The following is a 144,179-nucleotide window of genomic DNA, read 5'->3' as shown; positions in this document are numbered from 1 at the left end:
ACATCATCTGCAACACAGCCTGCTGACGCTTTCCACTAGCTGCTCGATAGGGGGACACATCGTGTGCAACAGTGGCAGCTGCAGATGGAGTGCTCGTACGACTGCGCTCTGTGGACGAGCTTTCGCTTCTGGAGGAGGAGGAGGAGGAGGAGGAGGGTCGAACGCCTACAGCCAACTGTTTCCTATACCGTGGGCTAGGCAGCACTGTCCCACCACCGCTGTCCCCTGTGGACCCTGCATCCACCACATTAACCCAGTGTGCAGTGATGGACACGTAACGGCCCTGGCCATGCCGACTGGACCATGCATCAGTTGTGAGGTGCACCTTTCCGCTCACTGACTGCTTGAGTGCATGGACAATGCGGTCTTTCACATGATGGTGGAGGGCTGGGATGGCTTTGCGAGAGAAGAAGTGGCGACTGGGTAGGTCATAGCGTGGTACTGCATAGGCAATGAGTTCGCGGAAAGCTGTGCTTTCCACCAACCGAAAGGGCATCATCTCAAACGAGATTAGTTTGGCAATGTGGGTGTTCAAACCCAGTGTACGCGGATGAGAGACTGAGTACTTTCTTGACCTACTCATAGTGTCTGGGAGGGTGAGCTGGACTTGAGAGCTGCATATGGTGGAAGTAGCGGTGGACAGGGCGGACTGAGAGAGGGTTGATGATGGTGATGGAGTTGGTGTTCTTTCTGATGGCCTAGAATCAGTCTTTCGTTGATATAACAGTGGGATTCCCTGACTGCTGTGGCCTTGCAACGACACCTCAACATTTGCTGCTGTGCTAACCGGTGGGCTTACAGTGGGGGAAACAATGTAGCGTTGCTGACTACCTTCGTTGTGATCAGTTGCACATGTGGCACTTGAGGTTTGGTGTTGTGTCCATGCTTGCAAGTGCATGCTGGTTAAATGTCTAAGCATGCAACTGGTATTCAAATTTTTCAGATTTTTCCCTCGGCTAAAGGTCTTTGCGCACTTCTTACAGATAACCTTGGCCTGATCATGAGGATTTTGTTCAAAAAAGTGCCACACTGCACTCTTCCTACTTTGGCAGACATTTTGCGGCCTAGCACGCTGTGATCTTTTGACCCTCTGGACAAGCTGTCCAGCAACTCTTTTGATGTTTGGAACCTGTCTTTGGAGTGCTCCGGGCCTGCCAGATAACAGCTGTTGCGATGTCGATGTCTGCTGTTGATGCTCCTCATCTGAGCTATTGGAAGCAGCACCCTCTTGCCCCAATGGATGCCAATCTGGGTCAACAACTGGGTCATCCATCACCTCCTCTTCTATGTCATGTGCACCTTTCTCTGTGTCACCGTGTATGGTGGTATAGTGTGCGGGAAGGGGCACCTGAGTCTCATCAGGGTCAAAATCTGGCTCTGTACACTGCGAGGACAATGTAGTGCTCTGAGTGAATGTACCAGCAGAATCATCCATCAGCGGCTGTGCATCAGTGCACTCCATGTCAGATTCATCTTGGCCTGGGTAATTCACCATTTGACTTGATAATCCAGGCATGGTATGTGAAAACAGCTCCATGGAGTAATCAGTAGTATGGCCTGCGTCATCCTTCAATCTTGGTTGGGGTGAAGGACACAAGGAAAGGTGTGGTTCATGAACATGAGCCTCCAATGACGACTCAGTGCTTTTACTTTTTACAACTGAAGAAGAGGAGGCGATAGAGCTGGAGGCTGAGTCAGCAATGTAAGACAAAACTTTTTCCTGATGCTCTGCCTTTAAAAGCGGTTTGCCAACTCCTAGAAAACTAAGCGTTCGAGGCCTTATGTAGCCAGACGATGACGCAGGGTCAGCACCTCCTGCATTCGGTCCTATTTTGCTCTTGCCACTACCATCAGATCCACCACCAACACCATCATTACCAGCTGCCAACCCCCACCCAATTCCACGGCCTCTTCCACCAGCCTTCCTCATTTTTGGTAGAAATGTAGACAAAATCCAACAAACTATATAGTAATGTAAAACAAGGTAAAAGGTATCTATAGAACAGGGGAGATTTAGAATTTCTGCACACACTTGTGGACAGTGAACACTTTTGGATTGTGTGAGGCCCACTGATATCTGAGCGCTATGTGACACGCTCGATGGCACAGCTGCCTGTGACCAAAGTGACGAGAGGATAATGGAGATTTTGAATCTCTGCGTACACTTTTGGACACTGGACACTTGTAGATTGTGTGAGGCCCACTGATATCTGAGCGCTATGTGACACGCTCGATGGCACAGCTGCCTGTGACCAAAGTGACGAGAGGATAATGGAGATTTTGAATCTCTGCGTACACTTTTGGACACTGGACACTTGTAGATTGTGTGAGGCCCACTGATATCTGAGCGCTATGTGACACGCTCGATGGCACAGCTGCCTGTGACCAAAGTGACGAGAGGATAATGGAGATTTTGAATCTCTGCGTACACTTTTGGACACTGGACACTTGTGGATTGTGTGAGGCCCACTGATATCTGAGCGCTATGTGACACGCTCGATGGCACAGCTGCCTGTGACCAAAGTGACGAGAGGATAATGGAGATTTTGAATCTCTGCGTACACTTTTGGACACTGGACACTTGTGGATTGTGTGAGGCCCACTGATATCTGAGCGCTATGTGACACGCTCGATGGCACAGCTGCCTGTGACCAAAGTGACGAGAGGATAATGGAGATTTTGAATCTCTGCGTACACTTTTGGACACTGGACACTTGTGGATTGTGTGAGGCCCACTGATATCTGAGCGCTATGTGACACGCTCGATGGCACAGCTGCCTGTGACCAAAGTGACGAGAGGATAATGGAGATTTTGAATCTCTGCGTACACTTTTGGACACTGGACACTTGTAGATTGTGTGAGGCCCACTGATATCTGAGCGCTATGTGACACGCTCGATGGCACAGCTACCTGTGACCAAAGTGACGAGAGGATAATGGAGATTTTGAATCTCTGCGTACACTTTTGGACACTGGACACTTGTGGATTGTGTGAGGCCCACTGATATCTGAGCGCTATGTGACACGCTCGATGGCACATCTGCCTGTGACCAAAGTGACGAGAGGATAATGGAGATTTTGAATCTCTGCGTACACTTTTGGACACTGGACACTTGTGGATTGTGTGAGGCCCACTGATATCTGAGCGCTATGTGACACGCTCGATGGCACAGCTGTGACCAAAGTGACTAGAGGATAAGGGAGATTGGATTGCTTTTAAAAAAGCAGTTTGCGGAGCAGTGGGTAAACAGCAATGCCAGCGTGTCAGGAAGCCTTAGAAGGCAGCCCAACAACCAACACCACTGATACACCACAATATAGCCTCCCCTTGCACTGCACACACAGTGACTTGTGTGTTGTGCAGGCCAAATCGCTAGCAGCAGAAGCAGTTCTTTTGTCTTCTTCCCTGCCTAACGCTCTCCCTACAGAATCAGCAGCAACCTCTCCCTATACTAAGATCAGCAGAAGTAAGATGGCGGTCGGCGTGCACGCCCTTTTATACCCCCTGTGACGCCCACCAAAGCAAGCCAATCACTTGCATGCCCTTCTGAAAGATGGTGGTGACCCGTGCCTAGGTCATCACGTTGCCCACAGTGTCCGTGGATCCTGATTGGCTGAAAAAGAGCGCAAAACAAACTTTTGAAACGCGACTTTGGCGCGTAAGTCGCCGACCTCGTGGCCGACCTCATCCTAGGGTCGGGTTTCGTTTCATGAAACCCGACTTTGCCAAAAGTCGGCGACTTTTGAATTTTTTCGACCCGTTTCGCTCAACTCTAATTGTCATAAATCTCAGTTATGGAATCCCCATAAAATGGTGTATATCCCATGAGAATTTCATATAATATGATGCCCATTGCCCACCAGTCAACAGGTCTTCCATAGCCTTCTTTCAGGATGACTTCAGGGGCTATGTAACGTGGGGTGCCATACTCCTGGAAACCAACAGAAGATACAGATGAGAATCGATGAAACAATTATTTTGACAAGTTTTTCACATAAAAACAGAATGACAGAAGATAACCTATCAGTGAAAAAGCTCTAAAAATGAAGAGTGTAGGGAAGAGAAAATAGAGTTATGAAAGACTGTGAAAGAGAAGATGATTTTAGCTTCATAGACCGTGAGATAATAAAGGATAACTTTCCTCTCTTTGTTATACTACAGGTATTCACTTACTTATCCGGCTTCAGGTCTCTGTACACCACACCGTAACTATGCAGGTAATCCACAGCAAGGACAGCTTCTGCAATGTACAAGCGGGCCAACAGGACAGGGAAAGGTCCACATGTGTTTAGAAGGGTCCTACAGTCTCCACCTATAAAAGAAAGGAAATATGACCAGTGAGGGGTTTATACAGCAGATCACATGATGTATGATGAGAAATGAGCGGAAACATTAGGGCAGGAGACAATATATAGAAATATAATGTACTGTATACTGCACAAATGAATTAGTCTGAAGTCATGGTGAAATGTCATCTATGTAACTGACATAAAGTGATGTCACGTATCGTCTACAGCCGGAGATACTGACGTTCTCAGTGAGGACATACAGGGAGATCACACAGATAAATGACTTTCTGAGCATCTAGGTAATAGATAACCTATAGTAAATGCTGTGTGGGATGTAACCGTCCACGGGGACAAGTCCTAATGATATGAGAGGTGATAAAATGTCATCAGACATGGGCAGAATATAATTCAATGTACGTGTCCTACCTCCTACATACTCCATGACCATACACAGGTGAGATTTAGTTGGGAAGGAGCAGAGCATGGAGACCACAAAGGGACAGTCTGCAAATGCTAAGATGTCCCTCTCCAGAAAGGCCGCTTTCACATGTTCTGGAGTATTCAGGTTCCTCTTGGCCATTTTCTTCATAGCGAAGATCTGTTGTGATTCTTTATGGCGCACTAAGTAGACGGCCCTGGAGAGAAGGAGAATCCATGGTTTATAATGAACCCTTATTAACAGTCTGTATATACAAGTCATTATATGATCTTTTGTAGTAATGTTTGATACCAGCAATCTGGCCATCACTAGAAATTCACATCTAGAAATACATAAAAGAGCTCTACATAGATCACCTATGGGAGGTCTGCATAATGCCATGTCTGCCGGCAGGTCACATTATAGATGAGAGAATCTACGGAAATTCATCTTGGGCAGATTCGCTACAACCGACCAGTACATATGATTCAGTCCAAATATAAATTGGTCTAAATTGAAAATGCTCCAAATGCCGTAGCAGGATGGTTTTTAGGCTTTCTCCACAGCTGATGGCAGAATAAATGGAAGGGAGGGAAGAAGTTAAAATATAATTAAACATATTACACCCACTTGTCCTCAGCCTTCCCCGATCCATCACTGCAAACCTCCGTGGTCTGTGCCAGTCTTTGGTTGTTCTCCCTTCTGCTGCTGAGGCCAGTGATCAGACTCTCATGGTCATGGTGGAGGGTAGAGGTGCAGATGTCATTGGCGTCAGTATCGTGTCACCCCTCACGTGATCGTGTGCAGCCAATCACTATTATCAGCTCCATAATTGGGTCCTGAAAAATCCGAAGATCGGTGCAGAGGACGGGGAAGTGGTGGTGGAGGCGGCAGCATAAGAGCAGATGAGGTCTAGGACCGGGGAGTATAATGTATTATATTATATCATCCCTTTCCTTATAGACTGATTTGTTACAGATCTGGTCGCTCAGCTGTATATAACTGAGCTGAATAGTGACATTGAGATGTGGACAGTGATGTGGACTCTGATCGTGTCCCTATGATAACACAGAATGGCAGGGCACAGAGGCAGAAGCATTGTCATGGGGAACCCTGAGAAATGGGGATTATGGGAACAGAAATCTCACCCAAAAACTCCGCTGCTGATCAGTTTGGTAGTTTCATAGTCGCTCATACGTGGCTCTCCTGCCGGGATCAATGATCTGATCAAGTCCTAAAAAAGAATAAGAAATAATACTAAGATATAAAAGCTACAAGAAAACATCTCAGGATGTAAAAACTTCTCTATTATTTCCCAGCTGATTTACACTGATCCGATGTAAGGAACGATACAAGCTGGACGCTCCGCAGACACAGAAGATATATATATACCAGTATTATTATAATGTGCTGGATAGGGATGAGCGATATTGCCCAATATCATATCGGAATTCCGATTTCCGATATTGGAAAATATCGAATATCGGAATTTCCAATTTCCGATATCAATGCAAGTCAATGGGAGAAAAAAATCGGATTTACAAAATGACCACTACAGTGCTATATAATGGATAAAATGGAGGGGAAACACCTCAGGATAATGAGGAAGGAGTTTGCAGAGGCAGAGGAGCAAAAAAATCGCAAGAAAAATGCACAGAGCGAAAGCTGTAGCAGGAAAACTGGTCGCCATCTTCTTTACAGCTGTGTTTTTTCTTTGGGCTAGGATTAGTTGGGGTAGGGTTAGGGTTTATGCTTAGTAGGGTAAGCGTTAGGGTAAGGGTTAGGGGTTAGGGTAGTAGGGTTAGGGTAAGGGATAGGGGTTAGGGTTGGTTAGGGTTATGCTTATGGTTAGTAGGGTTAGGGTTAGAGGTTAGGGTCATTAGGGTTAGGGGTTATGGTTAGTAGGGTTAGGGGTTAGGGTTAGTACGGTTAGAGTTAGGGGTTAGGATTAGTAATGTTATGGTTAGGGTTTAGGGTTAGCAGGGTTAGGGTAAGGGTTAGGGGTTAGGGTTAGGGGTTAGGTTTAGTGAGGGTTATGGTTAGGGTTAGTAGGGTTAGGGTAAGGGTTAGGGGTTAGGGTTAGTTAGGGTTAGGGTTATGCTTATGGTTAGTAGGGTTAGGGTTAGGGGTTAGGGTTATTAGGGTTAGGGTTAGGGGTTAGGATTAGTAGGGTAATGGTTAGGGGTTAGGGTTTAGGTTTAGGGTTAGTAGGGTAAGGGTAAGGGTTAGGGTTAGTAGGGTTAGGGGTTAGGGTTAGTTAGGGTTATTGTTAGGGTTAGTAGGGTTAGGGTAAGGTTTAGGGGTTAGGGTTAGTTAGGGTTAGGGTTATGCTTATGGTTAGTAGGGTTAGGGGTTAGGGTTATTAGGGTTAGGGTTAGGGTTAGTTAGGGTTATTGTTAGGGTTAGTAGGGTTAGGGTAAGGTTTAGGGTTTAGGGTTAGTTAGGGTTATTGTTAGGGTTAGTAGGGTTAGGGTAAGGTTTAGGGGTTAGGGTTAGTTAGGGTTAGGGTTATGGTTATTAGGGTTAGGGGTTAGGGTTAGTAGGGTTAGGGTTAGGGGTTAGGATTAGTAGGATAATGGTTAGGGGTTAGGGTTTAGGTTTAGGGTTAGTAGGGTAAGGGTAAGGGTTAGGGTTAGTAGGGTTAGGGGTTAGGGTTAGTTAGGGTTATTGTTAGGGTTAGTAGGGTTAGGGTAAGGTTTAGGGGTTAGGGTTAGTTAGGGTTAGGGTTATGCTTATGGTTAGTAGGGTTAGGGTTAGGGGTTAGGGTTATTAGGGTTAGGGTTAGGGGTTATGGTTATGGTTAGTAGGGTTAGGGGTTAGGGTTAATAGGCTTAGGGTTAGGGGTTAGGATTAGTAGGGTTATGGTTAGGGTTTAGGTTTAGGGTTAGTAGGTTTAGAGTAAGGGTTAGGGGTTAGGGTTAGTGGTTAGGGATAGTTAGGGTTAGGGTTAGTGGTAACGGTTAAGGGTTAAGGTTTTGGGGTTAGGGATAGTTAGGGTTAGTGATTTTACATTATTAAATTAAAACAGCCAGTGTTGGTGTCAATATGCCCTTTGACTGACATGGCTCCACGGAGCACTCAGAGCCTGAAGGATTATGGGATTTCCGATTTCCGATGTGAAAAAAATATCGGAATCGGGAATCAGAATTCCGATATCACAAAAATCGGGCCGATTTCTGATATTTCAATATCGGAAAGCTCATCCCTACTGCTGGATAATAAGGGAGATTACACAGGGGAGTACTATATAGTTTGAGAGCAGTATGATTTAGGAGCAGAGACCCTGATTCCAGCGATGTTACTTAATAGGCTATGTGCTGTTGTTTTAATAAAATCAGTGTTTTATCAGCAGGAGATTATCACTGGAGGACTATGTGTCTCATGCCATCTAGTCCTATAGCTCTTTAAACCCTCCACTGCCACTGAATAGCTGCTTTCTGCCTATGCACCATGTACACAGAATGCTTCCAATCAGTCATGAGTGTGGGGTTATACAAGGCTCTGGATTCAGAGCTCTGCTAGATCTGCAGCATAGAAAGCAGCACAGACAGGCGGCCATAAAACCTCCTGTGCCTGCCGAGGACTGACAGGGAGGCCTGTAAGATCTAACACCAGATCTTCTCATCTCTGACTGGTGATCTGGAGAAGATCAGAAAACAAGGACATGTGATAGAGAAGATGATGGCTCCTTACCTGGCGTTGCGATGAGAGGGCCGGACGTTCTAGTGCACACAGGATTTTTTTGGCCAGGTCTTTAATAAAAGCCAAATCTTCAATTTGAGATCTTTTTTCAGCCTATAAGGAAGAAAAGAAGCAAAAAGGAAAAATGTGAGACGAGAAAAGACACAATGGAGGCGGCTATTATATGTGACATCTGCTCCTCTCTGCAGATACAATGACTCCATATCTGGGGACTCATCGTGTTTTATTTTGGAGGAAAGAAGAAGCTTCTCTCCCACCATTATTATCTATGATTATGGAGAAGTTTTGTGCGGAGCGTCCGCCATTTACCTGGTGTAGTAATGTCCTGATGTTGTGATGTAAATCTGTCAGATACTCTGATGTTAGTTGATCTATTTGGTGTTTGGTCAGGCAATCCATTACTAGCTGCACCACCAGCCGGTGAGTGAAGCTGAGGATGCCATCAGATGGTGGAAGCACAATGTCAGGGCGATTATTGATAACAATCTCCCGCAGTGCTTGCACCTGAAAATTCTGCAAAAGTAATTGAGCCATAGTGAAAAATTGCAAATGCTCTCAGTCACTATAGAACCAAAAATGGCACCGGTGACCCTGTGTACATTCTAGAAGTAGTGACAGAGTTGTGATCTCATAATGGCTGAGAATCACCACTGATCTCATAATGGCCGAGCATCATCAGTAATGTCATCACGGAATCTTGTGATAGAATCTTCAAGGATCGGCTCTGCACAAATACAGTGGGGAATATAAGTGTTTGATACACTGACAACTTTGCAAGTTTTTTCACCCACAAAGAATGGAGAGATCTGTAATTTTTATCATAGGTACAGTTCAGCCGTGAAAGACAGAATCTAGAAATAAAATCACATTATATGATTTTTAAATAATTAAATGGCATTTTATTGCATGACATAAGTATATGATCACCTACCAACCAGCAGGAATTCTGGCTCTCCCAGACCTGTTAGTTTTTCTTTAACCCTTTAGTGACAGAGCCAATTTGGTACTTAATGACCAAGCCAATTTTTTCTGACCACTGTCACTTTATGAGGCTATACCTTTGGAACGATTTAACATATCCCACAGATTCTGAGAATATTTTTTCATAACATATAGTACTTCATGTCAGTGGTAAAATTTGTTCGATATAACTTGCGTTTTTTATGAAAAAAAAGGAAATTTGGCAAACATATTGACAATTTTGCAATTTTCAATCTTTTAGTTTTTGTACATTTAAATCAGAGAGATATATCACACAAAATAGTTCATATATAACATTTCCCACATGTCTACTTTACATCAGCATAATTTTGGAAACATAATTTTTTTGTTAGGACATTATAAGGGTTAAAAGTTGACCAGCGATTTCTTATTTTTCCAACAAAACTTCCAAAACCATTTTTTTAGGGACCATCTTACATTTGAAATGAGTTTGGGGGGTCACTATAACTGAAAATACCCAAAAGTGACACCATTCTAAAAACTGCACCCCTCAAGGTGCGCAAAACCACATTCAAGAAGATTATTAACCCTTCAGGTGCTTCATGAGAACTAAAGCAATGTGGAAGGAAAACATTAACATTTCACTTTTATCACAAAAAAATTACTTTGGAACTAATTTTCTTTATTTTCACAAGGGTATCAGAAGAAAATGGACCACAAAATTTGCTGTGCAATTTCTCCTGAGCTTGCCAATACCCCATATGTGGGGAAAAAGCCACTGTTTGGGTGATTGGCAGGGCTCAGAAGGGAGGGAGCACCTTTTGACTTTTTGAATGCAAAATTGGCTTTAATCAATGGTGGCGCCATGTCAAGTTTGGGGACCCCTTGATGTACCTAAACAGTGGAAATCCACCAATACTAACTCTAATCCTAAAATCAAACACAACCCTAATCCTAATCCCAACCATAACCATCCCCCCAACCCTAGCCCCAACCCTAACCCTAGCCCCAAACCTAACTTTAGCCCCTTCCCTAACCCTAACTTTAGCCCCAACTCTAACCCTAAATTTACCCCAACTCACTTTATCCCATCTCACTTTAGCCCAACTCTAACCCTAATGGGAAAATGGGGGGATGCAGGAGGGTCCAGGGACACCGTGAGGTTCCAGGGGAATCAAGGACCCTATTTCGCTCTCATCTAATGTGCAATGACATCTGAGGAGAGAGAAATTAAATGGAAAACCTGACTTTATTTTGCGGTCGCCATTATACCATTAACAACGGCGATCGCAATACCATGGTTGGTGAAAACCGACCCGAATCATGTTTTCTGGGGTCTCCGCTTCCCCCGGTAGCCAAGACCATGGAGAAATTCTGACTTTGGGGCGCTATACCCTTATTCCTCAGCAACGGCACTATGGTTTAAATATCCTTAGCTGCCGCCATTAAAAGGCATATCAGTGGTCTTTAAGGGGTTAAGAAGCCCTCCTACTCTGCACTCATTACCTGAATTAATTGCTCCTGTTTGAATTTAACTGTATTAAAGACACCTGTCTACACAATCACATTCCAACCTCTCCACCATGGCAAAGACCAAAGAGCTGTCTAAGGACACCAGGGGCAAAATTATAAACCTGCACAAGGCTGGCATGGGCTCCAGAACAATAGGAAACCATAATGATCATGCCACATGTATGCAACATACAAATCAAGAAGCACTTATATTCAACGCTAAATAAAATGTGGCACTTTATTTTTGAATATTTAAAGCAATACATAAAAGAGAAAACATTAATTACATAAAAAGGTGCCTCAAACCAACAAACACATGGAGGGCAGTTTTAGTAAATTACTAGTAGTTGTAAAACAAATGACTATATAAATCCTAATTGTTCCCATGTTCAGCCGTCGTACATAAAGATAGATCTTAAATATATAATCGAGTAAACATGCCGTACTATAATATCCTGATGTCTGCATGGAAGTCAATTATTGCCAGTTGCCAATGGAATCAGGTGAGGGTGAACAATCGTTCCCTTCACATGAATAAATAATTTGGCCAGAGTGCCTGGACAACAGTGTGTCTCCAAACCTTGAGGCTTGGGAATGATAAACTCTGCAGACACAGTGTTTGCTGGATTGATATAAGCTATAACAAATATATGTTATGCCGCCTATGCAGAGAGACACTGCTGTAGGAAAGTTCCCATCAGAAGATAACTACTCATAGAGGTGACATCACAAAATGACATGTGTAGCAAGGCAATGTAGAAATAATCGGGAGTACACGGTCATATATAAAGACTGTTTGGCAAAACTAGGAGATGTACATATTACCTGCATGGATCAAAGCTAACACATGGGTAATGGCTGCACTCTGCCTCCCGTTAGCCTGAAGCGGGTTTCGCTAGTGTTTCTTCCTGGGGCATGCCTGAGTGGGAAGCATCATTGCTATAAAAGCAACCTCTAGCCAATGAAGACGGTTGGGGTGGTCTATCGGGGACCCGCCCACTGACATACAACACATGTCCATTTCATTGTGTGCACATTTTAAACTATCAGTGTCGCTGTTTAGACAAACCGCCCACATGATTGCACCAGTGGAATATAGGAGCTAACACTGGGCAACCACACATTCTACTTATAAGGGTTACCCGCTGTCAATGTGATCCCACGAGAAGGGACGTTATCCGATTAAGTATAATTCAAATGTTTTGCGCTAGTTTGGGCTTTTACTGGTCCATGTTACTATGTGAAAACACCTCATTCCCTTTAAACCAGAGTGAGGGAAGTGAAAGACTAGGTGAATACAATAACACTGATCAAACATCACATGTGTCCGCAAAGAAAAACATGTCACAAAAAACAGACAGATCTAACATGTCATGTAAGCCTAAAGGACCCTGTGCTTCAGGGTCTAAAATTCATTTTGCTTCTCTTGGCAGAAGCAATTTATTGCTATTGCTTCCTCTTAGTGGCTTTTCTACATGCAAATTTTAACCTATTAGGATCTGCATTGTATTATTATTATTATTTATTTATATAGCGCCATTAATTCCATGGAGCATCTGTTTTCTCTCAGAAAGGAAATGTAACATCAACTGTTCTTCACTGTCCTATTAAGGGAATAGAAGAATCCAGGATATCTATAAGCAGAAAGATAGTGAGGAAACACTTAGCTAACCTAAATGAATTCAAATCTCCAGGTCTAGATGAATTACACCCCAGAGTACTGAAGGAGATAGCAGAAGAAATTTTTGAACCCCTCTCCATAATCTTTGAAAATTCTTGGAGAACAGGAGAAGTCCCAGAAGACTGGAGAAGAGCAAATGTTGTTCCTATCTTCAAAAAGGGGAAGAAGGTGGACCCAGGCAACTATAGGCTGGTGAGTCTGACTTCTATACCAGGAAAGATCTTTGAACAAATTATTAAACAACATGTATGTCAATACCTTGATAAGAATGAAGTGATTAAACAGAGTCAGCATGGTTTTGTAACTAATAAGTCATGTCAGACTAACTTAATTTCCTTCTATGATGGAATCACTGATTGGGTGGATCAAGGAAATGCTGTAGATATAGTATATCTTGACTTCAGCAAAACATTTGACAAAGTATCTCATGCAATCCTTATTGAAAATGACTAAGTATGGAATGGACAAGGCAAATGTAAGGTGGATTCATAACTGGCTCAGTGATCGGACGCAAAGAGTGGTCGTAAATGGCTGCACATCCAGTTGGAAGAATGTCTCAAGTGGGGTACCACAGGGCTCTGTCCTGGGCCCTGTATTGTTCAACATCTTTATCAACGATTTAGATGAAGGAATTGAGGGTAAACTGATTAAATTTGCTGATGACACAAAGCTAGGAGGGATAGCTAATACTAGAGAAGAGAGAGAGAGGATTCAAAAAGATATAAATAAACTGGAGCAGTGGGCAGCAACTAACAGAATGGTTTTTAACAGGGAAAAATGCAAAGTACTACATCTGGGCAATAAAAATGAAAAAAGCATATACAGAATGGGAGGAATAGGGCTAAGCAACAGCACATGTGAAAAAGACTTTGGTATACTAATAGATCACAGACTGAATATGAGTCAAAAGTGTGATGCAGCAGCAAAAAAGGCAAATGCAATTCTAGGATGTATTAACAGAAGCATACAGTCTAGATCACGTGAAGTCATTATTTCCCTCTACTCCTCTTTGGTCAGACCTCATCTGGAATATTGTGTCCAGTTTTGGGCACCACATTTTAAAAAAGACATCAACAAACTGGAGCAAGTTCAGAAAAAAGCAACCAGAATGGTGACTGGTCTGCAAACCCTGTCTTATGAGGAAAGGTTGCAGGATTTGGGAATGTTTAGTTTGCAAAAGAGAAGACTGAGAGGAGACTTAATAGCTGTCTACAAATATCTAAAGGGCTGTCACATTGTAGAAGGATCATCTTTATTCTCATTTGCACAAGGAAAGACTAGGAGCAATGGGATGAAACTGAATGGGAGGAGACACAGATTAGATTAGATATTAGAAAAAACTTTTTGACAGTTAGAGTGATCAATGAGTGGAACAGGCTGCCACGAGAAGTGGTGAGTTCTCCTTCAATGGAAGTCTTCAAACAGAGGCTGGACAGACATCTGACTGGGATGATTTAGCGAATCCTGCTTTGAGCAGGGGGTTGGACCAGATGGCCCAGGAGGTCCCTTCCAACTCTACGATTCTAAGATTCTATGATGAGAAGGGGATACATACAAAGTTATAGATATCGTTAACCGTAAACAAAATTACAATGACAGACTGGTACAGAGGGGAGGGGCTTTATGTGTTAAAGTGTTAGCTTTGTGGCAATCATGTATGTGTTTGATGAATCTCACTGACCCTTTCATTAGAGTGATAGAATGGAAATGTTCCCTGAAGCGTGTATAGAGTGGCCTAATTGTTTTCCCTATATAGTAGAACTGAGAAGGGTATAAAATTGCATACACCACGTAATTCGTATGACACGTGATGAAATCTTTTATTATATGCATCATTTTACCTAATTTTAAAACCTTCCCTGTAATCCGCAGGCGACAGAATGATCAATGTACACAATGAAAATTACCTAATGGTTTACTATCTGTTAACCATGTAGATTTTTTAAATCACCTGTTACTCTTTTTCTCACTAGTAGGTCGCCAATAAATTTGTTTCTTCTTTAAGTAACTAACGGTTTATTCTGAGCTACAGTACAAATGTCTCTCTCACTTTCTAATAAATGCCAGTTTTTTCTGATCGCATTCTTTATCAAACTCATATTTGGGTTAATTCAAAAAATAAAAAATATTTTTCTTTTAATCATATCAGTTCTTCTTGGCTTTTTTATTATTTCTGCGTGCGTTTTTTCTTTAGCTCTATTTTGTGCCTCTTTTAGTAATGTTGAAGGGTAACCCCTAGCTCTAAAGGTTTTTGTGAGTTTTATTGCTTGAGTTTCAAAACCTTTGAGTGTGATGCAATAAACTTGTGCGATTCTCTCGCATCAGTACACGGCACTGCCGCCATCACTCAGTGTGCGGCTGCATAGAATTACATGCAGCTGCACGCTCAGGTCCGAGTACCGGCGGCAGTGCCAGGTATTGATGCGTGAGTTTCTCGCATCACACTCGCAAGTCTGACCCCGGCCTTAGTCTAAGATACTGACTAAAATGTCCTCCTTTTTTAGTATGACTGGGTGTGCAACATTATAATGTATGTGAAAAAGAGAGAAACAGAGTCCAAAGCTACAATATAGTATTATAATTTATTGAAAAAGCAACATGGAGACAAAACAAAAGAGGCCTAAAATAAGTAGGAATGAGATAACATAGTCATCATCACCGGATACAAAAAGCACCCTGTACAGAGGTGGGTGTTATGCTGAACAAGGGTATGTGTAGAAATTGGCACATAACGAGCAGGCAAAAAGACACAAAGGAAAAATGAAAACCCTCCACAATCCATATTCATAATGTGACATTCCATGTAGATACAATCAACTTAAGTAGTAAAGTGGAGTGAAGGGGACAAGATCCATTGGTTTAAGCACTAGGCCCAAGATATTCACACTATGTAAAACATACCCATCATTGCAGTTTCCAACCCGCCACTGTCCAGGAGAGCCCTGACGCACGTTTCGCGGTATAACCGCTTCCTCGGGGGTGTGGCTTAAGTAATGACAAGTGCCCAATTATATACTCAAAGGGATCAGTCACAAGGAGCCAAATAACCAATCATGGAGGCAGACATTGGCGCCTGGCTCTGAAGAGGAGTAAGGACTTGTGCCTTCACTGCCCCAACCGGAAGTGACGTCAACGGAGGGACGGCTGGCGCCTAGCCGTTACCCAACGATGGCGCACGCCAGAAGGAGCAGCAGGACAGGAAGAGAAAACTCCGCCCACAAGCGCCTCACAATCACATGCGCCTGGTATGTCCAATCACAAGGAGGCTAATGACGTCTGCAAATCAAAGAATATGCATTTAACCCCACCGCCCCAGCCGCCCTACAGGAAGCCATGCAGCAGGCAGGACGGCGAAGGAAAAAGGCCGTTACCCAGCAACTGCAGCCGCCCGGTGGCAGCAAGGGAGGGAGGAAAAGGATAAATCTACCAAAGCACATATTGAAAAAGTATATATATAACCATGTATTGGTTATGAGAGCAGAAAAATACCATACATAGAAAAGAGGCACCTATAGTACAAAAAGGACAGTTTTTTATCGAGTTATATGCATTAATCCTCCTCATAAGCAGGACAAAAAGGGGGGAGAAGAAAAGTGTCCTATTCACATGGCTGCTCATATATAAAAGGGGGACACTACAAACAATAAATATTTATATCTATAACGGCACCTAGATACCAATATGTCCAATTACAAATAAATACCAAAGGCATAAGTTATTTAAATTAGTGAGCAGTCAAAAGAATTCTTCTCTCTCCTTCTCTCCAATATACTGTCTCTTGATATTTTCTTGGTAAGAAGATGAAGAGTTGAAGAGACACCAGAAACCTGGCAATCTTTTTAAAGTCCAAAGTCATTGAATAGGATGGCTGATCTCCAATCACAATGTGTATGGTATAGGACGACCAAATGAGTAGCTAAGGGCACAAGAAAAAATAATTAAAAACATATAAAAACAAAAAGTATAAAACAATATACACAAAATATGTACACACACAATGGGGTCAGAAGGCACAGGAGGTCAAATCATAGAAGTAATACTAACATCAGCATCATAGGAATGACGCAAAGCCCAGGGACTCATTGAGTCCATGGGGGGTCATGGTGCCAAGGATGGTGATCCACCTGCACTCAGCTTGTGCTAGCAGGCGTTTAATATCACCACCCCTGATGCCACTCCTTAAATGTTGTATACCCCTCACCAAGAATGATTTGGGGTCACAACCATGATGGACTTTATAATGTCTGGGTATAGTTTTCAATTGAGAAACGTCAGAGACATCTGCCGCCGCCATGATGTCCCTGACGTGCTCTCTAGTACGCACCTTCAGCTGACGGGACGTTAGACCAATATATATTTTCGAGCATCCACAAGTGGCATAGTAAACCACTTGGGTTGTACTACAAGTGATGTGTTGGCGGATAGAAAAAGTCCGTACTCCATCAGCTGACTGAAAGGTGGACGTCCGTAATATATTTTTACAAGCGACACAATGGCCGCAAGGAAAACACCCCTGTGGAGGGCCGCGGGAATCAAAAGCATTTTTCTGATGGGGAATATAGTGGGAATGCACCAAGAGGTCTCCCAAATTGGGACTCCTGCGGTATGTCATGAGGGGACGTCCCGACAAAAAACGGTTCAGACTTGGTTCTGTCCGCAAGATACCCCAATGTCTATCGAGACATTCCCTCATGGTATCCCACTCCCCATTGAAGGTGGAAATGAATCTCACCGTATCCTGTGAATCCTTCCTCCAAGGCCGAGGATGCAGCAGAGCCGAACGTTTAGACTTCCTAGCACGATTAAAGCCCCTCTTGATGCTACGGTGGCTGTAGCCCCTCACAAGAAAACGTTCCCTTAAATCTTCAGCCTGTAATTTAAATCTCTGATCCGTGGAGCATATGCGACGCATCCGCAAAAATTGACCAACTGGGATGGCCCGTATCGTTGCATATGGATGGCAAGAGTCGGCATGGAGGAGGGAATTAACGGAGGTGGGTTTCCTGTATATATCTGTCTGCAGACATAGCTGTTGATCCACAAGGATTTTAATGTCCAAAAAATCCACCTCCGTCTGACTATAATTATATGTCAACTTGATGTTAAATCTATTAAAATTCAACTCCTCCATGAAAGTTTGAAGTTGATGCTGCGACCCCTGCCAAATGATGAAAACATCATCTGTATAGCGTAACCAGCACTGCACATGGTCCACGGCTGGCACACCCTCCCCCCCAAAAACCTCCCTTTCCCAAAACCCCAAGAAGAGGCCAGCGAAAGAGGGCGCACAGGCCGCGCCCATGGAAGAGCCGCATTGCTGTAAATAAAAAAAGTTTTTGAAAATGAAAAAATTGTGGGTTAAAATATAATCCAACAATTTCAAAACCAATTCACAGATAGGGCCATCCCAGTTGCTGCCCCTCAGAAAATACCTGCAGGCTTCAATGCCATCCTCATGGCGAATGCAGGTATATAAAGATTCAATGTCGGCTGTGACTAATATCATGTCAGGTTCAAGGGAAACTCCATCGATCCTCCCCAGGACGTCCAACGTGTCACGTGCAAAGGAAGGCAGTGCCTCAACCAACGGTTGGAGATAGTGATCAATAAATTTACATACTGGTTCACACAAGCCTCCAATGCCCGACACAATTGGACGCCCCGGAGGGTCTAATTGGTTCTTGTGAATTTTTAGCAGAAAATATATAGTGGGTATCTTGGGGAACTTGGTTAACAAACCATCATGGATCTTTTTGGGAATAATCCCCCTATCCAAAGCTGTAGCGAGGATTTCCTCCAAATCATTGGAAAAAGTCCTCACAGGGTTGTGATCCAATCTAAGATATGTTCCCTCATCTCTTAATTGTCGCAAAGCCTCCTTTTCATACATATCTTGAGGCCATATTACCACATTTCCCCCCTTATCCGCTGGTTTGATCACTATATCAGAATATGAACGTAACTCATTTAAAGCAAAACGTTGCTTAGCAGTCAGGTTATCTGACCTCTGCTTTGTGGTAATTTTCCGAAAGTCATCCACCACCAAACTGGTGAATATTTCCACAGCAGGACATAAAGATAAGGGGGGGAATTTGGTTGACCGAGGTAATATAGACGAGGGAAACATACCTGCACGGCCAACATCTTGCTCCCTCAGTAATTCCTCCAATGCTGACAGTGCCTCATCTTCAATTTGACTTTCAGTAGGGACATCCAATTTTCCACCCCCATATAACTTCTTGCACACCAGTTTGCGGGAGAACAAATATAGATCCTTTATTGCTACAAAAGGATCAAAATGGTTAGTGGGGGAAAAAGTTAACCCTTTTGACAGCACATCAATCTGAATAGGAGTTAAATTGTGGGTAGAAAGGTTAATCACCTGTGGAATCTGATTTTTAGCTTTATCTGCCTTTTTAGAGACAATCCCTTTGGCTTTATCATTGTGGAAGTCACGAGTGGCACCAGAACGTGACCCAACAAATTTGGAATTGGATCGAATAGATCCCTCACTAGAGGCAAGAGAAGTACCCGACATAGACCTTGTACGGGAGGGATTCCGGGATCTTTTAGATCTACGGTTCCACCGATATACAGAGTTAGTTTGATGGTCCCCTATATCTCTCTGGAATTTTTTAGTTTTCACTTCACAGATATCCTTTTCCCATTTCAAGAATTCGGCATCCAATTCACGATTGAGGGCTGTCAATTCTTCCCCCGACATATCCTTCTTTAGTATGTTTTGCAATTCCTCAATTTCAACGTCCAAAACAGCAATAGTACTCCTATTCAACTGGATAAGCAACTCCATAAAACCTCTGGAGCAGCCGCTAGCCAAATTTTCCCATTTCTGCCGTATATCTGCATCCTCAACCAAAAAGGAAGGAAACACCTGCACCCTAAGGCCACGCGGGATCAAACCTCTCTCAATATATTTATTGAGGAAGGCGCAACTCCACCAGACCCTAGTGCGTCTATTCAATAGAAACTTGAGCTTTCTGGCAGCCTCCTTGACCTCTCGACCACCACTAGCCACATTTGTTCCGGAGGTATCATTAAACACTTCATCAATATGAGACAGCCATGCTTGCTCCCGTGCTTTATAGTCCATATGGGGCTTTGATCGGGTAGCTGTGAAAAACACAGAAATAATTAAGACGAACAAAAAGAAAAAACCCTCAAAGTACATTTTAAATGCATGCTGTGCAAGTGCACAAAAAAGCCCCAAATGTAGATGGATACGTAGGAACGACTAAAAAAGACCATGAAAAAGAGAGAAACAGAGTCCAAATCTACAATATAGTAATATAATTTATTGAAAAAGCAACATGGAGACAAAACAAAAGAGGCCTAAAATAAGTAGGAATGAGATAACATAGTCATCATCACCGGATACAAAAAGCACCCTGTACAGAGGTGGGTGTTATGCTGAACGAGGGTATGTGTAGAAATTGGCACATAACGAGCAGGCAAAAAGACACAAAGGAAAAATAAAAACCCTCCACAATCCATATTCATAATGTGACATTCCATGTAGATACAATCAACATAAGTAGTAAAGTGGAGTGAAGGGGACAAGATCCATTGGTTTAAGCACTAGGCCCAAGATATTCACACTATGTAAAACATACCCATCATTGCAGTTTCCAACCCGCCACTGTCCAGGAGAGCCCCGACGCACGTTTCGCGGTATAACCGCTTCCTCGGGGGTGTGACTTAAGTAATGACAAGTGCCCAATTATATACTCAAAGGGATCAGTCACAAGGAGCCAAATAACCAATCATGGAGGCAGACATTGGCACCTGGCTCTGAAGAGGAGTAAGGACTTGTGCCTTCACTGCCCCAACCGGAAGTGACGTCAATGGAGGGACGGCTGGCGCCTAGCCGTTACCCAGCGATGGCGCACGCCAGAAGGAGCAGCAGGACAGGAATAGAAAACTCTGCCCACAAGCGCCTCACAATCTCATGCGCCTGGTATGTCCAATCACAAGGAGGCTAATGACGTCTGCAAATCAAAGAATATGCATTTATCCCCACCGCCCCAGCCGCCCTACAGGAAGCCATGCAGCAGGCGGGACGGCGAAGGAAAAAGGCCGTTACCCAGCAACTGCAGCAGCCCGGTGGCAGCAAGGGAGGGAGGAAAAGGATAAATCCACCAAAGCACATATTGAAAAAGTATATTATAATGTAGGAGCTTGTTAGAAGCTGTTGATTATTTTAAAACTTTAGTAATAATATTATCATTTATTATACTTATTTGCACATCTAAAAACTCTAGATTATTAGACACAAATTTTGCTATACATTTCATGTTCATTTTGTTGTAATTATTTAATTAACAAAGTCATTAAACTCTGTTTCTGTTCCTGCCCATACAACAAATATATCATCTAAGTATCTATGATACGCTGCATATACGTATTTAATGTAAAGGTTGCCAACACTGTAGATATAATCATTTTCAAAACTAGCCAAAAACAAATTTGCAAAAGTGCACTCTACGGGCGTACCGATTACTGTACCTGCTGCTTGCAATTATTGACCAATTATTGTCAAAGGTGAAGGCGTTATGAGATGATACAACATCTAGTCCTTCTGTCATGAATTTTATATTTAGTTTTATTTCCTGTGGTTATTCCAAAATATCTAATATATAAAGCTCAAAGTGTGTATGTATGTATGTGTGTATGTATGTTGTGAGGCGAAATTTTAACCCCGCGCGTTCCAATTCACCAAACAATTTTCCCCCTATATACATACTGGGGAAAAATTGTGTGCGCATCAAGTCCCGCCCCTCATTATGATGTCATAATGCCCCTATTTGCATACTGGGGAAACAGTTTGTGCATAACAAGCCCCGCCCCACATTATGATGACAAAATGGTTGCCATGGTGATGCTGATGTCATCATAGGTTGCAAGCCCTGCAGCCGCTCATTATGATGTCACAATGGTTGACTATGGGATGGAGGATGTGTGATGGGTATATGGGCACTGGACTATTGGATGGAGGATATGTATGATGGGTATATGGGCACGGGACTATGGGATGGAGGATGTGTGATGGGTATATTGGCACTGGACTATGGGATGGAGGATATGTATGATGGGTATATGGGCACGGGACTATGGGATGGAGAATATGTATGATGGGTATATGGGCATGGGACTATGAGATGAAGGATGTATGATGGGTATATGGGCACTCGACTATGGGATGGAGGATATTTATGATGGGTATATGGGCATGGGCCTATGGGATCGTGGATATGTATGATGGGTATATGGGCACGGGACTATGGGATGGAGGATAATTATAATTTGCTATAACTAACCACAGTTAGTTACTATGCCCGGGCAGCGCCGGGCTCTTCAGCTAGTACTAGTATATAACGCTTCCACATCTGCTACTACTAAATACGTATCAGGGTCAAGGGACAGGCCATCAATACATCTCAAGACGTCCGTAGTGTCTCTGACATAGGAGGGCAGCGTCTCCACCTGTGGTTGCAAATAATATTCAATAAATTTACAAATAGGGTCACATAGTCCTCCAATGCCAGAGACAATGGGACGCCCCGGAGCTGTGATGGAATCCTTATGGACCTTAGGTAGGAGATAAAACATCGGGACAATAGGAGCACTGACAACCAGTCCATCCAGGACCTTTTTCGTAATAATCACTCTTTCAAAAGCAATCCCCAGAATGGAAAGGAGCTCATCACTAAATCTCTGTAATGGATTAGTATCCAACTGCGTATACGTCTCCATATCCCGCAGTTGTCTAAACGCCCTTTCATAATCAGCCACCGGCCAGATCACCACGTTCCCCCCCTTGTCAGCTGGTTTGATAACTATGTCGCCCATTTTTTTAAGATCATCCAGTGCTTTACGTTGTGCACTGGGCAAGTTATCATTAGCGCTGCGGTTTCTGATTTTTTTTAAAATCCTCTGTCACTAACTTCGTGAAAATCTCCACCTGTGGGCAAATAGACAAGGGGGGAAAAGTGGTTGACCTCGAATGAATGGGTGGCAAGCTGTTACCTCTCGATCCCGGATGTGATTCCTGCTCCAGTTCTTCTAGTGCCCTGATTACCTCTGTTTCAAGGTCAATCTCTGCATCATTTATAGGGCTTGATTTAGAATGTAACTTCCGCAGGATCAGTTTCTGGGAAGACAGGTGCAAATCTTTCATTGCTAGAAAGAAATCAAAATTATTAGTAGGGGAGAAACTGAGACCTAATGTTAATACTTCCTTTTGAATATCAGATAGGGTATACGAGGACAAATTAATCACCTCCAGTGTATTTGTTCTTGCTGTTCCATCTAGGTTTATTCATTCTATGATGATCTCTTCTCTCCCACAATGTATTATAACTAGCTGTACTTGAATTTTTATCCTCTACTGACGATATAGATGACACCGATGTGGAGCGGGATCTAGGTTTACTTTTATGACCCCATTTTTTGCTTTTCCACTTATACACCTGCTGCGTCTGAAAATCAGTCTGATCACATTGGTATTTCCGTGATTTTATTTCCACAATCTCTTTTTCCCAATTAAGTTGGGTTCCATCTATCTTCTTCTTCAATTTCTCCACCTTATCAGGTGAGAAGGATTTATTAATATCATCCTCGACACTCTTCAATTCCTTATCGATGACAAGAAGTGACACCTCATTAGATCTCACTAGTAGCTCTAGAAATGTCTTAGAGCATGATGAAGCTGCTCCCTCCCATGCTTTAATAAAATCATCGTTTTCAATGGGGAACGAGGGGAAGACCAGGATCCTCAACCCACGCGGAGGGAGTCCATCTGCAATATATCTCTCAAGGAATGCTTTGTTCCACCAAATGCAGGCACGTCTGTTTAGTAAATCCTTATACTGTCTGATAAGCACAGTGTCATCCCTTGACCTCAGGTCACTCGAGGTTCTGAACCCCCATCAAACAGTCTGTCAAGCTTGGTTTTCCAGGCTTTTTCTCGCTCACAGAAATTCATCTGGCTTGAGATAGAAGCTGTGAAGACACAGAAAGCAATAAATAACTTGATCCCAAGTTCAGAATACATATTTTTGTGGCACAACCCCTGGTATAATTCCAGGAAGGGAATAGTTCTCAATAGAGCTCCCGAATAACTGAAATAACTTAGAAAGATTGGAGCAAAAAATTCATACAGAGAAACAACATATGCTCTTAATTTTACTTTTATTAGTACAAAAGGATATATGTTAAAAAGACATTATAACAGTATATTACAAACTCAGACAGAAATGTAAGACATAGATCAGAATGCACCCAATTGGAAAAAGTGCGCTGTCAAACACAGATGTTCAGCACAGGAATTAGGCAAAAGTCCTCCACAAAGGCCCCATATGTGACTCCATACATCATTAAAGGTAACCCCATTATATAATAATCTTGGTGGAATTGTGAGCTATCCATAGGGGCCAAAAATCCCCATCTCCAAAACATAGTCCCCAAATGTACTGATCCAGACAGTCATCAAAAATATACTGTAAAGCTACAGCCAAGAAAAGAGATCAGTGACACAAGTAAATGGGTATGGAAAGAGGGGAGGGGGTATCTTTAGCCATTACCCGTACTGGTGTCCATTGGTAGACGCGCACTCCTACCCGCGTTTCGCAAACAGCTTCCTCAGGGGGGTCCCTGTGTGTACATTGTCCCTCCAGACCTCCTTATATACCGCTTCAGTACACCGTCCTCGGCACGTGTCAACGGCGCATGAAGGCAGTGCCACACAGCCGCCCCGGCGTAAAGATGGCGGCTCAAGTCCTGCGAGACGCAAGACTTACGTCACATCCCACGACGCCGGCAGTGGTGCAGGCAGCGCGAACAAACCGCAGACATGCGCACTAGTGTCCTGGGGCAGACCGCGCCATTTTGGATCAGGCGTTCACTGCCAGTCTCCTCAAAATGAGGCTCCCTCCAGTCTCTCCCATACACGGGGTCAAAATCTCTGATCAGATTACACGGTACTCATCTCTAATGCACTAATGGTATCCCCCATAATGTAACCATGGGGGGAAACAGAGTTTATACAAATCCCCCCATTCAAATCCATAAAGAAGTGCCAAAAGGGGGAATAACACAATACACAAATACCAAGTGTCAACCCAAATCCCCACTTCTAGCAGTCCGAATAAAGGGCTGCAAATACATAAGAGGCACGCAAAATACAGTACATCAATAAATACTTTATCACATATAATAATATAGGTCATATAAAACGTATAGGGCTCCAAGAGAACATAGATGAGTGATTTCATTCCCCATCATAGACCGAGGTTTCATCATCGTTCATCAGCACTTGATGGTTATCCAGGACGGTAAGACTGCTCCTCAAAGGTACACCCAAGCACATATAAGGAAAGGTGTGCATATTATGTCAAAAACTAAACAAAATATAAAAAACAGAAAAACACAAAATTAAAAACACATCCAATTAAAAAAGTGACCATCAGGGACAAGGGATTTCACTGGCCTATAGGTATGAGGAAAAACTAAGGTGCTCATTAAGGCCCGTGGGGGACATGGTCCCTAGTGTAACGATCCATCGGCATTCCCTTTGGTTCAGGGCACGAATCTTATCACCCCCACGTATTCCCATATTTATACGGTCAATACCTCTCACTTGTGAAGCATCAGGATTGCATTTATGTTTTAGCTTATGATAAAGTGACTTTCCTTATCTCCTGCCTGATTACTCCATGCCTTCTACTTCCATCACAATCTCTGGGGGTGAGCCCTGGTTGGAGAGGGTTAAACATCTGCACTGCCATCACATCTACTCCCCCAGGGATCATCTGCAGTGCCGGCTATACTACAGTCGAACACTCCCAACTGGCATCACGAATCACTACATAAACGTTATCCCTATTCAATACTCCCCTTTTACATGACCACCTGGGGCCACGGACTGGGTCACTGCCACTGTGACACATCCTTTAAGATGACTGGCCAGGTACCGAGTATCCCATGGCCCCTGGGGCATGTCATTAACCCTTGCTCTGCCTCCGACCCATTACTGCATCTTGCAACCTGCTCACAATGACGCCATCAGAGCTTTTAGATTTAAAATGAAGCAGAGCTGAGAAAGCTAACCCCACCCACACCAGGCTCCATATACAATGTCTATAGACAGTGAGGTGCTTAGTTGCTGGAATAGTACAGAAATGTTAATCTCTTAGTGATAAATGCTTCACAGTTAGTAAACACCAGCACACACTGTGACAAGTGACACATCCCTGAATTCTGTGTTTGAGCCTCTATCTCCTGCTGTTTTCAGATTACGTAGCAAAAATCTGCTGACAAATTCTCGTTAAATGAAGAAGTCTCCATTGTAAAATAAAAATAACATATACACACATCCCTCAGTGCAACAATGACATGTGATTACCAATATAATATTAGAACAGTGTGGGAAGTGAGTATATGTTATGTTTATTTTAAAAGGGTGCTGCTTCAATTAAAAAGAGACTGTCCCAGGTACAGGACAACCCGATTAACTCAGTACATTTTCAGACTACAGTAACAATGCATCTCCATTGACATGCATAACACATTCAGCTCTGCTACATGTCAAGTACAAGCTGAAGTAGTATATATATGATAATGTCTGCAGGGTGCAGCTTCTTATTTTTTATTCTTACTACCCTGGCACAGATCTCGCTTCCATTTCGCAGCACTTCATGGCCACCTAAGTAACAAGTTACCCAGTGTGTAGTCTCTCTTTAGCTAGAGATGTAGTTGGCTAGCTGTACACAGGATTTCCTCAGAATCAGACACTGTGTGATAGCAATACAGACAGTACACATAATGGACGTGTCTCAGCATAGCCAAGGGGGTGTGATGAATTACCTCAACTTCACCTGGGCTCCTGAATGAATGGCAGCCTACTGCTCAGCTGCCATTGGACGCCTGCAGGTACATGAAGAGGAGCTGTCCTTCAGCACCACGGACAGTGCTGGGCTCAGCGCTGAAGAGCAGCAGCTCTGCACATAGGAGGGGGACAGAATATGTTCCTGGGGTCTGTCTAGTGGTTCCAGCAGATGTAAAAGTTCTATGGAGATGCTGCCTCTGTAGTCTCAGTCCTATATAACATCTACAGTTCTTGCTCTATGACTTTTCACCTGATCTTTTTGGACCTGGACCTGATAAAGGCTGCTTTATGGCTGGTGGACTACAAGCTCTGGACTCTTCAGAATGGAAAATGGATCTGAGAAGATGGATATTCTCTATTAGAGTGTGATCTACTGAAGGTGGAGAGAAGCTGCTTCTCCTGACCTGCCTGGATGCAGCCCCTCAATATCACCCCTGAGCTGATTGCCAGGCTGCTGCAGGAGAATAACGTCACCCGGGAGCAGTTCATCGAACTTTACCAGCTGCAGCCACTGGTCTACATCCCGGAGCTCCCAGTGCGCACCAAGGCAGCGTTTGTCAGCATGTGTGTGCTCATATTTGTGCTGGCACTGTTCGGAAACTCTTTGGTTCTCTATGTGGTGACCAGAAGCAAAGCCATGAGGACAGTCACCAACATTTTCATCTGCTCCTTGGCTGTGAGCGACTTGCTGATTGCATTTTTCTGCATCCCGTTTACCATGCTGCAGAACATCTCATCCAACTGGCTGGGAGGTGGGTACCTGGCATTTAGACACATCTACCAAGACTACATGATGTTACTAAGCTGCCCTAGATAGAAAGTAGCTTGGCAGAGAAAATCCACTGCAATCTAAGTGTGCTAAGTGTGCAGAGACCTGTCCTAATATTAGTGCTGCTGCCATCAGGCACAAAAGGTTGAGTCATTGCACAAGCTCAGCCATCCAATCTGGAAATTATTGCTAGAGGTTTGTGTTCTAGTTAAATCAATTCAGAATTATTAGATAAAAAAAAAAATCGTGACGGTAAAAGCAAAGCGTATACTTGCTGGCTTAACGTTTCCTGTTCTCCGACATTCTGCAATGAAAAGGTTGTCGCCTTTTTAACAATTAATTTTCTTTACCTGAAGGCATGTATTTGGGGCTAAAAATCATTTTTGCTATTGGGTTTCTTTAAGCCCTTAAGCCCCAAGGGTGGTTTGCACGTTCATGACCGGGCCATTTTTTTACAATTCTGACCACTGTCTCTTTATGAGGTAATAACTCTGAAACGCTTCCATGGATCCCAGTGATTCTGACAATGTTTTCTCGTGACATATTGTACTTCATGTTAGTGGTAAAATTTCATTCAAATAACTTGCGTTTATTTGTGGAAAAAAATGGAAATTTGGCAAAAATTTTGAAAATTTTGCAATTCTCCAACTTTGAATTTTTATGCCCTTAAATCACAGAGATACGGCACACAAAAAGCTTGATAAGTAACATTTCCCACATGCTTACTTTACATCAGCACAATTTTGGAACCAAAATTTATTTTGTTAGGAAGTTATAAGGGTTAAAAATTGACCAGCGATTTCTCATTTTTGCAACACCATTTTATTTTTACAGACCACATCACATTTGAAGCCACTTTGAGGGGTCTATATGATAGAAAATACCCAAAAGTGACACCATTCTAAAAACTGCACCCCTTAAGGTGCTCAAAACCACATTCAAAAAGTTTATTAACTCTTTAGGTGCATCACAGGAATGTTTTGAATATTTAAAAAAAATGAACATTTAACTTTTCTTTACAAAAAAAATACTTCAGGTTCAATTTTTTTTATTTTACAAAGGGTAAAAGGAGAAATTGGATGGCAAAATTTATTGTACAATTTGCCCTGAGTACGCTGATACCTGATATGTGGGGGGAACCACTGTTTCGGCGCATGGCAGAGCTCAGAAGGGAAGGAGCGCCGTTTGACTTTTTCAATGCAAAATTGGCTGGAATTCAGATCGGACTCCATGTCACATTTGGAGAGCCCCTGATGTACCTAAACAGTGGAAAGCCCCCACAAGTGACCCCATTTTGGAAACTAGACCCCCCAAGGAACTTATCTAGATATGTGGTGAGAACTTTGAACCTACAAGGGCTTCACAGAAGTTTATAACGTACAGCGGTACAATTAAAAAAATCATATTTTTTCCACAAAAATGATTTTTTTCACCCCCAATTTTTATTTTCCCAAGGGTAACAGGACCCTAAAAGTTATTGAGCAATTTGTCCTGAGTACGCTGATACCCCACATGTGGGGGTAAACCACTATTTGGGCGCATGGCAGAGCTCAGAAGAGAAGCAGCGCCATTTGACGTTTTTGGCTGGAATTGAGATCGGACACCATGTCGCGATTGGAAAACCCCTGATATGCCAAAACAATGGAAACCCCCCACAAATTTCACCATTTTGGAAACTAGACCCCACCAAGGAACTTATCTAGATGTGTGGTGGAAACTTTGAACCCCCAAGGGCTTCACAGAAGTTTATAACATACAGCCGTACAATTAAAAAATCATATTTTTTCCACAAAAATGATCTTTTCACCCTCAATCCTTATTTTTCCTTGGGTAACAGGACCTAAAAGTTATTGAGCAATTTGTCCTGAGTACGCTGATACCTGATATGTGGGGGTAGACCACTATTTGGGCGCATGGCTGAGCTCAGAAGGGAAGCAGCACCATTTGACGTTTTTGGCTGGAATTGAGATCAGACACCATGTCGCGTTTGGAGAGCCCCCTGATGAACCAAAACAGTGGAAACCCCCCAAAAATGACACCATTTTGGAAACTAGACCCCCAAGGAACTTATCTAGATGTGTAGTGAGCACTTTGACCCCTCCAGTGCTTCACAGAAGTTTATAACGCCCGGGCGTGAAAATAAAAAAAACGTATTTTTTCCACAAACATGATCTTTTAGTCACCAATTTTTTTATTTTCCCAAGGGTACCAGGAGAAATTGGACCCCAAAAGTTGTTGTCCAATTTGTCCTGAGTACGCTGATACCCCACATGTGGGTGAAAACTACTGTATGGGCATACGTCGGGTCTCGGAAGGGAAGTAGTGACATTTTGGAATGCAGACTTTGATGGAATGGTCTGCGGGTGTCATGTTGCTTTTGGAGAGCCCCTAATGTACCTAAACAGTGGAAACCCCCCACAAATGACCCCATTTTGGAAAATAGACCCCCTAATGAACGTATCTAGATGTGTGGTGAGCACTTTGAACCCCCAAGGGCTTCACAGAAGTTTATAATGCCCGGGCATGAAAATAAAAAAATCATTTTTTTTCCACAAGCATGATCAATTAGTCCCCAATTTTTTTATTTTCCCCAGGGTAACAGGAGAAATTGGACCCCAAAAGTTGTTGTCCAATTTGTCCTGAGTACGCTGATACACTATATGTGGGAGAAAACTACTGTATGGGCACACGTCGGGGCTCGAAAGGGAAGTAGTGACGTTTTGGAATGCAGACTTTGATGGAATGGTCTGCAGGTGTCATGTTCGTTTGGAGAGCCCCTGATGTACCAAAACAGTGGAAACCCCCCACAAGTGACCCCATTTTGGAAACTAGACCCCCCACGGAACTTATCTAGATGTGTGGTGAGCACTTTGAACCCCCAAGTGCTTCACAGAAGATTATAACGCCCGGGCGTGAAAATAAAAAGATCATTTTTTTCCACAAAAATGATAATTTTGCCCCCAATTTTTTATTTTCCTAAGGGTAACAGGAGAAATTGGGCCCCAAAAGTTGTTTTGCAATTTATTCCTGAGTAGGCTGATACCCCATATGTGGGGGTAAAACACTGTTTGGGCGCATGGCAGAGCTTGGAAGGGAAGGACCACCATTTGACTTTTTCAACTCAGAATTGGCTGGAATTGAGATCAGACGCCATGTTGCATTTGGAGAGCACCTGATGTGCCCAAACAGTGGAAACCCCCAATTCTAACTCCAACCCTAACCCCAACACACCCCTAACCCTGATCTCAGCCCTAGCCCTAGCCCTAACCCTAGCCCTAACCCTAGCCCTAGCCCTAACCCTAGCCCTGGCCCTAACCCTAACCCTAATGGGAAAATGGAAATAAATACATTTTCTTTTAATTTTATTATTTTTCCCTAACTAAGGGGGTGATAACGGGGGGTTTGATTTACTATTTATGGCGGTTTTTATGTTTGGCAGCTGTCATACGCTAAAAGACGCTTTTTATTGTAAAAATAGTTTTTGCATCACCACATATTGAAAGCTATAATTTTTCCGTATTTTGACCCACCGAGTCATGTGAGGTCTTATTTTTTGCGGGACGAGTTGACATTTTTATTGGTACCATTTTCGGGCATGTGACATTTTTTGATCGCTTTTTATTCCGATTTTTGGGATGCAGAATGAACAAAAACTAGCGTTTCATGAATATCTTTTGGGGGATGCGTTTACACCGTTCTGCGTGCGATAAACTTGATAATGCGGCTTTATTCTTTGGGTCAGTACGGTTACAGCGATACCTCATTTAGGTCGTTTTTTTATGTTTTGTCGGTTTTATGCAATGAAAACTATTTTATAAAAAAAATAATTATTTTTGCATCGCTTTATTCTGCGAGCTATAACTTTTTTATTTTTTCGCTGATGATGCTGTGTGGCAGCTCATTTTTTGCGGGACAAGATGACATTTTCAGTGGTACCATGGATATTTATATGCGTCTTTTTGATCGCGCGTTATTGCACTTTTTGTTTGGCGGTATGATAATAAATCATTATTTTTTGCTTCGTTTTTTATTTTTATTTTTTAAGGGGTTCGCTAAAGGGGTTAGTTAACTAATGGGACAGTTTTATAGGGCAGGTAGTTACGGACGCGGTGATACCTAATATGTGTACTTTTATTGTTTTTTTATTTCCAAAAAATGGATTTATCGGGGGAATTTTTTTTTTCTAATTCATTTGGCGATTTTTTAAAAAAAATATTTTATTACATAGTCCCAGGTGGGACATGACTGTCCTGTGACAGATCGCTGATCTGTCACATCACAGATCAGATCAGCGATCTGTCACAGGCACTGCTGCAGACTTCCTCATGCCTGCGCTTTGCAGGCACTGAGGAAGCCGGCTCCCTGCAGGCCCCCGAAGGCCCCTGTCGCCATCTTGGATTCGGGGGCCTGCAGTGAAGGAGTCCCTCGCAGCAGCGCTGCACATTGCGCTGCTGTGGGGGGCTCAGGGAAGCACGGAGGGAGCCCCCTGCCTGCCGATGCTTCCCTTTAACCCCCGGTACACCGCGATCGTGTTTGATCGCGGTGTGCAAGGTTGTAACGTGTCGGGGGCGGTCCGTGACCACCCCTGACACATTGTGCCGGGTGTCAGCTGTGATAATCGCCCATGACACCTGGCCGCGATCACCATGTGGGCGCCGCTAATCGCTATGATGTACTATCCCGTCCCTGGGAATTAAGTCCCAGGGCACATGGATGGGATAGTACGTCTCATGACAGAAAGGGATTAAAAATGTTGCACCGTTTGGCTTTTGCAAAATTTTTATACCTCTTCACATTCAACTCCGAAGTAGTCTGTGGCCAAAAAACAGCTGATACAAATGAAACCATTGCAAAATCCCTGTCAAGCCAACATAATGGCCAACTGACAGATTCTTAGTTAAAGGGAATCTGCCCGGTCATTTTTGCATACCTTACAAATAGTCTTCTGATATAGAGTTTGGGCAGCCCTTTCAGGATAAGTAACATTTTTGTTTCTGTACGTTGCCCTGTTATGTTAATGCAATCTCCTGAAAATTTATAGTAGTACGCTGGGTAGGCAGACATATGCTAATGCCAAATAAATATTCGCCCCTTACCCCACCCGTAATCCTCTGCGCCAGTGTCAGTGATTCAGTCAGGCTGCCTGATGCCCTAGGAATCCATCACAATCCTAGGAGAGGCCACTTGCTCTCTGGACCTGAGCTTGGCAGCTGCATAGAAATACATGTCGTCATGCTCAGGTCAGGAATTATGATGCGATTCTCGGGCAAGGAATATAGCAGTCTTACTGAATCAGTGATGCCAGCATAGAGGTGTGGGTGGGATTATGAACTGGCGAAGGGGTGAATATTGATCTCACACTTACGTGCATGCCGGCTAGCCAAGAGTATTTAAACATCAAATGAATATTCAGCCTTTCCTCCACCCATAATCCCTACCACCACTCTGCATCAGCATCATTGATTGGGTGCAGTCAAACTGCCATATTACTCTCCCAAGGATCGCATCGCAATCCTCGGACTGGTCATCTGTTCTCATTACCTGAGAGTGACAGCATATATTTCTGTGCAGCTGTCGCACTCAGGTCAGGAGAGCCGAAGGCCAGTCCAAGGACTGCAATGCGATCCTCAGGCATATGGCAATCTGACTGAATCACTGACATCAGTGCAGAGGGGTGGGCATGATTGTGGGCGGGGGAAGAAGAAAAAATTCAGTTGGCATTAACATACATTTGAATAGCCAGCGCAACTATAAACGGGCTAACACACATCAATAAAAGTTACATATCCTGAAAGGGCTGCCTAAGCCCTATTTCAGAATACTCTTAGTAGGGTTACTAGGGTATGCAAAAATGACTGGAAATAGTCCCTTGAACTCATTCTGCTACCAGCACTAGAGAGTGCCACACAGAGTCTGTAGAAGGCAAATGATGCAACATTTTTAATGAAACCCAATTGCAAAAATGATTTTCAGCCCATATTACAAGCATTTTAGTAAGAAAAAAATGTTCCCAATGGTGCATCTATTATAGTGTTTAGCCTATAGAGGATTATGTATTGTATTCTGCTGCTGGACCTTATTGATCTACAAGTAAAGCATTTTTTAATGCCATTTGTATCAAAAGTAACCATACTTATATTGCAATATCAGTGAGCACATGAAATACTTACTATTCTTCATTTAGCAAAGCCAGATCTGATAAAATGCATATGCATCATTTCATTCAGATAAAATAAATACATACCGTAGTTAATTGGATGTCACACCAGATGTAGCCGGATGTATTTTTTAACTGAACATATAATTTTGTCAACTATGTCATGATGCAGAAAAAAATCTTGATGCAGAAATCTGTAATTTTCCACTTAACACAGCACAATCCATTGGTATTTTCAAATTAGGTGTCTACAGTTTTCTGCATCAAGATATCTAACTATTTTGTGTTATATATGTCAATTTAAACATATTAAACCCGTAACTCCTGTCTGTCTTTTGATATTGGAGACATGCAGATTTTTTTAATGACTATAATTTGGCTCTGGTTATGATCAAAATATATAGTGCCAAGAAAAGGATTGAAACCCATTATCAGGAAAGCGTTTCTAAAAGAAAAGGTTACAGGAAAGCTGTCTAAATCTTCAGGATGCAAGCTGATCTAGGGCGACTCTGTGGCTCAGTGGTTAGCGCTGCAATCTTACAGCGCTGGGGTTCTGGGTTCAAGTCTCACCGACGACAACATCTGCAAGGAGTTTGTGTGAGTTTCCTCCCAAAGTCATACTGATAGGGAATTTAGATTGTGAGCCCCATTGGGGACAGTGCCAATAATGTCTGTAAAGCGCTGTGGAATTAATGGTGCTATGTAAATGAGCAAAATAAATAAATCTTGTCAGCTTAGCTAGGTGTCAATCACCGAGGACTCACAATTATTATTTTGACATACTGAGAATTGTAGTATAACGCAAAGTTCAGGTTCTTTCTTTTTTAGATGAATATTAGCTGAAGAGCCCAGCGCTGCCCGGGCATAGTAACTAACTGTGGATAGTTTTAACAAATTATAATTATCCTCCATCCCATAGTCCAGTGCCCATATACCCAACATACCTATCCTCCATCCCATAGTCGAGTGCCCATATAGCCATCACACATCCTCCATTCCATAGGCCCGTGCCCATATACCCATCATACATATCCTCCATCCCATAGTCCCATGCCCATATACCCATCACACATCCTCCATCTCATAGTCCCATTCCCATATACCCATCATACATATTCTCCATCCTATAGTCCCATGCCCATACACCCATCATATATATTCGCCATCCCATAGTCGAGTGCCCATATACCCATCACACATCCTTCATCTCATAGTCCCATGCCCATATACCCATCATACATATCCTCCATCCCATAGTCCCGTGCCCATATACCCATCACACATTCTCCATCCCATAGTCCCGTGCCCATATACCCGTCATACATATCCTCCATCCCATAGTCCCATGCCCATATACCCGTCATACATATCCACGATCCCATAGGCCCGTGCCCATATACCCATCATACATATCCACGATCCCATAGGCCCGTGCCCATATACCCATCATACATATCCACGATCCCATAGTCCCGTGCCCATATACCTGTCATACATATCCACGATCCCATAGGCCCGTGCCCATATACCCATCATACATATCCACGATCCCATAGGCCCGTGCCCATATACCCATCATACATATCCTCCATCCCATAGTCGAGTGCTGAATATAATTATATTACAGAGCTTAATCACTGCTAGATTAGATTACCAGTAGAGAAATTGCTGCAAAAAAAATCTGCCGTAATTCAGTTAGAATCTGAAGGGAGCTACAATACAACAAAATGGTTTTATTAAACTTAATTTCGGTGCTGATATTTTTTCCATATGTTGATGAGATTTGTTAAATTATCCATCCACATATTTTGGATTTTCCACCCACAAATCCAGAAGAAAAATCTACATTTCAGAAATGTGTGAATGTGATACTTTTGTATATATCTTCCACATGTGTATGGATTTTAAAATGTGTGGGTTTCAAATTGAATAACCAGAGGTCATAAAAGGGACATTTTCAAGTTATTAAATTGATTAAATTGCTATGAAAATAAGAAAGCTTGCAATTGGCTTGCTTTCTCTATTCTCCTGCAATAGGAGCTTTTATCCTTTTTATCTTTGATAGTGTCCAGTTCATTTCCATGGTGCTTGATGTCCGCTCAGACCATGACCAAGAAAGCACAATAGTTATACAGTATTTCAGGAGAGGGGTTAATTCCTAATATACCAGTTACCTCTTTCCAGCCCATTGATTTCTATACAGCAGTTAGCTGCTCACGTCCCTCCTCCTCCTACTCAGCTTTAGACCAAGGTGCTCTTACCTTCCTAGAGAATCACAATCCCCAGCACATAGCATCATGGTTCTCAATGTCCCAAGCTGTGTGCTTTTTCAAATGTCCGCTATTTCTGTATGAAAATAGTGTGATAGTAGTATAGATGCAGGAAAAAGCACTGATAGCTGAATGTGTTACAACAGAACTTCTGCTGAGCCTCATAGTTCTTCTAATACTGTAGAGGTTCTACTAACCAGAACTATCACTGAAGGAGGAGAGCCCGACCCACTAGAAAGTAACGAAACTGTAATGAGATTACAGGTTTTTGATCTACTCAAAAGTTAACTTATCAATGCCATTTCAGGGTATGACATTTTCTAAAATCTCATATGTATCAGGAATTTAACCCCTTCATGACATACGCCATACATGTACTGCACATGTTTTTTCTTCCCCCTTTTATGTGGGCTCTGGTGTGAGCTCATATATATTTACTAGCACATATCAGCTGTATTGAACATGTGACATGTGCCTCTATCTAACAGCCGCTGATGGAATCGCGATCCACCTGTGGCAGTTAACCTGTTAAATGCTGCTGTCAAACTCTGACAATTAGGCTCTCCATGCATGTGCTGTGACTGTGACAGAGCCACGACACATGCAGCTGCTGTGCTAATCAGTTGATTGGTCGGCGCGATCCAGGAAGCCTGGTTCCCTCTGCAGCTTATTCGGTAAGCGCTATAGCTTGCCGAATAAGAGGAAACCCGAACAAATACGCTCAACTCTACTGAGTTGTTATGGAAGCTGTGCCGACTCCTGGAGTGGACCCTCTGGGTCGTGATACCAACCCACTCAGGGCGAGCTGACCTAGTGAGGACCACCCCGTATACAGGGAGCATCAAGGGGAGACTCAGGGGGGTAAAGTACCATTACTGCTGGAACCAGGTGGCTGGCTCAGAGAGAAGACGCGAGGGAATGTGTCTAACAAGGTGCAGGCGGGGACATGCAGGATACAGGAGTGTGCAAAGCGTGAACATGGGGGCAAGCTGGGTACAAGAGTGTGTAAGCGTATACACGGGGATACACAGGGTACAGGGTAGTGCAGTGCGTGTACACAGGGGCATGCTGGGTACAAGAGAGCGTAGAGCGTGCACTGACAAGCACGGCCGGATAAGAGGCAAAGCACGTGCAGAGAAGCACGCCTGGGTACAAGGCAAAGCAGAGCGCATGCTGGGACGCAAGCCTGGGTACAAGGCAAAACAGAGCGCGTGCTGGGAAGAACGCCTGGGTACAAGGCAAAGCAGAGTGCGTCCTGGGAAGCACGCCGGGGTGCAATGCAAAGCAGAGTGCATGCTGGGAAGTACACCTTGGTGCAAGGCAGAGCAGAGGGTGTGCAGGAAAGCATGCCTGAACACAGAGCAAGGGACCTGAGTACAGAGAGCAGCGGGGACCAAGCAAGTCTAGCAAGGAAGCCAGAATGATAATCAGGTGCCGCCTACAGGAAGAGGCAGACTGATATAGGGTATGTGTGTGGGGACTTCTCCAGGACCATAGAGACGTCAGAGTTGGCATGGCCGAAGTCAGGCTATGGGGGAAGTGCATGCGCGCTTGACAAATACCTGGAGTCGAGTGAACCGCCAAAGAGTCAAGTGCGGGAAGTGCGCGTGCACACTCGACGAGACCCCCGGACCGACCACAATACCAGAAGTGATCACGTTGGGCGCTGGGCGCCGGCTCCAGAGGAATGCGGTGAGAGTGGCATGATAGTACCCCCTTCTTTATGCCCCCCCTTTCTAAGGCTGGAAAGGAATGTAGACAAAATCTGGGGTGCTTGGATATTTTCCCGGGGTTACCAAGACCTTTTTTCAGGACCAAAGCCCTTCCAGTCAATTAAGGAAAGGATTTCCCTCTTACCTTCTTCATGGCCAGGATATCATTTACCTCAAACTCATCCCCATGCCAGCAGGCTGTGTGGCTTGGAGAAGGATGAAAGTACCACAGGTTTGAGGAGAGACACATGGAAGAAATTGGGAATGCGGAGCGAGGCGGGTAACTTCGATTTGTACGCCACGTCATTAATACGCTTGAGGACCTCAAAAAGACCAAAGTATCAGGGGCCCAGTTTGTAAGATGGTACCTTAAGGCGAACGTATTTAGAGGAAAGCCACACCTTGACACCAGGGAGAAAAGGAGGAGAGTCCAGACGCCTTTTATCTGCATGTAGTTTCATCTTGTCCCGTGCTTTTTCGAGGGTGCATTTGGTCTCCTGCCAGACCCCGGAGAGCTCCATGGACAGAGTGTTGGCCACAGGCACTCCCAAGACAGAAGGTATTGGTAGAGGCACACTGGGGTGTTGTCCGAAGACAATGAAGAAGGGAGACTTGGAGGAAGATTCGCTGGTGTGGTTATTGTATTCAAACTCTGCCCAAGGAAGTAAACTGACCCAGTCGTTCTGATGAGCATTTGAAAAGTGACGGAGATAAGATGTAAGGATCTGATTCATTTGTTCCACCTGCCTGTTGGTTTGGGGATGGTAGGCAGATGAAAAGTCCAGTGACACTTTCATTACTCCACAAAGAGCTCTCCAGAACCGGGAGGAGAATTGAACCCCTCTGTCTGACTCAATATGCAGAGGGAAGCCGTGAATTCGGAAGATGTGAGTGATGAAAATCTTTGCCAATTCGGGAGCAGAGGGTAGAACAGGGAAAGGAATAATCTTTGCGAATCGATCCACAACCATCAGGATCACAGTACAACTGGAGGAACGAGGCAGGTCGGTGATAAAATCCATGGCTATGTGCTGCCATGGAGCCGAAGGTACTGGAAGAGGAAGCAGAAGCCCAGAAGGTGGTTGTCTGGGTACCTTGTTCTTGGCGCAGGATGGACAAGAGGCCACAAAGTCTTTGACATCCTGGGAAAGAGATGGCCATCAGTAGTAGCGGGACAACAGGGAGAGACTCTTCTTGACTCCAACATGGCTGGCAATTTTGAATGAATGTGCCCAGCATCACACTCATTTTCGATTGCTCTCAACCACAAAGGTTCTTCCCGGGGGTAAGGAAGTCAAGTTGACAGGAGCCACGGTAATTATCTAGGACAGGTCGATATGTAAAGGTTCCTCTTCAGTATCAGTCGACTGGAAAGATCTTGATAAAGCATCAGTTTAATGTTCTTATCGTCTGGCCGGAAATGGAGTTCAAAGTCAAAATGGGCGAAGAACAATTACCACCTGGCCTGCCGGGGATTGAGCCTTTGTGCTGACTGAATGTACGCCAGGTTTTTATGGTCCGTGAAGATCTTGAACGGATGTATGGCACCTTCTAGTAAGTATCTCCATTCCTCCAAGGCCAACTTAATGGCCAATAACTCTTTGTCACAAATGGAGTAATTTCACTCCAAAGTGGAAAACACTTTGGAAAAGAAGCTGCAGGTGACAAGACGTCCTGAAGAAGATCTCTGCAAAAGAGCAGCACTGACCCTGGTAGACAGGATGAAAGGTTTACTAACCTCTGGACAGTGAAGCCCTGGAGCAGTGGTGAAAGCTTGTTTCAAGGATAGATAGGATAGAAAGGCATCCTCTGCCTCTGAACACCAAGCATTAGGGTTAGCTCCTTTGTGGATAAGAGACAAGATAGGCCGAACCAATGAGGAGAAATGGTGGATGAACTGCCGATAGTAATTCGCAAAGCCAAGGAGGCGTTGGATTGCCTTCACCCCATGGAGCCATGGCCAATTGAGAACGGAGGACACTTTCGCCGGATCCATGCATAGACCAGAGTCCGAGATAATGTACCCCAAGAATAGCAAGGACGTTTCTTCGGAGAAACATTTCTCGATCGAGTACTTGCCACACGTTCTTTCTGTAGGCAGACTGGTCTGGAGAAAACATGAGGATATCATCCAGGTAGACCACCAATCTTGTCGGCAGAGGGAAGTACTCTAAAATTTCCTGGTAGACAGCTGCATTGACTTTGGTCTTGATAAAACACAGTGGACCAGCAGATGATATGGCTCCCCAAAACCATCACTGATTGTGGAAACTTCACACTAGACCTCAAGCAGCTTGGATTGTGTGCCTCTCCACTCTTCCTCCAGACTCTGGGACCTTGATTTCCAAATGAAATGCAAAATTTACTTTCATCTGAAAACACTTTGGACCACTGAGCAACAGTCCAGTTCTTTTTCTCCTTGGCCCAGGTAAGACACTTCTGGCAATCTCTATTGGTCATGAGTAGAGTTGAGCGAAACAGGTCGGCCAGATTCATAAGTCGCAGACTTATACCAAAGTCGGGTTTCGCCGACCGAAACCCGACGATAGCATGAAGTCGGCCATGCGGTCGGCAAAATGAGCGCCAAAATCGGATTTCCCAGAATGCTTGCAGGTGCCTTTTTTTCAGCCAATGAGCAAGGATGTACACTGTGGGCAAAGAGATGACATGTGCAGCGTCAACCACCATCGTAGAGAAGGGCATAGTAGTGATTGGCTTGCTTTGGGGGGCATCATAGTGTCTATAAAAGCCCTGACTGCCGACCTCCATTTTACTTCTGCTGATCTTAACAGTAGGGAGAGTTTGCTGTTTATCAGTAGGGAGAGAGTTGGGGCTGTAAAGATATAAGAAGTTCTTATGTGCTTGTGCAGATAGCAATTGTGCAGTACAGTTAGTGCACAGTGACAGGGGAGGATTTTCTTGTGTGCAGCAGCGCTGGTTATTAGGCTGCCTGATAGCTGTATTGCTGTGTGTACACTGCTGTGCAGACTGCTTTTTACACAGCACAAATACTTTTATTCTTTTTTTCTGCACAGTTACCGACCGTTCATGTTTTCCCACATCGTATAGAGCTGTACGCTCCTCACACACTACCGTGTACCGGCCGGTATCACGGACAAATACATGCTGACTATCTGTGTGTGACTCCGGAAATAAATACGGAGATTTAAATTTTCCCCTACACCGTTTACAGCTGTGCACTCCTCATACAGTACCGTATATCTGCTGTTTGTATTACGGTCAAATACATACTGAGTGAGCGTCTGTGTGTGACTCCGGAAATATATACGGAGATTTAATTTTTTTTTCCTACAACATATACAGCTGTACGCTTCTGATACAGTACCATATATCTGCTGTTTGTATTACGGTGAAATCCATACTGAGAGAGCGTCTGTGTGTGACTCCATAAATAAATATGGAGATTTAAATTTTCCCCTACATTGTATACAGCTGTGCGCTCCTCATACAGTACCATATATCTGCTGTTTGTATAATGGTCAAATCCGTACTGAGTGAGCGTCTGTGTGTGGCTTCAGAAATATATACGGAGATTTAAATTTTTCCCTACACCGTATACAGCTGTATGCTCCTCATACAGTACCATATATCTGACTCGCCCCCAGAGGCCGTGGGGTACTCGGTGCCGGGCCCGTTGATTACAATGGTAGATGTCACAGTTGCGGTGACCCGGTCCGTGGCCTCAGGCGGTCAATGTAAAAGGGGGTAGAGAGATGGGGATAAAGTTGTTGAGATGATTCGTGATGCCACCTGTGGTTTCTGGTCAGTTTGACCAGCGCTGCAGGGTTGCTTCTCTGGAACAGATGGTGTGGTGCAGCAATGATGTTGAAGCTCCCCACAGGTGAAGCTGTAGTCCCAGGGCAGAGTAGAGGAGGTTGGTAAGTGGGGATATGGTGTAAAGAAGTAGATGTAGCAGAGCCGGGTGTAAGGCGCAAGAATAAGTGGAGGACACAAGGGCATGTAGTTCCAAGGCTTTACTCACAGTCTGGTGCACACAGATGCCTGCTTCGGTGCCATGTCCTCCAGGTCAGGGGCTCAGCCTACTCCCAGGCAAGGTAAAGTACACCTTTCCAGCACTCCTCCAACATGTGCCTTCTCTGAACGTTTCCACACTAGCGCCTAATCTGAAGTACTTGTAGTTGCATATTAATCTCAGGTTCCTCCTTCTTGATGTTACTTAGAACTCTACTTGTACGCCAGACAGCTGTAGTCTGCTTCGGGGACTTCTTGCTATCATGTCCCGGCTCACCCACGTTGCTGTTGTGCCCCCAAGTCTTAGATGGGAATAAAGTAGTGACGACTTCTATTCCTCCGGTTTCTGCTGTAGGATCATCAGTATCCATAAAACCTCGGGGACCGGACCCCGGCCATGCGCTTCAAACTTGAGGAAGGTCTCTGCTCTGACCCTAGTCCTTAGTTCTCTTCTTCTCCTTACGTTCCGTACTAAACTATCTTCCTTCTGAAGAATCAGGCTTTCTATGGCTCTTTCCTGTGCCAGCAGCTCCAGGTCACAGGAGTCTGCTGCAGCACTTCCTTCACTCCATCCCTCTCAGGGGATCTTCTCTCACCAACTGACCTTTACTAATATTCTCCCGCTCTTTTGTGCAGTCTAAGCTCCACCCACCTCCCAGCACACTTTGTGTTCCAAGCAGGGAGCCACCAAGGGTGCTCTGCTACACTACTGGTGTGCGTGTGGGATGTGAGTGTTGGAGTGTGGTCAGGTGTATCCATCTTACCTGGATAGTGGGGTACCACACCTCAGGAGGATGTGCAGTACCTCTGTGGTGACTGAACCCTCAGTGGCGCCACATATCTGCTGGTATTTTTGGTTCATTTTCCTAAACATGAGGAAGTATGGTGGAAGAGGCTGCGGACGTGGGCGGGGGGGCAAGCTGGTACTGGTGGTGGTGGTGCATTTGCTGGTAGTGCCAAAAGCACAATAGCACCTAAGGCAGGAGGTGTTGAGCCTGCGTCATCGTCTGGCTCCAGAAGGCCTAGAAGGCTCCCTTTTCTGCGAGTAGGTAAACTGTTTTTAAAGCCGGAGCATCAGGAACAGGTTTTGGCTTACATTGCCGAAACAGCCTCCAGCTCTATCGCCTCCTCTTCTGAAGTTTCAAAAACTGCAAGCACAAAGTCGTCAGTGGAGGCTCCTGATCAGGAACAACACCTTTCCTTGTGTCCTTCACCCCCACCAAAAGTGAAGGATGCGGCAGGTCACACTTCAGATTACTCCCTGGAGCTCTTTTCACATACCATGCCTAAGTTATCAAGTGAAATCCTGAATTTCACAGTCCAAGATGAATATGACATGGAGTGCACTGATGCACAGCCAGTGCTATATGATTCTACTGGTACATTCACCCAGAGCACTGCATTGCTCTCGCAGTCTACTGAGCCAGATTCTTACCCTGATAAAACTCAGGTGCCCCTTCCTACATACTATACCACCTTACACGGTGACACAGAGGAAGGTGCAGATGAAATTGAAGAGGTGATGGATGACTCAGTTGTTAACCCAGTGTCATGATCCATGCTGGATTATGACAGATAAAAGCACTAGTAACCTTTTTTTTCCCTTAAGCTGTGTGCTTAAGGTTAGTTTTGCCCCCGGTGGCCATTAGGGTCATTGCACTGTGGTTGTTTTAGTTCTAGTTTTGCCTCCAGTGGCTGTTAGGGTCATTGTACTCTGGTTACTTTAATTTAGTGCACGTGATTAAGAAGCAGGTGTGATTGCTCTGGCTCTTACCTATAAAAGAGTGTCAGGTGGTTGCAATCACTGTTGGTGATATTGGTAATTTCAACCAAGTCTGGTGAAGGAAGGAGCTATTGAGAGGAGTTCCTTGCTGCTCAGTCAGAGCTCTGGTGTAGTAGCTTCAGGTGGAAGCTGAATTCGGGTGTCATACTCTGTTGCTGGGAGCAAGAGCAACAGAGCAAAGCTAAGTGGTGTTATCCCTGTTTGTACCTTTCCTTTTGTGTGTTTCAGTGCAGTGGTGGGATTAGTTTCTGCACCGTCCATTTCACTAGAAAGGGTTAGGTGCAGGGCGAGCTAGGATTTTTAGGTATCCTGCTCGTCGCAAGGTGCGGAACCTGCATAGGGACTGTTAGGAGTGTAGAGACACTGACTCAGGGGAGTGTAGAGACACTGACTCAGGGGAGTGCAGAAGGTCTCCACACCCCCGTTCCCTATCGCAGGGCCCTCCATTGTATCGGTTTCCCTGGTGTTTCCCCTTATTATTTAAATTCACCCTCCTGGAGGCGGTGTATCCAGATACACGTGTAATTCTGAAATACGCCTGCTGGAGAATCATAGAATCATAGAATCATAGAATCGTAGAGTTGGAAGGGACCTCCTGGGCCATCTGGTCCAACCCCCTGCTCAAAGCAGGATTCGCTAAATCATCCCAGTCAGATGTCTGTCAAGCCTCTGTTTGAAGACTTCCATTGAAGGAGAACTCACCACTTCTCGTGGCAGCTTGTTCCACTCATTGATCACTCTAACTGTCAAAAAGTTTTTTCTAATATCTAATCTGTGTCTCCTCCCATTCAGTTTCATCCTATTGCTTCTAGTCTTTCCTTGTGCAAATGAGAATAAAGTCGATCCTTCTACAATGTGACAGCCCTTTAAATATTTGTAGACAGCTATTAAGTCTCCTCTCAGTCTTCTCTTTTGCAAACTAAACATTCCCAAATCCTGCAAACTTTCCTCATAACACAGGGTTTGCAGACCGGTCACCATTCTGGTCGCTCTTTTCTGAACTTGCTCCAGTTTGTTGATGTCTTTTTTAAAATGTGGTGCCCAAAACTGGACACAATATTCCAGATGAGGTCTGACCAAAGAGGAGTAGAGGGAAATAATGACTTCACGTGATCTAGACTGTATGCTTCTGTTAATACATCCTAGAATTGCATTTGCCTTTTTTGCTGCTGCATCACACTGTTGACTCATATTCAGTCTGTGATCTATTAGTATACCCAAGTCTTTTTCACATGTGCTGTTGCCATTCTGTATATGCTTTTTTCATTTTTATTGCCCAGATGTAGTACTTTGCATTTTTCCCTGTTAAAAACCATTCTGTTAGTTGCTGCCCACTTCTCCAGTTTATTTAAATCTTTTTGAATCCTCTCTCTCTCTTCTCTAGTATTAGCTATCCCTCCTAGCTTTGTGTCATCAGCAAATTTAATCAGTTTACCCTCAATTCCTGCATCTAAATCGTTGATAAAGATGTTGAACAATACAGGGCCCAGGACAGAGCCCTGTGGTACCCCACTTGAGACATTCTTCCAACTGGATGTGCAGCCATTTACGACCACTCTTTGGGTCCGATCATTAAGCCAGTTATGAATCCACCTAACTGTTGCCTTGTCCATTCCATACTTAGTCATTTTTTCAATAAGGATTGTATGAGATACTCTGTCAAATGCTTTGCTGAAGTCAAGATGTACTATATCTACAGCATTTCCTTGGTCCACCCAATCAGTGATTCCATCATAGAATGAAAATAAGTTAGTCTGACATGACTTATTAGTTACAAACCCATGCTGACTCTGTTTAATCACTTCATTCTTATCCAGGTACTGACATACATGTTGTTTAACAATTTGTTCAAAGATCTTTCCTGGTATAGAAGTCAGACTCACCGGCCTATAGTTGCCTGCGTCCACCTTCTTCCCCTTTTTGAAGATAGGAACAACATTTGCTCTTCTCCAGTCTTCTGGGACTTCTCCTGTTCTCCAAGAATTTTCAAAGATTATGGAGAGGGGTTCAAAAATTTCTTCTGTTATCTCCTTCAGTACTCTGGGGTGTAATTCATCTGGACCTGGAGACTTGAATTCATTTAGGTTAGCTAAGTGTTTCCTCACTATCTTTCTGTTTATAGATATCCTGGATTATTCTATTCCCTTAATAGGACAGTGAAGAACAGTTGATGTTACAGTTCCTTTCTGAGAGAAAACAGATGCAAAATAGGAATTTAAAAGTTCGGCCTTCTGAACATCCTGTCTTACTATTTCATCATTTTCATCCTGTAAAAATCCTATAGCATCTTTGACTTTTCTTTTACTTTTGACATATCCCCAAAATCCTTTATTATTGCTTTTGACATCTCTTGCAAGCCTCAATTCATTGCCAGCTTTACTAATCTGATTTGTACCCTGCAGGTTCTGCAGACAGCATTATATTCTTCTTTAGATATGCCTCCCTCTTTCCATTTTATAAACATTTTTTTCTTCCTTTCTAACATGTGCTTAAGTTCTGTGTTCATCCATCCTGGCTTCCTTAAATGCTTCCTATTCTTCCCTCTTTTCGGAATTGTTAACAATTGTGCTTTGAGAATTTCATTTTTCAAGATTTCCCATCCTTCCTGGACATTTTTGTCTTTAAGGATATCCAGCCATTGGATCCCTCCAATTCTCTTTCTGAATCCCTTAAAATCTGCCTTTCTGAAATCTAACCTTGACATCTGAGTCTTCACAGGTCTTCCTCCTCTAGTTATCCAAAATTCTAAAATAGCATGGTCGCTACCTCCTAGGGTCCCAGCCACTTTTACCTCCTCAACCATTTCCTCCATGTTTATAAGGATTAGATCCAAGGTAGCAGTTCCCCTTGTTTTCTCCCCTACCTTTTGGAAGATAAAGTTGTCAGCAAGAGAGGATAAGAATTTCCTTGACCTGTTAGTTTTGCCTGAGAGAGATTCCCAACAAATGTCTGGATAGTTGAAATCTCACATGACAACTATGTCATATTTTTTGGAGAACTTGGCCATTTGATGCATAAAGAGATCATCCATATCTTCAGCTTGCACAGGCGGCCTGTAGGAAATGCTTACAATGGTGTGCTTTCCATTGTTCTGTCCTTGTATTCTTACCCAGTTTCCACAGAACTCCCAGTCTCTGAAGCTTCAATCTCTGTGCAAATATACGAGTTTCTAACATACAATGCGACACCTCCTCCTCGTTTATCAAGTCTGTTTCTTGCAGATAAGTTGTATCCTTCTAGTCTTGTATTCCAATCATGTGTATTGTCCCACCAAGTTTCAGTGATTCCAATGACATCATATTTCTTTTCCTGTGTTAGTAGTTCCAATTCTCCTTGTTTGTTGCCCATGCTTTGTGCATTAGTATAGAAACATTTTAGTTTGTGATTGGTTTCTCTTTCTCCAATATTTTTATTAATTAGATTTTATGTCTTTGTTCTTCCTTTCCACTTCTAATAGCAGAGTTCTCAATAGCATTTGTCAGGTGTATGGCTTTTTCTGGTCTTTTGCTTCCCTTCCCATGTTGTTCTAGCTTAAAGCTCTCCTTACAAGTGTAGCAAGGCGACTTCCAAATACATGTTTTCCAGTCTTCGTAAGGTGCACCCCATCTCTAGCAAGTAGTCCATCATAAAGGTAATTCACTCCGTGATCCATAAATCCAAATTGTTGCTGACGGCACCATCGACGTAGCCAGTTGTTCACCTGCAGAATCTTATTCCACCTCCTTGTTCCATGGCCAGCCACTGGGAGGATGGAAGAGAAGACCACCTGCGCTCCCAGTTCTTTCACTTTCTTGCCTAAGTCTTCAAAGTCTCTGCAGATGGTTTCCAGGTCGTTTCTTGCGGTGTCATTGGTCCCCACATGTAGTAGTAGGAATGGGTAGTCATCTGTAGGTCTGAAGAGTCCTGATATCCTGTCAGACACATCTTTAATTTTTGCACCTGGAAGACAGCACATTTCGCTTGAAGTTATAAACCGGTCTGCAGATAGCGGCCTCTGTTCCTCTCAACAGGGAATCTCCCATGACCACCACTCTCCGTTTCTTCTTCACAACGTTTTTCTTTCTCCATCCAGGAGGACTCTGAAGGCGTACAAGGTTGCTGTTTGTGGGCAAAGTCTTATCCTGATGTATTTCTTCATCGTTCTCCTGCGTGAGAGCCTGGTACTGGTTCCTGGGAAGTATGGGTGCTGACTGCCTCCTGATCTTCCTGCTTCTCTGGGTCACATGTCTCCATTCCTCTGTTTCTTCAGGTGCACTTCGAATTTCTTCTCTTTCTGTAACATGAAGAGATAATTATGCTCTGTCTAAGAACTCTTCACCTTCCTTAATGATCTTCAACGTAGCTAACCTCTCTTCGAGATTTTGCAACTTTTCCTCCAACAGGGACATAAGCTTGCATTTGTGGCATGTGAAATTTGGCTTTTCCACTGGTAAGTCTGTGAACATGTAGCAAGAAGTGCAGCTCACCAAATGGCTCCTGGGCTCTTCCATATTGAGATTTCTTAAAAACGATGAAAGATGAGCCAAAATTCGCACGCCAATAGGCGCGCGGTTTTCCGATTTCCTCTTTTCAGCTGCAACGGCCAAAACTCAGTGATTGTTGAGCTCGCGGAGACTCGTCACTTATCCCAGAAGGCACTGGGAATATGCAAATGATCTCCTCAAGACTCTTCCCCTAGTTGGAGGCAGTATATCCGGCTGCACGTTATATTATTTAAATTCGCCCTACTGGAGGCGGTGTATCCAGGGTCACATGTGTCAGAGAAATTCGCCCTGCTGGAGGCGGTGTGTCCAGTCACACGTAACCATCACACCCAGATTGGCATCCATTGGGGGAAGAGGGTGCCGCTGGCAATAGCTCAGAAGAGGAGGATCCGCAGCAGGCATCGACATCGCAGCTGCGGTTATTTGGCAGGCCCGTAGCAGTCCAAAAACGTGTTAAAAAAACAAAAAGAGCTGCAGGACAGCTTGGCCAGACCGTCAAATTAGCACAGCGAGCAAGCCCTGAAAATTTTTCCCATAGTAGGAAGAGTGCAGTGTGGCACTTTTTTTTACCAAAATCCTATTGGTGAAACAAAGGTTATCTGTAAGAAGTGTGGAAGGACCTTTAGCCGAGGGACAAATCTCCGAAATTTGAATACCAGTTGCATGCTTAGACATGTAAACACCATGCACTTGCAAGCGTGGATGGACTACAAAACCTCAGGTAGCACACGTGCACCTGCTCCGACTGAAGGTAGCCAGCAAAGCTCCATCGCTACCCCCACTGTAAGCCCACTGGTTAGCACACCACCAGCAAGAAATGTTGAGGTGTCCTCGCAAAGCCAAAGCAGTCAGGGAATCACAATGTTTTTCCAACGAAAGACTGCATCTAGGCCATCACCACCACCTCCACCATCACCAACCCCCTCTCAGTCTTCCATGTTCACCGCTAGTTCCACCATATGCAGCTCTCAAGTCCAGCTCACCCTAGCAGAGACACTCAGTAGGACAAGAAAATACTCATCCTCTCATCCGCGTACACTGGCTTTGAATGCCTACATTGGCAAACTGATCTCATTAGAGATGATTCCCTTCCGTTTGGTTGAAAGCACAGCGTTCTGAGAGCTCATGGCCTACGTTGTCCCACACTATGACCTGCCCTCCACCTGCATGTGAAAGAACACATTGTCCATGCACTCAAACAATCAGTGAGTGGAAAGGTGCACCTCACAACAGATGCATGGGCCAGTAGGCATGGCCAGGGCCATTACTTGTCCATCACTGCGCACTGGGTGAATGTGGTAGATGCAGGGTCCACAGGGGACAGTGGCGGTGGGACAGTGCTGCCTAGCCCACGGTACAGGCAACAGTTGTCTGTAGGCGTTCAACCCTCTGTCTTCTCCTCCTCCAGAAGTGAAAGCTCGTCGACAGAGTGCAGTTGCACGAACACTCCATCCGCAGCTGCCAGTGTTGCACACGAGGTGTCCCACTGTCAAACAGCTAGTGGTAAGCGTCAGCAGGCTGTTTTAAAGATGATGTCTTTGGGCGACAACAGACACCGCGGATGTACTGGCCGACTACTTGCAGTGAGAAACTGAGTCATGGCTGGGCAGTCTACATCTTGAGCCAGGCAAGGTAGTCAGTGATAACGGACGTAATTTTGTGGTGGCCATAGCCTTGGCAAAACTCAGACACATACCTTGCCTTGCTCACACCTTGAACCTGGTGGTGCAGTGCTTCATAAATAATTATCCGGAGTTACCAGCCCTGCTCCATAAGGTGCGAAGACTGTGCTCGCACATCTGTCGCTTGCCCGTAGACATCAGTCGTATGCAGAGGCTGCAGGGATCGCGCCACCTCCCCAAGCACTGCCTAATCATAGACGTTGCAACAAAGTGGAACTCCACCATGCACATGGTTGAGAGGCTGTGCGAACAGAGGCAGGCTCTAATGAATTTGTGGGAGGATACATGGGCAGGCAGTTTGAGGGCATACATGGAGTTGTCGGGTGTGCAATGGTCAAAGCTGAAAGACCTCTGTAAAGTCATTCAGTGTTTTGAGGAATGCACACGGCTGGTAAGCGGAGACGACGCCATCATAAGCATGAGCATGCCACTTATGCGTCTGCTCCTGCAAACTTTGACGCACATTAAGGATCAGGCGTCTGCAGCAGCGGAGGAGGAGGAGTAAAGCCTTAAAGAAAGTCAGGCATTGTCTGTTCAGGTAACTGTCCTGGACAAGGTGGAGGAAGAAGAGGAAGAGGAGGATGAGGGGGATGATTATTTTGGGGAGGAGGATGCTTATCAGGGGGCAAGAGAAAATGTTGGCTTGCCAAGGTCAGGTACAGGGTTTGTGCGTGACTGGAGGGTTGTGGATTTGCTCCTCCACCCACCACTGGCAATGCATCATTGACACCTGGAACATTGGCCCACATGTGTGATTATCTCTTGCTGAATCCTAAAAAGGGACCCCCACATTGCCAAAATTATGAAGGATGACGACTACTGGTTGGCCAGCATCCTCGATCTATGCTATAAAGGCAAATTACAGAACATCATGCCACAGGAGAACCTAGAGCTAGTATTTGCGAACAAACAAGCTACTCTGGTAAACCGTTTGTTAGAGGCATTCCCAGCACACAGCAGCAGTGCAGATTCTACCACGAGCAGTACTGGGCAACATGGAAGAGGTGTTTGTGGTGCACACAGCCGAAGTGGCATTGGAGACAGGGGTTTCATGATCATGTTGTGGACTGATTTCTCGAGTACCACTCACACGACTGGTAATACTGAATCGATTGCAACAGACAGGAGACAGCAGTTGTCAACTATGGTTCAAAATTACCTCTCCTCCTCTATTGATGTTCTCCCTCACAGTTCATTCCCCTTTGACTACTGGGCCTGTAAACAGGACACCTGGCCTGAATTGGCACAATATGCCTTACAGGAGCTTGCTTGCCCTGCTGGTAGTGACTTTAGGTTTTCATTAGCTATAAGCCATAATCATCAACATGCTAGTCCCAAACATAAATTCACACTATCCCTATAATCAAACTACACACTGTCAATATTAGGCTAATTTCACAGTAGCATTACCAAGCGCAGCGCAGGGCCGCCCACCGCTAAGCTCCGCCCCCGGCCGCGCCCACTCCAGTCAGCTCCTCCTCTGGGCGCATGATGCTGCATGCGATCAGCGTACCCTATATTTAGCGGTGGGTATGCTGGCCATGTGCTGGTATGGTTTTGCGCACAAAGATGCAGCAGAGTGCGTTTGGCGCACGTCAATGTACCCAATGCAAAATATAGGGTACGCTGATCGCATGCAGCATCATGCATCCAGAGGAGGAGCTGACCGGAGGGGGCACAGCCGGGGGCGGAGCTTAGCGGCGGCCCTGCACTGCGCTTGGTGACGCTAGTGTGAAACTAGCCTTACTTATACCTTTAATGCACATTACAACTTCCATTATACATCACATTTCATATTACACCACATAACATTACATTTGAAGGAAAAATAGGCAATATGTTCATCTTCTTACCGATGCACTGAAGGTCACAGTCAGACAGGACACAAAAAATAAAATTCTTAATACCAAGACACAGTGGTGTGTCTTAGTGGGACTTAATAGGCCTAGGCAGGCAATCTCAGTGGAGCATGCAAAGCATGACTAACCTCTGCACTATTCCGCACCTCCCACTCCCGACTCCAAGACTTCTCCAGCACTGCACCAATCCTCTGGAATGCTCTACCCCAAGAAATTAAGACTATCCACAATTTGCACAGTTTTAGTCGCTCCCTCAAAACACATCTGTTCAGAGCAGCCTATCACGTTCACTAATCAAAGTCATTTTATGTGTAAGTGTGTATATGTAGCCCATTCACTATCTCCATCTATCCCTCACTCCCTCAAGATGGCTTGGCCATCATTGTAAATACATCATTGTAAATACACACCTGTACTCTGTATCTCCTCCAACTCATTGTAGATTGTAAGCTCTCATGAACAGGGTCGTCTTATTTTGCATTAATTATTGCATTGTTAGCGTTTTTACTTATGACTTGATTTTGAAATTGTTAAACTGTAAAGCGCTGCGGAATATGTTGGTGCTATATAAAGATTATTATTATTATTACTATTGTTATTATTATTATGATGTGGAGCACAATAGAGTTCAGCAGACAGGGAAGAAGGGAGCCTGGACTTGAGACAGTTGTGTAACAACCTAATGTCGTTTACATTAAGGTTCTATATATATGAGGAAAGTATTATTTCACCAAGAATATTTGGTTTAAGGCTAGGACTGACTGAGATCACAATTCGGGCTTGTACCTTGAGATTGCAGTGTCTCATTGCATTTAATGATTTCCTGTAATGTCTTCATTGTGACTTTAATCTGCAACATAGCTGCAAATATTTTCACATCTTCTGTCGCTCGTGGCAAAGTCGTACACTAAACAATTGACATGGACTTCAATGCAAGTTGCATGTAACTATCATTTGTATACAACTTGTCTGTCCCAATATACAGGGTGGGCCATTTATATGGATACATCTAAATAAAATGGGAATGGTTCGTGACCCAGATCGGCACGCTGAATTTGCAGAATGGGCAAAACAAAAATTGGAACAGGACCCTCAGTTTACACAGAACATTATGTTCAGTGATGAGGCAAACTTTTTGGGTGGGCCATTTATATGGATACACCTAAATAAAATGGGAATGGTGACAGTTTTCCACCATTGTTTTTCTTTTGAAATTCTTAATAGGATTGATGTGTCACATGACCCTCTTTCCATTGGAAAAAATAAAGATTGATCCGAAAAGGCTGACTTCAAAATGGCCACCATGGTCACCACCCATCTTGAAAAGTTTTCCCCCTCCCATATACTATTGTGTCACAAACAGGAAGTTGATATCACCAACCATTCCCATTTTATTTACGTGTATCCATATAAATGGCCCACCCTGTAGTTACTAAACAGCAAGTTGCAGACACGTTGCACAAATGTTTTGGTCACTTGATTTGCCTGAGAATTGCTCTCATGCAACACATGTCACCGTGTAGCCTCAGCATAGGGCTGGACTCACACTAGAGAGAAATATGGACGAGTGCTATGCGAGAATATATCGCATAGCACTCGGACCAATGTTAATCTATGGGGCAGCTCCCATCATCCTTTTTTTCCTCTTCCGTACTATACGTGCGAGAGAAATCACAGCATGCTGTGTTTTCCACCATATCTCGGCTAAGACTCGCCAATGAAAGTCTATGGGGGCGAGAAAAAAACGGATTACACACGGACCATGCATGTGACTTGCAAGAAATACGCACCGGTGTCCTTTAGAAAAGCCAGCAATTCAGTACTCTATACTGTGAAATCACAATGACAGATTAAAATAGAATAGATAGAATACATGTATACACATAGTATAGATATATATATACAGTACAAACCAAAAGTTTGGACACACCTTCTCATTCAAAGAGTTTTCTTTATTTTCATGACTATGAAAATTGTAGATTCACTCTGAAGGCATCAAAACTATGAAATAACACATGTGGAATTATATAATTAACAAAAAAGTGTGAAACAACGGAAAATATGTCTTATATTCTAGGTTCTTAAAAGTAGCCACCTTTTGCTTTGATTACTGCTTTGCACACTCTTGGCATTCTCTTGATGAGCTTCAAGAGGTAGTCACTGGAAATGGTTTTCACTTCACAGGTGTGCCCTGTCAGGGTTAATAAGTGGGATTTCTTGCCTTATAAATGGGGTTGGGACCATCAGTTGTGATGTGCAGAAGTCTGGTGGATACACAGCTAATAGTCCTACTGAATAGACTGTTACAAATTGTATTATGGCTAGAAAAAAGCAGCTAAGCAAAGAAAAATGAGTGGCCATCATTACTTTAAGAAATGAAGGTCAGTCAGTCTGAAAAATTGGGAAAACTTTGAAAGTGTCCCAGAGTGCAGTGGCAAAAACCATCAAGCGCTACAAAGAAACTGGCTCACACGAGGACTGCCCCAGGAAAGGAAGACCAAGAGTCACCTCTGCTGCGGAGGATAAGTTCATCCAAGTCACCAGCCTCAGAAATCGCAGGTTAACAGCAGCTCAGATTAGAGACCAGGTCAATGCCACACAGAGTTCGACAGCAGACACATCTCTACAACAACTGTTAAGAGGAGACTTTGTGCAGCAGGCCTTCATGGTAAAATAGCTGCTAGGAAACCACTGCTAAGGACAGGCAACAAGCAGGAGACTTGTTTGGGCTAAAGAACACAAGGAATGGACATTAGACCAGTGGAAATCTGTGCTTTGGTCTGATGAGTCCAAATTTGAGATCTTTACATGCCTGGTTCCCACCGTGAAGCATGGAGGAGGAGGTGTGATGGTGTGGGGGTGCTTTTCTGGTGACACTGTTGGGGATTTATTCAAAATTGAAGGCATACTGAACCAGCATGGTACCACAGCATCTTGCAGCGGCATGCTATTCCATCCGGTTTGCGTTTAGTTGGACCATCTTTTATTTTTCAACAGGACAATGACCCCAAACACACCTCCAGGCTGTGTAAGGGCTATTTGACCAAGAAGGACAGTGATGGGGTGCTACGCCAGATGACCTGGCCTCCACAGTCACCAGACCTGAACCCAATTGGGATGGTTTGGGGTGAGCTGGACCGCAGAGTGAAGGCAAAAGGGCCAACAAGTGCTAAGCATCTCTGGGAACTCCTTCAAGACTGTTGGAAGACCATTTCCCGTGACTACTTCTTGAAGCTCATCAAGAGAATGCCAAGAGTGTGCAAAGCAGTAATCAAAGCAAAAGGTGTCTACTTTGAAGAACCTAGAATATAAGACATATTTTCAGTTGTTTCACACTTTTTTGTTAATTATATAATTCCACATGTGTTAATTCATAGTTTTGATGCCTTCAGAGTGAATCTACAATTTTCATAGTCATGAAAATAAAGAAAACTCTTTGAATGAGAAGGTGTGTCCAAACTTTTGGTCTGTACTGTATATATATATATATATATATAGACTGTATATATGATTTCACGAATATTTGAGGCTATAGATCCATTATATGTCCATTTTGCAAGTCGGTGAGAAAATCTCGCAGCACGGATGCCATACGGATGTCAAGCGGATACTTTGATGTGAGGAAATTGCATCCTCGCATTGCACACGGACGACATACGGATCACTGTTCATAAAACATTTGTGCGATTCTCGTCCGTGAAAAACAGACTAATTTTCTATATGTCTATTGTGACTCTGACCTAATAGTGGAAACTGTAGCTAGGACCTATTTACTGTCAAGCCAACTTCAAGATATCCACTGGAACAAAGGATCAATTTATTAATTTAACTATTTCATTATACCTTGATTTGAAAACTGTGGAGCAGAATGATTTCATCATGGTGTGCATGCAGATAGAGACCTGGGCACAAATAATGAAATTGGGGGTGGGGTTAGAACAGTTAATAATTTAAGAAAGAATAGAGGTACAGAGAGATACATAAAGTGCATGTATACTAATGCCAGAAGCCTCGCCAACAAAATGGAGGAATTGGAGTTAATGTTGTTGGAACATAATTATGACATGGTGGGGATATCTGAGACATGGCTGGACGAGAGCCATGACTGGGCGGTTAATTTACAGGGCTATAGTCTGTTCAGAAATGACCGTACAAATAAATGAGGGGGAGGCATGTGGGAGGGGGGGAAAAATAATAAATTACTGATAGGGGTTTGTTATAAGTCTCCAAAAATAATGGAAGCAACAGAGAATATCCTCATAAAGCAAATAGATGAAGCAGCGACTCAGGGAAAAGTCATTATTATGGGGGACTTCAACTACCTGAAATTCATTGGGGAACCGAAACCTGCAGTCCCAGCAAAGGTAATAGGTTTTTGACAACTATGAGAGACAATTACCTTTCACAACTGGTTCAGGACCCAACAAGAGGGGGGCACTGCTAGACCTAATATTAACCAACAGGCCAGACCGCATATCAAATGTAAGGTTTGAGGGTTACTTGCGTAACAGTGATCACAAATTAATAAGTTTTCATGTATCCTTTAATAAGATGTGTAGTAGAGGGGTTACAAGGACACTAAACTTCAGGAAAGCAAATTTCCAACGGATGAAAGATGATCTTGGTGCAATTAACTGGGACAATATCCTGAGACATAAAAATACACAAAGAAAATGGGAGACGTTTATTAGCATCCTGAATAGGACCTGTGCACAATATATACCGTATGGGAATAAACATGCGAGAAATAGGAGGAAACCCCTATGGCTAAATAGAGCTGTAAGGGATGCGATAAGAGATAAAAATAAAGCATTTAGAGAATTAAAGCAAGTAGGTAGTGATGAGGCATTAAATAAATACAGAAAATTAAATAAATTCTGTAAAAAGCAAATCAAAACAGCAAAGATTGAGACAGAGAGACTCATTGCCAGAGAAAGTAAAAATAATCCCAAAATATTCTTTAACTACATAAATAGTAAGAAACTAAAAAATGATAATGTTGGTCCCCTTAAAAATAGTCTGGGTGAAATGGTGGATGAGGATGAGGAAAAAGCCAATATGCTAAATGACTTTTTTCAACAGTATGTACACAAGAAAATCCCATGACGGATAACATTATCAGGGATAAAAATTCTCCATTAAATGTCACCTGCTTAACCCAGCAGGAAGTCCCCTTGGTCCCCTTAAAAATAGTCTGGGTGAAATGGTGGATGAGGATGAGGAAAAAGCCAATATGCTAAATGACTTTTTTCAACAGTATTTACACAAGAAAATCCCATGACGGATAACATTATCAGGGATAAAAATTCTCCATTAAATGTCACCTGCTTAACCCAGCAGGAAGTACGGTGGCGTCTAAAATTCACTAAAATTGACAAATCCCCCGGTCCGGATGGGATACACCCCCGAGTACTGCAGGAATTAAGCACAGTCATAGATAGACCATTATTTTTAATCTTTAAAGATTCCATAATAACAGGGTCTGTACCACAGGACTGGCGTATAGCAAATGTGGTGCCAATATTCAAAAAGGGGACAAAAACTGAACTTGGAAATTATTGGCCAGTAAGTTTAACCTCAACTGTGGGTAAAATCCTGGAGGGTTTTCTAAGAGATACTATACTGGAGTATCTGGAGAAGAATAACCTCATGACCCAATATCAACATGGGTTTACAAGGGACCGTTCCTGTCAGACTAATCTGATAAGCTTTTACGAAGAGGTAAGTTCCGGACTGGATCAAGGGAATGCAGTTGACGTGGTGTACATGGACTTTTCAAAAGCTTTTGATACGGTGCCGCACAAAAGGTTGATACATAAAATGAGAACAATGGGGATAGGGGAAAATATGTGTAGGTGGGTTAAGAGCTGGCTCAGGGATAGGAAACAAAGGGTGGTTATTAATGGAGCACACTTGGACTGGGTCACGGTTAGCAGTGGGGTAACACAGGGGTCAGTTTTGGGCCCGCTTCTTTTTAACATATTAATGACCTTGTAGGGGGCATAGAGAGTAGAATTTCAATATTTGCAGACGACATTAAACTCTGCAGGGTAATCAATACAGAGAAGGACAATTTTATATTACAGGAGGATTTATGTAAACTAGAAGCTTGGGCTGATAAATGGCAAATGAGCTTTAATGGGGATAAATGTAAGGTCACTTGGGTAGAATGAACAAGATGTATAATTATGTGCTTAATTGTAAAAAACTGGGCAAAACTGTCACTGAAAAAGACCTGGGTGTATGGGTGGACGACAAACTCACATTTAGTGGCCAGTGTCAGGCAGCTGCTGCAAAGGCAAATAAAGTAATGGGATGCATTAAAAGGGGCATAGTTGCTCATGAGGAGAACATAATTTTACCTCTATATAAGTCACTAGTGCGACCACACTTAAAATACAGTGTACAGTTCTGGTCTCTGGTGTATAAGAAAGACATAGCTGAACTGGAGCGGGTGCAGAGAAGAGCGACCAAGGTTATTAGGGAACTAGGGGGTCTGCAATACCAATACAGGTTATTACACTTTGGGTTATTCAGTTTGGAGAATCGAAGGCTTAGGGGTGATCTTATTACAATGTATAAATATATGCGGGGACAGTACAAAGACCTTTCTAATGATATTTTTACTCTTAGACCTGTGCCAGGGAAAAGGGGGCAACCTCTATGTCTGGAGGAAAGAAGAGTTAAGCATACTCACAGATGCGGATTATTTCCTGTAAGAGCAGTGAGACTATGGAACTCTCTACCATATGATGTTGTAATGAGTGATTCCCTACTAAAATTTAAGAAGGGACTGGATGCCTTTCTTGAAAAGTATAATATTACAGGGTATATACACTAGTTTCCTTAATATGGCGTTGATCCAGGGAGCTAGTCTGATTGCCGTATGTGGAGTCGGGAAGGAGTTTTTTTCACCAATGTGAAGCTCACTGTTTGCCACATGGGTTTTTTTTGCCTTCCTCTGGATCAACATGTTAGGGCAGGTTTGGATAGGATATGGGTTGAACTAGATGGACTTAAAGTCTCCCTTCAACCTTAATAACTAAGTAATTATAGCATACTTCATTTCTTGCTAATTTTACAGGTGCCTTTGCGTGCAAAGTGGTCCCATTTGTCCAGTCTACAGCCATCGTTACAGAGATTCTCACAATGACATGCATTGCTGTAGAAAGACATCAGGGAATTATTCATCCTCTAAAAATGAAATGGCAATACACCAACAGAAGAGCATTTACAATGCTAGGTAAGCAATTCAATATACCGTGCATCTATTAATAAATAATTTTGAAGCCATTGGCCAAAGCTTTGGCTTTTAAAAAAGTTGCAGATGAGAGAATTGTTTAGTTATATTTTGTTTGCTGTCTAAGGTCTAACAAATGGATTATAAGCTGCCTGTTCAGGGTACAGCACTATAAATGCAACATATTTTAAAGTAAAAAAAAAATCAAAAGTGGAGGTGTTTCTGATAGCAGTCAGATTGAAGACTATGGGTATACATGTAAACTATGTAAGATTTTATTATATATCTGTTTTTCAGGTATTGTGTGGCTAGCAGCAGCACTTGTGGGCTTTCCCCTGTGGCATGTACAAAAACTGGAGGTAATATTCTGTATAATATTTCACAATTATATGTTCACGTGTGGCAGATTTTGTTATAGAAATATCAGTCATTAGGAATCTGCCATGTGAATAGGGTTGTTTCTGCACGCATTTATTCTATTATGGGATGGCCACAGACCACAGGGGGACAAAACTCCACGAAATGCAATGTCACATTGCCAAATGGTTTTGTTCCACAATCATGCCGCAATTGTCATCCACGCTGTACCCTGCCGCTGCACCATCTGCTCAAACTCTTGTAGAAATATCAGTTGGTCAAATTTACATTTATATTTCTTCTATAGTTTTCATAAAAATGTATACAGAGTGCAGAATCCAGAGTGATGGAAGTCTATGAGCATTAAACAAGGATTTCAAGCAGATGCAAAAGAAAAAGAAAAGAGACACTCATTGCATAAAATCACATATTTATTGGAATCTTTTAAAACGTGGTCATGGAGCGAGAGAGATCAGGTGCTACCAGTCAGACGATGGCCGTTTTGCCTATGGAGAAGCTTCTTTAGGTCTGTATGTTGCCGAAAGTGAACCTACTTTCTTTTAAACTCACACATACATCAAATCATTAGCAATTAAAAATGGACATTATTCTGTTGAGGGAGGATCTAGAGTGACCCTTCACGGTTGACCAAGTGATCTCCAAATTAATCCACAGGGTGTTGCTAGCAACTGAGAATGACCAGATGGAGATGAGTCTCTGTTTTGGAGGATCAAGGCAGATCGTTAACCCCGTTTATTATGCCACCTCTTTTATAGTGTTCTGCTTAGTTATACAAAGTACACAGCTACCAAAAGCATCGTAATACATTTACTTTATAAGCCAATAGTATTGCAAGAAAACTGGAATATGTCCCTAGCTATTTGACATGGAAAAAAAGTTACAGAACTTCATGAGTCAAGGCCACTACACAACAACCCCCTTTGTTCATACTGGTGTGAACTAGTCATAACAGCTAACAGAATTTATCTTGTAAACAACAAGATGGAGTTAAGGTGCTGTCACACTTAGCGATGCACCAGCGATCCCAACAAACGATATAACGTGGTCAGGATCGCTGGGGCATCGCTAAGTGGTCGCTAGTGAGCTGCCACACAGGCAGATCTCACCAGCGACATAGCAGCGGTCGGCGGTCGCTACTTACCTGTCTGACAAGGCGATCCTGACGTCCTCCCACCCGCGTCCACGCGTCGCTCGTCAGCATCACAGGAAGCCCAGCAGGAAGCTGACGACGAGAAACGACCCAGGACGTTCTCATGCGATCAGCGATAACCAACGGGGGAGCCGGTCAGAGGTAAGTATCAGACATAGCGATATCGCTAGCAATATCGCTATAACGTCACAAAACCAGTGACGTTATAGCGATATTGCTAGCGATATCGCTTAGTGTGACAGGCCCTTTACAAGCACAAAAAAAATGAAGCCTTCAGTTTTGATTTTAGTTTAGCCCTTCACAATACCCCTAGATACTTTAAATGTTGTTAACACATAACAGACAAAGCAGAGGTACTATCCCAAGCTATAAGTTCGAGGGGTACTGGTCTTCACATGGCTGATGCCGTGTTATCAGTCATGGCTTTTGCGGTGCACCCATCCCCCCTGTATGCTGCAATTTACGAATAACAATTTTTAATGACAGTGGTGGAGATTGAAGGTAGCCATGCGCTTGGCTTCAACATCTTCATCAAGTAACCTTTTGAGATCGGTGTAGAGGAGAGCAGGGGTAACGATGCCTTTGGTATCATCATTAGCTGTCCTAGTGCAAAATTTCCTCATACATGCAGAAATACACCAAAGAACAAGTTTTAGCATCACATATACAACAAGGATACAGGCAGCAATATGTAACAAGCTTTGTAAGATCCCAGCTATCCAGCCCCCAATTCCCTTAAACCAATTGGCTGGATTGAGAAAGGGGAAGGTGTCTGACCACCAACTGTCCTTGTTACGATCATTGTCTTTATCATATTGATCTATGAGTCTTTGAATATCTTCTAACTTTAACTTCATAGTACCGTTAGGATCTATATAATGACTGCAAGCGGGTCCAGTGACCTGAAGCATACCACCTTGTGCTGCTATTAAGTAGTCCAGCACTATAGTATGTTGATTAGTGACTAGTGTTGAGCATTCCGATACCGCAAGTATCGGGTATCGGCCGATACTTGCTGTATCGGAATTCCGATACCGACTTCCAATATTTTTTCAATATCGGAAGTCGGCATCGGAATCGGAAGTTCAAAGTTGATTGACAGCCTGACGTCATCATGATGCGCGGTGTGTGCGCATCATGATGCGCCGTCATTTCGGGCCTTCCGGGGGTCTCTGCCGGCCTGCCGGGGGGCTGTGCCGGCCTGCCGAGGGGCTGTGTGGACTGCCCGGGGTCTGTACCGGCCTGCCGGGGGGCTGTGCCGGCCTGCCGGTGGTCTGTGCACCCTGTGTGGGTCTGTACCGGCCTGCCGGGGGGCTGTGCCGGCCTGCCGGTGGTCTGTGCACCCTGTGGGGGTCTGTACCGGCCTGCCGGGGGGCTGTGCCGGCCTGCCAGGGGGCTGTGCTGATGTCCGGGGGTCTGTGCAAGCATCGTCCGATGGGACTACAAGTCCCATCTGGCGATGCCTGCTACCATGACAGTGATTGACACATTAGCCAATGATGGGACAGTAGTAGTCCCATCATCCGGCTAATGTGTTAAATGTTAAAAAAAAAAAAAAAAATACTACATACATAATACATACATACTACATGCATGCTACATACATACTACATGCTACATACATACTACATACATACTACTTACATACCACATACATACTACATACATACTACATACATACTACATACATACTACATACATAACACATATATACTACATACATACTACATGCATACTACATGCATGCTACATACATACTACATGCTACATACATACTACATATATACTACATGCATGCTACATACATACTACGTGCTACATACATACTACATATATACTACATACATACTACATGCATGCTACATACATACTACATGCTACATACATACTACATATATACTACATGCATGCTACATACATACTACATGCTACATACATACTACATATATACTACATACATACTACATACATACTACATGCATGCTACATACATACTACATGCTACATACATACTACATATATACTACATGCATGCTACATACATACTACATGCTACATACATACTACATATATACTACATACATACTACATACATGATACATACATGCTACATACATACTGCATGCTACATACATACTACATACATACTACATACATACTACATGCATGCTGCATACATACCACATACATACTACATACATACTACATACATACTACATGCATGCTACATACATAACACATATATACTACATGCATGCTACATACATACTACATGCTACATACATACCACATACATACTACATACATACTACATACATACTACATGCATGCTACATACATACTACATGCTACATACATACTACATATATACTACATGCATGCTACATACATACTACATGCTACATACATACTACATACAGTACATACTACATACATACTACATACATACTACATGCTACATACATACCACATACATACTACATACATACTACATGCTACATACATACTACATATATACTACATGCATGCTACATACATACTGCATGCTACATGCATGCTACATACATACTACATACATACTACATGCTACATACATACCACATATATACTACATACATACTACATACAATACATTCATACAATACATACATAGACATACAGTACATATAACATAGAGTAACATACTTACCAATACTTGTCACATTGTTCCCCGAAGCCATTGTCTTTTACGGACTAAATATTAACATAACAAACCACAAAAATACTCACCCACGATCCGAAGCAGTCCACGAGTGTGTCCCACGATGATCTTGGGTAGAGAACTGCAGCATCAGCTGATGCTGCCGTTCTCTACGGGCTGCAGGAATCCAATGACGGAAGGTAGGTATCCTTCCGCACTGTATTCCTCCGCCACTTAAAAAAAAAATAAGTCCCTAGTCTCACTTTATGCCATTGCTGTGTGGTAAGTATGTTACTCTATGTTATATGTACAGTATGTCTATGTATGTATTGTATGAATGTATTGTATGTAGTATGTATGTAGTATATATGTGGTATGTATGTAGCATGTAGTATGTATGTAGCATGCATGTAGTATATATGTAGTATGTATGTAGCATGTAGTATGTATGTAGTATGTATGTAGTATGTATGTGGTATGTATGTAGCATGTAGCATGCATGTAGTATGTATGTAGTATATATGTGGTATGTATGTAGCATGTAGTATGTATGTAGCATGCAGTATGTATGTAGCATGCATGTAGTATATATGTAGTATGTATGTAGCATATATGTAGTATGTATGTAGCATGTAGTATGTATGTAGCATGCAGTATGTATGTAGCATGCATGTAGTATATATGTAGTATGTATGTAGCATATATGTAGTATGTATGTAGCATGTAGTATGTATGTAGTATGCATGTTGCATGCATGTAGTATATATGTAGTATGTATGTTGCATGTAGTATATATGTAGTATGTATGTAGCATGTAGTATGTATGTAGTATGTATGTAGTATGTATGTAGTATGTATGTGGTATGTATGTAGCATGTAGCATGCATGTAGTATGTATGTAGTATATATGTGGTATGTATGTAGCATGTAGTATGTATGTAGCATGCAGTATGTATGTAGCATGCATGTAGTATATATGTAGTATGTATGTAGCATATATGTAGTATGTATGTAGTATGTATGTAGCATGCATGTAGTATATATGTAGTATGTATGTAGCATGTAGTATATATGTAGTATGCATGTTGCATGCATGTAGTATATATGTAGTATGTATGTTGCATGTAGTATATATGTAGTATGTATGTTGCATGTAGTATATATGTAGTATGAATGTAGCAAGTATGTAGTATGAATGTAGCATGTATGTAGTATGCATGTTGTATGTATGTAGCATGTAATTTTTTTTTTACATTCAACACATTAGCCGGATGATGGGACTACTACTGTCCCATCATTGGCTAATGTGTCAATCACTGTTATGGTAGCAGGCATCGCCCGATGGGACTTGTAGTCCCATCGGACGATGCCTGCACAGACCCCCGAAGCCTGCACAGCCCCCCGGCAGGCCGGCACAGCCCCCCAGAGCCTGCACAGACCACCAGCAGGCCGGCACAGCCCCCCGGCAGGCCGGCACAGCCCACCGGAGCCTGCACAGCCCCCCGGCAGGCCGGCACAGACCACCGGAGCCTGCACAGACCCCCTGGCAGGCCGGCACAGCCCCCCGAAAGGCCCGTACAGACCCCAGAGAGGCTGTACAAGGGAAAAACAGGATTTTTCTTATTCCGATACCGGAAGTCCCATAGACTTGAATGGGACTTCCGGTATCGGAATCGGCGATACCGATACTTTTTTTTTAAGATCGGCCGATCCATTCCGATCCGATACTTTGAAGTATCGGACGGTATCGCTCAACTCTATTAGTGACTATGATAAGTTGATTTTGGACAGCAACAGTAGTATTAAGTATGTCCAGTATATCCCAAATTTGATCATCTAGATAGTCTGTGGCCCTAACCAATTAATCCCACATTTGTGTAATCATAGGGTAAATGAAAATAGAACTGACAACTTTATTGGTCACACTCATCTGTACTATATGTGGTCTCCCTGAAGGGTGGGGTGAATTGTCCGCAGCTCTTTTATATAATGTATCTTTTGGGTATAGCCCGTGTATCCAACTGTTTGTTTGGAATAACAAAGGTGGCCGGGGTCAAGCGACCCAGAGTACAAGTACCTCTTACCCCTACTGGCATCCATTTATAAGCATTGTCTCCACATACCCAGAACATATCATTAGGTAAATCCCATAGGGCTGAATGTTGCAGAACCTATCTATGAACTAAGTCTATGAATGCAGATGCATTCTGAAGCATGCACCAAGTTGGAGATTGTCCTAAAGCAGGGTTCCCCAACTCCAGTCCTCAAGGCCCACCAACAGGTCATGTTTTCAGGATTTCCTTTGTATTGCACAGGTGATGCAATTATCACCTGAGCAATTCTCAGGAAATCCTGAAAACATGATCTGTTGGTGGGCCTTGAGGACTGGAGTTGGGGAACCCTGTCCTAAAGGACTACAATAACCTACATCAGGATTTCCACAAGTTGGGGTTCCTGGTACATATTCAGAGGACTCATTACAAGATATATTGCCAGGAATACTGGCACAGGTTTCATTAGAACCCTGTGGAAGCAAATTAGAAAATTTCCATGACATATTATGTAACCTTCTTTCTAACAACATTGGTTTGAAGGCATCAGTAGAGTGTGAAGTTACATTGAAACTGACTTGTAAACCATGCGTTGGAACTTGCCCTAGATTAGTTAGACTAGTCCTATTCTTAGGTACCCAAGCCCCTCCTTTATAGGCCAAATATTGAAGGTGTGTACTGCTTCCTGAGAGGTTATCTTGCCACCAGGGGTATCCCACCCATCCCACAATAGGTATACCAACAGTAATATTCCATAACCTAGCATTATCTGTGGCATTATTAGTGAATGTGTCAGAATAGTTAGTCCAAGCAAATAACTCCTCAGGTGGAACAGGGATAGCCAAAAAGGGGATGCTCGTGGCTGACACTGGTTAATACGTGCAGATCCAACAGTCTGCCAGAGACTGGGAATTGTCCAACAAATCTCTCAGTAATTTTTCATGATGTTGTATAAACTTATTATTCAAGGACGTTGGTGAATTTAGGCTGTCCTATGCGGTTACCAATAATAATATGGAAAATGCGAAAAACCAAAACATTATGTCCTCTTTATTTGCTATTGGCTTGTTTAACCAGCTTGCAGTGCGATGCATAGATCCAAGTCGGTCTTCCTTCTAGTTTCACTGATGTAAGGGTGATGAGGAGGACTTGAAAAGGATCATCATACAAGGGTTCTAGTCCGTGCTTTCTGACATGCCATTTCACGACTACAAAATCACCAGGCTTCAGGTTATGACAGGTGTCGGTTGTTGCTGAATCTGGAAGAGAAGAAGAAACTAGAGCATGGGTGTTAGCAAGATTTCTACTAAGCTGAATAACATATTGAACAGCACGGTCAGTTTCTTCTGATAACTGCTGAGGCTGGAAATTTGCAACTGGGGGACTGGCACCAAACAATATCTCATATGGGGACAAGCCATGTTTTACAATAGGGGTAGTACGAATGTGGTATAGTACAATGGGTAGGAGCTCTGGCTATAGATTTGGCTTTTCTAGCCATTCTATTGCTAACGTTAAATTCATTTTCTATTCTTTTGCATGTCCAACTCTTCGGTAGTGTAGTCAGTATCATGAACTGTTCACTTCTGCTATGGGTGGATTTAAATTTATCTTTAAGCTGCAGGATGATCTCTGAATCAGTGTCATTTTTTCTTCACCTTCTACTGTTTCACCTACCAGCTCAAGGGTCAATTTTTTTGTGACTTTTTCTAATTTTTTTGACAATAACCAGGATAATGGATTCTTTTTTATTTTTGCAATGGTCGATTCTACAATGTTAGAAAGTGATTTATTCAAATACTCTATTGTTAAATCAGGATTTATAAAAATCCTCTGTGTTGGAAGTTACAGGTTTTTCAAAATTTTCTGCCTGCAGAGTACTCTTTTGCAAGTTGCTTTCTACAACTGTCATAAACTTTCATGCCTGCATTGAATGATGGATTTATATAAAACATTCAATCTTGTACTGGCCTAAGATTTTTCTTGTTGTGTGTCCAGTTTTTCTAAAGGATTGCCACAGCATATATTATAAACTGCTGTTTCTTGAGAAATAGCAGCCATTGCCGTGTGAGAAAAATACAGTTAACATTAAGGAAGATGGGTAATAAAAATAAAGATTTACAGTACACTTGAGATATAACTGTGTTACTATAAAATGAGTATTAGGGCTAGGGCACACACAGCTTTTTCTGTCTGTGGATAAACACAGTTTTGGCAGCATTTTTCTACCGAGTTTTCACTATATCTGCATTAGTTTTTTTAATTGCAAGTGAAAACGATGGCAGCTTTTTTTTTAGCATAAATAATGATAAATGCTGCATTTATTGCAGCAATCAAAAAGTAGTGCAAGCAGTGATTTACTCAAAAAACACTGCATGTGTTTAACTCCATTGAAATCAATGGGGGGCATTTTTCTGAACAATGATCACTCAGAATAGCGCTGTGTGTGTATTAGCCCTTATTAAGAAAAGCATTAAACTATTAATATAAATTTACTCAAACTTTAAACACACTCACCAATATTGGAGCACACCATTTCCCTTGATGCCTGCTTAGAGACTATTGTTTGTTCAAGAGTGAACATGTCCAGGCATGTCAGGACATGAAAGCTTGGAAGCTCTGTCTTACTTCCTGACTGCGGTGGGCAGATACTTAACATGATTGACAGAGCTGCTGACCTGTCATCTGCTTGGCATTCACTGTCTACCCCTGTTCATTGTCAGGTTGAGCCCTAACAAAGCTTTCTCCTCTGTCCTCTTCTGCTATTAAGCTGTAAAATAAGAAAGTAATATCTAAAAATCATCGATTATGTGATAAATATAGACCCCACCCTTTTAGACGACAGGTTGAACAGATCTGAATCCAAGATTTTCGAATTGACACTGTAAGGCTAGTTTCACATTAGCGTTTTTTTGCACAGCGCATCGTGCGCATAAAAAACGCAAAGAAAAACGCAAAACAAATGTGCGTTTTTTTTTCTTCATGCGCACGCTGATGCGTCAAAATAACGCAGTGTTACTTGCGTTTTACATGCGTTTTTGCATGCGGTTGCGTTTTTTATGCGCATGCGTTTTTAGGTGTGACATTTCACAATAGCAAAATCTTTGACCACCAATGGGTCACCAGTGGGCGTGTTTCATTGGAATGTTTTATAGACCCTGTACTGCTGAATTCATCAGATTTTGCTGCTGTTTCCGGTGTCAAGATGGACTTGCGTCTGGATAATTTCCGCTTCAAGCTGGATCTTGACATTGCGCTGTCTCAGGCGTATGTCTTTTGTTGCCAGCAAGAAAGGGAGAGGGAGAGACAGCAGAGACGGCAGCGGCGTAGGTTTTGGAGGCATCCAATCATCGAACTCCGGCCAAGCCGTGGAGCATATCACACGCTGTACAGCGAGCTACAGGAAAACCCGGAGAAATTTGCTGACTATACACGGATGTCCCAGGAAAGCTTCCTTGACTTGCTGGGTATGGTTGAAGGAAACATCCGGAGAAGGGACACTCAGCTCCGGCGTGCCATTCCTCCCGAAGAAAGGCTCCTTGTCACCTTACGGTATGTATGTTGTTATGTTTGCATAATTTTTTTGGCTTTTTATTTTTTTTTTTTTTTGGTCCAAAAAATTAGGTTTTTTTTGGCTATTGATTTTTAACATTATTTTTGTGAAATTGCTTTTTTGCATAATGGTTTTTCTTCTGGCATGTACTAATCCCAAGCCTATATATAAATATATATATATAAATATATATATATATATATATATATAAATATATATATATATATAAATATATATATATATATATATATATATATATATATCTATATCTATATATATATATATATATTTATATAAATATATATCTATATAAATATATATATATAAATATAAATATATATTTATATAAATATATATTATATATTTATATATTTATATATATATATTTATATATTTATATATATATATTTATATATATATATATTTATATATTTATATATATATATATTTATATATATATATATATATATATTTATTTTTATATATATATATATATATATATATATATATATATATAAATTTTTTTTTTTTTTGGTGGTTTCCCTTTCTTTACTTTCTACCGGATGGTCAGCCATCCAACTCTGAAAGGGATACTATATTTCATTTTTGTTTTATTTATATATATATATATATATATATAAAAAAAAAAAAAAGAAATATAGTATCCCTTTCAGAGTTGGATGGCTGACCATCCGGTATAAAGTAAAGAAAAACAAACCATAGTGTAGGGCGCAGTGTGTGCAGGCGGCGAAAGACACAATAACCAAACATTATTTTGAAAAAAAAATATAACATTTATTTAAATTATTTTTTAGTTGCTGGAAACTGGGGGGTGTGGAGGGATGAGGAACGGCTTTGGGTGGAGTAAGGGGTTCTAGGGGAAGGAGGAACCAAAGAAGTGGGGGAAGGGAGCTGAGGCAAGGAAAGTTGTGAAGTGGGAGGTGAGGGAGGAGGGAGGGTAAGAGTCCTCCTCTTTGTTTTTTTAGGACGGTGGCCCGTCGTCTTCCTGCTGTCCTCGCTTGAGCCTGAGGACTGGCTAGACCCCGGGGACCGCCTTGAGCCTCTGGACCGCCTTGAGCCTCTGGACTGCCTTGAGCCTCTGGAACGCCTGGAGGCTGGGGACTGGCTGGAGCTGGGGGACCGCCTGGCACTTGTTGACCGCCTGCCAGGATCTTGTTCCAGCTGTGGCATGCTGGAGGTGGTGGATGTCCTGGCAGGGGCCGTAAATATTGAATGCGGGTCCCCCAGCTGATGCTGCTCCGAGGTGGTGGTGGTGGTGGTGGTGGCGGTCCATGCAGGCGTGGTGGCTGTGGCGGTCCATACCGGGGTGGTCCTCCCGCTGGTGGTGGTGGTTGCGGCGCTCAAGGCAGGGGTGGTGACGACGGGCCATCCAGTGGTGGTGGCGGCAGCAGTGGTGGGCCAGGCAGGAGCAGCGCTTGGCATGGTGTTGGCGGGTAAGTGTCCAGCTGCACTCGGACTTGGGGCGGTATATTGGTGTCCGGCGAGGCTTGGAAGTGTGGTGGCTGTGCAGTGATATGCAGCAGAAGTAGGTAATGCTGTAAAACGAGTCAGTGGTGGCACCGGTGGAAATGCCACCACTGACTGCTGCATAATCCTACTCTGCTGCATAGCCTGCATAAAAGCATTGTTGCAGGCCTGCATGACAGTCAACTGGAGGTCAGGGGTAAGGTGTTCCGCCGTGTCCCGAGCTATTTGGGTATAAAAATGATGCGCTGGTCTGGCGAGGTCGACTTCCAGGCGCTCAAGGCGACCCTCGATAGACTTGTAGCGTTGGTCCAAAAGGAGGAAACCACTCTCAAGTCTATCGGAGAGTGCCTTGAGGCTACTCTGAAAGACCGAGCTCAATTCAACGAACTCGGGCATGAGAGGCCTGTCCAAGGTCCTCTGCCGCTGCTGGCGGGAAGTGCCCGCAAAACCAGTGGCAGAGACCTGGGACAGGGGAACACCTGAGCGACCAGCTTCCTGGTCTCCAGATGACTGTGGTGCAGACCTGCAAGGTGCTTCCTCGCTGATGGATGGCTGGGAGGGGTCCGGGGCAGCTTGATGAAGGACCGCTTCGGGACCAGGTTGCAGGGTGCTGCTCCAGGTGCTGTGAAAAGAAAAGAAAGAAATTACTACCATAAATTAACAATCGCCAACTCCTGTGGAATAGAAAAGCACAGAATAAAACACAATACAACTAGAAAATACTTACGTTCGGGAGGCAAGGACCGGTCTTAAAAATGCCAAGGCACGATGGTATCGGTACTTCGTGCCGGTCCTTGCCGCAGCACCACTGCGAACCTTATTCTCCTGACGGATATCCCTGTTGAAGCGGTCCTTCATCGAGCGCCAACGGGTTCTGACTTTGTTCACTGTGATGGAAAAAAAAAAAAAAGAAAAAAAGTAAGACTATGCACTGGAGGCTGTGATCATCCAACTGTGTGTGATGATAGAAACTCCATGGAGTTAATAGCATCACACACAGTTGGGTGATCCCGGCCAAGATCACTGCTGCATCACACTGCATTTAAATACTTACGAAAATCCTTGCGGACCCGGGGAGAGGCGTTGTCCCAGCCATCCATCAGCGATGCGGCCACCTCGTTCCAGAGCCGCCGGATCACCACGTTGTCCGAGTGCAGTTGGTGACGGGTGTCCCACAACGGGACTCGCTCCTGGACTAGACGGATGAGCTCGTCGTTGTCCAGGGCGAGGTCCTCCTCCCGCTGTGGAGCCTAGAAAAGAAAGACAAACATTAATCTTTGAAAGATTTTAAAAAAAAAAATATCGATAACTAGCTGAAGAGCCCGGCGCTGCCCGGGCATAGTAACTAACTGTGGTTAGTTATATAAATTTAAAATTATCCTCCATCCCATAGTCCCGTGCCCATATTCCATCATACATATCCTCCATCCCATAGTCCTGTGCCCATATACCCATCATACATATTCGCCATCCCATATGCCTGTGCCCATATACCCATCATACATATTCGCCATCCCATAGTCCCGTGCCCATATACCATCATACATATCCTCCATCCCATGCCCATATACCCATCATATATATCCTCCATCCCATAGTCCCGTGCCCATATTCCATCATACATATCCTCCATCCCATAGTCCTGTGCCCATATACCCATCATACATATTCGCCATCTCATATGCCTGTGCCCATATACACATGATACATGTTCGCCATCCCATAGTCCCGTGCCCATATACCATCATACATATCCTCCATCCCATGCCCATATACCCATCATATATATCCTCCATCCCATAGTCCCGTGCCCATATTCCATCATACATATCCTCCATCCCATAGTCCTGTGCCCATATACCCATCATACATATTCGCCATCTCATATGCCTGTGCCCATATACACATGATACATGTTCGCCATCCCATAGTCCCGTGCCCATATACCATCATACATATCCTCTATCCCATGCCCATATACCCATCATATATATCCTCCATCCCATAGTCCCGTGCCCATATACCCAAACAAACAAACATACAAACACACACACACAAACACACACACACACACATACACACTTTGAGCCCTAGATATTGATAAACAATCCATGAAAAAATTATTTGTTTTAAATGGAAAAAAAACAACAAACATCGAAAAAAACAACCATGAAAATTTAAAAAAAAAAAACTAAAAAATACCAAAAAAAAAAAAAAAAAAAAAACCAGACTAGAAAATAAGTAAAAAAAAAAAAAAAACAGTCCGTCTGTACTTACATCACGTCTACCCGCCCGCACTTGGCCTTGCTGCTCCTGCCGTTCCTCCGGTGGTGGTGGCGTGATGGAGGATGAGCTCTGAAAATTAAACCAAAAAAATTAATCACATGTGTTTATTTTTTCAAATCCATACGGAAGCATAGTTCTCACTTCTTCTGCCTCTTGCCCTGTCCCGGGGACATATTCTTCACCAGATGAAGACATGCTGCAATAAAAAAAAAAAGAGACATAAGTACATAGAAATGTATTGAAATTTCAGCCAGACATTAGGTTTTTCATACTTACATTGGTGCAGCTTGTGCTGTGTGTCCACTAGTGAGCAATCCTTAAAGTATTGTGGAATCCCAGTGCCCACACCATTTTATCACCTTGGTTCAATTTTTTTTTTTTACTGTCTAGACCAAATTTCAGTCATGTTTATGTAAAAAACGCATGCGCATAAAAACGCAAGACCATGCGCAAGTATTGCGCTCCCATAGGCTCCAATGTGGTGTTTTTGCGCATTCCGTGCGCATTCCGTGCGCATGCGTTGTTTTAACGAGACAGGGCGGAACCAAAAATGCAACATGTTGCGTCTGACGCGCCTGGCGCAAAAGACAAAAAAACGCATGCGCACGAAAGCGCAAATATGCGCAAGACCATGCGCACATCATGTAAAATATAGGTGCGCAGTGCGCATGCGCACTGGTGCGCCCGATGCGCTGCGCACAAAAGCGCTAATGTGAAACCAGCCTTATAGATATATTTTTAAATATGATCGCACCGTGATCCCAACTTGAATTTTGGTACAGATGTGGCTAGGAGCCTAGCAGGCACATGTGCATTTTTTGAAATTTTTTAAATTAAACATTTTTTTCAAAAATGTGTTTTAAAATTTTGCTTTCGCATGGGTAAAATATTAACAAAGATACTCTTGTGACATATCTGGTGAAAGCCTGTACACTTCTAAGTAGAATAGTGTTTATTTTGTTTCTCTATCTTTTTTTCTAGCCTGAGTTATGAGGAGAAATGTAAAGGCAGGCAACACCGAAATTCGCACTTTTTCCGAACTTCAATTAACTTCAAAATCAATTTTAAACAATCTAGAATTTTTCTTCTTCACATTTTGCATTCTCTGACACACTATTACCAAATAACAAAATCTCAAAAGAATTAAAAATATAGAGGTAAAAATCATTGGTTCACTTGACATGGAATGACCCAATCTGGGAGACCTTTTTACTGTTACTATGGAGCATGAGTTTTCTGAATATGACAGAAAGGCTTCTGATAGGGAAAACTATGTAAAAAAATTGGTAAGGACAAAAGATAGCTTAAGCTGTGTACTTAATTTTGCATGTAATAAAGTGTTTTATTTGATGTGTAATGTGAACAATTCTGATAGGATTACTGGACAAATATTGATTGCAGAAAGAGCAATGATGGCATTTAAAATTACTCGAAGGAATGGATTGTTCTAACCAATTCTTATCTCTGATTGTTAAATCATTGTGAACTAACATATCCTTCAAGTTTTTGATGCTTTATAAGTAACCAAAGAGCCCTGTACAACCATTTCTGTTATATATGCTTCATTCTCCTGTAAGTGCCAGTTTCTTTTTATACTGGAGCGTATGGTTTTTTTTCCATGGGACCATGCTCAATGGTAAAAATGATTTTTTCTTGCTAGATTTATCTATTTTTTTCACTTTTATTTCTTTTTATCAGTATATCTGTTTGACTGTGATCCGCTGCCTTTTTCATCACTTCATGTACAAGATGAATAGGATGACCTCTCTTTTGAAATCTACCTTTATGTTCAGCCGCTTGGATATTTAAATCCTTGTCATTGCTGTTAATTTTGTGGAGACGCCAAAACTGACTCTAACATGGTGATCTTTTTACATAATGAAAATGGGCACTATTACAATGTAACAAAGAATTTGTTGCTGTAGACTTTCTAAAGGTTTTAGTGTGAATTTTGCCCTCTTTTTATTTCAACATGCACATTCCAAAAATGTTAAACTTTAACTCCCAAATTGTGACATAAAGACCATGTTGATATAATTGACTTTGTTTAATTAGAACACAGATATGGTAAATACATCTTTTGAGCCAGACCATATGACAAAAATGTCATCGACATAACAATCAAATGCATTTTAAGTAAGGGTTATTATTATTATTGTACACATAATACTACTTGCTAAAACTATCAGAAGCCTCTGTGTCAGATTCAGAGAACACTCATGCTCCATAATAACAGAAAAAGAGTCTCCCAAATTGATAAGTTATAAACGGGAGGTCTATTTGGCTAATACAAAGGTCTTTTTGTTCATAGGACTGCAAGAGGCTAAATCATCAAATAAGAGAGGGGATGGCCACAAGTTGTTGGTCCAATAAGAAGCCAGACGGATCATTAATTCCACTGCTACGGGCCCCTTGGAGTTAAATGATAAAAATGATCTCTATTTCTCTAAGCCAATGTTTTTGTCCTATGTCTATTTTTATTTTTGTTCCTATCCTTCTTTCCTTGGAATATCTATTTTTAGGTGCTAATGATTTAATGTATGTAAATGATCTACAGTAAATGGTAAATGGATTTCTATTAAATAGATGAACACACATTTAAGCTGAAAATAACATGACATAAACTCATCCACTTGTGCCTGAAACCCTGCCGACTTGTAGCCAGCCAATAAAATGGATAGGTGGGCAGGACTTGGTTGGGTTGAGCAAGGTTTTGACTGCTGAAATCCATCATTTTGCACCAGTGAGGGCCATTCAGAGAATTTAGTGTCTCTCACAGGAGTGCTTGCTCTCATCGTTCCCACCAGGGAGCTGGCCCTTTGTTTCGGATCAGTTTGGAACGACTCATCACTAGTCTGCACATGATACGACCTCTAATGATAAATTCCTTCTGATAAAGCACTGATTGTATCGAAATTACAACAGACAGCATAATAAACTACATATCCTTATAATTAGGCTCTCAGCTCCGACATTATGCTGCTCTCAGATTACATAGCAGAAACCAGGTGACAAATTCCCCTTAATTTCAGTATTGTGACCTAAAGGAATTAACCAGTTGGAAAAAAGTTTTCAGTTCCGCATGCTCGGTGCCACGGGGTGATCCTCGACTCTGCTCTCTATTTCAAGCCCTTGCCTCCTCCTGCCGACTCCAACTCAAAAGTATTTCCCGGGTCCGTACATTTCTTGATCGAGAAACACAAAAACGCTTGTGCACGCCCTCATTATCTCCTGCCTCAACTATTGCAACCTCCTACTCTCTGGTCTCCCCTCTAGCACTCTGGCACCACTCCAATGTATCCTAAACTCTGCTGCCCGAATAATCCACCAGTCTCCCCATTATTCCCCAGCCTCTCCTCTCTGCCAAGCCCTTCACTGGCTTCTTATTGTCCAGAGGCTCCAGTTCAAAGCCCTAACTATAACATACAAAGCCATCCACAACCTGTTTCCTCCATACATCTGTGACATGGTCTCCGGGTATTTACCTACATGCAACCTTTGATCTTCTCGAGATCTCCTTCTCTACTCCCCACTTATCTCTTCTTCCTACAACCATATACAAGACTTCTCCCGTGCTTCCTTCATACTCTTGGAACTCTCTATCCCGACACATCAGGCGTTCGCCTACCACGGAATCCTTCAAAAGGAACCTGAAGACCTACCTCTTCTGGAAAGCCTACAACCTGCAGTTATCCTCGTCTATTGAACCGCTGCACGACCCCTGTAGACTGTGAGCCCTCGCAAGCAGGGTCCTCTCTCCTTTTGTACTTGTGTGTGCCTTGTATTGCTCATGTTTATTGTACTTGTCTTTGTGTGCCCCTTTTTCACATGTAAAGTGTCATGGAATAAATGGCGCTATAAAAATGAATAATAATAATAATAACTTTAAATTACAAAATGTAATAAGCAAGAATGCATCACCCATAAGAAAATGTAAGAACTTTGCATAAAGTGCAACTCTTCCAAGATTGGAGGCTGAAGTATTTTGGCAGATATACGTACTGTAGCTACAGCAAAAAAACATGATTTATAAAACATAACCTTTATTGTACTGGTTAAAAAAACAATTTATTCTAAAAAAACAATGTGACACACACAACATACAACAGACCCTGGTTTGTACTGCCCATCTCTAATTTGACAAGTGTGTGGTGCCATAAACTATAAAGTAACAAGTGATATAACATTAATTTTCATAATTCACATGACAGAAGAAACTTTTTAGTTCACATAAACATACTAATGTTAGCATTATACGAACTTTCATTCTAAACAAGGCGCTAATTCCAAAAGATTCATGCTATGCCTTCCCATCTGTTTTTCGCCCACACATTGACATTCACAACAACCTGAAGAATTATTAATTCTATCCTAAATTTAAACAGGATAAAACTAGAAGAAACAAGCAGAGACTGCCAAATTTATGACAGCGGTCTTTGCTGTTTCAATCATTTGGCATATCTTCCTAGATATTTTAGATTCTTTTTTCCTCTTTACAGAACCTCTTGACCGACTTGCATCTAGAAATATTCTACAACTATACTGAATTATTTTTCTCTTCTAGGTACTTTCAAAAAATGTTTAGTGTAGGATAAAAATAATCTGAACCACACAATAAATTTGGCATGAACCCCAGATGTTTGGCTAAATTTTAGCTAGAATTTGGGTAGATTTTTATAACAAAATTTCCTCTAGTATCACAGGTATGTAATGAATGGACCAGTGGAAAAATTTATGTATGTTTGACATTTTGGGCAGAGGATATATGAATTACCTTTTATTATTTTTTAGGTAAAGGGAATCTGTCTGCAATTTGTTTTCAGGTAATCTGTGAGCAGCATGATATAGGGGCTGAGAGCCTGATTCCAGTGATGTGTCACTTACTGTGCTATGTGTTGTTGTTTCAATAAAAGTAGTGTTTTATCAGCAGGAAAATATCACTAAAGGACTAGTTGTCATGTGTCACGTAGTACTCCTGCACTGTGCAACCCTGAAAACACTCAATTGAGTAGCAGCTTTATGTCAATTTACAGTTTATACAGAAATCTGCCAATCAAAATTGTGGACAGAGTTATACAGAGCTCAGCATTCAGATAACGGGTAGATCTCTAGCAGAGAAAACACTGAGTTTGTTAAAATCACAGCAAGCAGAGTAGTAAGTGACACATCAATAGAATTATGGTCTCTGTTCAAACATTGTGCTGCTCTCAGATTACATAACACAAAGTTGGTGACAGATATACCTTTAAAAGGTTATTTTCGTTATGATAAATTGTGAATGAATCGCTTGTAAAAAGAAGCAACTTTGCAATAGATTTGTTAAAAAAAATCTACATTCTCAAGAATAAAGACATTTTTAGTTCTATTATTTTCTGCTTACTGCCTAATGGCCACACTGACTTCTTATCAGTTAAGAAGCATTGACTTTGCAAGCAATACTTGGAATTTCACTATTTTTTTAAGGGTTTGCATCAATTCATCTATAGAACATGCCTACTATTGTGACAAATTGGTTTTCCTTTTTATTATGATGCAAACAACAAATAGGTCAACATAACTGAAAAATTCAGTGTGCATAACTATTCACCCCCCTAAATTCAGTACTTTGTAAAACCTCCTTTTGCGGCAACTACAGCTGCAAGTTGCTTTGGATAGCTATGAGCTTTCCACATGGGATTTTTCCCCACTCCTCAAGGCAAAGCTGCTCTAGCTCCTTCAAGTTAGATGGTTTCCTCTGGTGAACAGCAATATTCAAGTTTGAATATCGATTCTTGATTGGAATAAGGTCAGGGCTTTAACTAGGCAACTCCAAAAAATGTACACATTTCCCCTTAAACCACTCCAGTGTTGCTTTAGCAGTATGATTTGGGTCGTTGTCTTGTTGGAAGGTGAACCTCTGTTCCAGTCTCAAATTTTCCCTGGTTCTGCTGATGAAAATCATCTCCACAGCATGATGCTGCCACCAACAAGTTTCACTGGGAGGATGGTGTTCTTGGGGTAACGAGCTATGTTGGTTTGGTGCCAGACATAGGGTTTACCTTAGTGGCCAAAAATTTCAATTGTGGTCTCATCTGACCAGAGCACCTTCCACCATACATTTGGGAAGTCTTCAACATGTCTTCTTCCACATGTCTTTTGGAAAACCCAAAATTAGCCTTACAATTTTTGCGTGTAAGTAAAGGTTTTGTTGTGCCCACCCTTCCATAAAGGCCACATCTATGGAGTGTACGGTTTATTGTGGTCGTACAGACAGATGCTCCAGTCTCTGCTTGGAAATTCTGAAGCTCCTTCAGGGTTACTTTTAGTCTCTATGCTGCCTCTCTGATTAACATCCTCCTCGCCTTGGCTGAGAGTTTTGATGGGTGTCCCTGTCCTGGCAGGTTTGTTGTGGCACAATGTTCTTTCCATTTGATGATAATGGATTTGATGGTGTTGGAGGGGATCTTCAGAGATTGAGATTTTTTTTTATAATTCAACTTGTACTTCATAACAACTTTGTTCCTGACTAGTGATGAGCAAGTATGCTCGTTGCTCGGGTTTTCCTGAGCATGCTCGGGTGGTCTCGGAGTATTTGCAAGTGCTCGGAGATCTCATTTCTGTCGCTGCGGCTGCATGATTTGCAGCTACTAGACAGCCTGAATACATGTGGGGATTGCCTATTTGATAGGGAATTCCTACATGTATTCAGGCTGTCAAGTAGCCGCAAATCATGCAGCTGCAGCAACAGAATTTTAATCTCCGACCATTTCCAAATACTTGGAGATCACCCGAGCATGCTTGGGAAAACCCGAGCAACGAGCATACTTGCTCATCACTATTCCTGACTTGTTTGGAGATTTCATTGGTCTTCATGGAGTTGTTTGGTTAGTGGTGCCTCTTGTTAATGGTGTTCCAGCCTCTGGGGCCTTTCAGAAAAGGTGTGTATATACTGACAGACCACGTGACACTTAGATTACACACAGGTGGACTTCCTTTCATTAAGCACGTGAAGGTAATTGCTTGCACCAGACATTTATAGGGGCTTCATAGCAAAAGGGGTGAATATATATGCACATACCAATTTATAGTTATTTGAACCTATAATTTAAATTTATGCCTAAATTTAAGGCACTGTGGCACTGTAGAGTGTTCAAATGCTGCTCTGTTGCTGTTTTGATCATTTTACTCAGCCAGCTTCAGTGCTACTGAGTTCCTCCAATGCTGCAGAGGCAAATGTACCTGCTTGTAGCATTGGAGTGCAAACAGTTCAGCAAGTGGTACTAAGATACCACTGGCACAAAATTTCAATATATAAGGAGAGTATCACAGTAAGCTGGGAGGCAGGGGATCGGTGTGCTCCTGAAAACAAAAAGATTTGTTTAACTGCTTTTCTTAAAATTCTCCCTTTGCTATTCAAATTATTCCAAACAATTTGGTCATAATGATTTCCTTTAGAAAAAAATTTATAATGTGATGATGCATCTTCCTATTATACATGCAATATATCAGTGTTCCTACACAAAACAACCCATTAATGTTATATTTTTACTTAGGCTTGGGGAGAACCACAGGTGAACAGGTGAATCAACAAGTGAGCCCCAACACCTTTCCATGAGCAGTGTTTGGCACAATACATTTGATTCACTATAAACAGACAAAGGCAGAATCCCTTAATTGTCTGAACAAAGTAGAGAGTTTGTTGTTACATATAAGCATTCATAAATTTGTGAATAATGGTATTGTAATATTTGCATGTACTTGAATATTGGGCTTCCATAGTCAATGTTAGGCCGGGATCAGAATTGCATGTGCAATGCGAGAAACGCGTGCGTGTCTCTCACATCCATACCCAGCACTGCCGCCGGCACTCGGGACCAGAGTGTGTGGCTGTATGTATTTCTATGCAGCCGCACACTCCGGTTCCGAGTGCCGGCAGCACTGCATTGCACACGCAAGTCTGACGCCAGCCTTACTGGTAGTGATTTAGTGCTTCAGCCTGACACTACATAGTGTATTTTTCGAACTCATTAACATACATGAAATCATATTAGTTTCAAGATTAGCTAAAACTTGTACATTATACAAATTTAATTCCTCAGTGAAGTTGAAAAATGATGGCATTAACCAGTCTTGCACAGAACTATTCCAAAAGCGTTAAAACAGTAGACTGAGCCACTCACGTACTTTACCAGTGCGTAAAAAAAATACTTGGGTTCCCCTGTAATTTTTATAACCAGTCAGGCAAAACTACCAGCTGTGGGCTGTCAGCTTTAGCAATGGTGGTTATCAAGAATAGAGGGCTCTCTACTTTGTTTTTTAAATGATTTAAAAAAAAAAAAAAAGATTGGTTTGGGGTTCCCCTATGTTTGACAACCATCCAAGCTAAAGCAGACAGCTGGATGCTGGTATTTTCAGACTTTTAAGGAGCCATGGATGTTGTTAGCCACCCCAACCTTAAAATAGCATCCCGCAGCCATATCAGAAAAGGTGCATATATTGGATGCACCAATTCTGGCACTTTGGCTGGCTCCTCCCACTCTCCCTGTGGCAGTGGCAAGTGTAGTAATATTTTTGGGGTTGATGTCACCTTTATATTGTCCAGTTACATAAATCCCAAGGCTTAGTAATGGAGTGGCGTCTCTAAGATGCCTCTCCATTACTATTCCTATAGGTACAGTATATTTTAAATACACAGTCAGAATAAAGTCTTTTATTCAAAACTAGATGGTGGCCTGATTCTATCGCATCGGGTTTTCTAGAGTCTCTGTTAAAATAAAAAATAGTTATATACTCACCTTCCGACGGCCCCCGGACTCTTTCTCTCCTCTCCATGCTCCCAGCATCTTCCGGTCCCAGTAATGCTTTGTGTGAAACACCGCTGATGACGTTGCGCTCACGTGAGAGTGACATCATCACCGGCCCTTCTCGCTAAGCATTACTGGGACTGGAAGATGCCGGGAGCGTGGTGAGAGGCGGGACAGATTCCAGGGGCTGTCGGAAGGTGAGTATATAACTATTTTTTATTTTAACAGAGACTCTAGAATACCCGATGCGATAGAATCGGGCCACCTGCTAGTGTATTATACTCCTGTTACACACGGAGCTGCTGTCACTTTTCTGCTGTTACCTAATGTATTGTACTCCAGTTACAGCCAGAGCTGCAGTCACTGTTCTGCTGTTACCTAATGTATTGTACTTCAGTTACACCCAGAGCTGCTGTCACTGTTCTGCTGTTATCTAATGTATTGTACTCCAGTTACTCCCAGAGCTGCAGTTACTGTTCTGCTTTTACCTAATGTATTGTAGTCCAGTTACACCCAGAACTGCAGTCACTGTTCTGCTCTTACCTAATGTATTATACTCCTGTTACAGCCAGAGCTGCAGTCACTCTTCAGATCTTACCAAATGTATTGTACTCAAGTTACACGCAGAGCTGCAGTCACTGTTCTGCTGTTACCGAATGTAGTGTACTCCAGTTACACCCAGAGCTGCAGTCACTGTTCTGCTGTTACCTAATGAAGTGTACTCCAGTTACACCCAGATCTGCAGTCTCTGTTCTGCCTTTACCTATTGTATTGTACTCCAGTTACACCCAGAGCTGCTGTCACTGTTCTGCTGTTATCTAATGTATTGTACTCCAGTTACTCCCAGAGCTGCCGTCACTGTTCTGCTTTTACCTAATGTATTGTAGTCCAGTTACACCCAGAGCTGCAGTCACCATTCTGCTCTTACCTAATGCATTATACTCCTGTTACAGCCAGAGATGCAGTCACTGTTCAGATCTTACCTAATGTATTGTACTCCAGTTACACCCAGAGCTGCAGTCACTTTTCTGCTGTTACCTAATGTATTGTACGCAAGTTACACCCAGAGCTGCAGTCACTATTCTGCTGTTACCTAATGTATTGTACTCCAGAATATGTAAAGGACTGTGCCTGTGTAATGAGCGACGCAGCAGTGATGCCTTTAACGGCTATAATGTGCCTGTACAATAAGCAATGCAGCCGTGTTGCCACGACGACTAAGCAACTGTTGCTGATTGGTCGTGGCCTAACTGCCATGACAAATCAGCAAGGCGGGATTTCTATTACAGACAGACAGACAGAATTACACAATTATATAGTAGATAAAAATAATCACTTTTACCTTTTTTATTTAAAAATAACAAACACGGTTGCATTGAAGTCATGGTCTCATGTAAAAAACAAAAAATAATAAACAACAAAAATACTCACCTAACGCCCATTCCATTGAGTCTTTGGTCTCCTTTAAGAAACAATTTATCCCAGACATGGTTTATGATGTTTGACAGAATGTCAAAAAGGTAAGGGATATGGTTGTTTTTTATTTTTGCTTTTTTTTACAAGAGACCATGGCTTTAATTGAATGGGCATTAAGTGAGCATAACTGTGTTTGTTATTTTTAAATAAGTAAACAATTTTTAAGTAAAAGAATGTTTTGTATTTATTTCAATAAAGGACTTTATACTAGCTGTGTGTTTATTTAAAATATAACTATAGGATTAGTACTCCATTACTAACCCTTGGGCTTGATTTCACTGGACAATATAAAGGTGACATCTACCCCACAAATATAAACCCCAGTTGCACTGGGAAGAGATGGGCAAAGCACCAGAATTGGCACATCCAATAGATGTGCCTTTTTTTGGGGTGGCTGAGGGCTACTATTTTTAGGTTGGGGGGCAATATCCATAACCCCTTACCAGCCTGAGAATACCAGCCTTTGGTGACTGCATTAACTTAGCTGACTGCTTTAACTTGGAGGGTACCTCATTTTAAATAATTTACTTAAATTAAATATTTATCTAAATAATTAAAAAAGGCATTAGAACTGCTCTGTTCTTGATAACCAGCTATGATAAAGCTGATAGCTGAGGGTTGCAGCCGACAGCTGTTAGTTTTGACTGGCTGGTTGCAATAAATACAGGGGAATCCACAACATTTTTTTAAAATTTATTTATTTATGTATTTGTAGTGCGGACGCAGTCCCATCACCCGATGACTGTGACCAGAGGTAAACCTTTTAATCTGACAGCGTGAGAGCTGTGGCTCTCTGACTGGTGGTAATGAACTTATGGCTGATCAGAGGCAGTGTGGCAAACACTGGATGGGGCCCGGGTTTAGGTTCAGGTCCATATACTGTTCTGGTACCCGAACCAAACTTGTTTTTAGCTATTCGGTCGAACCTGCCGGACCCGAACATCCAGGGGTTCACCCATCACTAGATACCATGGAAGCTGATAATAACTGATCATTGGGGATCCTTTTGTCAGTCTCCTCCCAATCTGATGGTGTATCCTAAGGATATTCATTGCCTCACACCATTCTGATAATGATGCCCTATCCTAAGGATATCAAAGTAGTGTTCAATCCCCTTAAAACTTTACATATTTTCAAACTATCTTTATTATGACATACAAAAAATGAAAGTATAAAAATATCCCCAAAATCTTTATAAAGTCACATTAATTATATAATGATAGCCCGAATACTTATAGGAATTCCCTAACAAACAGGCAATCCCCACATGTATTCAGGCTGCAAAGTAGCTGCAAATAATGCAGTTACAGCGACAGAAACTAAATCTCCGAGCACTTCCAAATACTCGGAGACCACCCGAGCATTCACGGGGAAACCCGAGCAATGAGCATACTCGCTCATCAATAATTAAGACCCGTAGCATATTTAATTTTTTTATTTAATCATTGAGCAACATTTGCATCATTATAAAGCTTTGAAATATACTCCCTTACATTAATTTGCCTCTTTCTCTCACCATGTTGATTACCTGGTTTATCTGACTACTTTATGTTGTTTTAGTAGCTACTTTAAACTGAAGGTCTGACAACAATTTTTACTCAAACACTATTTACAGCCACTCTCACTGTGCATGAGCATGGCAGGGGAGAGCAAAGAAGCTGACACAGGATAATAGCATTTGAGTACAAAGTATTGCTAAATTGCAGTTCAAAGCAGCTTGTAAAAGAGTATGAACTATGCAGTAAAAACAGCACTCTCAGGATGATGTTTGGAGAGAAGGAAGAAATATAAGGTAATGGAATATATTATAAAAATTCATAACTTTCCAAAGGCTAATCGATAATGCTGCAAAACAAAAAGTTAATTTACTCTTTACCGGGAATTAAAGGTGGTGCTAGGCATCGTGTTCCGAGCGCTGCACAGCAGGAATCCCGAGCCTTGCCATTGACGGTCTCCCATTCCCTTCCGGCCGCAGTGGAGCCTGCTCAGCAGACTCCACGATCCCGGCATTCTGCCCACACCAGCATTGTGGGTTCAGTTGCTGCTGCTGCCACCTCTGGTCCAGTTATGGCAATATAGCCTGGCCAGCAGCAAAAGACTCCAGAGTCTAAGTCCTCCCTTCGGTCCACTGAGCATGCTCATGAGACGATCTCCCATTGGGGATCGGGAGTCACATGCTCAGGTCCTTCTCCAGTTCTGATTGGTCCATCTGGAGGATCAGGAAGGTCCCAGAAGGGCACGGCTATAAATGGTTTGCATGGCCGCCCCGCCATGCGCTATGATAGACTTTGAGGCTATAGTACTTAGTGTATGCATGATGATGGATGAATGAGCCTGGTGACTGACGCATTATAATTCCCCCTCCTTGGATATTACACATGAGTTAGGGTTAGGAATTAGAGTCAGCTCAATAGCTCAGACACTGCACAGTGCCGCAGTTTTATCCTCATCTACCTTCAGCGCCTAGGGCGTCAGCCAGCACTGGCCTCCTCAACACTGCTACCGCAGCGTCCGCTACAGTAACGCCGTGCACCATGTGTGCGCTTTCCAGCACCCTTATTAGGCTGGTTAGTGGTGTCCGTCAGGGCGGGCACTGCACCCATCATAAGCAGTGGTTCACACTACCGTGACCTGTGACAGGTTGCGGCTGTTCGCCGGCTGGCAAGTGCTGCATGAAGCAACGGATTTCATGCCTGCTAGCACCGGGTCAGGGGTTACCTACCGGTGTCTGGCTTTTCTCCTACATGCCTTCCCCTCATTGTTTAGCAGCGGTTGGTCACCTCTGCACAGTGGGCCCGGGCTGCGAACGCACCCCTTATATTATTTCATCTTTATTTATTTGGTGCGTTCCGCCAGCCCATAACAGATGGATTGACACGGAAAAAAAACATAAATTGCAGCGGTTTTGCAATGTGGGTTTTGTTTTGCTGCTTTTACAGGTGAAACATATTAAATATATTACAGATATAAAAATTGCAAGGCTAAAATCACATTGCAAACCTGAAGTCGATTGACAGCAAATGTGACTTTGCTTTTTGTTCATACACTGTGTCACACTAGAGGAAATCTAAAGGAAGGAAGGTATTATTGAAATTTGCAATGTCAAATTAAAAAGCTCACATTACTCAAGTCTTTCTTTCGATTAATTAACTTGGTTTATATTATTATATTTCAGATTAAATATGATTTTTTGTATGAGAAAAAGTACGTATGCTGCCTGGAGAAATGGAACAGCCATGTCCACCAGAAAGTCTACACGACCTTTATTCTGGTGATCCTGTTTCTCCTTCCACTAACGCTGATGCTTCTGCTCTACAGTAAAATTGGCTATGAACTCTGGATTAAGAAACGAGTCGGAGATGCCTCAGTCCTACAAACTATCCATGACAATGAAATGTCTAAAATATCTAGGTTAGTTTAAGAGATATTTTCTGATGCCTAGAATGTACCATGAATAAATACATTTAAGATTCTACCCTGATTAAAAACATTTTCAAAATATATTGAGAGAAGAAAAGCAATATAGTTTTTTTTTTAACTAAATTGTAACCCACTTTTGAGTTTTACATTTTTCATGTTGGCGCCTTCGTTTTCTTCTCCACTCTTCCAAGAGCCATAACGTTCATATTTCACAGTTGACTTAACCATAGGGAGATTTGAATGACACTTTTCATTTTACCATATAATGTAGATAAAAGGGGTTGGCCACCTTTGGGGACAATCGTTTCTTAAATGCCTGCAGTTGAAGTTCAAAATAATTTTTGCAATGGGGTTTCATTAAAAATGTTGCACTTTGCATCTGATTACCTCTGTATTATACCGCCTGTTGCTGGCTGCAGAGTCACCCCAGTTGGCCACATTATCTTGTGTATCAGATGTGTTAGGGGCGTGATTTTATGGCACTTACTGTCATAGTGGGCGAAATAAGTATTGAACACGTCACCAATTTTCTAAGAGTGGCTATTTCGCGTCAGCCTGCATGTAATACAAGATGCGTCACTCTAATATGTTGATTAGGGTTTTGAATTGATTAAGCTGGGGTTGTCCATTAGTTACCAGCCCCTTTAATTGCTTTTAGTGCATAATTAACAATGTCAATATGCATAAGTAATGCATTGGCTGAATGTAAGCAATGTATAATATGGAAAACTACATTATTTACAATATTTAATGGGGGGGCTAAACTGAAGTACTGGACAGTTGCCACTAAATAATGTTTGGAGCTGGGGTGTTAACTGCCAGCGTAAATCGCATGTTGATCACCTTGCCCAAAAAATAGGCTGTCTGTGTGTAAGCAGATGGGACTAAAACTGCTTCACATAGTATACACCGAGACTCTGCAGTATGTATCTGGGAACAGCAGTTCTATGCCACTGGTTAGGTTTATTCTATTCTATTCTACTACTGACTAGATAGGGTCAAGAGTAATGGGATGATATCGCATTTTAACACAGAGCTATCTTCCTTGTGCTGGAGAGATTGTGGACCACAAGGGAACCTCTACCATATTTTCTGGGGTTGTTCAAAAATCAAAAACCTCTGGCTTTAAGTCACACAGCACATTAACCTCATTGCTAAGGACTTCACAATTACACCCGAAAGAGCACTTCTTTCTTTAGACATGGAACAATTTGATGATTCGGTAAGACACATTATCATACACATCCTCTTAGTGACCAAGACCATGTTAGCACAATGGTGGAAGAAAGCAGAGGTTCCCAAGTTTTCAGACATACTTGACAAGATAGGCCAACACAGCGATTTAGAACGCAGATTTGCGATTAACAACAATCACATTCACAAATACTCAAAAAAATGGAAGACCTGGAACAACAAATTTCATATCAACTAGACTTAACAAGAGGCACTATATTTGTGGGTTCTCTAGTTTTTAAATTTTTTTTCCGTACCTGTACAAGGTTGTTTATTCCCCACTCCCTTCCCTCCCTTCCTACCTTCCTTTCCCTACCCTGTTTATTTAAAAAAAAAACAATAAAATTATTTGAAAAAGAAAAAAAAAAAAAGAGTAATGGGATGAGACTCGGCCAACTTTGCAAAGCCAAAGGCCTTATGCAAGATATAATATGCATGTGAAGAAAAACATCCAAAAAATGGCACATCAATTAAGACAGATGCTAGGCATACACAAAAACACTACATTATTTTTTAATAATAGTATTTTCTTCTTTGCATTAAAGTCAAATCAGTTTCAAAGATATACCATATTTTAATTTTCTCTATATAGACTAGAATGGAATAACATGAAAGCTCATCGTAATATTAGTCAAATGCTTATATGTACATAAAGAATGAAATCTCCATACTACATATGTGTAATCAGTGATCAGCTCACGACTGACTGCAATTCCATTCCTTTAGGAAGAAGAAGCGAGCGATCATAATGATGATAACAGTGGTTGTCCTTTTTGCAGTCTGCTGGGCACCATTTCATGTTGTGCACATGATGATTGAGTACAGTAAGTAAATGAGGAAACAAAATATATTCATCATCATTTATGTCCATCTATACAAAACTCTTCTGATTATTCAAGGTCTTGACGATGAAGATTAAAATATAATCCACAGGGAATATAATGCCAAATTGTTTAATGTGCTGGCAAGAGTTTGGAAAACGTCAATAGGATGACAATTACACATGGGCACACAACATAGAAAATTGTTCAGAAAATAGTGTAACATAACATACAGTATCTGCTTATTGTAACTATTAACACAGCAATGTATACATTTTAGAGCATGACAGTGCCGCTTATATACAGTACTATACAGATGCAGGCTACTGGAGAACTCTTCCACTGAGCTGCTGGTCGCAGGCGATGTGCCCATCTCAGGCGGCATGTGACATCACTGCCATGCACCACCCATGCGCTAAAAAGTGGTACTGATAGTAAATAACCTTATTTTGGCATGCCTTTTTCATCATGGTATCTGGGGCATCATAGAGTTTATCCAACATCTGTGGTACTAAAGTCTTAGGCCTCCGGATGAACTGTTACACCGGGGAAACACGTCGAGGCAACTTCTTATGATAAGTAACCACCATGTGGTGCATATTATATATGTTTTCATCTATTGGTCTTTAAATGCCCAAAATAAGGTTATTTTCTATCAGTACCGCTTTTTGGCGCATGTATATTACTGCATGGGGTTATGCCTATCATTAATTGTGGCAATGTACGTTTAATACTTCTTTTTGATCACATTTTCTGATGATTCTTCAGATGTTATATTAGTCTAACCTGATGAGGAGACCTGAGTAGTCTCGAAAGCTTGCAATGTGTTACCATCTTTTCAGTTAGCCATTAAAAGGTATCAACCACTGAGGACTCTCAATTCTGAATATTCTTCTATCTACTGGCTAACACGGTACAAAGATATATATCTTTCCTGCATCATATTTAGATAGCTATAATTTTTCCATATTTCATCTGACAGTCATGTGAGGGCTTTTTTGGGGGGAGACAAATTGACGGTTTTATTTGTATAATTTTCAGGCACATGACATTTTTTGATCACTTTTTATTCCAATTTTTGTGAATAAACAAAAATCAGCAATTCAGTTATTTTTCTAGGGTTTTTTATGCTGTTCTGTGAGTGGTAAAATTGATAAGACAGCTTTATTCTTCTGGTCAGTACGATTACGGCGATACCACGTTTATATAGTTTTTTCATGGTTTGGTGCTTTTTCACAACAAAAACTATTTTATTGAAAAAAAATATATTTTTGCAACACTTTATTCTGAGACCTAATTTTTTTTTATTTTACCACTGATGGAGCTGTATGGCACCTTGTTTTTTGCACTACAAGATGATGTTTTCAGAGACACTTATTTTATTTACATTCGTTTATTTGATTGTGTTTTATCTACTGTTTGGTCCCCAGTATGATAATAAAGTATAGTTCTTGCTTGGATGCTAAATATGTGTATTTTTTTTGCTTATTTGTGTTTTTGTATAAATGTATTTATTAAATTAATATTTTTTCTTTTTTGTTCTATATTTTGTGATTTTTTTAAAAAATATTTTTTTTTTTAATTTTTAATAACTTTATTTTTTTACACTTTTTTACATTGGTTCAGGATGGGACATCAACTTTTCCTGTCCTAATCGCTGATCTAATACTCTGCAATGTTTTGTGTTTTAGTTCTGGGCTGTGATCGCAATCACATTGTGCAGATGGAAGCAGAAAGGGAGCTCCCTCCCCCTGTGATGCCCATCAATGTCATTTTACTATTGACAGCGGCTTCAGAGGGGTTAAACGTCTGCATTCGGTGCTAGCACTGATCATGGGCATTGCTGCAGGAGTGGGTGAAAAATGCAGACGTGAGACATGTGTTTCTCTTATAATTTTCCTTGGATTATTCCAATTCTGATTTTGACTTACAAATACTGAGATCAAATACTGACCCAATACTGAACTAGTGAACGTGGCCTTCAGGAACTAAAGGCCCCGTCACACTAAACGATGCACCAGCAATCCTGACAACGATACGACCTTGTCAGGATCGCTGGTGCCTCGCAACATGATCGCTGGTGACCTGTCAAACAGGCAGACTCACCTGCGATCAGGACCAGCGAGGACGCTGGTATCCAAGGTAAATATCGGGTAACTAAGCGAGCGAGTCACTTAGTTACCCACTGTGTACCTTAGATACCTGCGTGCTGGCGCTGGGAGCTGGTATCTAAGGTACACGGCGGGTAACTAACCACGCGCGTCACTTAGTTACCTGCTGTGTACCTTAGTTACCAGCTCCCTGCGCGAGCACGCAGGTATCTAAGGTACACAGCGGGTAACTAAGTGACGGCACACGCTTAGTTACCCGATATTTACCTTAGATACCAGCTCCCAGCGTCTGCTTACGCGCTGGGAGCTTGCTGATCGTTGCTCTCCCGCTGCCACACACAGCGATACATGCTGGCCAGCGGCAGACTAATGATCGAAAAATGGCCCAGGACATTCGTGCATGATCAGTGATACCCGGCAGGGGGGCGGTCGCTGATGCGTGTCACATACAGCGATCTCGCTGGCGAGATCTCTGATGCATCACAAAATCAGCGATCTCGCTAGCGATCTCGCTGTGTGTGACGGGGCCTTTACTTGCCCAAGTATTGTGGTTTTATGGGGATGTGTTGTACTTCCTTCCACTTGAGGTGGTATTGCAGGTAGAGGTTTTATAGAAAATTAGCGTCAAATTTATAGATTAATAAACAACCTTTCCATTATACACTCTATTAGTTCTGTTTTTTTCTCTGTAATAGTGAAGCTTTCAATGTTTGTGAAGATGATTGACGTTATGGTCTAATGTTTCTCAGTTAGTGACTAGTGGTCTAGCAATCATGTGGACAAGTAAGTGCTATTTAGAGGAAAAAAATATGATCAATTGCACAACTGTGTTTTCTCATCATCAGACTCTATTAACCATGTAGCAGAGCTGTGTATAGAGGAAATGAAAGGAAAAATATATTGATTAATGGGGCTTGTACGTTACTATTTATTTTTAGAGCACCATATATTCCATGGTGCTGTACATGAGGAGTTACATGTGTGAGCAGGTTGCGGGATGCAGTGACGGACAGGAGGGAGAGCAAGGGTTAACAAGTTTAATAACAGGGCAATACTCCACGCAAAGAGGTAAAGGGTTAAGCATGGGATTAAACAGGACAATAAGCAAATGATATTCTGAGGTAAAGAATAAAGGATCAAGTAACCACAGTTCCTGTGGAGCACTTGTGTCAGAAGTTCCTCAAACTGTAAATCTTGCTGAGTACTGAATAGTGCTGGCAACGGCTAGTGCGGTGTCTTTTCCAGGAAGGTCCTGTGGGCAACAATGCCATGTCTTCAGGCACCAGTGGTCGGTCTCCGGTACCTTCCGCTGAGCCTAGTCCATATACTGCAGTGGCTGACAAGGGTACAGGCCACAGTCCTGTACAAGCCCAACGTGGCTCCGCAAATATACACTGGTGAAGTCAGGGCGCGAGTGTCAGTCCCATATGCGGTCCTTCCTATGTGGCATGTGTGCTGTACTCACGGACACTGAGCGTACGACGCCTTTCTCTCTGGTAGTCACCGTCACACTGCACCTCTCTCTGTAGTCACCGGGCACACTCTGCACCCCTCTCTGTAGTCACCGGGCACACTCTGCATGTTTCTTTCCCTTTCTGGTCCCCGCAGCTGGTGGTGGGAGACAACGGACGCTGCCCTCATGATGCTGGTGCTCCCAGGTCGTAGCGCTCCTCTGCCTGGCTGCTGCTGCTGGACACACGGCTCCCCTCAGTGCAGCAATCTCTCTTTTTCTAGTCTGCTGCAGCATGCCTGGCCCATCTCTCTGCTGTGGCCCCTTGCAGGCCGTGGGGCCTGTCGCAGCCCCATTACTGTGTGGAGGGATGGGACGCATCACTCCTCTAACTGCGCGCTGCCCCGGGTTCATGCCAAAACCCTGCTGCTGTGCATACTCTTCCTTTTTATCCACCCACCCCATCTGTCAGGTGGAAAGTCCAGCACACTAATGCTCCCCCTGGGAACAGGGGATGCAGTCTCTGCAGTTCTGGACCTGGCACGCATGTACCCGCAGTCCCGACATCCCTCTTACACATGCCCAGACACTTGAACCCTGACTTCACCAGCGTATGTTTGCAGCGCCACGTTGAGCTCATACAGGACTGTGGCCCGTGCCCTTGTCAACCACTGCCATATATGGACTAGGCTCAGCAGAAGGTACCGGAGACCGATAAAAAATATAGTGGTGGTCTCGCAGGACTCTGTCAGGGGATCCTACACCAATGCCATCTCACTTAACAATCGCAGTGTGGATCACCTGCAGCGCATTCATGTATAGTGAGGTATTGGTCGAGCTTGCGTATTTTGGCCAAAATATCAACCAATACCTCACTATTTTTGTGTATTTTGTGCATTATATTTTTCAGGGTGCAGCCAACCCCAAACACTTTTGGTCTCGTATGAGGAGTTTTCACACTGGGATGCATTGAGAGTGTGCTGGCCAGCCTGCCTAATCAAAATGTAGGGGCGTGACTAATAGGCTGTGAACCAGACACTATGCAGTGCCCTTATGTGAACAGTGCAGTATGCGGGCCTTTATTATGCAATTGTATACTGGGCAGTCACCCCCTCCAGGAATGGGTAGGTGGAGAGTGGCTGTTGATCTAGTATTTTGCACCTGTGTTACTAACATCTTGCCATAGGTGCTGGCTGCACCCTGTAGTGCATTTTTTCCAAGTTCTGGGCAGGTAAGCGGTGCTGCCTTTTTTTTCTAACAATAACAGACTGATAAAGATAGGTACAGGAAGGAAAGGCCCCTGCCCATGCATGCTTACAGTCTAAAGCCCCCGTCTCACATAGCGAGATCGCTAGTGAGATCGCTGTTGCATCACCGTTTTGTGACGCAACAGCGATCTTGCCTGCGATCTTGCTACGTGTGACACATAGCAGCGATCGGGCCCCTGCTGCAATGTCACTGATCATGCTTGAATGTCCTAGGCCATTTTTTGATCGCTGGTGTCCCACTGGCCAGCATGCATCGCTGTCTTTGACAGGGACAATGACGAACGGCCTCAATACTACAGGTCTGAGAGACAGGGTCCCACCGACCTTCGTATCATTCTGTATCATTGCTGCGGTGCTGTTGAGATCTGACTGTTTGACATCTCACTAGCAACGCACCAGTGATCCCTACCAGGTCGCATCATTGTCGGGATCGCTGGTGCATCGCCAAGTGTGACGGTACCCTAAGAGATGGAGAGCTGAGATGAACAATGTACTGCAGGATGAGGCTGTGTATCGAGAATACTTTAAAGCTGTGATATACTGCAGGATAGTTGTGCGTATAGGGGACTGAAAAGTGTGATATTGTACAACGGGTGTATACACGCTGCTGAAAGTAGTGATGCACTGCAGCATGGGGCTTTATACAAGGGGCTGAAAGGAGCAAAACACTGCAGGATGGGGCAATATAAAGGGGCTGAAAGGTGTGATATATGGCAGGACTGTGCTGTGTAGAGTGAGAGGAGAGATATTCTACAGGCTGGAACTGTATTAGAGGGGCTTAAAGGAGTAATATACTGCAGGATTTGCCTGTGTATAGAGGGGCTAAAAGGAGCCATATACTTCAGGATCAGGTTTAGAAGAGTAATATGCAACAGGATAAATCAGTATATGGAGGGGCAAACATGAGCAATATAATGCAGGATAGGGATTTATGTAGAAGTTCTGAGAGGAGCAAAATCATGCAGGATGAGGCAGTACATACACTTGAGGTGCTGAGAGGGGTGACGTACTGCAGAATGAAACTGTATATGAAATGGCTGAGAGGAATGACATATTGCAGGATGGTGATGTATAAGGGGGCTGAGAGGGGTAGGGGATGTCCCAAGAGGGGAATTATTTTTGTTGGTTGAACAGTCATATCACTTGTCCACGGCTGCTGAACCAGAGACCTGTGAACCACCTCCTACCTAGGGGCATTCCTACATCCTCTTTTGATTATTAGGTACAGTATGACATCATAGCTGTAATGCATCACAAGTATGACATTGCGCAAAGCCTGGCTACATGTAGGAAGAGGCTTGCAGTACCTTGGCCCAGCAGGCGCAGATTACTGAATTGACCACGGGACCATGTTGTACGCCTTCAGAGTCCTCCTGGATGTTGAAAGAAAAATGTTGTGAAGAAGAAACGGAGAGTGGTGGTCATGGGGGATTCCCTGTTGAGAGGAACAGAGGCCGCTATCTGCAGACCGGATATAACTTCAAGAGAAATGTGCTGTCTTCCAGGTGCAAAAATTAAAGATGTGTCTGACAGGATATCAGGACTCTTCAGACCTACAGATGACTACCCATTCCTGCTACTACATGTGGGGACAAATGACACCGCAATAAATTACCTGGAAACCATCTGCAGAGACTTTGAAGACATAGGCAAGAAAGTGAAAGAACTGGGAGCGCAGTTGGTCTTCTCTTCCATCCTCCCAGTGGATGGCCATGGAACAAGGAGGTGGAATAGATTCTGCAGGTGAACAACTGGCTATGTCGATGGTGCCATCAGCAAAGATTTGGATTTCTGGATCACGGAGTGAATTACTTATACGATGGACTACTTGCTAGAGATGGGGTGCACCTTACGAAGACTGGAAAGCATGTATTTGGAAGTCGTCTTGTTACACTTGTAAGGAGAGCTTTAAACTAGAACAACATGGGAAGGGAAGCAAAAGACCAAAAAAAGCCATACACCTGACAAATGCTATTGAGAACTCTGCTATTAGAAGTGGAAAGGAAGAACAAAGACAAAAGAATCTATTTAATAAAAATATTGGAGAAAGAGAAACCTATCACAAACTAAAATGTTTCTATACTAATGCACAAAGCATGGGCAACAAACAAGGAGAATTGGAACTACTAACACAGGAAAAGAAATATGATGTCATTGGAATCACTGAAACTTGGTGGGACAATACACATGATTGGAATACAAGACTAGAAGGATACAACTTATTTGCAAGAAACAGACTTGATAAACAAGGAGGAGGTGTCACATTGTATGTTAGAAACGCGTATATCTGCAAAGAGATTGAAGCTTCAGAGACTGGGAGTTCTGTGGAAACTGTTTGGGTAAGAATACAAGGACAGAACAATGGAAAGGACACCATTGTAGGCATTTACTACTGTACAGGCCGCCTGTGCAAGCTGAAGATATGGATGAACTCTTTATGCATCAAATGGCCAAGTTCTCCAAAAAATATGACATAGTTGTCATGGGAGATTTCAACTATCCAGACATTTGTTGGGAATCTCTCTCAGGCAAAACTAACAGGTCAAGGAAATTCTTATCCTCTCTTGCTGACAACTTTATCTTCCAAAAGGTATGGGAGAAAACAAGGGGAACTGCTACCTTGGATCTAATCCTTATAAACAGGGAGGAAATGGTTGAGGAGGTAAAAGTGGCTGGGACCCTAGGAGGTAGCGACCATGCTATTTTAGAATTTTGGATAACTAGAGGTGGAAGACCTGTGAAGGCTCAGACATCAAGGTTAGATTTCAGAAAGGCAGATTTTAAGGGATTCAGAAAGAGAATTGGAGGGATCCAATGGCTGGATATCCTTAAAGACAAATATGTCCAGGAAGGATGGGAAATCTTGAAAAATGAAATTCTCAAAGCCCAGTTGTTAACAATTCCGAAAAGAGGGAAGAATAGGAAGCATTTAAGGAAACCAGGATGGATGAACACAGAACTTAAGCACATGCTAAAAAGGAAGAAAAAAATGTTTATAAAATGGAAAGAGGGAGGCATATCTAAAGAAGAATATAATGCTGTCTGCAGAACCTGCGGGGCACAACTCAGATTAGCTAAAGCTGATAATGAATTGAGGCTTGCAAGAGATGTCAAAAGCAATAATAAAGGATTTTGGGGATATGTCAAAAGTAAAAGAAAAGTCAAAGATGCTATAGGATTTTTACAGGATGAAAATGATGAAATGGTAAGACAGGATGTTGAGAGGGCTGAACTTTTAAATTCCTATTTTGCATCTGTTTTCTCTCAGAAAGGAAATGTAGCATCAACTGTTCTTCACTGTCCTATTAAGGGAATAGAAGAATCCAGGATATCTATAAACAGTAAGATAGTGAGGAAACACTTAGCTAACCTAAATGAATTCAAGTCTCCAGGTCCAGATGAATTACACCCCAGAGTACTGAAGGAGATAGCAGAATAAATTTTTGAACCCCTCTCCATAATCTTTGAAAATTCTTGGAGAACAGGAGAAGTCCCAGAAGACTGGAGAAGAGCAAATGTTGTTCCTATCTTCAAAAAGGGGAAGAAGGTGGACCCAGGCAACTATAGGCCGGTGAGTCTGACTTCTATACCAGGAAAGATCTTTGAACAAATTATTAAACAACATGTATGTCAGTACCTGGATAAGAATGAAGTGATTAAACAGAGTCAGCATGGGTTTGTAACTAATAAGTCATGTCAGACTAACTTAATTTCCTTCTATGACAGAATCACTGATTGGGTGGATCAAGGAAATGCTGTAGATATAGTATATCTTGACTTCAGCAAAGCATTTGACAAAGACTCTCATACAATCCTTATTGAAAAAATGACTAAGTATGGAATGGACAAGGCAACTGTTAGGTGGATTCATAACTCGCTTAGTGATCGGACCCAAAGAGTGGTCGTAAATGGCTGCACATCCAGTTGGAAGAATGTCTCAAGTGGGGTACCACAGGGCTCTGTCCTGGGCCCTGTATTGTTCAACATCTTTATCAACGATTTAGATGAAGGAATTTGAGGGTAAACTGATTAAATTTGCTGATGACACAAAGCTAGGAGGGATAGCTAATACTAGAGAAGAGAGAGAGGATTCAAAAAGATTTAAATAAACTGGAGAAGTGGGCAGCAACTAACAGAATGGTTTTTAACAGGGAGAAATGCAAAGTACTAAATCTGGGCAATAAAAATGAAAAAAGCATATACAGAATGGGAGGAATAGGGCTAAGCAACAGCACATGTGAAAAAGACTTGGGTATACTAATAGATCACAGACTGAATATGAGTCAACAGTGTGATGCAGCAGCAAAAAAGGCAAATGCAATTCTTGGATGTATTAACAGAAGCATACAGTCTAGATCACGTGAAGTCATTATTTCCCTCTACTCCTCTTTGGTCAGACCTCATCTGGAATATTGTGTCCAGTTTTGGGCACCACATTTTAAAAAAGACATCAACAAACTGGAGCAAGTTCAGAAAAGAGCGACCAGAATGGTGACCGGTCTGCAAACCCTGTCTTATGAGTAGAGTTGAGCGACTTTTGGTTTTTTAGGGTCGCGTTTCGTTTCGTGAAACCCGACTTTTCCAAAAGTCCGGTCGAGCAAGATCGTCCGATTATAGGGAAAAGTCGGGGTCGTCCCGAAACACGAAACCCAATGTAAGTCAATGGGGAATAAAAGTCGGCAGTGAGAGGAGGACAGGAAACACACCTACAGTGCCCATTTGAATGCCAAAAGCATCAATTCTTCTTACTTAAGCTTGTCAACCTTAATTAACTTCATAATACAAGTTGCGCACTGAAAAATGGGGGTTATTTGGCTAAAGTTGTGGGGGGGGGGAGGGCTGGCTGCAGGTTTTCATGTGCCCTGGGCGAAAGAGCGCCCCTTTAACACATACCACAACTCATCATGCTCCGATACGGCAGATAAATAGCGGTATAGTACAATGAAAAATACCTCACTTTTTACATCTCATGACGAGGCCCATCTATTTCTCCATACAGAATCATTGGTCCCATATAATGTTTGAAACAGTATATGATGAGCGCCACATAATGCTACAGTATATGTTGGTCCCCATGGATGAAGCTCCACTGTCTTATGGGCCCAAATAATGCTCCAAACATAATGGGCCCCATTTCTAATGCTCTAGTGTATAATGGGCCCTGTAAATGCTGCTCCAGTGTCTGATGTCCACCTTTGGAATGTTCCAGTGTATGGTGGGCCCCATCTATCATTCTCCAGAGTATAGTGCTCCCCAAAAATTGCTGTCCCAACATTGAAAACAATCAAATAAGTCTCCTCGCTAGGGAATCCCTGTACTTGTCTGGACAGGTGCTGTAGCTTGCTTAACAGCTCGCCAGCCGTTCTCACGCCCAGTATGGATTGCACGTGATTGCACAAAGGTTAGAAAGGGTACCGTATCCCTGGATAACATGTATGGATAGCGTACACATTCAAAATATATGTCTCAGGAGGCAGGCTCTGACGGTGTCAGGCCCAGTATGGATTGCACGTGATTGCACGAAGGTTAGAAAGGGTACCGTATCCCTGGATAACATGTATGGATAGCGTACACATTCAAAATATATGTCTCAGGAGGCAGGCTCAGACGGTGTCAGGCACAGTATGGATTGCACGTGATTGCACAAAGGTTAGAAAGGGTACCGTATCCCCGGATAACATGTATGGATAGCGTACACATTCAAAATATATGTCTCAGGAGGCAGGCTCAGACGGTGTTAGGCCCAGTATGGATTGCACGTGACTGCACAAAGGTTAGAAAGGGTACCGTATCCCCGGATAACATGTATGGATAGCGTACACATTCAAAATATATGTCTCAGGAGGCAGGCTCAGACGGTGTCAGGCACAGTATGGATTTGACGGCCCAGATTACACAGCGGAGGAGCAGGGAGAGGTAAAGATTGCAAATGCTGGGGCCCTGCCCAAGCAAGGGGGGCCCACTCGTGGGCGTCGGTACTGGCACTGGGCCCCTCAGAGTACAGCGGTGTGTCTGACGGCGGGTGTGCACCACCACCGTCAGAGACACTTGATTGCACTATGAGGGACCCTGTGCCAGTGCCCGCGCCCAAGAGTCGGCCTACCCACCTGTCCAGGGCAACGGCACTCGCACGGTGTCGTGCGGTAGGTGGTGACCCCGGCCATGGGGTGGGAGGCAGCACAGTTAGGGAGTTTTAGAAAGTGGCATATGTTGATGTTGGACATTCAGCTGATGCAAAAGGCGAAATAGGTGAAGTACCAGGAAGAGGTGGACCAAAGCAAGCCATTTTTCTGTCACCCTATGTGTCATCAGGGGAAGGTGGGACAAAATCCTTGGAAACCCATGTGTGGTTCATTTTAATGAAGGTTAGATCATCCACATTTTGGGTTGACAGACGGTCCTTTTTTCTGTCAGGATTGATCCAGCTGCACTGAAGACTCTTTCCGATAGCACACTTGCAGCTGGGCAAGCGAGCTCCTGTAAGGCATATTGGGCCAATTCAGGCCAGGTGTCCAGTTTAGCGGCCCAATAGTCAAAGGGGAATGACCTGTGTGGGAGAACATCGATATGGGAGGAAAAGTAGTTTGTAACCATAGTTGACAACTGCTGTCTCCTGTCACTTTCCATCGATGCAGTATTACCAGTTGTGTGAGCGGTATTTGAAAAATCAGTCCACAACATTGTCATGAAACCCCTGTCTCCAACACCACTTCTGCTGTGTGCACCACGAACACCTCTGCCAAGCTGCCCCCGGCTCGTACGGCTCGTGTGAGAACCATCACCGCTGCTGTGTGCTGGGAATGCCTCAAGCAACCGATTTACCAGAGTTGCTTGTTTATTAGCCAATATTAGGTCAAGGTTCTCCTGTGGCATGATGTTTTGTAATTTGCCTTTATAGCGTGGATCCAGGATGCTGGCCAACCAGTAGTCGTCATCGTTCATCATTTTGGCAATGCGGGGGTCCCTTTTTAGGATCCGCAAGGCATAATCTGACATGTGGGCCAATGTTCCCAGTGTCAATGATGCACTGCGAGTGCTGGGTGGAGGAGCACTTTCTGGCAAATCCACATCCCTCCAGTCACGCACAAACCCTGTACCAGACCTTGCCACGCCAACATTTTCACTTGCCCCACGAGATGCATCCTCCTCCCCTAAGTAATCATCCCCATCATCCTCCTCCTCCTCCTCTTCTTCCTCCACCTCGTCCAGGAGAGGTCCCTGAGCAGACAATGGCTGAATGTCATCAAGGATTCCCTCCTCCTCTTCCTCCTCATCAACATTGGCTGCAGACGCCTGCTCCTTAAGGTGCGTCAAAGTTTGCATGAGCAGACGCATAAGTGGGATGCTCATGCTTAGGATGGCGTCGTCTGCGCTTACCAGCCGTGTGCATTCCTCAAAACACTGAAGGACTTTACAAAGGTCTTTCAGCTTCGAACACTGCACGCCTGTCAACTCCATGTCTGCTCTCAAAGTGCCTGGCCGTGTATCCTCACACAAATGCATTATGGCCTGCCTCTGCTCGCACAGCCGCTCCACCATGTGCAGGGTGGAGTTCCACCTTGTTGCAATGTCGATAATGAGGCGGTGGTTGGGAAGGTGAAGCAATCGCTGCAGCTTCTGCATACGAACGGAGTGTACAGGCGACCGGCGGATGTGCGCGCACAGTCTTCGCACCTTCTGGAGCAGGGCTGTTAACTCCGGATAATTTTTGAGGAAGCACGGCACCACCAGGTTCAAGGTGTGAGCCAAGCAAGGTATGTGGCTGAGTTTTGAAAGGGCTATGGCTGCCACAAAATTACGGCCGTTATCACTAACTACCTTGCCTGCCTCAAGATGTACACTGCCCAGCCATGACTCAGTTTGTCGCTTCAAGTACTTGGCCAGCACCTCGGCGGTGTGTCTGTCGCCCAAATACATCATCTGCAACACAGCCTGCTGACGCTTTCCACTAGCTGCTCGATAGGGGGACACATCGTGTGCAACAGTGGCAGCTGCAGATGGAGTGCTCGTACGACTGCGCTCTGTGGACGAGCTTTCGCTTCTGGAGGAGGAGGAGGAGGAGGGTCGAACGCCTACAGCCAACTGTTTCCTATACCGTGGGCTAGGCAGCACTGTCCCACCACCGCTGTCCCCTGTGGACCCTGCATCCACCACATTAACCCAGTGCGCAGTGATGGACACGTAACGGCCCTGGCCATGCCGACTGGACCATGCATCAGTTGTGAGGCGCACCTTTCTGCTCACTGACTGCTTGAGTGCATGGACAATGCGGTCTTTCACATGATGTGGAGGGCTGGGATGGCTTTGCGAGAGAAGAAGTGGCGACTGGGTAGGTCATAGCGTGGTATTGCATAGGCCATGAGTTCGCGGAAAGCTGTGCTTTCCACCAAACGAAAGGGCATCATCTCAAACGAGATTAGTTTGGCAATGTGGGCGTTCAAACCCAGTGTACGCGGATGAGAGACTGAGTACTTTCTTGACCTACTCATAGTGTCTGGGAGGGTGAGCTGGACTTGAGAGCTGCATATGGTGGAAGTAGCGGTGGACAGGGCGGACTGAGAGAGGGTTGATGATGGTGATGGAGTTGGTGTTCTTTCTGATGGCCTAGAATCAGTCTTTCATTGATATAACAGTGGGATTCCCTGACTGCTGTGGTCTTGCAACGACACCTCAACATTTGCTGCTGTGCTAACCGGTGGGCTTACAGTGGGGGAAACAATGTAGTGTTGCTGACTACCTTCGTTGTGATCAGTTGCACATGTGGCACTTGAGGTTTGGTGTTTTGTCCACGCTTGCAAGTGCATGCTGGTTAAATGTCTAAGCATGCAACTGGTATTCAAATTTTTCAGATTTTTCCCTCGGCTAAAGGTCTTTGCGCACTTCTTACAGATAACCTTGGCCTGATCATGAGGATTTTGTTCAAAAAAGTGCCACACTGCACTCTTCCTACTTTGGCAGACATTTTGCGGCCTAGCACGCTGTGATCTTTTGACCCTCTGGACAAGCTGTCCAGCAACTCTTTTGATGTTTGGAACCTGTCTTTGGAGTGCTCCGGGCCTGCCAGTTAACAGCTGTTGCGATGTCGATGTCTGCTGTGGATGCTCCTCATCTGAGCTATTGGAAGCAGCACCCTCTTCCCCCAATGGATGCCAATCTGGGTCAACAACTGGGTCATCCATCACCTCCTCTTCTATGTCATGTGCACCTTTCTCTGTGTCACCGTGTATGGTGGTATAGTGTGCGGGAAGGGGCACCTGAGTCTCATCAGGGTCAAAATCTGGCTCTGTACACTGCGAGGACAATGTAGTGCTCTGAGTGAATGTACCAGCAGAATCATCCATCAGCGGCTGTGCATCAGTGCACTCCATGTCAGATTCATCTTGGCCTGGGTAATTCACCATTTCACTTGATAATCCAGGCATGGTATGTGAAAACAGCTCCATGGAGTAATCAGTAGTATGGCCTGCGTCATCCTTCAATCTTGGTTGGGGTGAAGGACACAAGGAAAGGTGTGGTTCATGAACATGAGCCTCCAATGATGACTCAGTGCTTTTACTTTTTACAACTGAAGAAGAAGAGGCGATAGAGCTGGAGGCTGAGTCAGCAATGTAAGACAAAACTTTTTCCTGATGCTCTGCCTTTAAAAGCGGTTTGCCAACTCCTAGAAAACTAAGCGTTCGAGGCCTTATGTAGCCAGACGATGACGCAGGGTCAGCACCTCCTGCATTCGGTCCTATTTTGCTCTTGCCACTACCATCAGATCCACCACCAACACCATCATTACCAGCTGCCAACCCCCGCCCAATTCCACGGCCTCTTCCACCAGCCTTCCTCATTTTTGGTAGAAATGTAGACAAAATCCAACAAACTATATAGTAATGTAAAACAAGGTACAAGGTGTCTATAGGACAGGGGAGATTTAGAATTTCTGCACACACTTGTGGACAGTGGACACTTTTGGATTGTGTGAGGCCCACTGATATCTGAGCGCTATGTGACAGGCTCGATGGCACAGCTGCCTGTGACCAAAGTGACGAGAGGATAATGGAGATTTTGAATCTCTGCGCACACTTTTGGACACTGGACACTTGTGGATTGTGTGAGGCCCACTGATATCTGAGCGCTATGTGACAGGCTCGATGGCACAGCTGCCTGTGACCAAAGTGACGAGAGGATAATGGAGATTTTGAATCTCTGCGCACACTTTTGGACACTGGACACTTGTGGATTGTGTGAGGCCCACTGATATCTGAGCGCTATGTGACACGCTCGATGGCACAGCTGCCTGTGACCAAAGTGACGAGAGGATAATGGAGATTTTGAATCTCTGCGCACACTTTTGGACACTGGACACTTGTGGATTGTGTGAGGCCCACTGATATCTGAGCGCTATGTGACACGCTCGATGGCACAGCTGCCTGTGACCAAAGTGACGAGAGGATAATGGAGATTTTGAATCTCTGCGCACACTTTTGGACACTGGACACTTGTGGATTGTGTGAGGCCCACTGATATCTGAGCGCTATGTGACAGGCTCGATGGCACAGCTGTGACCAAAGTGACGAGAGGATAATGGAGATTTTGAATCTCTGCGCACACTTTTGGACACTGGACACTTGTGGATTGTGTGAGGCCCACTGATATCTGAGCGCTATGTGACAGGCTCGATGGCACAGCTGCCTGTGACCAAAGTGACGAGAGGATAATGGAGATTTTGAATCTCTGCGCACACTTTTGGACACTGGACACTTGTGGATTGTGTGAGGCCCACTGATATCTGAGCGCTATGTGACAGGCTCGATGGCACAGCTGAGACCAAAGTGACGAGAGGATAATGGAGATTTTGAATCTCTGCGCACACTTTTGGACACTGGACACTTGTGGATTGTGTGAGGCCCACTGATATCTGAGCGCTATGTGACAGGCTCGATGGCACAGCTGCCTGTGACAAAAGTGACGAGAGGATAATGGAGATTTTGAATCTCTGCGCACACTTTTGGACACTGGACACTTGTGGATTGTGTGAGGCCCACTGATATCTGAGCGCTATGTGACAGGCTCGATGGCACAGCTGTGACCAAAGTGACGAGAGGATAATGGAGATTTTGAATCTCTGTGCACACTTTTGGACACTGGACACTTGTGGATTGTGTGAGGCCCACTGATATCTGAGCGCTATGTGACACGCTCGATGGCACAGCTGCCTGTGACCAAAGTGACGAGAGGATAATGGAGATTTTGAATCTCTGCGCACACTTTTGGACACTGGACACTTGTGGATTGTGTGAGGCCCACTGATATCTGAGCGCTATGTGACAGGCTGGATGGCACAGCTGCCTGTGACAAAAGTGACGAGAGGATAATGGAGATTTTGAATCTCTGCGCACACTTTTGGACACTGGACACTTGTGGATTGTGTGAGGCCCACTGATATCTGAGCGCTATGTGACAGGCTCGATGGCACAGCTGTGACCAAAGTGACGAGAGGATAATGGAGATTTTGAATCTCTGCGCACACTTTTGGACACTGGACACTTGTGGATTGTGTGAGGCCCACTGATATCTGAGCGCTATGTGACACGCTCGATGGCACAGCTGCCTGTGACCAAAGTGACGAGAGGATAATGGAGATTTTGAATCTCTGCGCACACTTTTGGACACTGGACACTTGTGGATTGTGTGAGGCCCACTGATATCTGAGCGCTATGTGACACGCTCGATGGCACAGCTGCCTGTGACCAAAGTGACGAGAGGATAATGGAGATTTTGAATCTCTGCGCACACTTTTGGACACTGGACACTTGTGGATTGTGTGAGGCCCACTGATATCTGAGCGCTATGTGACACGCTCGATGGCACAGCTGCCTGTGACCAAAGTGACGAGAGGATAATGGAGATTTTGAATCTCTGCGCACACTTTTGGACACTGGACACTTGTGGATTGTGTGAGGCCCACTGATATCTGAGCGCTATGTGACAGGCTCGATAGCACAGCTGTGACAAAAGTGACTAGAGGATAAGGGAGATTGGATTGCTTTTAAAAAAGCAGTTTGCGGAGCAGTGGGTAAACAGCAATGCCAGCGTGTCAGGAAGCCTTAAAAGGCAGCCCAACAACCAACACCACTGATACACCACAATATAGCCTCCCCTTGCACTGCACACACAGTGACTTGTGTGTTGTGCAGGCCAAATCGCTAGCAGCAGAAGCAGTTTTTTTGTCTTCTTCCCTGCCTAACGCTCTCCCTACAGAATCAGCAGCAACCTCTCCCTATACTAAGATCGGCAGAAGTAAGATGGCGGTCGGCGTGCACGCCCTTTTATACCCCCTGTGACACCCACCAAAGCAAGCCAATCACTTGCATGCCCTTCTGAAAGATGGTGGTGACCCGTGCCTAGGTCATCACGTTGCCCACAGTGTCCGTGGATCCTGATTGGCTGAAAAAGAGCGCAAAACAAACTTTTGAAACACGACTTTGGCGCGTAAGTCGCCGACCTCGTGGCCGACCTCATCCTAGGGTCGGGTTTCGTTTCATGAAACCCGACTTTGCCAAAAGTCGGCGACTTTTGAATTTTTTCGACCCGTTTCGCTCAACTCTACTTATGAGGAAAGGTTGCAGGATTTGGGAATGTTTAGTTTGCAAAAGAGAAGACTGAGAGGAGACTTAATAGCTGTCTACAAATATCTAAAGGGCTGTCACATTGTAGAAGGATCACCTTTATTCTCATTTGCACAAGGAAAGACTAGAAGCAATGGGATGAAACTGAATGGGAGGAGACACAGATTAGATATTAGAAAAAACTTTTTGACAGTTAGAGTGATCAATGAGTGGAACAGGCTGCCACGAGAAGTGGTGAGTTCTCCTTCAATAGAAGTCTTCAAACACAGGCTGGACAGACATCTGACTGGAATGATTTAGCGAATCCTGCTTTGAGCAGGGGGTTGGACCAGATGGCCCAGGAGGTCCCTTCCAACTCTACGATTCTATGATTCTATAATCATTTTGCTCAACTTTATAATTAAGAATAATACACCCACCGAACCATAGCTTAAAGCTAATTTTTCAGCATGTGAGATGTATGAAAGACAGCTCTGATCTCCTGATCTAACCTACTGTATGTGTCAGTGTGGGGGGGAGGAGCAGTGCAGTTGAGTTGTGTCACAAATCTTTTTATCAGCTTCTCCTCTCATAGCACTATTAGCTCTGCTGTACTGATCCCTGCCTGTCCAGTGACGTGTCAATGTTATGTTAATGCTTGTTATGCTCTCATTTTACTCATTCTACAGTGAGATCAGAGCAGGCTTTCATTACATTTCACACAGGAGCAGTCCAGAACAGGTAGATTACCTATGAGTCAGACATAATAATCTCACTGTAGATTGATTACGAGTAGAGATGAGCGACTTTGCCATTTTTAGGGTCGAGTCGGGTTTCATGAAACCCGACTTTCTCAAAAGTCTAGTTGAACTAAATCGGCCGACTATCGGGAAAAGTCGAAGGTCCAACTGAAACACGAAACCCAATGCAAGTCAATGGGGATGCAAAGTCGGCAGGGAGTGGAGGACAGTAAAGGGCGTGAAATCTCTCTCTCGCTCTCTCTCTCGCCCGGGAGCTGCACATGTCATCTCGTTGTCCACAGTGTACGTCCTTGCTCAGTGGCTGAAGAAAGTCACGTGCAAGCATTCTGGGAAATCCGACTTTGGCGCTCGTTTTGCCGACCGCATGGCCGACTTCACCCTGTTGTCGGGTTCCGGTCGGCGAAACCCAACTTTGCCATAAGTCGCCGACTTATGAATCTGGCCGACCTGTTTTGCTCAACTCTAATTACAAGTTTCCTCAGCACAACACACATAAGAGTGATTACTGACACATTCAATTATAAGGAAAAAAAAGAATTGCAATGTGACACAGGTAATTTGAGCTGCACTGCATCTCCTCCCCTCACTGACTCATGCAGGAGGTTACACCAGGAGATCAGAGCTGTATCATTACATCTCACACACTGAGATACCTGCTTTAGATTATGGTGTGGGAGTTTTCTTCTTTCCTTTAAGGCCCTTTTACATTTAGCGATGCACCAGTGATCCGACCAGCGATACGACCTGGTCAGGATCGCTGGTGCATCGCTAAATGATCGCTAGTGAGCTTTCACACAGAAAGATCTCACAGCGATGCAGCAGCGACACAGCGCACGATACCTTTCACACACAGCGATCCTGACGTCCTCCCGCCCACGTCCAGCGTCGCTCGTCTCACACAGCAGGAAGCCCAGCAGGAAGCAGACGACGAAAAATGGAGCCGCCCGATCTCACGCGATCAGCGATGGACAGCGGGGGAGCCGGCCGGAGGTAAGTATCACACATAGCGATATTGCTAGCAATATCGCTATAACGTCACAATATCAGTGACGTTTTAGCGATATTGCTAGCGATATCGCTATGTGTAAAACCCCCTTAAGGATTGCTTCCCTGATTGCTCAGCTACATACAGGGAGATGCACACCCCCCCAGTGAAAACTGAATGATAACACCCACTTCTTGGACTTAAAATAAGTTAACTCATTAAGTGCCCAATATCTTGAGTGCTAAAATCTCAGCAACGGAAATGAAATTTAAAAAAAAATGTTTAATTCCTGTATGCAGCCACTACTGCATGTGTCCATATCAACATAAATAATTTTGGGAGAGGTACTCTTAAAGAGCACAGTCGATTTTCATTCTGGTGTTTTCATTTTCTTCTCTCCCTTTTCAAATAACCATAACTTTTTTATTGTTGCACTGAAATAGACGTATGAGGGCTTGTTTTTTGTGAGATTGGTTGTAATTTTGATTGAAATAATTTATTTTACCATGCACAGTAAAAAAAATTGGTTAGATGGTGATAAAAAAATAGCAAAAAAGTGTATTAAGATGGCAGAAAAATGCAATTCATATCTGACAATATAATTCTACAAGTCATTACAATTACAAATGTATCAAACATGTACAGATCTGGCAAAAATTAAGAGACCACTTCCAAATGTTCAGTTTGTCTGATTTTTCTCTTTATAGGTATATTAGCTTTATAGATATAAGAGCCCGATGCTGCCTGGGCATAGTAACTAACTACGGTTAGTTATAACAAATTATAATGATTATAGATAGATAGATATAGATAGATAGATACATAGAGATACATATATATATATATAAAGCTGAGTGTAGAACTCCGCCCACTCCGCATAGCCACATGCACTATAATATCCCACATCATCCCATCAGCCAGAGCTACCGGACAATAACCCCTAATATCCCACATCGTCCCATCAGCCAGAGCCACCAGACTACTACTTCTAATATCCCACATCATCCCGTCAGCCAGGGCCACCAGACTACTACCCCTAATATCCCACATCATCCAGTCAGCCAGAGCCACCGGACAACTACCACTAATATCCCACATTGTCCCGTCAGCCAGAGCCACCGGACTACTACCTCTAATATCCCATATTGTCCCATCAGCCAGAGCCACCGGACTACTACCCCTAATATCCCACATCGTCCCATCAGCAAGAGCCACCGGACGACTACCCCTAATATCCCACATCATCCCGTCAGCCTGGGGTCAGAACCAGAGCGCTAAGTGGAACGGTCCTAACTTCCATACCGGGGATCCCTTTAAGAGAGCCTGGGATCAGAACCAGAGCGCTGAGTGGATTTGCCCTGACCTGACTTGCATGCCAATGATCCTTTTAATAGAACCCTGGGGTCAGAATCAGAGCGCTGAGGGATTTGCCCTAACTTCCATACAGGAGATCCCTTTAAGAGAGGCCTGGGGTCAGAACCAGAGCACTGAGTGGATTTGCCCTGACTTCCATACCAATGATCCCTATAATAGAAGCCTGGGGTGAGAATCAGAGCGCTGAGGGATTTACCATAACTTCCATACTGGAGATCCCTTTAAGAGAGGCCTGGGGTCAGTACCAAAGCACAGAGTGGATTTGCCCTCACTTCCATACTGGGTATCCCTTTAAGAGAGCCTGGGATCAGAGCCAGAGCGCTGAGGGATTTACCATAACTTCCATACCAGAGATCCCTTTAAGAAAGTCATGGGGTCAGTACCAAAGCGCAGAGTGGATTTCCCCTAAATTCCATACCAATGATCCCTTTAAGAGAAACTGGGGTCAGAACCTCAGAACTTAGTGGAACGGTCCTAACTTCCATACCGGAGATCCCTTTAAGAGAGACCTGACATCAAAACCAAAGCGCTGGATGGATTTGTTCTGACTTCCATACCAATGATCCCTTTAAGAGGGAAGATGTGCCTATATGATGGAGAATGTGTGATGTATATATGGGCACAGGAGGGGGGGATTCATTTCTGTCATGTGCTCTCTGCTCCTTCTAGGGGGGCAGACAATGGCTGGGAGCTTATGTTCCCAGTGATGCTAGATTTTTCCCACCATGTCAGTATCTGCTGAGGTGTTGTCAAGTGGGAAAACTTGCTCATAGCCACCAATCACAGCTCAGCTTCTTTTAACCAGCTCTGGTGAAATGAGAGATGCTTAGTGATTGGTTGCAAGGAAAACTGTTGCTCATAGCAACCAATCATAGCTCAGCTTCCTTTGAACAGCTATGTTGAAATGAAAGATGATTCGTGATTGGTTGGTGATACACGCACACACACACACACACACACACACACACACACACACACACACACACACACACACACACACACACACACACACACATATTCAGTTTTATATAGAGAGATTTTTGATTAAAATGTAAATTGTCTTTTTAGTCTACAAACTTCTGACAAGTTACAACATGTCTCTGAATTTCCAAGCAATAAATTTTGTTCTTTTTTTCTGAAAAGGAGAAATAGTCAAAATTAAAAAAAAAAAAAAAAAAAAATCCCAGTGCTTTCAAACCTCAAATAATGCAAACAAAAGTTCATAATCATTTAGAAACAGCAATACTAATGTTTTAACTAGGAAGAGTTCAGAAATCAATATTTTGTAGAATAGCCATGATTTTTAAAAACAGCTTTCATGCTTATTGGCATGCTTTCCACCAGTCTTTCACACAGCTACTGGTGCAAAAATTTAAGCATTTTTTCTTTGATGGCTTGTGACTATCCATCATCCTCTTGATTACATTCCAGAGGTTTTCAGCAGGGTTTAGGTCTGGAGAATGGGCTGCCCATGACAGGGTTCTGATGTGGTGGTGGTCTCTTAATTCTTGCCAGAGCTGTGTGTATATATATATATATATATATATATATATACTGTATATATATATACACAGTATATACAGTAGGTGCTTCTCACAAAATTAGAATATCATCAAAAAGTTAAATCATTTCAATTCTTCAACACAAAAATTGAAACTCATATATATAGTCAATACAAACAGGGTGATCTATTTCTAGTGTTTACTTCTGTTAATGTTGATGATTAAACACCCAAAAGTCATTATCTCACTAAATTAGAATATTTTATAACACCAGCTTGAGAAATGATTTTAAAATCTGAATTTTTGGCTACTGAAATGTATGTTCAGCAAATACACTCAATACTTGGTCGGGGCTACTTTTTCATCAATTACTGCATCATTGCGGTGTGGCATGAAAGCGTTCATCCTGTGGCACTGCTGAGGTGCCACAATTTACATTTTACTCAAAAATATACCTATAAAGAGAAAAATCAGACAAACTGAACATTTGGAAGTGGTCTCTTAATTTTTGACAGATCTGTGTGTGTGTGTGTGTGTGTATATATATATATATAATTTATTATTAATATCTGTATGTATATGTGAGTATATATATATTTATATATAATAGAGAGAGATTTTTTTTACATGTCTTCATGTTAACTGGGGAAAATGAATGCATTTAGAGGTTTTTCATTTTTTCAGATTTTTTAAAACTTTTTTTTTAAACAATTTACATTAATTATTAGTTCCCTTAGAGGACTTGAGCCTGTGAGCATTTGAACATTTGCAATATATACCGCAATACTGCAGAAATTCTTAATATATTAAAAATTATGGTCTCCTATGACACCCAGCCACAGACTGGACAACAAAAGAGAGATCAATATACTGGCACTGAGATCTTCATTCAGCCCCATGAGTCATAGAAGCCCATCAGTTCCCTGCAGTCTTTTTTAGGTGGGAAGAGTAGGGTGGATGGACACCCGAGCTAATCCCTGGACTGGATCATGGTATGTAAATGCACTGACAGTGGTAAACAACAGCAGAGACCTGTAAGTGTATAAAACCTAAAAAAATAGAGTAAGGCCGGGTTCCCTGCGTACCCAATGTTAAAGATAGATACGCAGGATGACACAGGATGCATGCGGAAGTAGGCGGAGCGTAGGCGGAGCTTAAGGAAAAAAGTATGCAGCTCTATGCAGACCAGTCAAACGCTAATGTGAACCCGGCCTAACTGTGGTGTTTCTGCTGCAACAAAGACATAACGTCAAGAGTATTTTGCTACTGATGCAAACAGAAGTTTATTGTCCTCATCGCTTATTATGAAGTCCATCTGGGTTCTATTTTTGTCAGTTTTTTTGAAGAGGAAAAAAATCCATCCAAAACCTGTGTCTTTTCCATTCTAAAAACTGACACCTAATGGACACAATTATATCCAATGGGCCCCTCTGCTCCTATTTGCATCGATTATGCAACTGATCAATTTTGCATATGAAATCAGTTTGTCTTTTCATCAAAACAGAACAGATAAAAAGTGTCTTAGCTGCACAAGTTCAAAACTCCCCCGGATCAGATCTGTTATTTATTTATTGTGCTTTCTTACATAGTGCCATCATATTCCACAACACAATGCTTTATAGACATTATCATCACAGTCCCCATTGGGGCTCACAATCAATTTGCCTATTGGTATATCTTAGGAGGAAATAAGAGAACATCCAATCAAACATAGGCAGACCATACAAACTTTTAGCAGATCTTTTCCTTGGTGGGATTTGAACCACAGACCCCAGTGCTGTAAAGCAGCAGAACTAACCACTGAGCCATCATGCCCTTAAGCTGCACCTTGAAATATGTATCATTTTCCATCCTTTTGTCTTTGTAACAGGCTGTGTGTTGTTGGAAGGGGCATGGGCATATGTGCCTTCCAATGACAAGTCTGATTTTCTGTCTCGGTCCAGCCTTGGGTACACTTTAACCCTTCTTATCTCATGTGAGGGGGAGTCTGCACTATACCTGATCAACTAAGTGTTAGCCCTGGTTATAGTTGTTGCTAGAACTGATGGTTTAAATGGATAGCATTGGGCCTATCAAATGCCTCAAGGGTTGTCTAATATAAATCACTGTTAGTGCATACCTTAGGTCCTAAGGCTTAGGAGGTATGCCATAACAGCTTCCTGTGCATTTTACATATATAAACATTAATGAATTAAAATAGGCATTCCAATTCAAAAATAGTTAAAAAGCTTAAGTCCTTTCTGGAATAAAAATTAATTAAATTTTAATGAAAGCAATTATTTTTAATTTAAACTTTTTTGTGAAGTAAAAGTAATAAAACAAAATGGGACTGAGGCATCAAAGTGCCTGTGCAATAAACCCTTTTACGACGTTTGGCGTGTATTTATACATCAAAGGTCGTGTCCCCACACTCCATGCGGGCTCCGGGGCTGATCCCGCATGTTTTCTGGCACATGACAGCTGATCTGATCAGTTGTCATGAGCCCCTAACAGTCGCGGATAGAATCGCGATCCACCCACAGCTGTTATGTTAAACATTTGACAGCGGCATTTAACATGATTGCGGGAGAAAGGCGTCACAAACCTTGCCTGTGTCACATGACTGTGGGTCAACAATGGCCGGCGCTCAGAGCAGATGATCATCTTCGCGTCTAATCTCCCATGGGCACTATTGAAGCCAGTGAAAAGTGAAAAAAGTGTTTTTAAAAATATTTTAAAAATTACAAAAATATAAAAGTTTATATCACCCCCATCCAATATAAAACAGTAACAAAAATAAAAAATACACATATTTGGTACCGTTGAGTTCAGAAATGCTCGATCTATCAAAATCTAAAAATCTTAATCCGATCAGTAAATGGCGTAACAAGAAAAAAGTGAAAACACCAGAATTACGTTGTTTTGATAGCAAAACATTGCAATAAAATGCAATAATGGGTTATTAAAACATTGTATCTACACCAGTATGGTATCAATAAAAATGTAAGCTCAGCGCACAAAGCAATAAATTCACACCCATACCCAGATCCTTTTTTTGCAAGCTTTGGATTTTTTTTCACCACTTAAATAAAAAAGAACCTATACATGTTTGATATCTTTGAACTCATAATGACTTGGAGAATCATAATGGCAGGTCACTTTTAGCATTTAGTGAACATGGCAAAAAAAAGAACCAAAAAACAATTGTGGAGTTGCACTTTTTTGCAATTTCACCCCACATAGAATTTGTTTCCCATTTTCCAGTACACGATATGGTAAAACCAATGGTGTAGTTCAAAAGTACAACTCAGCTAGCAAAAAACAAGCCCTCATTCATTCTGCCATACTGACCAGAAAATGCAAAAACTGAAAACCCCAAGGTTGTTGAGGGTTGAGTTTAAACTGGTATAAAACACCAGAGAGTCACCAAATGTTGTAATACAGCCTGACAGTTTTACATAATAAATTTCCCATGTAGTAGTGTGACATCTTAGTACCCATCTATTTCTGATGCACTCCTTGTTAGATATAATTTTTACCCTGAAGCATTAATCATACTCTGTGAGGTTACAATCAGTCTTTAGGCCCTAATCACCTCTGATACTCTCACCAATGACTGACCAGTGCCAAGATGAGAGGTTTCTTCCTGGTGGTACCAGGTACTAGGTCCCTGATGGTCCAGTGATATATAGTAATCATTTTTATCTACAACAGGCAGCTTGTTCAGTAAATATATGGTTCCTGATGATCAGTTATAAAGTTAGCATCGAGCCCCTAAATGGCATTCGGTGGAACAGTTAAAGTTTTACATTTAAAGGTTAAAAGACACTTTCATATGTATCTCATAGTGATGTCATGAAAACCATGACATCATTTGTGTTCCAAAAGTCTCTTTATTTGGAGAGATTACAATGTATTTTATAATCAATGCAATCAAGTGATATTTGTAAAAATTGGTGGTTTAGGGGTCAGTTTGTCTAAAATGTAGCCTAATTATTAAAAAACCAAACCTTAGTGGTATCATCACATTAAAGTCTTGGATTAATTATATTTCCTGGATTTTCTGTTCAAATATGTTTGATGTACTACGGAGCTGATGTGTCCTGCTCCTGCCATCATATTCGTGTAAGAAATCTCCCATCTATTAAAGGCTCTGTCTGAGATTTTTGTTATTTTTTACTATGGGGTAAAGAACTTACAGGTAGGTAACTGATCTCTGCTAGCTCAAAGCGATCACAGACCATTCCTGTTGGCAATTCTCTTGCTTCCAGAGACATCACATTGCGTAGATGCTAGAGTAATAGCTTCTTCTTTTCTGCTCTCTGATGGAGTGTCACTGTCAATATCATTCTGACAGAGACCTGGCTCCCTGCTGCAAGAAGATGGCTGTCAATCAGCATGACATCGGCAGTGACACTCCATCGACATAGGAGACCAGAAAAGATCAAATTGCTCTTTTGATATGAGGTGAAATGAAGCAGGAGGGTCACTGCCTGAGAAAAGAGATAGCATCACCCGTCAGAACAACGACCTGCCTGTATGTTCTTTGCTCCATAGAAAAATTGATGGTTCTGTAGATTAGGTATTTTCTTTAAAAAAGCGCTCCCATTTTTATAATTGCAATAATCATATTATATAGCACTGTGTACTGACATTTGCCCATTTTGCTATCTACCCAGTTAATTCTTCTCTTTTCTCTGCTTTATATAGACATAGGAAGTCTCTTATTCCCTGCATAAATCATTATCCTCTTCAACTCCTGACCCAGCTGCCTCTCTACTCCCTCTACCAGGGATTTTGCAGTGACTTACGAGTCATAAAAATTGTCCTCTTGTTTCTAAAATTGGTTAAATAACAAGTGTTTTTATAAATGTGGCGCTACTTGCTGCAAAATGTGCAAGCATGCACAAATATCCAAGGAATTTAATAACAGTGAAAACACTCTAAAATTTAGAATTAACAGTTATATAAATTTTAACTCTAAAAATGTAGTGCATAAAATTAATTGTGATGCCTGTAATTTGTCTTATGTTGGTTGTACGACCAGACAACTTAAAATACTCATAAGAGAGCACTTACAGTATATGACATTACAAATACTGCTAATTTCGGAAGGAATGCTTCGGCGGCTTCCAGACATTTTATAGAATGTCATGCTAGGAGTACGATTCATTTTAAAATACAAGGAATAGAACAGGTTAAAATGTTTTCTCGAGGGGGAGATTTGAGACGGCGGCATCTCAACCGAGAGGCTTTTTGGATTTATAATCTAAACACAAGATATCCAATTGGTCTAAATAAAAGACATGATCTGATGTTGCACTACTATTAATGGTTTTAATTATTCTTGCGATGTATGTTACATTTTGTTTGCGCAGGACCTGAACTAGGTATCATGTGATGTATTGCATGTTTCCTATTGGCTAGTCTTGCATATATAGTTCAGTTCCATTAGAGACTAGGTATGGCTTTGATAAAGACCGTAACAGGTCGAAACGCGTAGCCTTTGCGCTACCTGAGTCAGGTGTGATCACATGGAGAACTTCATTATGTGGTATTTTATTCTAATTCAATAAAAAGAATATTTTTATGCAGCTGGAGCGATCCTTTTTCTCTCTTGTTTCGACACAGAGCTTAGAAAGATTCAGCTAGTCAAGTTTTTTTATCACGTGATGTAATAGACCTAAAGGAAAGGAGAAGAATTAATTGAATAGAAAGGCAAAATGAGCAACTGTAAGAACACAGTGCTATGTAATATGATTGCAATATATGATATATAGGATAACAATTTTGATGGGAGTGCTTCGTTAAAGGGGTTGTCCACTACTAGGACAGCCATTTCTTAAACTAAAAGTTCTGCCCCAATAAAATAATAAAGCCTATACTCACTTCCCATGCCAGCTCCGTTCCAGCAGTTTTGGCACGCCCTCTCCCCGGGGCTGTGGTGCAGTGTTGTGACATGTGACGCTGGCGCCCAATTTGCTTTGGACAAGCTGAACATAAAAAGTATGTCCGGGCTATAGCTCATCTGGGACTTCAGCTTCATGTACAGTCTGTCCAAAGGTGGAGACAGTGACACCAGCGCTGATTGGTCTCTGTGCACCACGTGTCACTCCACCACATCACAGCCCCGGGACCCCGAGTGCTAACACGATTGGAACAGACCTGGCAGGAGACGTGAGTATAGGCTTTATTTTTTTATTGAGGCAGAACATTTAGTTTAAGAAATGGTTGTCCTAGTAGTGGACAACCCCTTTAACCCATACACTGATGTTAGATGTTATCTCTTTTTATAGACTGTAATTATAAGTATACAGTGGGGAAAAAAAGTATTTAGTCAGTCAGCAATAGTGCAAGTTCCACCACTTAAAAAGATGAGAGGCGTCTGTAATTTACATCATAGGTAGACCTCAACTATGGGAGACAAACTGAGAAAAAAAAATCCAGAAAATCACATTGTCTGTTTTTTTTTCATTTTATTTGCATATTATGGTGGAAAATAAGTATTTGGTCAGAAACAAAATTTCATCTCAATACTTTGTGATATATCCTTTGTTGGCAATGACAGAGGTCAAACGTTTTCTGTAAGTCTTCACAAGGTTGCCACACACTGTTGTTGGTATGTTGGCCCATTCCTCCATGCAGATCTCCTCTAGAGCAGTGATGTTTTTGGCTTTTCGCTTGGCAACACGGACTTTCAACTCCCTCCAAAGGTTTTCTATAGGGTTGAGATCTGGAGACTGGCTAGGCCACTCCAGGACCTTGAAATGCTTCTTACGAAGCCACTCCTTCGTTGCCCTGGCGGTGTGCTTTGGATCATTGTCATGTTGAAAGACCCAGCCACGTTTCATCTTCAATGCCCTTGCTGATGGAAGGAGGTTTGCACTCAAAATCTCACGATACATGGCCCCATTCATTCTTTCATGTACCCGGATCAGTCGTCCTGGCCCCTTTGCAGAGAAACAGCCCCAAAGCATGATGTTTCCACCACCATGCTTTACAGTAGGTATGGTGTTTGATGGATGCAACTCAGTATTCTTTTTCCTCCAAACACGACAAGTTGTGTTTCTACCAAACAGTTCCAGTTTGGTTTCATCAGACCATAGGACATTCTCCCAAAACTCCTCTGGATCATCCAAATGCTCTCTAGCAAACTTCAGACGGGCCCGGACATGTACAGGCTTAAGCAGTGGGACACGTCTGGCACTGCAGGATCTGAGTCCATGGTGGCGTAGTGTGTTCCTTATGGTAGGCCTTGTTACATTGGTCTCAGCTCTCTGCAGTTCATTCACTAGGTCCCCCCGCGTGGTTCTGGGATTTTTGCTCACCGTTCTTGTGATCATTCTGACCCCACGGGGTGGGATTTTGCGTGGAGCACCAGATCGAGGGAGATTATCAGTGGTCTTGTATGTCTTCCATTTTCTAATTATTGCTCCCACAGTTGATTTCTTCACTCCAAGCTGGTTGGCTATTGCAGATTCAGTCTTCCCAGCCTGGTGCAGGGCTACAATTTTGTTTCTGGTGTCCTTTGACAGCTCTTTGGTCTTCACCATAGTGGAGTTTGGAGTCAGACTGTTTTGAGGGTGTGCACAGGTGTCTTTTTATACTGATAACAAGTATAAACAGGTGCCATTACTACAGGTAATGAGTGGAGGAAAGAGGAGACTCTTAAAGAAGAAGTTACAGGTCTGTGAGAGCCAGAAATCTTGATTGCTTGTTTCTGACCAAATACTTATTTTCCACCATAATATGCAAATAAAATGAAAAAAAAACAGACAATGTGATTTTCTGGATTTTTTTTTCTCAGTTTGTCTCCCATAGTTGAGGTCTACCTATGATGTAAATTACAGACGCCTCTCATCTTTTTAAGTGGTGGAACTTGCACTATTGCTGACTGACTAAATACTTTTTTTCCCCACTGTATACACAATTCATCATATATTCTATCTTGTAGAATAATCTAACTAAATGCAGATACTGCTATGAATGTGACTAAATAACTCATTTCATCTTTCTATGCCTATGAGTAATTGCTTTTGCAATAATGCTTAGCTTTGAAATGTCTCCCTAGTAATTATATCTTTTTCAGCTTGGCCATTATTCCTAAAACAAAATAATTGATAAAAACAAATCAAATACAATACAGAACAAAGCCGTTATTGATCAGTTGTAATCTGTCCAAATACTAACTGCCACAATCCAGGTTTAAACAATACTGCACATTATTTTTTGTTTCTTCTACCTTTATGTGCTTCTCTTTTTATTTTTTTAGGCAACTTTGAAAATGAGTATGATGATGTCACAATCAAGATAATATTTGCTGTGGTGCAAATAATTGGATTTTTTAATTCAATTTGCAATCCTATTGTATATGCTTTTATGAATGAAAACTTTAAGAAAAACTTCCTGTCAGCTATATGTTTTTGTTTTTGTTTCATGAAAGACCGAACTTCTCCTTCAAGAAGACCTGGAAATTCAGGTATCACCTTAACGCAACAAAAAGTAAGAGAAAATACCACAAGTGAAGATACTAGGAGGGAAGCTTTCAGTGATGGAAATATTGAAGTTAATTTTTTTGATCAGCCTGTTGCCAAAAGGACCACAAAAAGACATCTTCACCTGTTCACATCAGAAGTCCCTGTCCATTCTTAACCACCAGAAGCCAAATGTTCATCTCCTAAATGCCTGTGGATAAAATGTATGTAGATAAAATATAAAACAGACTGAAAATGTTTACATTGAGCCTGAGAGCCATATAATTGAGTCCTTTATCAAAGCTCTAAATTTTATTTAAATACTTTAATATTTTAAATTATATATATGGTGACATTTTCTACTTGCAAACGATATTTATAATAATATTTAATATTCATTTTATTATAATTATTGTAAAAAGGAGTTAAATTGAAATAAAATACCAACTATTTAATTTACTTAAAAGGGAGCACTACCCAACAAACTTTGTATAAATCAATAGCACAGGCAAATATGTGAAACTTTGTAATTTATCTTGTCCGAGACATCTGCCTTCTTCTCCACTTTATTACACGAGCAATTAAAGATGGAAATATTGAGATACTGCTACCAGAGTGATGATAGTTATAATTCAAAGTGGTAAAACAATAGACCTACCTGGTGTAAGAAGGGTATCCTTGGTCACTGGACATCAATCGTTATACCAAAGAGCCAAATTTACTTTCAGGAACATCAAAACTGGAGATAGTTGTTATAAAGGCCCCTTTACATTTAGCTATGCACCAGCGATCTGACCCGGTCAGGATCGCTGGTGCATCGCTAAATGATCACTAGTGAGCTGTCACAGAGGCAGACCTCACAGCGATGCAGCAGTGACGCAGCGCACGATACTCACCTTTCACACACAGCGATCCTGACGTCCTCCCGCCCGCCTCCACGGGTCGCTCGTCGGCGCCAGCAGGAAGCCCAGCAGGAAGCGCCCGACAAGAAATGGAGCCGGAAATTCTTGCGCGATCAGCGATGGACAGCGGGGGAGCCGGTCGGAGGTAAGTATCACACATAGCGACATCGCTAGCGATATTGCTATAACGTCACAAAATTGGTGACGTTATAGCGATATCGCTAGCGATATCGCTATGTGTAAAACCCCCTTAAGCCAAATTCTAACAGGTGCTTGGTTTGGATGAGTAGCAGCATAATGATATGAAAAAGAAAATATTCAATACTTAAAGTAAGATTACAGTGCTATAAAAACTGGGTAGTTTAAAGGGGAGTTACCTTATTCTTTATCCTCCCATTCTACCCCCAAAATGTCTTACAAGGACTGTTATGACATGAAGACTAAAAAACGGCATGCTCCATTGTGCAAAAAAAAATAAAAAAATATGCAAAGCCCAAATCCTTATGGCAAAAAAAGCCAAGCTGTGTGTATGTGTGCAAAGCAGTAATCAAAGCAAAAGGTGGCTACTTTGAAGAACCTAGAATATAAGACACATTTTCAGTTGTTTCACACTTTTTTGTTAATTATATAATTCCACATGTCTTAATTCATAGTTTTGATGCCTTCAGAGTGAATCTACAATTTTCATAGTCATGAAAATAAAGAAAACTCTTTGAATGAGAAGGAGTGTCCAAACTTTTGGTCTGTACTGTATGTCTTAAAAATATTTTATTTGGAGGATTACTGGATGAGCACTAACGGTCCATAAAGGGATGAACATCTTTAACATGGATGTCAAGGCTATTTGACCCTGAAGTTGGTGAGCGATTCAGGAAGGGGGTCAGGTGATGTGTAACTACTTACCCAAACATTGGAATTAACTACTCTTGAATCCACTCAGTCTTTATGGCACTTTAGTTTTACTCATTAACTGGATATTTTCATTTTCCTATCTTTATATTTCTTTCTACATTTGTGAGCCACTTTTACTTCTCCACCTTGCATCCTGAACTCACCATCACTTCAGTTGAAACATCTCAACTCTGTTGTTCTCAGCACAAGATGTACTGCCAGCATAGTTTGGTATCAGTACGCCATAGTGTCCTATGGTGCAGAGCTTTCTAACGAGTATACACCTCACCCCAGAGCTGGATTCACTTCTACACAGCTCAGTACTGCTGCATAATTTCTTTATTGTCTCTGCTGCTTACAACCATTTTGCTACTAAACGAAAAGAGTAGGAAAACATCACTGCCTGCACTCCTATGTATGAAATACATCAGTAGCAGCTAATCTCTTTCCACTAGTTCAGAGTCATTTCAAATGATGAGATAGAGCTTACAGAAGGGAAAAAACTGAAAATGCAGGAAAGTGTTATTTCCCATGTAGACACATGACAAGTTTGTAAAAAAAAAAAAATAGCTCCATTTTCCAAGACCCATAGCATCTCCATTTTTCGGGATCTGGGACTGACTGAGGGCTTATTCTTTGCACGCCAAGCTGACGTGTTTGATGCCATATTGGGGCAGATATGATGTTTTGGTCACCTGTTGCTGAATTTTATTGCAATGTAAATGTATTTCTGGCTTTTTGACTTTTTTCTTGTTACGCCATTTGCCGATCAGACTAATTCTTTTCATATTTGATAGATCGGGTGTTTTTGAATGCAGCGATATTAAATATGTGTATTTTTATTTTTTGTTTTATTTTGAATGGGGCAGAAGGTGGGATTTTAACTTTTTTAATTTTTTTTTAATTTTTGCTTGCTTCAATTATCTCCTTAGTAGACTTGGAGCTGCAATATTATGATTGCTTGTGCTTCAGCCCTGCTATGTGTAGCAGAAATGCTCATGAGGTGGCGCTCATAGCAGGTCTGCAATGACAAGCATCCTGCAAACCCCTTGTCATGCCAACCCAGAGACTGAAAGCATTTAACATTTTAACACCCGTGGTGCCACACAGCATCTATTAGGGGCATATGATAGTTGATCAGATCAGCTGTCAAGTGCAGGAAAAGATGTGGGTTCAGTGTCAGAGCCTGCATCAAAATGGGATACATGAACTATGATGTACCTATATGTCATGAAGGGGTTAAGCTGAAAGTCAACTTTCTTCAGAAGAGTCATGGTTACAGAATTCGTATCTCAATCTTTTAGACTTTTATGACATTTGTAGATATGCAAAGAATGTCTATTTTAGGAATAGTTTTAGGATGTAATGGTTGAATAAATGATTTTCTTTCACAATATTAACAAGATGATTACAAGCACACAAAGTTACACAGTCAGAATGATGGCTGTATGTAACAGCTTGTGGTACAGTATAATACACAAGGTGTGAAATAAGTATTGAACATGTCACAAATTTTCTAAGTAAATATATTTCTAAAGGTGCTATTGACATGAAAGTCTCACCAGATGTCAGAAACAACCCATCCAATCCACACAGGCAAATAATTCAAACCACAGATGTCAATAAATTATGTGTTACTTGGATGCAAAGCAAACCCACACATGAATGCTCTCAGGATACTCTACTGTTGGCATGGCACAGGGCTCAACTTTTCTTCTCTGAAAAGCCACCCTTCCAGATGTCAGAAATACAGATGAGAGAATCTTTCAAGGTTTGGTTCAGTTTGGCTCAATTGGTGAACGTTAAAACGTTTGCCAAACATGTTCTACTAACATTTCGACAAATGTACCCGAACGCCATTAGATTCAATGGGATGCCAAGCCAAACGTATACACAGCACCTTAAGGGTTTCCACAGAGTATAAACAGTATAATAGACCTCTGACACACCTTCCACTACAGGCAACCCAGCAGATGGAGACACAACTTGGATTCTCCAAATTTAAAAAAATTGTCACACATCATTAAAGTGGCATCAATATCTGCACAGTAGAAACAGTATAATAGGCCTTTGATATACCTTCCACTACAGGCAACCCACCAGATGATGAACCAACTTGGAACCTACACATTTCAAAAACTTATTGTTACACACCACTGTAATGAATGGAAACGGAAGCACATATGGTGAAGTGCGCATTCATAATAATAATAAATAATAATAATACATTTTATTTCTATAGTGCCGACATTCTGCAGCACTTTACATTTCAGAGGGGACTTGTACAGACGATAGACATTACAGCATAACAATAATCACATAGATCATAACAGATACCAAGAGGAATGAGCTTACAATCTTTGAGGGGAAAAAAAAAAAGGTAGACACGAAAGGTGGGTGGTAACAATTGCCTTGATTGTATGGACCAGCCATAATGTTAAGTGTGTAACAGTACAGACACAGAGGGCTAATAGATGCATAAAGCATGTGGGAACATGATGTGGGGAACCTGGTTATGGTAAAACTTTTGACTGTGTCACACAGGGATCGTTAGGTTAATGTGTTGAGGTGGTAGGCCAGTCTGAATAAATGCGTTTTCAGGGCATGCTTAAAATTGTAGGGATTGGGGACTAATTGTATTGACCTGGGAAGTGCATTCCAAAGAATTGGCGCAGCACATGTATAGTCTTGGAGACGGGAGTGGGAGGTTCTGATTATTGAGAATGCTAACCACAGGTCATCAGCAGAATGGACGGCACGGGTAGGGTGGTAGACCGAAACGAGGGAGGAGATGTAGGGTCATGCTGAGCCATGTAGTGCTTTGTGGGAGAGGGTAATAAGTTTGTACTGGATTCTGGAGTGGATGGGTAGCCAGTGTAATGACTGGCACAAGGTAGATGCATCGGTGTAACGATTGGTGAGGAATATTATACTGGCTGCAGCATTCAAGACAGATTGGAGGGGGGAGAGTTTGGTAAGAGGGAAACCGATTAGAAGAGAGTTACAATAGTCCAGACGAGAATGAATAAGAGAAACAGTAAGAGTTTTTGCGGAGTCAAAAGTAAGAAAAGGTCGAATTCTAGAAATGTTTTTGAGGTGCAGATAACAAGAGCGAGCCATTGCCAGAGAAAGTAAAAATAATCCCAAAATATTCTTTAACTACATAAATAGTAAGAAACTAAAAAATGATAGTGTTGGTCCCCTTAAAATAGTCTGAGTGAAATGGTGGATGAGGATGAGGAAAAAGCCAATATGCTAAATGACTTTTTTTCAACAGTATTTACACAAGAAAATCCCATGACGGATAACATGATCAGGGATAAAAATTCTCCATTAAATGTCACCTGCTTAACCCAGCAGGAAGTACGGCGGCATCAAAAATCACTAAAATTGACAAATCCCCTGGCCCGGATGGGATACACCCCTGAGTACTGCAGGAATTAAGCACAGTCATAGATAGACCATTATTTTTAAGCTTTAAAGATTCCATAATAACAGGGTCTGTACCACAGGACTGGCTTATAGCAAATGTGGTGCCAATATTCAAAAAGGAGACAAAAACTGAACTCGTAAATTATAGGCCAGTAAGTTTAACCTCAACTGTGGGTAAAATCCTGGAGGGTTTTCTAAGAGATACTATACTGGAGTATCTGGAGAAAAATAACCTCATGACCCAATATCAACATGGGTTTACAAGGGACCGTTCCTGTCAGACTAATCTGATAAGCTTTTATGAAGCGGTAAGTTCCTGACTGGACCAAGGGAATGCAGTGGACGTGGTGTACATGGACTTTTCAAAAGCTTTAGACACGGTGCCACACAAAAGGTTGATACATAAAATGAGAACAATGGGGAAAGGGGAAAATATGTGTAGGTGGGTTAAAAGCTGGCTCGGGGATAGGAAACAAAGGGTGGTTATTAATGGAGCACACTGGGACTGGGTCACGGTTAGCAGTGGGGTACCGCAGGGGTCAGTTTTGGGCCCGCTTCTTTTTAACATATTTATTAATGACCTTGTAGGGGGCATAGAGAGTAGAATTTCAATATTTGCAGATGACACTAAACGTTGCCGGGTAATCAATACAGAGGAGGACAATTTTATATTACAGGAGGATTTATGTAAACTAGAAGCTTGGGCTGATAAATGGCAAATGAGCTTTAATGGGAATAAATGTAAGGTCATGCACTTGGCTAGAACGAATAAGATGTATAATTATGTGCTTAATTGTAAAACACTGGGCAAAACTGTCACTGAAAAAGTCCTGGGTGTATGGGTGGATGACAAACTCACATTTAGTGGCCAGTGTCAGGCAGCTGCTGCAAAGGCAAATAAAATAATGGGGTGCATTAAAAGAGGCATAGATGCTCATGAGGAGAACATAATTTTACCTCTACATAAGTCACTAGTGCGACCACACTTAGCATACTGTGTACAGTTCTGGTCTCCGGTGTATAAGAAAGACATAGCTGAACTGGAGCGGGTGCAGAGAAGAGCGACCAAGGTTATTAGGGAACTAGGGGGTCTGCAATACCAAGACAGGTTATTACACTTGGGGTTATTTAGTTTGGAAAATCGAAGGCTTAGGGGTGATCTTATTACAATGTATAAATATATGCGGGGACAGTACAAAGACCTTTCTAATGATCTTTTTACTCTTAGACCTGTGACGGGGACAAGGGGGCATCCTCTATGTCTGGAGGAAAGAAGGTTTAAGCATACTCACAGACGCGGATTCTTTACTGTAAGAGCAGTGAGACTATGGAACTCTCTGCCATATGATGTTGTAATGAGTGATTCCCTACTAAAATTTAAGAAGGGACTGGATGCCTTTCTTGAAAAGTATAATATTACAGGGTATATACACTAGTTTCCTTAATATTGCGTTGATCCAGGGTGCTAGTCTGATTGCCGTATGTGGAGTCGGGAAAGAATTTTTTTCCCCGATGTGAAGCTTACTGTTTGCCACATGGGGTTTTTTTTGCCTTCCTCTGGATCAACATTTTAGGGCAGGTTAGGACAGGATATGGGTTGAACTAGATGAACTTAAAGTCTCCCTTCAACCTTAATAACTATGTTACTATGTTACTGTTACTGATTCATTTATTGAAATTTTTGTTATACCACAGGACCACTACCCATGGTGCTCTGAAGGGGGCGTGACTAAGCGAGTCCCAGACCTCCATAGTAAGAACCCTCAAACAGGGCCAGAATGGAAAGTGCAGGAGACGCAAGGTGCTACCTCCAGTTAGACCCTGGGTAAGTGGAAGCTGATTCGACTGGTCTGGCAGGCAGGCTGGTACTGCAAGTAACAGAGAAACTGGCAGGAGATGAGCTGCAGAAGCAGGTAGCAGACAGTTGCAGGCACGTGGAGGTGTGGGAGATGCTGGCATAGTTCTGAAAGGCATGGGAAGAGTCATAGAACACTCTGAGGAGACAAACCAGTATTAGCAAGGTGTAGCAGAGCATTGACATGCAGGTGCAGGAGCATTGAGAACTAGCAATAGGAAGCACTTGTTTCTCAGGCCCCTCCCTAAGGGCAGAGGTGCCTGAAATAACTCGAGATGGCTGAGACCTATTTTGAAAATGGAGCGCTGTCTCTTTAAGAGATGGGAGTGCGCGCACACACACCCTCAGAGACTTGCCCGGAGACCTGCGGGGCTCGCGCAGGGTCCCGGAAGCAGCAGGAGGAGCAGACAGCGCGGGACATGGGATGGGAGACTCAGGAGACCGGCCTCCCCGCTGGGCACCACGCCGAAGCAACAGACCCAAGGCCATAGGTGAGGATGAAGACTCTACAATCACTAAGCTGGCATCAATTTCCACAGAGTATAAACAGTATAATAGGCCACTTACACATGTTCCACTACAGGCAATCCACCAGATGGAGACCCAATGTTTGTAACATCAGCAACAACAGCAACAGCAGGCACAGAAGCCATGGCAAAGATGACACAGAATGCAATAACGTGAGATCAATGCATGACACTAAAAACAACACCATTGCCTAGTCTGCCCAGTCTGCGACTAGGGTGCAAAAGTCTTTGGAGATCCATGATGTCACAATCCAATTTTTGGATATGTGTCAGATCTGGATTCTCACATTAAAACTTTTTTCCTTTCAGGCCATCGGGGGTTAATATCAGTTCCCCCCCCGATGGCCACTGGTGTAATTACATGGCTGGTCAGTTTGCTTATGCAGGTGGTGACCAATCCCACACTCCTTTAAAAGATCACCTGGTGCATCAGCTGACTGTTGGTTATACAGGTGCTTTTGGAAACCAACCGTTCTGAAGACAGTAGCTTTTTGGTGCAGTGGTGCTTCAGCTGAATGCTGTGATCTGGTGCCTTACTCTGCTGTGTGGTGAATTGCAGCAGAGAAAACTAAGTGTTGTTTGTGTTACCCTGTTTGCTATATCTTCCCTTGGTGTTGTATTAGTGCTGCTGTTACTGTTAATGTTTTTGCGATGACGCCTTGATGTTCCTCAGGGTTGGATGTCTAGAACTGGGATGTATATTGTGTGCCTCACTGCTGTCTTGGGGAAAACCACTCTTAAGATTGTCTACAAGCATGTTTCGATACTCCAGCATGCGCACATCCTTTTCCAGAGGGCAAGCATCTCGATAAATTTACTATTGTACCATGGCTCTAACTCAGTGGCAACCCAGTGATCAGGACTATTTCTAGCCCTAAGAATACGGGCCTCACGTTCAAGATAGTGCAGCAAGAAGGTACATATGTGTCAGGTGCATCCAGGAGGTCCAAGTTCATGGTGTGTTAGTGGCAGGTAACACTCAATGTTTCTTCCTCCATCCCCTCCAACCAACCATGGACAACAAAGAGGGGATAAATATCCTCTTCATCCCATGACTGTTTCACGTATATCACCTTGTCCACCTTCATTGTTCCTCAGCTCCTGCACCTTCACTAACAGTTTGTCTGATACCATGAGCCCCCCTCAATTGCTGTAAAACACCCTCCCATAGCACTCGCCTGTGCAATGACAGTTCAGAAATTTGAGATACTGTTATCCCTTCCACATCCTCCTTTGCTTCCACCTCTTCCTTTGGATCCACCACCTCCTCACGCAGACTATTTAAAGTGTTCTCCAGCATGCAAATGACTGAAATAGTGATTATTGATGCTGATGATGGCATCATTTTCACTAGAAATCTTAGTAGCCCTTTCCATACTGTGCAGAAGGGTGCAGGGGCCCTTCATCTGTGCCCACTCTACAAGCGTGATTTGCAGCACGTCCGTACTGCATTGGCCCAAGCTATGCAAAAAGGACATGTTGCACCTGGGCTTGTCGTTGCTGCCACAGTTGCTACAATATGTGCAGAGTGGAATTCCACCGTGTCGGAACATCGTAACTCAAATGGCTAACTGTTATGCCAAAAGACCTATGTAGCGATACAAGTCAATGACCTGCAGGGTGCGATCGGTGTAAGTGAGCACACAGTGAACATGCTTTCTGCAGAAGTGCAGCCAGGCTGGGATAGTGGTGGAGAAATTTCTGTACCACCAGGTTGCGGACGTGAGCCATGAAAGGCACATGTATGAGGTTCCCCTAGCGTAGGGCTGCCACCATGTTTGCGGCATTACTGCACATGGCATTCTCTGGCTCCAGGTTCAGTGGTGATAGCCATTGCTCTAAATTGACCTGGATAACTGTCCACAACTCTTGAGCTGTATGACTGCAGTCTCCAAGGCATATTAATTTGATCACGTCTGATTGCCTTGAGCCATGGCTGCACAGTTTAAATGTGGGGAGATTCTATCTGTACTGTTGGAAGATGTGTATGATTATGGGAGATATTGAGGGCCCAGGTGGAGGCCCTAGAGGAGGTGGAGGAGCCAGAAGCAGTGGAGGAACTGTTAGATACAGAGGTTTGCCCCACAAGCCTTGAGGATTCAAAGACTTGTGGAGCAGCCCCTTGACCACCAGCCCCCACACCTAGTGCCCATTCTGTGAGATGTAACACCCCTGCCCATGTTTGCTCTTCCAGGTGTCAGTGGTGAAATGCCCTCTGGCAGACAGAGATTTATTTCAGGGAACAGTGATGTCTGCGACATGCTGGTGTAGCATAGGCATCGCCTTCTTAGTGAAGTAATGGTGACTGGGCAACTTGTCCTGGGTGACTGTGATGGCCATCAGCTTTCGGAAACCATCTGAATCTACTAGGCGGAAAGGCAGGATTTCCGTGGTCAAAATATTGCAGATGGTGGAGTTCTAGCTCTTACCTTTGGCGTGTATAGGAGGAAACATTCTTTTATATGGCCACAACTGCAAGACCGAGGGCTGGTTGCTGTGCTGATAAAGTACTGAGAACAGTACAATCTGCTGGACTGTGAGTGGATTGCTGGCGGAGATGTTATGATGGATTGAGAAAAATATGATGTGCTAGGTGTCACAAAAACAGCATTCTTGCCTATTTTGATAACAGCTGACGGGCTCTCACTCACCCCAACTGTTGGGGGTAAACAAGTGGAGTTTCTGTGATGGGACACATTTGTGAGAAGGATTGACATGGTGACAGGAGGCAAAAGCAGCACATGTGGTTGTTGGGATGGATGGTGGTTGGCAAGGCCCACTAGTCTGCATTTTAGCGCAGTGAGATTCCCACACTAACACTTGTTGATCGTGCATGTGCCGGTTCATGCATGTAGTTGCCACATTGCCATAATATTACAATTTTGCCTCTACTGAGTTTTTTATTTGCAAATTTTGCAGATAACGTGAGTTTGGTCATCCTTTGTGGTCTCAAAAATGGCACTCGCAACCAAAACTGGCCACAGCCAGAGTTGGTACTGAGGATGCAGTGCTTGTCGTGGTTGCATCACTTCATTTCTGTGTAAGAAGCTGCAACGTAACCTCCTCATCTTCTTCTCCAGTTGCTCTGCTGGGCTACTCAGCTGCATACCTCTGTATTCACACCAAGTGGGATCTACAACCTCATCCTCATCCTCTCTGTTCCCACACTCCTCACCCTGAGAGTCACGCTCCTCCTGTTCCTGCACTGATTCCACAGTACAGTCTGCGTGCACCTCTGGCATCTGAGTCTCATCAGGATCTCCTCCCCTCTTGGTGGTTAATGTCTGGTGACGAGGGATTGGATTCTGCTCGGACCCTACATTGTCCGACCACACAGTTTCTGCACAATCTAGTTAGGACAGGATTCTATCTAGCTAACTGACAAGTTCACTTGCAGCACTATAGGGAGCAGCTTCTCTGCAGTGTGACACTGAGAAAATAGCACCAGCAGAACAAGATGTCCACTTTTTGTATGGCCAGGAAAATGTGACTTTGATAGCCAATCATAGAAGACCTTGTGTCATGACGTTGTGGATGGTTTCTGTGCCCTGATTGGCTGCTGGCATCATCACACATAAAGTTAAGGGGAAATAAAAGAGGGAGCTGCTCCTCTAACCTATCCACACCCATTCCTCTCATCAAACATGTTCCCCGTGACCCCCGCTCATCGTACAGCACAACTACCCTAGCCAAGTAATAAAAAAAGTGTTAGCAGAAACGTGATGATTTACCGAACTGTGACCAATTTTTGCTGACGTAAAAATGATCGTGAAACCAAACACAAATCCGAATGTGCTATAAATTTGAGATTGACGAACATTTTCCGAACAAGTTCGCTCATCTCTAGTCACAAACAATCTGTTGGCGCTTTATCAGAAAAATGTCCGTCTGTTTTGATGTTTTTCTTGGAGACTGCTTTGCTGCCCTTCTTGACCCAAGTCAAACCTCCAATCGCATTCATCTCACTGTGTATGCAGTTGCATTAACACCTGACTGCTGCCATTCCTGTTGTAAACTTTGCACCGAGGTGGAAATAATCCTATAGCTAAATCCTCTTGCTGGACTGTCTTTTTGCACTCTAAAGTCTTCTTCACATCCACTTAAATTATCCCTTTAAGGGAACCCGTAATCTCAGATTTAGCTATTATCTGGCCCCAGTGCATTGCTAGTGATGCAATGTGCATAACCGACATGTTTTTATCAAAGAAAAACTCCAAGTATTATGTTAGGGGGTTCCCCTAACATAGAGGTGGCAATTTTATTTTTTCAGTCACTGATCAGTCAGTGTGGTTTTGAAATTATGCACGCCCACAGGATTTCACTTGATTGCTGTGACTGGCCTGACGTTACGGCAACTTTGTAGCAAATCCCACACGTGTGCACGGCCCTTCTGCTCCCAGGCATGCGCACTGACTCTGGGTGTACAGCCCCAGATTCATATTGGATGTGTATACGCTCCGGAGAGCAGAGTGGAGGGGACACAGTCACATGCATAGCGCACATCTGACATAAAACTGATTGATCTGTGGCTAAAAAAGTAAAATCTCCACCCCTATGACTGAAAGAAAAGGTATATAAGGGAATTCCCTAACAATATGACGCGTTTTTGAACATAATACTTGGAGATTTTCTTTGACAAAAACATGTTAGTGGTGCAGTTTAATAGCCAAGAACAAGATGACAGGTTTTCTTTAAAGTTATTGATGATCTAATAAATGGTCAATTTAGAGTCAATCTTGCAAAAAGTAACATGCCTGTTTGTAAAAGCCTTTTCTGTCATGATCTGCTGAGTTTGTGTGATCAGGTAGTTCAGAAGTTAATCTGGATAGCTTCTATTTGTCCGTGATACCAGCCGGTACACGGTAGTGTGTGAGGAGCGTACACCGCTAGACGATGTGTGAAAAAATGGACGCTCAGTAACTCACCAGGACAAAATAATAAAATTTGGAGTGCTTTCAAAAAAACAGTTTGAACAGCAGTGTGCACACAGCAATTCAGCTATCAGGGAGCCTTAAAAGGCTAGGCTGCCTTTTAAGGGATCACCACCAGCACTGCTGCACACAACAAAAATCATCCCCTTTCACTGCACACTAACTGTACAGTGAAAAGCGCTATCAGCAGAAGCAGTTTTTTTTCTTCTTCCCTGCCTAACGCTCTCCCTGTTCAGTATCAGTAGCAGCACCTCTTCCTATTGTAAGACCGGCAGAAGTAAGATGGCGGTCGGCGTTCACAGCCTTTTATACCCACTGTGATGCCACACAAAGCCAGACAATCACTTGAATGCCCTTCTCTAGGATGGTGCTGGCCACTGCGCATGTCATTGTGTTGCCCACAGTGTGCGTCCTCCATCATTGGGTGAGAAAAGGCGCTGAAAGCATCATTTGAAACGCAACTTTGGCGCGCTGATCGGTGACCTCATGGCCGACCTCAAGCTAGGGTCAGGTTTCGATCAGCAAAACCCGACTTTGGTGATTTTTGAATCTGACCGATCTGTTTCGCTCAACTCTAATTTTAACAGGTTTATATTTAAAATGTATCCATATATTTGAACATCAACAATTATTTCCCAAAAATCTGTAAAGTGTTATATATTTTAATGATTTCCTAAATATAAAAAATTGCACTCTGAAATTTGTCGACACATTCAGTTTTTTTAGGACATACAGGAATGTGTCAGTAACATTTACCCTAGGTAAGCAGAGGTACTGCAGGATAAAGCATTACCTGGCATATCTGTTTCACGCTATCAGGTGCTCCTTTCTTCTGAAATTAGTCTTTCATTCATATGTAAATGTTCTTTGTGTATTGGTGGGCATTCTAATGGACTTGCAGCTTTTTTTCTCTCCCTAATTATGCTGCTATCCACTTCTTGATTCACAATATCAGATGCAATAAACAAAGTGTAGTACTTCAAGTGCATTGATATTGTCATGTTTCATTATGGGATTCGTGAAAGCTATGGTTCTGCTGATATTTAAATGTTTTTTTTCCTTTTGATGGAGCAAGAGTTAATGTCTGTCTCTTGCTGGTTGTTCTTCAAGGTTGGCCAGATGTTGGTTGGTAAGGTAGCCACTTCCACTTTCCTTTAAATAGTTACATGACCCATCAGCTGATTATCGGTAATAGCTACTTCTTTGCAGACCAGCTAGGGGTGTGGAACTCACCTGTTTCCGTGGTGTTGCTGATGTGGGTGTGCAGATTCTTGGTGCTGTATTCTCTGCTGCCTTGAAGCTTAGAAGCAGAGTCTGAAGCTGAGTATTTCTCTCCTTTTTCTTTCTCTGTCCCGTGTTTGTCACTTCCCCTGTGTTTTATCATCTGCAGTGGTGTCCTTGCTGGCCAGTGCACTAGCCAGGGTATAATGAGGTGACAATCAGGGATAAGGTATGTGATGGCGACAGGGGGAAGGATCCCCATAAGTTGCTAGGGGAGCTTAGTGACAGGCACAGGTTGGTTTCAGAAGGTGTCTCATCTTTTGCTCTCTACCGTTAGGGCCTTCCTCTTCCTTTTCCATCCTGTCGTAATTGTGGGCTGTGTCATCCGCCGGACTTAACCGTGTCTGAGCATGACAGATATGCTCATCTGTCCACTTGCATAGCTTATTTGCATATGAATAAAAGATTAATTTTCAGACCAAGAAAGCACTAGATACTAATAAAGAAAAGAAATCAGTGCATAGACATCCAGGATAAGGTGTAAAGTCATAAATCTTTATTAAATGACACAGGTTTAAAATTGGCACAAATGGGGAAGGGGTGACACAAAAGAAAAGCCGAGCAACAGGGACCCCCGTGTCTATAGAATCCCCATACCTATAATCATGTGTAATAACAACTGGTAGGGTGAATAAAAACAGAACTATTTGCCTAATATCTAATTGCAATAATCCCCCCACCATAAAGGTAACAAGCAAGCCAGTGTAAACCATAGTACGGAGTATAATCCCCACCTAAGCCGCTCTATTCAAGGGGTAAAGAGATATGGGCAAGGGGTAGTACAAACACCTACCAGGGGGGAGGACACAGGACCCCAAGCTCAGCAAACCCCGACGTACGTTTCGGATTGATCTTCCTTCCTCAGGGGGTGTGTGATACATGCAAAACAGTATTTCCTGGAAATTTTTATGACTGAAATTCCAGCTTTTTCCCAGTTATCCCACAAAGTTTCACTTACTTGAATAATGTTGATCTTGAGATTTTCTGTTGATATCTAACTGCAGCAAAAAGGTTTTTCAGCATTGACAATCTGACAACTCACTAGTATTACCAAGTACCAACTGGAAGTTTGTATAGAAAATGCTCCAACTGCAAATCATTATGGAGAACAGATATCATGTATGTGTGATCACTGAAAGATTAAATCATTTACAGTTAAAATTAAAATTGTAGCAGAAGAAATAAGAGAAGATTTAAGGTCACATTTTGGTCAGGTATTTAATAAATTACAGAAAAGCGTTTTTTTAAGACAAGTTAGACACCAAGAAACTTTTGCCTATTTTTTGTATAACATGGAAATACTTTTATAAATGTTAAATGTATGTTGATGAATGCAGTTTAGTTGTATGCACAGATTTGTTTGATAACTTGGTATACATAAAAGTGACATTTTTAATAATAATGGATCAAACTCAAAATGAATCTTAAAATTTTACAATATATTAATAAAAGTAAGAGATTTATGAAAGAGTATAATTGTCTATAAGTATCATTTCCAAAGTTATAACTAACTGAAGTAATAAATTATAAAAAGCATTTGTTTGCAACTACTTGTACAAAGCAGCTTAAACCAGACAAGGCAATTAAAGGGATTTTCTGGGCAAATGTTATTGATGACCTATCTTTAGAAGTAATCATCAATATCAGATTGGTTGGGGTTTTTCACATATTACGCCTGCCAATCAGCTCCTATTAGCTCCAATGGCAGCCCTAAGTCGGCATTGTTTAGTGACGGCTGCCACATAGTACAAATCAGCTCCCAGTATTAGAGAAAATAGCAACTAATTGGTGGGAATACAAGGTGTGGACCCACGGTAATCTCACATTTAACCTATATACGTTATCGGTTAAAAATATTATACATCTGGAGAATCGATTTAACTGAATACTACTTTTTCACATTGCTCATGTGGGTGCTATTTTACTTTATTTCCTAACCCCTTGCCGCAATAAAGCATACAGTAATGTCCTACTGCAGCTCTCTGACTTTGATGCAGGCTCAGAAGCAAAGCCCACAACTTTTCTGGCTGATGATGGCCCTCCAGTAGCCGTTGACCAGTTAAATGCCGCTGCAAATGTCTGATCACCGCATTTACAGCATGCTGACAAGAAATTGTTTCATTCCATGCTGCCATTTTGATCCTTTGTGACACGATCACGGGGCACTGATGGGTGCCATGATGGCCAGGAATCTGCTGAACATTGCTGTGCCTGTCATAACAGTTCTTGGGTGAAAGCTAGCTTCTGACTGATGTTCTTAGGGCAGCATGATTTGTGCAATAGACAGCAGTTCTGTAGAATTGCTAAGTAGGCAAAAAACAAGCTCTCAAATAGCCCCATCGGCCAAATATTGAAAACGTTACGAGAATATGGGACACAAGCAAATTTTTTAAAATAAATTTCAGTTTCCATCAAAAAGGATATGCATGTTTGACATCTTCATGATTGTGCTCACCCAGCAAATTATATTGTTTGGTAATTTTTAACATCTAATGAATGCAGATTTTTTTTTTTATTAAAACATTTTTTTAGAATTACACTCTTTTTTGCAATTTTGCAACACTTGGATTTTTTCCCCCACTTTCATCACATGATTAAATAAATTGTGGTATATAAAATTACCGTACAACAATCCTGCAAAAAAAACCCCACAAGCCCTCACATGGTTGCGTTAACAGAAAAAAGTTACTGCTTTTGGAAGAAAAGGAAAAATAAAAAATGTCAAAATTTAAAAAAGCCATGACACGAAGGGGTTAAGGTTTAGCTGTCCATGAAGACCCACAGAAGGGTGTACTAAAAGAAAGACAATGAACAGACAAACCGGCAGATTGTACAGCCAATTTGATCATTGGCATCAGCCAATAAAAGAAAATAAAAGTCGGCACTGATCAATGCCTGATACATTTTGATAACTGAGAGCAAATGTTATCAATAGTAAGTGTATATATGGAGTGGAAGCAGAGGGGGTGTAATTTAATATGCGACATCTTTTATGGCAGTGACTGCAGGATAAGACAGCGACACCATCAAATGGCGTGAGTATTCTGCTCAGTTCACCTTCTCTACTGTTGTACCACTTAAAGTTATACACAAAAACATCACAGAAAAAGATACAGCCTTACCAACACCAGCTCAGATTACCAATGCACCAGCAGGATGCGGCAGACACCCCAATTCACAAAAACAACAATATACAATTTGCTATGCTTATACATTATTTTCCATCTTTTTATTGCACATTTTTCAATTTTTATGCAAGTTGCAGCCAGATCCTTTATTGGTTTGGGGCGTGTGTCTTGAGGGGTGCACTTATTTAGTGCTGGGCAGCCTGCCTGATCTAATAGTATGGGTGTCATCAATAGGCTGTCAGCCAGACACTGTGCATCACCGGTATCTGTGTGGCTGGGGTCCTATGCAAGTTCCACCTGTGTGCATTTTTAATACTACACAGCCACCCCTTCCATGAATTGATGGGCTAGCGCATGACTGTTTGTATTATTGTTTTGCACCTTTGCTGCCCCCGCCATTATCATGTGGGTCTGCTGCCTCCTAATGGTCTTATGTTAGCCATTTTTAATTTTAATGTCATGCATACTAGAATTTCCAATCCATCAAAAACACCTGTATCTGTATTGAAGAGATGAACAGTCAGTCTTTTTCTTGGATGATGTGGTCCTGCACCAGATGGAGACTATTATTCCAAGGCCAAGCTGTGTTGCAGGCTCTTTGAATTGTGGTGGTGAAACATCTTCAGATGTTTGTCGAGCAAAGAAGAGTGCGCTCTTAGTCATCTATTGCTGTGCCAACTACACTCACGCCTTGTCGAGTTGCTGGTAGTGCAGTCACTGCCTTGTGTTCTGGTAGGTTCTGCTGCCTTTTTGGAAATGATTGAGTGCACTCAGCTTTTGTTGAAAGATACCAATCTGCCTTTACTTCTCAAAGAAAGGAATGCCCCCTCTCTGGACTTGTGTTTGAGCTTCAAAGTGCTTTGCACTTTAGTTATCTGAAGCAGCAACAATGGCCAAGGTCAATACATGGGTTTTACAGCTCAGTGGGTGAATATTTTCAGCCACAGCAATACACCACCATATTCGAGGCAAGCGGTGAGGCATCAGTGATTGAAAGACACATCAGTTCCCTCTGCCAGACAGCACAGCAGGTGTTTGTTCTCTCCTACACCTTCTTCTGATCCTTTTCAAGAGACATGACCTCATATTCAAGAGCAAAAGGGCACAACTTTGATTCCACACACTGACAACTTTACATTTGCTCATGGGATACAAAATGCTGCCAAGCAGTTTTACAGCTTAGAACCGTGGGGGAGAAAAGCAATACATGAGAAGAATGGCTGACTGGATCCCTGTGAACTGAATTCCGAATTGTTGTAAAAATGCCCTGAACATAATGCTGCTTTATAATCAGGCAAAGTAACTAAAGTTCTATGAATAGCACACACTCTGTAGTGTTTGTACGAACACCATAAACCGTTGATCAATTACGACATTCAGAAGTCAAACTGAAGCATGAGCTACTTTGAAATTTCACATTGGCAGCTATTGAAAGATGTGTGTCAACTTACTGAAGCTCTTTGAAGATACATCATTTGATCGTACAGATGCATGTGGATTCAAAAATGCAATCCTATTAATTATTTAACCTGGAAAAACACTCATCAACAAGTAAGAGGGAATAGAGGAAGAACAGCAATTTGCACATGTTCATGACCGAACTATGAGACCCTTTCAGGAACTGTAAAAAATTTCCCAATTTGGCTTTTATGGTGAAGATCTAAAATTGTGGATATCCAGCACTCATTTTTTTGCTTCATGTTAACAATACTCCTTTCCTCCCAAAAGCATTGCAACATACTGTACAGCTTGACATGCCCACCAGCATTATCTAGGGCCCTCTTTTTTAATTTTCAGCTGTAACACTTGGTTTTCATGGCAAGCCATCATCATCATGATCATTTTCACTCTGACTGTCTGCCTCATCGACCTGCCTGTGCCAAGTCTATTTACTTCTTCACATTCTCCTCTTCTTTCTTGTGTTCCTCCAAATCCTGCAGCATGTGACATAGATGATGAGACTTCCAAATATGGATAAAATCTGTTACCTGGTCTGCAAAGCTTTTGTCAAGCAAATGCGTTAACCACCCAACTGTCACAGAGATCCCTCTGAGATACATGCAAATACAATGTTCTCCTGCATGGGCCAGTGTTAGGGTTCCAAAAAGTAGCACATGCAGCAGCAGCAACACTTTTCAATATATATATTAAACCATGGAGATAAAGTACCACACATATGGCATATAAATACTTTTAATTTAAACCAGGGGAAGAGTCTTGAGGGGATCATTTGCATATTCCCAGTGCCTTCTGGGATAAGTGAAGAGTCTCCGCGAGCTCAACGATCACTGGGTTTTGGCCGTTGCAGCTGAAAAGAGGAAATCGGAAAACCAGGGGAAGAGTCTTGAGGAGATCATTTGCATATTCCCAGTGCCTTCTGGGATAAGTGAAGAGTCTCCGCGAGCTCAACGATCACTGGGTTTTGGCCGTTGCAGCTGAAAAGAGGAAATCGGAAAACCAGGGGAAGAGTCTTGAGGAGATCATTTGCATATTCCCAGTGCCTTCTGGGATAAGTGAAGAGTCTCCGCGAGCTCAACGATCACTGGGTTTTGGCCGTTGCAGCTGAAAAGAGGAAATCGGAAAACCAGGGGAAGAGTCTTGAGGAGATCATTTGCATATTCCCAGTGCCTTCTGGGATAAGTGAAGAGTCTCCGCGAGCTCAACGATCACTGGGTTTTGGCCGTTGCAGCTGAAAAGAGGAAATCGGAAAACCAGGGGAAGAGTCTTGAGGAGATCATTTGCATATTCCCAGTGCATTCTGGGATAAGTGAAGAGTCTCCGCGAGCTCAACGATCACTGGGTTTTGGCCGTTGCAGCTGAAAAGAGGAAAAAGAGGTGGAAGACCTGTGAAGACTCAGACGTCAAGGTTAGATTTCAGAAAGGCAGATTTTAAGGGATTCAGAAAGAGAATTGGAGGGATCCAATGGCTGGATATCCTTAAAGACAAAAATGTCCAGGAAGGATGGGAAATCTTGAAAAATGAAATTCTCAAAGCACAGTTGTTAACAATTCCGAAAAGAGGGAAGAATAGGAAGCATTTAAGGAAACCAGGATGGATGAACACAGAACTTAAGCACATGCTAAAAAGGAAGAAAAAAATGTTTATAAAATGGAAAGAGGGAGGCATATCTAAAGAAGAATATAATGCTGTCTGCAGAACCTGCAGGGCACAAATCAGATTAGCTAAAGCTGAAAATGAACTGAGGCTTGCAAGAGATGTCAAAAGCAATAATAAAGGATTTTGGGGATATGTCAAAAGTAAAAGAAAAGTCAAAGATGCTATAGGATTTTTACAGGATGAAAATGATGAAATGGTAAGACAGGATGTTGAGAAGGCTGAACTTTTAAATTCCTATTTTGCATCTGTTTTCTCTCAGAAAGGAAATGCAACATCAACTGTTATTCACTGTCCTATTAAGGGAATAGAAGAATCCAGGATATCTATAAACAGAAAGATAGTGAGGAAACACTTAGCTAACCTAAATGAATTCAAGTCTCCAGGTCCAGATGAATTACACCCCAGAGTACTGAAGGAGATAGCAGAAGAAATTTTTGAACCCCTCCCCATAATCTTTGAAAATTCTTGGAGAACAGGAGAAGTGCCAGAAGACTGGAGAAGAGCAAATGTTGTTCCTATCTTCAAAAAGGGGAAGAAGGTGGACCCAGGCAACTATAGGCCGGTGAGTCTGACTTCTATACCAGGAAAGATCTTTGAACAAATTATTAAACAACATGTATGTCAATACCTGGATAAGAATGAAGTGATTAAACAGAGTCAGCATGGGTTTGTAACTAATAAGTCATGTCAGACTAACTTAATTTCCTTCTATGACGGTATCACTGATTGGGTGGATCAAGGAAATGCTGTAGATATAGTATAGCTTGACTTCAGCAAAGCATTTGACAAAGTCTCTCATACAATCCTTATTGAAAAAATGACTAAGTATGGAATGGACAAGGCAACTGTTAGGTGGATTCATAACTGGCTTAGTGATCGGACCCAAAGAGTGGTCGTAAATGGCTGCACATCCAGTTGGAAGAATGTCTCAAGTGGGGTACCACAGGGCTCTGTCCTGGGCCCTGTATTGTTCAACATCTTTATCAACGATTTAGATGAAGGAATTGAGGGTAAACTGATTAAATTTGCTGATGACACAAAGCTAGGAGGGATAGCTAATACTAGAGAAGAGAGAGAGAGGATTCAAAAAGATTTAAATAAACTGGAGAAGTGGGCAGCAACTAACAGAATGGTTTTTAACAGGGAGAAATGCAAAGTACTACATCTGGGCAATAAAAATGAAAAAAGCATATATAGAATGGGAGGAATAGGGCTAAGTGACAGCACATGTGAAAAAGACTTGGGTATACTAATAGATCACAGACTGAATATGAGTCAACAGTGTGATGCAGCAGCAAAAAAGGCAAATGCAATTCTAGGATGTATTAACAGAAGCATACAGTCTAGATCACGTGAAGTCATTATTTCCCTCTACTCCTCTTTGGTCAGACCTCATCTGTAATATTGTGTCCAGTTTTGGGCACCACATTTTAAAAAAGACATCAACAAACTGGAGCAAGTTCAGAAAAGAGCGACCAGAATGGTGACCGGTCTGCAAACCCTGTCTTATGAGGAAAGGTTGCAGGATTTGGGAATGTTTAGTTTGCAAAAGAGAAGACTGAGAGGAGACTTAATAGCTGTCTACAAATATCTAAAGGGATGTCACATTGTAGAAGGATCAACTTTATTCTCATTTGCACAAGGAAAGACTAGAAGCAATGGGATGAAACTGAATGGGAAGAGACACAGATTAGATATTAGAAAAAACTTTTTGACAGTTAGAGTGATCAATGAGTGGAACAGGCTGCCACGAGAAGTGGTGAGTTCTCCTTCAATGGAAGTCTTCAAACAGAGGCTGGACAGACATCTGACTGGGATGATTTAGCGAATCCTGCTTTGAGCAGGGGGTTGGACCAGATGGCCCAGGAGGTCCCTTCCAACTCTACGATTCTATGATTCTATGATTCTATGATTCTAATTAGATATATACAGGTGCTTCTCACAAGATTAGAAAATCATCAAAAAGTTAATTTTTTTCAGTTCTTCAATACAAAAAGTGAAATTCCAATATTATATAGAGTCATTACTAGAGTTTAGTAAATTTCTTTGGGTTCCCTCTTATTCGGCAAGCTATATTGCTTGTGTGAAGTGGTGCTGAGAATTTTCTTTTATTCATTTCTTTTTTGACTGATCCTCACAAATCTTACTGACACACTATTTAAATTTGAGGAGACCTGCATATTTCCAAAAATTCTAATTTAATTTGATTCTCTGAAGATCGATCTCATCATCTTTATTAGTGACACATAAACGCTACCATGTACAGTGCTTGGTTATCCCATTCAGACCTTTATACAATGAAAGTTGAAGCAGCATACATGTGTGATCATAGCTCCATTTCAACAGGATACAGAGAACCCCCATTCTCATCGCAATTCAGTCAGAAGCAGACATATTATTATCAACTATTCTGTGGATTGGAGATGAATGTCATTTGGATCCAACTCCTTTTAACCCCTTTACTCCCAAGGGTGGTTTGCATGTTAATGCCCAGGCCAATTTTTACAATTCTGACCACTGTCCCTTTATGAGGTCATAACTCTGGAACGCTTCCATGGATCCCGGTGATTCTGACATTGTTTTCTCATGACATATTGTACTTCATGATAGTAGTAAAATTTCATTGATATAACTTGTGTTTATTTGTGAAAAAAATGAAAATTTTCCAACTTTGATTTTTTATGCCCTTAAATCACAGAGATATGGCACACAAAAAACTTAATAAATTACATTTCCCACATGTTTCCTTTCCATCAGCACAATTTTGGAGCCAAAATTTTTTTTGTTAGGAAGTTATAAGGGTTAAAAGTTGACCAGCGATTTCTCATTTTTACAACACCATTTTATTTTTAGGGACCATATCACATTTGAAGTTACTTTGAGGGGTCTATATGATAGAAAATACCCAAGCGTGACACCATTCTAAAAACTTCACCCCTCAAGGTGCTCAAAACCACACTCAAAAAGTTTATTAACCCTTCAGGTGCTTCACAGGAATTTTTTGAATGTTTAAAAAAAAAGAACATTTAACTTTTTTTCACAAAAACAATTACTTCAGGTCCAATTTTTTTTATTTTACCACGGGTAACAGGAGATATTGGAGTGCAAAAGTAAGTGTGCAATTTGTCCTGAGTACGCTGATACCTGATATGTGGGGGTGGACCACGGCGCATGTCAGAGCTCGAAAGGGAAGGAGCACCGTTTGAATTTTTCAACGCAAAATTGAATGGAATTGAGATCGGGCGCCATGTCACGTTTGGCAAGCCTCTGATGTGCCTAAACAGTGGAAACTTCCCACAATTGACCCCATTTTGGAAACTAGACCACCCAAGGAACTTATCTAGATGTGTGGTGAGAACTTTGAACCCCCAAGGGCTTCACAGAAGTTTATAACGTACAGCCGTACAATTAAAAAATCATATTTTTTGCCACAAACATGATCTTTTCACCCCCAATTTTTATTTTCCCAAGGGAAACAGGACACCAAAAGTTATTGTGCAATTTGTCCTGAGTATGCTGATACCCCATAGATTTGTCTTTAGCGACAGCTTTAGGTCAGGATCACACATGCGAGAAACATGGCCGAGTCTCGCATGTTAATAACCGACCTAAAAAGTTATGGCTCTGAGAAGAAGGGGAGCAAAAAATCGAAAAGCAAAAATGAAAAAGGGGCTAAAAAATAAAAAAAGCACAAAAGTTCAAATCACCCCCTTTTGCCCCATTAAAAATAAAACAGTTAAAAAATGCACATAATTCTGTTCAGAAATGTCTGATCTATGAAAATATAAAATAAATCAATCTGATGGTAAACGGTGTAACGAGGAAAGAAAGCAAAACTCCAGATTTATGCTTTTTTGGTTAAATGCAACATTGCAAATGAGGCAATCAAAACATTGTATCTACCAAAAACAGTATTAGTAAAAACGTGACATCAGGGCGCAAAAACTAAGCTGTCACTCAGCCCCAGATCCCAAAAATGAAAATGTTACGGATCTTGGAAAATGGTAACAAAAGCAATATTTTTTTTTGACAGATTTTGGAATTTTTTTCTACCACTTAAATTAAAAAACAACTATACATGTTTTATATCTTCGAACTTGTACTGACCTGGGGAATTATTAAGTAGGTCAGTTTTATCATATATTGAACATGGTAAATAAAAAAAAGCAAAAACCATTGTGGAATTGCAGAATCAATGTGGCAGAATGAATGGTATAATTCAAAAATACAGCTCATTCCCCAAAAAAAGCCTTCATACAGTTATATGACAGGAAAAATAAAAAAGTTATGGTTCTTGGAAGGGGAGGACAAAGCGAAAACCAAAAATTTAAAATCACCCCTGGGGTGAAGAAGTTAATAGGTACAGAACCTAATAGTCCATAATTTAGTATCTCTTTCATGGGCGTATCTACCATGGGGCAGAAGCTGGGGCACACACCTATCATGATGTGGCCACCTGATTTTCCTGCCGCCGGCCCTTTAAATCTTCGGGCACATTGGCTTTACAGGTGCACATGCTCGCACAAACATCAGTGAGTCAGTGGCCGGGTGCCCTGCACATATGGGTTAAGAATGCCTGAAGTTGAACGTCAGGATGTTCTTTGTGGGTGGAGAGAGCGCTCTGCTCTCCACGTCTCCCACCCCTGGCTACAGCGTGCCGCTGAACGTATCAGGTCAGGCATCTGGAGAAGTTCCTAGTACCTGCTCCTGAGGCAATCGCTGTTATTCTATTCAGTCAGTGACGTCACGCCGGGTCTGGGTGAGTGAGTGCTTGCTGGGCTGATGTATACACAGTGGCTAGCTGTGGCTGATGTATATACAGGGGCTGGCTGTGGCTGATGTATATTCAGGGACTGGGGGCTTGCTGTGGCTTATATATATACAGGGGCTGGCTGTGGCTGATGTGTATACAGGGGCTGGGGGCTTGCTGTGGCTGATGTATATACAGGGGCTAGGGGCTGGCTGTGGCTGATGTATATAAATGGGCTGGAGGCTGGCTGTGGCTCATGTATATACAGGAGCTGGGGGCTGGCTGTGGCTGATGTATATACAGGGGATGGCTGTGGCTGATGTATATACAGGGGCTGGGGGCTGGCTGTGGCTGATGTATATACAGGGGGTGGCTGGGCTGATGTATATACAGGGGCTGGCTGGGCTGATGTATATACAGGGGCTGGGGGCTGGCTGGGCTGATGTGTATATACAGGGGCTGAGGGCTGGCTGTGGCTGGGCTGATGTATACAGTATACAGGTGGTGCTGGGCTCAGTGGGCTGGGGCTGGTGATGTATATACAGGTGCTGGGCTTAGTGGGCTGGGGCTGGTGATGATGTATGTACAGGTGCTGGGCTCAGTGGGCTAGGGCTGGTGATGATGTATATGCAGGTGCTGGACTTAGTGAGCTGGGGCTGGTGATGATGTATATACAGGTGCTGAGCTCAGTGGGCTGGGGCTGGTGATGATGTGTATACAGGTGCTGGGCTTAGTGGGCTGGTGATGATGTATATACAGGTATGGGGCTCATTGTACTGTATGGAGCAGTTTCATTCACCTTTTTCGTTCTAAAATTTTACAACCTGAACGACCATGGCTCGCCCCCCCCCCCCTAATTTTGATCCTGGGTGCGCGCATGATCTCTTTTCTTTGCTCAGTCCATAGGATTTGTTGACACTTGACATTTTTCATTTTTTTTCTTTTTAATTTTCAGAATTCTTTTTAACTAAGAAGAAAGAAAAACAGAGAATTTTAATCATTCATTAAGTATAGTTTTGAGAGGTCAGAGTAAGAAAGTCCAGTAACTGAGCAAAATAAGTAACTTAGAGTTCTATTCTGTTCTAGAAAGCTCACCCACATATCCTGTAAGATGTTATGGAATGTAGAATGTTATGTAGAATGAACTT

At 42.6% G+C, this 144,179-nt stretch overlaps 2 protein-coding genes across 2 annotated transcripts; one reads left to right on the top strand and one right to left on the bottom strand.

The window, feature by feature from the left end:
• Positions 1-26,528: 26,528 nt before the first annotated feature.
• Positions 26,529-118,814, top strand: QRFPR (pyroglutamylated RFamide peptide receptor). Its single transcript, XM_073572001.1, has 6 exons — positions 26,529-27,200; positions 58,242-58,400; positions 58,695-58,756; positions 85,418-85,653; positions 87,622-87,719; positions 118,015-118,814. Exons 1-6 carry the CDS (start codon positions 26,861-26,863, stop codon positions 118,392-118,394), a joined length of 1,275 nt encoding a protein of 424 aa, XP_073428102.1. The 5' UTR covers positions 26,529-26,860; the 3' UTR covers positions 118,395-118,814.
• Positions 68,928-71,161, bottom strand: LOC141086183 (uncharacterized). The gene is made up of 2 exons (XM_073572000.1): positions 70,425-71,161; positions 68,928-70,319 (listed from the first exon to the last, which is right to left on the bottom strand). Exons 1-2 carry the CDS (start codon positions 70,553-70,555, stop codon positions 69,014-69,016), a joined length of 1,437 nt encoding a protein of 478 aa, XP_073428101.1. The 5' UTR covers positions 70,556-71,161; the 3' UTR covers positions 68,928-69,013.
• Positions 118,815-144,179: the final 25,365 nt, after the last annotated feature.

Source organism: Dendrobates tinctorius, unplaced genomic scaffold, assembly GCF_039654945.1.
Source record: "Dendrobates tinctorius isolate UK_male_01 unplaced genomic scaffold, ASM3965494v1 ptg000030l, whole genome shotgun sequence".
Lineage (NCBI taxonomy): Eukaryota > Metazoa > Chordata > Amphibia > Anura > Dendrobatidae > Dendrobates > Dendrobates tinctorius.
Note: the sequence above shows the minus strand (reverse complement) of the source record. Positions and strands in the feature narration are given on the sequence as shown.

What these genes read in the sequence shown, in the direction of transcription:
- QRFPR (XM_073572001.1), top strand. Translation starts at nt 26,861, where the DNA reads ATGCAGCCCCTCAATATCACCCCTGAGCTGATTGCCAGGCTGCTGCAG. An exon ending in AAGAGCATTTACAATGCTAG is followed by an intron (nt 58,401 to 58,694) that starts GTAAGCAATTCA and finishes TCTGTTTTTCAG; the next exon opens with GTATTGTGTGGCTAGCAGCA. An exon ending in GGCATGTACAAAAACTGGAG is followed by an intron (nt 58,757 to 85,417) that starts GTAATATTCTGT and finishes ATTATATTTCAG; the next exon opens with ATTAAATATGATTTTTTGTA.
- LOC141086183 (XM_073572000.1), bottom strand. Translation starts at nt 70,555, where the DNA reads ATGAAGGACCGCTTCAACAGGGATATCCGTCAGGAGAATAAGGTTCGC. An exon ending in CCGGTCCTTGCCTCCCGAAC is followed by an intron (nt 70,320 to 70,424) that starts GTAAGTATTTTC and finishes TTCTTTTCACAG; the next exon opens with CACCTGGAGCAGCACCCTGC.